Raw genomic sequence first — 144179 nt, forward strand, 5'->3', positions numbered from 1 at the left:
GCCTGTGGGAGGAGGGTGTTCAAAGGAGTAAAGGGGGCTCAAAGAGAGAAATAGATTCTTGTTTCCCTTTTCATGTCAAAAGTTTTATTTCATGTCAAAAGTTTTATTTCAAAGGAAGACTAAATATTACTCTTATTCTGCCTGAATGGCCAAGTTTCCAAGTTTTTCCCAATCAACATGCAATCTTGTTAATCTAAAATGCTTGAATTTCTTGCTATTCTGTGCTTTACAGGGTTCCGTAACTTTTTTTTTTAATCTGAAAGGTGGAAGAAAAGTCTAACACTTTCACTTTAGAGTTACGATACCGACCAAAAAGGCGCTGAGAGCCCAGGTGTGCTGGCTTCCAGCTGAGCGCTGTCCCCGCGCCGCCTCCAGGGGTCGGCAGAATGCTGAACAATAAGCATGGCGCATCCTCAATCTTGGCCCCACAATGAATCACCCGAGAAAATTTAAAAACCACCAGGGCCCGAGCCGCAGCCCAGGCTGAAAAGTGGGGTGTTCAGGGAGACCCCAGTACTTTTTAAAGCTGCCCGGGAGAGACCCACGTGCAGCCAAGGGTGGGGAATTACCCACTTAATAAAAACTTCCCCTGTAAATGCGGTGTTTCATTTTTAATGTATAACAGTTTTCTGAAATATTACCGTTGTTTTCATCTTATAGGTACATGTACATGTGCACACACAGACACATGCATGTGTGTAAATACTAATTTTAAAAATAATGGCTACGAGGACATTTACATCGCTCCAGTTGGAGTCCTGTCCAATCCTGAGGGCGGGTCTAATGAGGGGCCGTACCTTCCAAGACTTTACTCCGCCCCTCGACGCCGCGCGGCGCTGCGCGTGCGCAAACGCCTTTCTCTGGCGAGCCGGAGCTCGGAGCCTCCCCGCGCCCTCCGCGGCCGCCCGGGGAGGGGAGGGCCCTCCCCGCCCCCTCCGCCGAAGCTCCGTCCTGCCCGCGGGCCGGCTCCGCCCTCACCTCCCGGCCGCGGCTGCCTTCTGCCCGGGTTGTCCAAGATGGAGGGCGCTCCACCGGGGCCGCTAGCCCTCCGGCTCCTGCTGTTCGTGGCGCTACCCGCCTCCGGCTTGCTGACGACGGGCGCCCCCGAGCCGCCGCCGCTGTCCGGAGCCCCACAGGTAGGGCAGGGCGGGCCCGGCTGGCCGCTTTACGACTCCGACCCTCCGGGAGGCCCGGACCGTCCACAACGACGCTTCCCACATCCCACCGGCGGGCAGGGGCGGGGGTCCGGGCCCCCGAAGGAGGTGTGGGGAGAAGCACCCCAGGAAATGGGGGCGGCGTGGGAGGCCGAGGTAAGAGGAAAGGGACCCACTGGGGCTGCGTGGCTGTGAGTGGGCTTCGAGCCACCCCACACCGACTCTCCGGCGGCCCAAGCCGGCGCGCGACCTGACGGGGCTTTGCCGTCGAAGCGCGCGGTTGCCGGAGATCACAGGCCTTTGTAATGGCGCCTTCCCGGGGTAGAGCCGGCGCTTGGGCAGGGAATGCTTGTGTGCTTGGGAAGTGTGGAAGTTGCCCACTTCGCGCATTTCCAGGCCACCTGTGCCTGCTCGGCCTGCGATCGCGAGGGTCCGCCGTTCCGAGGCTGCGGGGCTCCGCCGGGCTGAGGTGGGCAGAGGCAGAGATCCGGCCCTCGCGCGACGTAGTGTTTTTGTCGGATGTTGGAGGAGAAGTTCTGACGGCGGGGCGCGATCTGCGGCGTCCGCATCCCCTGGGAACTCGGCCCGGCCTCTGGGGGCGGGGCCCAGCAGTCCGGGTTGGCGAGTCCTGCAGGTGCTTCTGATGCCGGCTGAGGTGGGAGAATCGAGGCATCCTAACATTAAAACGTGGCTGATGCTCACCATTTCTGCCGTAGAGTCGTGCCTACCTAGGCAAGTATCAGCCTTTTTTCAGTAGAATGGTAGGGAAAAGTTTGAATATTTTAAAGTGCAAGTTTTCTGAGAATGACAAGAAACTATGTCGGTACACCTCTTCCTAGTCAAGACTTGAATACGAACACTCTAAATACAAAGGTGAAGGGCACGGTAAATGTCACTTTGACCAACAAGGTGAAACCCCGTCTCTACTAAAAATAGAAAAATTAGCCGGGCGTGGTGGCAGGTGCCTGCAGTCCCAGCTACTCGGGAGGCTAAGGCAGGAGAATTGCTTGAACCCGGGAGGCAGAGGTTGCAGTGAGCCGAGATCGTGCCACTGCACTCCAGCCTGGGTGACGGAGCTCAAAAACAAAACAAAACAAGACAAACAAAAACAAGTGTTAACGTTTTAGGATAATGACATTACCCCAAGTGGGTACAAAAATGACAAGCATGTCTCAGTTCTGCAGGACATTCCAAGAAGCCACGACATTGCCTGCCATAAGAACCACCTATATCTGAAATTATACGTGGACCACAGTTGCATCTGGTTAAACAATAGGAATGTGATGGACAGGCACCAAGGGACCAAATAAAAGTGAAATAGTTCTAAAAAGTTCTGGAAATACGGACATTATTTTCCTATTTTTCAAGTTTTAAAGATTCATAATTGACACCTATGTGTCAAAGAGATGTTTAGGTCTGTATAATCTGCGAAAAATACATTTTGACTGCAGGCTTAAAATACACTGCATTGTCGGCTGGCTCTTAGTGATTTTGTTATTTCAGTTCTCCCTTCTTGGGCCTTCATTTCACTTTCAGAAAGTCCAGATCTAAACTCGGAAATTCACATATTAAGCTGGGTGCAGTGGCTCACGCCTGTAATCCCAGCTACTGGGGAAGCCAAAGCCAGAGGATTGCTTGAGACCAAGAGTTGGGTGTTGGCTGATAAGCCTGGTTAACATAGCAAGAGCCTGTCTCAGCAACAAAAAGTTTCACAGATTAAATGAATGCTGAACAACCAGAAAGAGAATCCCATTACCTGGACTGTGTCTGTGGGAAACTGAAGTCCCTTGATCTAAGTCTTCTCAACGTCTTATTGTGAAATATTTCCAATAGGAAAGAATTTCACAGTGGTCCCACATATTGTGTAAGTGCTGTTGAGTAGAACTTTCTGCCTTGATGGTTATGTCTTTTCTCACCTTGTGGGTAGCCACTAGACTGCTGTGGCCACTGAGCACTTGAAATGTGGCCAGTGCCAGTGAGGAACTGTTTTTAAATTTTTATTTAATTTTAATCAATTTAAATGTAAATAGTCACAAGTGATTAGTGTGTACCATATTGAACAGTGCAGAACCAGACTACCCTTAACATTACTAGCTTTATCACATCTGTCCATCCTCGTATCCAGCCTGATATAAATTAAACTGGTTGAAGTCAGGAAAATTCTGCCCTCTTCCAATGACTCAGATTTATTGGATTATAAGCATTTTTCTGTTTTTATGAATGCAGTTGTCAGAAGTTGAGGTAATACAGGATTGCACATAAGATTGAAAAATAAAAGTCTTTTTTTTTTTTTGAGATGGAATATCTCGCTCTGTCTCACCCAGGCTGGAGTGCAGTGGCGTGATCTTGGCTCACTGCAGCCTCCGCCTTCCAGGCTCAAGTGATTCTCCTATCTTAGCCTCCTGAGTAGCTGGTACTACTGGCGCATGCCACCACACCGGCTAGTTTTTGTATTTTTATTTTTATTTTTTATTTTTTATTTTTGAGAGAGAGTCTCACTCTGTCTCCCATGCTGGAGTGCAATGGCGTGATCTCGGCTCATTGCAACCTCTGCCTCCTTGGTTCAGGTTCAAGTGATTCTCCTGCCTCAGCTTCCCAAGTAGCTGGGATTACAGGCTCCCGCCACTGCGCCCAGCTAATTTTTTTATATTTTTAGTAGAGATGAGGTTTCACCATGTTGGCTAGGTTGGTCTCGGACTCCTGACCTCAAGTGATGACCCGCCTCAGCCTTCCAAAGTGCTGGGATTATAGGTGTGAGCCACTGCGCCCGGTCCCTTTTTTTTTTTTTTTTTTTTTTTTTTGAGATGAAGTCTCGCTCTGTCCCCCAGGCCACACAGTGCAGTGGTGCAGTCTCGGCTCACTGCAGCCTCTGCCTCCCAGGTTCCAGTGATTCTCCTGCCTCAGGCTCCCAGATAGCTGGGATTACAGGCACGTGCCACCATGCCCGGCTAATTTTTGTATTTTTAGTAGAGACGGGGTTTCACCATGTTAGCTAGCTGACCTCAGGTGATCCGCCTGCCTCAGCCTCCCAAAGTGCTAGGATTACAGGCATCAGCCACCATGCCTGACCGAAAAATAAAAGTCTTTATAGTAAATCTTCTAATATGAAAATAACTTGGTCACTAAAGAGAAGCATTCGATGAACACTTACTTTCTTGTATGCATAACTGTATATTTCTCTCAGACGTATTTTAAACCGGCTATTACCTTTATTCTTAGGAAGACACTTGTGTCCCCGATGGGCATCCTATGAATAAAGGAGTTAGAAGAATTGAAGATGGTTAGGGAGAAACTTTTCAGTGTCCCCAAGCACTTTCTAAGTATATGCAACCCTGGCTTATGAGCCTGAACTTCCAGTTCAATCAGAAGTTCTCAAGAACAATAAATATGACCTGGCCCTGAACTCCTGGCCAGGGGGCAGTAAGGAGTGTGATTCCCTTTTGCAGTGAAATCATTCAGAAAGACTGGAAAATAATTTCATTGAACTTGGTTCTGTGGAAAATATAGTATGCTTGTGTCTGTTAATTGTCTTTTTCAAACTCTGTAATTTTACTAGGTAGGTGAGATATATACATATAAAGTTCAGTAAGTTGCTAACAATATAGTGTATGTTCACTGCTAAAAGGCAGAAGCTATAAAATGGTTTCCTAGAACAACATTGGAGGCTTACTTCTGGGCTGTCAGAAGAATAGTAGTTTATAACTAATACATTCTCTAGTTTGCAAAGGAGATCCATATGACTTGAATTTGGACACAAAACAATGTAGCTGTCAATCTGATGGCTCATTGAATGTTGATTTGTTTTAGATGCACTATTGGTTCTAACCCTCTAGATCAAGGTGGGCCAGGAGAAAGCTGGCTAGTTCTGAGGAATTGCTAGTTGGAAAGCTTCCTAGGCTCCTAGTTGGGAAGTGAACCAAAGTCACCCTAAATGTATGATGTGAGTCTTGTGTGGTATGAATCCTGTTCCACAAGTTATTCCTGGAATCAGCTCAACCTCATGAAATTTCGTCAGTCTTATTCTCTCATTTATTGGAAATTATATATAAAGTAGGATACTCAGGGCCAGCAGATATACTTGTATATTTTTTTGATGTTTATGAACAGTTTTCCTATTTTCTAAGTTAATACAACCTCAAAGAAAAAGTATTTGAGAGGAGTATTGTTTTTATTCTGGAATAACAATGTCTATTTGTGAATAAACTTAGGAAAGAATTTGATTTAGAAATGACAGATTGTAGTTCCTGTGGTCAGTGGTAAATACTTCTTAAAATAGTGCTTGCTTCTCTATGTAAAGCATGTCATCTTCAGTATTTGGGTATACTGCTTTTGATCATACCTTGAGAGGCAATAAAATGGGAGCACTACAGATGCTTGTATAAGAAACACACTCAAGAAAGGGTCAGTGCAACTTTGGTCAGGTGTGGTGGCTCACGCCTGTAATCCCAGCACTTTGGGAGGCCGAGGCGGGTGGATCACGAGGTCGGGAGTTCGCCACCAGCCTGACCAATATGGTGAAACCCCCGTCTCTACTAAAAATACAAAAATTAGCCAGGTGTGGTGATGTGTGCCTGTAATTGCAGCTACTCAGAAGTCTGAGGCAGGAGAATCGCTTGAACCCGGGAGGCGGAGATTGCAGTGAGCCAAGATCGCCACTGCACTCTAGCCTGGGCAACAGAGCGAGACTCCCTCTCAAAAAAAAAAAAAAAAAGTCATTGCAACTTTATTTATAAAAGCAAAAAAGTTGGAAACAAGGCCGGGCGTGGTGGTTCACGCTTGTAATCCCAACACTTTGGGAGGCCGAGGCGGGCGGATCACAAGGTCAGGAGATCGAGACCACGGTGAAACCCCGTCTCTACTAAAAATACAAAAAATTAGCCGGGTGTGGTGGTGGGCGCCTGTAGTCCCAGCTACTTGGAGAGGCTGAGGCAGGAGAATGGCGTGAACCCGGGAGGCGGAGCTTGCAGTGAGCCAAGATGGCGCCACTGCACTCCAGCCTGGGCGACAGAGTGAGACTCCGTCTCAAAAAAAAAAAAAAAAAAGTTGGAAACAACTCAGATGTCCATGGGTAGTAGAATAAGTAAGTAAATTGGTAGTCAGAGATGGACTACTGTGATTACAGCTATAGGCATCAACAGTATCAACTAAAGTTACAGAAGAATACATATACTGTTATCCCACTTACATAAAGCTCAGAAACAGATACAACTAAGTAACATTGTTTAGAGAGAGAGACACAGGTAGTAAAACTATAAAGAAAAGCAAGAAATGATTCAAATGGAATTGGATATAGGATTCCTTCTTGGGGGATAGAGGGCAATCATGCAGAGCATGCCAAGGCAGGGGTAATATTTTATATTTTATCCTCTGTGGTACTTACAGGAGTGCTCATCTTTTAAACTCTACATTTGCATATTATATGCTCATGTGATACTTTTCACAAGTAAATAGAAAAAATATATATTATAAAAAATTAGACCAGGTGCAGTGACTCACACTTGTAATCCCAGCACTTTGGGAGGCTGAGGCGGGCAGATCACGAGATCAGGAGTTCAAGACCATCCTGGCCAACATGGTGAAACCCCGTCTCTACTAAAAATACAAAAATTAGCTGGGTGTGGTGGTGCACGCCTGTAATCCCAGCTACTCGGGAGGCTGAGGCAGGAGAATTGCTTGAACCCAGGAGGCGGAGATTGCAGTGAGCCCAAATTGTGGTACTGCACTCCAGCCTGGCAACAAAGTGAGACTCTCTCAAAATAAATAAATAAATAAATAAAAAATAAAAATAAAAAATTGGAATTGTAAATAAGGGTGGAAAAATGGCTATAAAATGGAAAAGATGGTCTTTTAAACTCTCAATGCTGTTATAAATGATTGTACAATAGATATAATCGGAGGGAAAAGAGAAAGCCACATTGTTCTCAATCTGTGAGATGCAGACCTTACAATTTACACAATACTTGTTTTACAGGATGGCATCAGAATTAATGTAACTACACTGAAAGATGATGGGGACATATCTAAACAGCAGGTTTGTCTCCTTTTCTGGTTTTAATATATAATTTAGCTAAGTGCTGTGCAGCTTACTTGATTTTTTAACCTGCACATCTAATTTAATCTTTTTTGACTTGAAGAGTTTGCTATTGTTTATAAATATTGGAATTAATGTATATGCTGCTTTATTTTAAGGTTGTTCTTAACATAACCTATGAGAGTGGACAGGTGTATGTAAATGACTTACCTGTAAATAGTGGTGTAACCCGAATAAGCTGTCAGACTTTGATAGGTGAGTACTACTAAATTATTTCCATAATTGCTCTGTTTTTTTGTTTGTTGTTGTTGTTGTTATTGTTATTGTTTGTTTTTTGAGACAGTCTTGCGCTGTCACCCAGGCTGGAGTGCAGTGGTGCAATCTCAGCTCACTGCAACCTCCACCTTCTAGGTTCAAATGATTCTCATTCCTCAGCCTCCAAAGTAGCTGGGACTGCAGGCATGTGCCACCATACCCGGCTAATTTTTGTAATTTTAGTAGAGACAGGGTTTCGCCATGTTGGCCAGGGTGGTCTTGAACTCCTAGCCTCAAACCATCTACCCTCCTCTGCCTCTCAAAGTGCTGGGATTACAGATGTGAGCCACTGTGCCTGGCCTGTTCTGTTTTTAATAATACTAAATTAGCAAAACAATTTTTGGATGTTATATATTTCCATTTTAAAGTAAAAATAGGCTGGGCATGGTGGCTCACACCTGTAATCCCAACACTTTGGGAGGCTGAGGTGGGCAAATCACGAGCGGTCAGGAGTTTGAGACCAAACTGGCCAACATGGTGAAACCCCGTCTCTACTGAAGATGTGGTGCGTGCGTCTGTAATCCCAGCTACTCGGGAGGCTGAGGCAGGAGAATCGTTTGAACCCAGGAGGCGGGGGCTGCAGTGAGCTGAGATCACACCACTGCCCTCCAGCCTGAGTGACAGAGCGAGGCTCCCTCACAAAAAAATAAAATAAAAATAAAGTAAAAATATACATCATTGAAGCAAGAGGATCACTTGATCCCAGGAGTTTGAGGCTGCAGTGAGCTGTAATCATGCCACTGCACTCCAGCATGAGTGACAGAGCAAGACCCCATCTCTAAAACACACACACAGATCATTATCAGAATGTACAATAACACTAATATGTTTAAAACTCTATTCTTATTTTATATTGGCTGCTTCTCGCATATTCACTATTTTCCATAAGATCAGCATTGATGGAACTGCATTTCTGGTAAATTGATATCGATGTAATAGTGTGCATAGAGGCGGGGCATGGTGGCTCTAGCACTTTGGGAGGCTGAGGCGGGTGAACTGCCTGAGCCCTGAGTTCGAGACCAGCCCGGGCAACATGGTAAAACCTCGTCTCTGCAAAAAATACAAAAATAAATTAGCTGGGTGTGGTGGTGTGTACCTGTAGTCCCAGCTACTCCTGAGAGGTGGGAGGATCGCCACTGTACTCCAGCCTGGGCAACAGAGTGAGACCCTGGCTCAAAAAAAAAAATGTGCATAAAGGTAGTAAATGGGATAGCAAGAGCCAAGAAAATGAATTGTCTGATTATCTAGTTTTCAGTTTCTTCTACCCTTATGTCAGTAGAACATTTTCTTTTTAACCTTTAAAAATTTTGAGTTGTTAAAAGGTAAGCAGGTGTGTTGCATTGGAATATGCCATATTATTTGGATGAAATAGCAAATACAAAGAATATACAGAGGATTTTTTTTTTTTTTTTGAGATGGAGTTTTTGCTCTTGTTGCCCAGGCTGGAGTGCAGTGGTGTAATCTTGGCTCCCTGCAACCTCCTCCTCCCGGGTTCAAGTGATTCTCCTGCCTCAGCCTCCCGAGTAGCTGGGATTACAGGCGCCTGCCACCATGCCTGGCTAATTTTTGTATTTTTAGTAGATGTGGGGTTTCACCATATTGGTCAAGGCCGATCTCGAACTCCTGACCTCAGGTGATCTGCCCGCCTCGGCCTCCCAAAGTGCTGGGATTACAGGCATGAGCCACCGTGCCCGGCCCACTTGTTGTTTCTGTCAGTCTGTCTTTTAGTTGGGATTTTAACTTATTTACATTAATAAAATTACTGATACATTTGGATTTAAATCCTCCTTCTTGTTTCGTCTTTGTCCCAACTGTTCTGCGTTTCTTTTTCTTCCCCCTTTGCCTTCTTCTAGGTTAATTATTTTTGGTATCATACTTCCCTTCTGTCTTGGTTTTACGTAATTTTACTATTCTTTTAGTGGTTTCCCTTGCTATCAGTAGATTAGTACTTTTGGCTGGGCATGGTTGCTCATGCCTGTATTCCCAGCCCTTTGGGAGGCCAAAGCTGGAGGATCACTTCAGCCTGGGAGTTTGAGACCAGCCTGGGCAACATAGGGAAACCTATGAGCCCAGTGTGGTGGTGCAGGCTTGTTTTCCCAACTACTTAGGAGGCTGAGACGAAAGGATCCCTTGAGCTCAGGAGATAGAGGCTGCAGTGAGCTGTGATTGTACCACTGTAGTCCATCCTGGGTGACAGAGTGAGACCCTGTCTCAAAAAATGAATTTAAAAAATAAAAATAAATAAATTTGTACTTTTATCACTTCCCAAACAATGCAAGAACCTTAGAACACTTAAATTCCATTTATTCCCTTTTTGCCTTTGGGTTATTATATATTTTAACTCTTTGTGTTCTTAAACCCCATGTGACATAATTATTATTGTTTTGTGTAGTCCACTATTCATGTATGTACCATCATAGTTACCTTTTTCATTGCTCTTTATTCCTTCATATCTGTGCTCCACTCTATATCATTTGGTTGGAATTTCAAGTTCCAAAATTCTTTCTTCTATCCCTATTTCTCTGTACATTCTGCAGCTCCTGCCTTGCCCTCACACACATGCATTGTGCCCTCGTTGTCATTTTCCTTCAGCCTAAAGAATTCCCTTTAGTATTTCTTTCAGTACAGATTTGTTAGCAGTGAATGATCTGAGGTTTTATCTGTCTGAAAACATCTCTTTGCCTTCATTTTAGAAGGCTATTTTTGCTGGCTGTGGAAGCATAGCTTAGCATTTCTGTTTTAACATTTAAACACTTCATTTTCTCCCCTGCTGGGTGAGACTGCCAGACACTTTGTCAAGCTTTTTTACCTCCTAGTCATTGCTTTCTACTCAGCTTTTCAACCTCTCCACCTGTTCTGCTTGGGAGTTGGCAAATGCCTTCGGGAGAAGAAGTCACATAGGATATTGTACTCACCTCAGGGAGCTCTTTTCTTGGCCCTTCAAGTGCTGGCCGTCTTTAGCTTCTGATGCCTCTAGACAGATGTAGGTTTTGTGTGTATATGTGGGTGTGTATTTTTTACATCTTTTCTAGCAGTTCTTTGCAAATGGTTCATTGCAAGAGGGTTGGTGTACTACAAGCTGATCCATGGTAGCTAAGAAAGGAAATGCTAGTACTATTGAAATAATTTTTTTGTTGTTGTATTCACTGGGAATTGGACGTGGAATACAGCCTCTCTCCTCTCTTATGGCCATCTTTTAGTCATCCGAGTCATTGCACTGAGTTTGTTTCTATGATAACTGAAATAAATGCTCATCTTACCCAGTTACAACAAGAATCTTCAAAACATTAAATGCAGCAACAACAACAAATCTTCTTTAATTCTTTAAAGAAACTTTTTCTTTTGTATTTGTTTATTGCTGCTTAACAGTTTAACCCAGAAATCAGTGGCCTAAGACAATATTTATTATTTCATAGTTTCTGTAGGTTGAGAATCTGAGCTTGGCTTAGCGGGGTCCTGTGGTTCTCAAAAGGCTGCCATCACATCAGGGCTCAGCTGGGAAAAATCTGCTTCCCAGCTCATTCATGTGGTTGCTGGCAGGAGTCAGTTCCTTCTGAACTCTTGAACAGAGGCCTCAGTTCCTCACCAGATGTTGGTTGAAGGCCTTCCTCAGTTCCTTGTCACACAAAGCTTCCCATAGAGCATCTCACAACGTGGCAACTAGCTTCATCATTGAGAGGACAAGAGAGACTGCCAGTAAGAAAGAGTACTAGCAAGACAGAAGTCATAGGCATTAATAATCTAATTGTGGCAGTAACATTCTATCACTTGTGCTATGCTCTGTTTGTTAGAAACAAGTCACTAGGCTGTGTGCATTGGCTCATGCCTGTAATCCCAGCTATTCAGGAGGCTAAGGCTGGAGGATCACTCGAGGCCAGGAGTTCAAGACCAGCCTAGGCAAGATAGCAAGGCTGTCTCTTTCAAAAGAACAAAAAAAGAAAAAAAAAAGACTGTCTCATTCATAGATAGATAGGTAACTAACTGACTAGTCACTAGGTCCAGCCCACTTGAGGAAGGAATTGCAGAAATGTCTGACTCCATAGAGGCGAGGGTCATTGAGAGGCATTTTTGAAAGCTGCCTACCACAGTAAGGAAGTCAGAATATGAAGGGCTTTGTTGTTTCTTATTTAATTTTACCCTGTATTAGAGGTACTGTATGAGGCTCTTCTCACATTGCTATAAAATACCTGAGACTGGGTAATTTATAAAGAAAAGAGGTTTAACTGGCTCATGGTTCTGCAGGCTGTACAAGAAGCATGGCACCAGCATCTGCTCAGCTTCTAAGGAGGCCTCAGGAAGCTTTTACTCATGATGGAAGGCAAATGGGGAGCCAGTGTCTCACATGGCAGAGCAGGAGCAAGAGAGAGCGAGAGTGGCAGCGGGGTGCCGTAATACCAAGCCATGAGGGATCTGCCCCCATGGCCCAAACATCTCCCACCAGGCCCCGCCTCCAACATTGGGAATTACATCTCAACATGAGATTTGCGGGGAACATCCAAACTCTATCAGGCACCAAATTTGCAGGCTGAAGAATTGCCACTTGGGTGTATTTTTATGACTGCATTTTCTCACCCATTGAGTCTTCTGTACATAGTCTTTGGACTTACGGACATGCTGACACAGCGCCTGTTGTTCCATGAAGGAGACCCACGGGTGGTAATGGTCAGCTGAAACACGGGGATAGACCGTGAGAGAGGGGGTACCTTTGACAGTGGTGCTTTTCAGAGGTCATGAAGGATTAAGCACACTAGAGAGAGGAACAGCGAGGGGCCAGATGAGGAGCCTGAGGAGGACCAGTAGGTGGACTGGGAACCTCACAGAAGTGCCACTAAAGGTGTGTGAGCAGGAGGCTGTGGACTGAAAACCACATCACAGTGAGACAAGCCTGGCATGTTATCTGAATGGTTTGGAGGCGGGGACTAAAGCAGGGGAGAATAGGTAGGTATATCTTGTAACAGTAAGTAGTTAATGAACTAGATATTGAGATATTCCAGACAAAGGAAGTAGCCCTAGAGACGCACAGAATCAGATTAAACAGCTGGGTGTGCATTCAGATTGTATATCTGGGTTCCTGTTTGGCAAAAATCTTCGCATTACTTGAGGGATAGAAATAAAATGCTCCATCTGTGGCAGGTGCATTGGTGTATGTTGTTTTATCTTTTTCGATAGCGCTTCTACCTTAATAGAGTAGCTGTTGGCTCTGTAAACCAGCTGCAGCTACTACACCCCATTTCTACTGGAGCAGGAGTAGAGTTTTCCTAGCTAGAGAAGAACGTGGACAATAGCTAGTCCTACCCCATTATCGATTACCAGAGAGAAATGACAGGCCTCCCCTACCCTCTTTCCCCATTCCTGCTCTCTCTAATAATAATGAGTCACTTATCGGGGAAAGGATTGAGAAAAAAACTCAATTTTCTTACTGCTTGGGCATCTTCTCTCACAGGATTTTGTGGATGGATGAATGTATGTGCTTATTATGTTAAAACATGGGATTGGCTGTGTCTTCCGGCTGGCTTTATAGTTGTACCATGTTGGTTCCTCATTGCCAACCAGTGTAAAAGAATAGGAAAGATGGGCCAGGCGTGGTGGTTCACACCTGTAATCCCAGCACTTTGGGCGGCCGAGGTGGGTGAATCACTTGAGGTCAGGAGTTAGCAAGACCAGCCTGGCCAATATGGTGAAACCCTGTCTCTGCTAAAAATACAAAAAATCAGCCGAGCATGGTGGTGCAAGCCTGTAATCCCAGCTACTCAGGAGGCTGAGGCAGGAGAATCTCTTGAACCCAGGAGGCAAAGGTTGCAGTGAGCCAAGATGGCGCCACTGCACTCCAGCCTGAGCGACAGAGCAAGACTCCCATCTCAAAAAAAAAAAAAAAAAGAATAGGAAAGATGTTGCTAGTGTGGTATTTCATACAAAGTCTAAAGATCAACACATTTTACCCTTTCAAATGAGTGTAAGCAGTCATAAAGATTTGTCAGATTGTCTTTGTTTTTAATAAATCTGAAACAGCATTGAGGTCAGGGATGAAGAAAGCCAGAGAAATTGGTTTACAACTGTCTTGTTCCATGTAAATATCATCAAAATAATCAAACTCAGTAACAGATTTGGTGGTAATTTTTGTTCAAAGGTGTCACTACTTTTTTTTTTTATAGTGAAGAATGAAAATCTTGAAAATTTGGAGGAAAAAGAATATTTTGGAATTGTCAGTGTAAGGATTTTAGTTCATGAGTGGCCTATGACATCTGGTTCCAGTTTGCAACTAATTGTCATTCAAGAAGAGGTAGTAGAGATTGATGGAAAACAAGTAAGATAGTATGTTTATTAATTGGGAATTAAATGATAAAGATTTAGATTTGTGCTAGATATTATGCATGTGTTCAGTTATTTTGTTTCTGACTTGATAAGGAAGGTGCCTAATGTTGCCTATATCCAATTATTTATAATTTTTGTATATTTATTTTAGCATTTGAAATATATTTTAAAAGTTTCCCATATTCATACATGTTTGTATCACTTTAAAATGTACAGACATTATTAAATAGAAAGTAAGCAAAGAGATTCAATTTGGCTCATAGTTCTGCTACCATTTCCTCTATGGTAAATGAAGTCTGTGTGTAAATGAAGTAGAATCGAGATTAAGCTTATAATAGTAAGTGTTAAAGCAGACAGGAATATTATTAAAGTTGCAAGTTAAGAGCCCCAAAGTGGGAGTATGGGGAGATAAAGAGTAATGGTTAGCTGGGCATAGTGGCTTACGCCTGTAATCCCAGCACTTTGGGAGGCCAAGGCAGACCAATCACCTGAGGTCAGGAGTTCTAGACCAGCCTGACCAACATGGAGAAACCCTGTCTCTACTAAAAATACAAAGTTAGCTGGGCATGGTGGCACATGCCTGTAATCCTAGCTACTCGAGAGGCTGAGGCAGGAGAATCGCTTGAACCCGGAAGGCAGAGGTTGCAGCGAGCTGAGATCGCATCATTGCACTCCAGCCTGGGCAACAAGAGCGAAACTCCATCTCAAAAAAAAAAAAAAAAAAAAAGAGTAATTGTCTGAATAGGACGCGTGTTTTAGTTATATAAATCTGGGAGGAAAATTTGCTTTTAAATTTTTGTGGGGCTGTGCTACTATTTAAAATAAAGAATAATTACATTTTCTTTCACAGGTTCAACAAAAGGATGTCACCGAAATTGATATTTTAGTTAAGAACCGGGGAGTACTCAGACATTCAAACTATACCCTCCCTTTGGAAGAAAGCATGCTCTACTCTATTTCTCGAGATAGTGACATTTTATTTACCCTTCCTAACCTCTCCAAAAAAGGTAACTTAAAAGACCATTATTTAAAGTATTAAGAAGATTATTTAGTTGGTAGCTTTATATACTCTTGAACTTTGTTATTTTTTACACTATTAGCAAAAGTTGCTATTTATCTTTAATTAATAGTTAATATGTTTGGAAATGAGCTTCTTTAAAAAAATGCTTCATAACATGTATTGCTTCATATGTCCATTAAAGGACTTTAGGACTCTATTTTGAGCCTTAGTAGAATGTGATCAGTGCTGGTTGCACAGTGACATTTTTCAGTAATTATTCACTCTTACTCTGGGTACTGATCACAAAATATGTAATAAGACTATTGTAAAGGTTCATTCAGAGGAAGAACTATTCATTTTTTCACAGAAACATAGAACTTCTAAAATTTTGGCTTTCTGTGTGACAGAATCATAACTGCTTTAGCTCCTTATACGTGTCTTAGTTTATAGTTCTCTTCTGACATTTCAATCAGTGAACATTCAGATGTGTTAATTTTTTCTTCCATGGTAAAATATGTGTTCTTACTATCCTAAATGCTATTGGTATCGTAATCTTAGGACTAGTAGGATAAGACACCAGCATTTTGGTAACGTTGCTCTTTCTCCTGGGTAGAAAGTGTTAGTTCACTGCAAACTACTAGCCAGTATCTTATCAGGAATGTGGAAACCACTGTAGATGAAGATGTTTTACCTGGCAAGTTACCTGAAACTCCTCTCAGAGCAGAGCCTCCATCTTCATATAAGGTAAATCAAGTATTTGGTGTTATATTTATTTGGTGTTATATTTATTTGGTGTTATCATAATCATTCATGGTTATGATGAAGAAAATCGATCCTAGCATTTAAAATGGAGTGGAAATCCTGAAGAATGGAACTGTAGAGCATTGGTGATAATGGACTCATCTTGGTCTTAATGTGATATTTTTAGTATGCCTATTTTCCTCTTCGAGCTTTGTTTAGTAATATTGTAGTCAGATCATGATTATCAAGGTGCTGGATTTCATTTGGTTGGAATTATAAATTCTACAGTTCTTTCTCATATCCAGATTTCTGTGTTTGGTCTGTACCCGCTACCTTGCATACACACATGTGCATTGTGCCCCCAGGATCTTGCCCAGTGATTCAGCTCAGGTGGTTGAGAATATACTTCCTAGAGTCAGCCTGCCCAGGCTTGAAACCTGGTTCTGCCGCTGACTAATTGTGTGATCTTGAACAAATTTTTTTTTTTCTCTGAGATGGAGTCTCGCTCTGTCACTTAGGCTGGAGTGCAGTGGTGTGATCTCAGCTTACTCCTCCACCTCCTGGGTTCAAGTGATTCTCCCACCTCAGCCTCCTGAGTAGCTGGGATTACAGGCACACGCTACCACGCCCAGCTAACTTTTGTATTTTTAGTAGAGACGGAGTTTCACCATGTTGGCGAGGCTGGTCTCAAACTCCTGACCTCAAGTGATCTACCCACCTTGGCCTCCCAAAGTGTTGGGATTATAGGCGTGAGCCACCATCCCCGGCCGACAATTACTCTTTATTTCCCCGTACTGCCACTTTGGGGCACTTAATCTCTCTAACCTCAGTTTCTTTATCTGTACAGTGGGGCACCCACTTAATCTGAATAGTAGTGTAAAGTAGTATCTCATGAAGTTGTTATAAGGATTAAATAAGTTGGGTACTACATATAAATATGCATGGGCACCTACTAATTTCTCGAATGTTACCTGTGACATTTATACTGCTTACCAGGAATATATTCATGGGTTCAGAGAGTATCCCGATATCTCTCTGTATATTAAGTAGACCCCTACCCAAAATTCATTTTAAATGAGCAGAGTCTATGTTTGGTCTTAAAGGAGTAGTAGCTCTCACTGAAGGTCAGGATTGCGTATTTGAGGTCACTTTAGCAGTCTGGACTGTAGCACCTTTACCCTGTCTACCTCACCTCCCTTAGCAGGTCAGCCCCAGAGCAGACTGTCTTCATAGTGCATGCCATCAGTGCCCACCTTAGGTTCTTCTCTCGCTCTTAAAGTATAGAAACATGTTTTGTACACAGTGAACTTCCCATCTATTCTAAAATTTACTAATATGTTTGTCTTTCTCTTCCTTCTCTTGGGCTGTAGCTACTAGAAACAGTTGACTGTGCTCCATTTTGTTTATAATGGACTAGCCTAACGAATCTCTTGTCAATTAGCAATTATTTTCACTTGATATGTAGTTAGAAAACAATATAAATAATTTTACAGGCTATTAACATTTTTGTGCTTGTATTGTTAGAACATAATTTTTAAAATTGTAAGTAACTTTATTGAGGTACATTCTAAAATAAAATCACCGTTTAAAATATACAATTAGTTTTGACAAATGTAGTCACCCATGTAACTACCAGCACAATCAAAATATAGAATATTTTTATCATCCCAAAGCTAAAACATTAAAAAATTTAAAGTTTATTCTTAGAGATTGATGCAACTTGCATATCTAATCGAAATTCCTTTTTCAGGTAATGTGTCAGTGGATGGAAAAGTTTAGAAAAGATCTGTGTAGGTTCTGGAGCAGTGTTTTCCCAGTATTCTTCCAGTTTTTGAACATCATGGTGGTTGGAATTACAGGAGCAGCTGTGGTAATAACCATCTTAAAGGTGCTTTTCCCAGTTTCTGAATACAAGTAAGTATTTCTTATTTTTGAAATGTTAGTATTTTTAATGATTAAAAAGTGAGACATATTTGCTATGTTTTAGAGTAGAAAATATAAAAATTAGAAAGGGTAAGACAAATGGGAGGGAAAATAACACCTACTGTTTTTCTAGCCCATCTTCCAACGTTAGCAAAATTGAAACACATTTATTGAATAGCTATTGTGATCAAGACATTCTTAGAGATTCAGATGTAAGTAAGACAAACTCTGCTAAGAACTTAAAATCTAGTAGCGGAGGAAGGGAACAAATATGTCTAATGGAAAATGCAAGTGTATGATCAGAGGTGAACAAAACCAGAGGACTTCATGATGTATTTTCAACCCCAGAGTATCAGTTCAAAATGTAGTTAATTTCAGTAGACAAGCAGGATATTCATTGCAGCATTGTTTGTAATAGAAAATAAAAGCAAAATAGGCTGGGCACAGTGGCTCATGCCTGTAATCCCAGCAGTTTGGGAGTCCAAGGCAGGTGGATCATGAGGTCAAGAGATTGAGACCATCGTGGCCAACATGGTGAAACCCCATCTCTACTAAAAATAAAAAAAAATTAGCCCGGACCTGGTGGCTCATGCCTGTAATCCTGGCACTTTGGGAGGCCTAGGCGGGCGGATCACAAGGTCAGGAATTTGAGACCAGCTTGGCCAATATGATGAAACCCTGTCTCTACTAAAAATACAAAAATTAGCCAGCCGTGGTGGCGGGCGCCTGTAGTCCCAGTTACTCAGGAGGCTGAGGCAGGAGAATCACTTGAACCCGGGAGGCAGAGGTTGCAGTGAGCCGAGATTGCACCACTGCACTCCAGTCTGGGCGACAGAGTGAGACTTCATCTCAAAAAATAAAAATAAAAACTAGCTGGGCGTGTGGCACCCAACTGTAGTTTCAGCTTCTCAGGAGGCTGAGGCAGGAGAATCGCTTGAACCTGGAAGGTGGAGGTTGTGGTGAGCCAAGATCGTGCCGTTGCACTCCAGCCTGGGAAACGAGCAAAACTCCCTCTCAAAAAAAAAAAAAAGTAAAAGCAAAATAAAAACCCTCTTAACTGTATATCAGTTAGGGCTAATGAGATTTTCTCTGGCTGAGTAACTCCAAAATCTATTATGTGGGGGGAAATATGGCAAAGCAGTATGATCACATTTAGGTAAAACAAAATATTACGTGTATATAAATGCATAGAAAATTTCCGGAATGAGAAAACAAGTTATCTCTAATGAGTGGGAATGAGAACAGAGGTGGAGAGACTAACTTTGACTTCCTTTTGTATATTTTTTAGTCAAAAATTATAATATTTAAAATGAATTATTGTTAGTATTTTTTTCAAGTTAAATCAGTCATTTTATTTTATTTTATTTATTTATTTATTGAGATGGAATGTCACTCCATCACCCAGGCTGGAGTGCAGTGGCATGATCTCGGCTCACTGCAACCTCCGCCTCCTGGGTTCAAGCGATTCTCCTGCCTCGGCCTCTCGAGTAACTGGGATTACAGGCATGCGCCACCTTGCTTGGTTAATTTTTGTATTTTTAGTAGATTCGGGGTTTTGCCACGTTGGCCCAGCTGGTCTCAAACTCCTGACCTCAGGTGGATCAGGTGGATCACGCCTTGGCCTCCCAAAATGCTGGGATTACAGGCGTGAACCACTGCACCTGGCCCATTAGTCATTTTAATTATCTTAACAGAAACAAATCTCAATGCAGATGACCACAGTTCTTGGCTTAGCTACATTGCATTATACTGTTATGTAACAGGATTTTTGGAAAAGAAGACCTAATTTGAACATTTAATTTTCCACCTGCTTGCTGTGAGGTCTTTGAACCTCCGACTTCTTCAGGTGTAATGATGAACTAATGCCTCCCTTGAAGGATTGTTGAAAGTCAAAGTCATGAAGCAAGCAAAGCACCTGCAGAGTAAAGAAATATTAGTTGCCCCTCCCACCTCTTAGTTTACATTTCCACTGAATTGGCATTCCCATTCCTTTCTGATACAGAAATATCCTTATTGAAAATGCTTAGAACCAGAAGTGTTTCAGATTTCAGATTTTTTTGGAATTTTGAATATTTGCATTATACTTACTGGTTGAGCATCCTCAATCCAAAATCCAAAATGCTCTTGGGAGCATTTCCTTTGCATATATGGAAATATATATATAATACTTGTATATATTTTATATAAATATTTATAAATGTATATATATATAGAGAGAGAGAGAGAGAGAGACACGGGGGTCTTGCTATGTTGGCTAGGTTGGTCTTGAATTCTTGGCCTCAAGTTGTCCTCCTGCCTTGGCCTCCCAAAGTGCCAGGATTACAGGTGTGAACCACTGTGCCTGGCCAAGCATTTTCTTTAAGTATCATGTTGGCACTCAGAAAGTTTTGGATTTTGGAGCATTTTGGATTTTGGATTAGGGATACTTGACCTGTAATAAAAATTCTGTAATTTAACAGATTTCTTTCCCCTTTGGCTGCCAGGAAGTTCCAAACTTTTTTTGAACTTTATTATGTGTACCTGCATAGAAAACGGTGTTGTAATGTTTTTCTTTTTCTTTTGCCATTGTTTTGTTATGGGTTTCTCTGCAGGAACAGATGCAATATAAAATTAAAAACCAAATTTGCAGTTGTACTGTGGATACTTCCTGGTAGAAAAAGATTTAATACAGAACTATAGAGAGCGATGAACTGAAAGTATCCTTTTCTCTGTTCTTCAATTCTTATTCTACCTAGAGGTAGTCATTGTCAACTGAGTTGACATTTTTAATCCAAATTGTATGTATTAATGTAAATGTACACTAGATAATCATAATTGTTTATCAACTCAGATTGTTAATTGTTCTGCATTGCATTTTTCACTTAAGACAGAGGTTTCCCAAACTTTCTTGGTTTACAGTATCTTTAGTGTGCCAGTAATTTTTTTTAATGCCCCTATACTTAGGCCAAAAGACAAATTTGAAGATTTTTATTTTTATTTTTTATTGTATGTATGTATGCATTTATTTATTTATTTATTTATTTATTTTGAGACAGAGTCTCACTCTGTCGCCCAGGCTGAAGTGCAGTGGCACAATCTCGGCTCACTGCAAGCTCCGCCTCCCGGGTTCATGCCATTCTCCTGCCTCAGCCTCCTGAGTAGCTGGGACTACAGGCACCCGCCACCACGCCCAGCTAATTTTTTGTATGTTTAGTAGAGACGAGGTTTCACCGTGTTAGCCAGGATGGTCTCGATCTCCTGACCTCGTGATCTCCCTGCCTTGGCCTCCCAAAGTGCTGGGATTACAGGTGTGAGCCACCACGCCCAGCAGTTTTGTTCTTAAATTACTAATTTAAGAAATACTAATGGGATGTGAGTGCCTATAGAGCACTACACAATACCTCATATCTTGGCATCAGACTGGAAATTGGCATCCTCATTTCTTGTTCAGTGTTAGTTTTGTACAGTATTTGCTTTTTATGATAGTAACCACCTGTGTTAATCCATTTTGTGTTGCTTATAAAGTAATACCTGGGCTGGTTACTTTATAAAGAACAGAGATTATTTATTTAGCTCATGGTTCTACAAGAACCATGTAGGCTGTACAAGAAGTATGGTGCTGCCATCAGCTGGGCTTCTGGTGAGGTCCTCAGGCTGCTTCCACTCAGCAGCATCACAAGGCAAAGCATGTGCAGATATCACATATCAAGAAAGGCAGCAAGAGGAACAGCAGGGGGGTGTCAGGCTCTTTTTAACAACCAGCTCTCCAGGGAATGAATAATGAGAACTCATTCCCTTCCCCTCCAGAGAGGGCATTAATCTGTTCATGAAGGATCTGTCCTCATGGCCCGAACACTTCCTATTAGGCCACACCTCCAACATAGGGGAGTAAATTTTAACATGAGGTTTGGAGGGGAAAAACTTTCCAAATCTAACACCACCAAAACCCAGCTTTGGAAAGATGGACTTCATTGACTGTTTTGCAATCTAATGTTAAAAGCATGAAGTAACCTCAAGGTAATATTACACATGAAGTCTCTTGAAAATTTATAATATTCTGTGGTGCCACTGTGAGTTTGCTTACCAACCCAGGGACCTCAGTGCAGTTTGGGAACCATAGACCTAAGATCTTTTCTTATCACTACATATATTCTTTTTTGTCCCCTTAGTTATTTTAATTCCATTTTATTTTTTATTACTTATTTTTGAGACAAGGTCTCACCTTGACACCCAGGCTGGAGTGCAGTGGCTCAGTCATGGCTCACTGCAGCCTCAATCTCCCAAGACTTAAGTGATCCTCTCACCTCAGCCTCCTGAGTAGCTAGGACTAAGGTGTGTGTCACCATGCCCAGCTAATTTTTTAAATTTATTTTTTGTAGAGGCCAGGTTGGCCCAGGCTGGTCTCAAACTCCTGGGGTCAAGCAGTCCTTCCACCTTGGCTTCCCAAAGTTCTGGGATTATAGGCATCAGCCACTGTGCCCAGCCCTTAATATTATTTTTAACTGACATGTCATAATTATGTATAGCTTACCTATTCTTTTTATGGCTGCATAGTTCTAAAGGAGATAGGAAAAACCGAAGCATAGGAAAAATACTTTGGTTTTTCCTACTCTGACACTCTGGAGTACTTTACGTTTGGGCACCAATATGTGTGTGGGCATTTTTCCCCACCAGTAACCAGTTCTCCAGTGGACACCAGCTGGGTGTCCTCTAATTCAGTTCAGTTCTGACACTTTCTACCTGGACACAGCATCAGATCCCACAGGCTAAGGGCTTAGTTCCACAAGACTGCCCCCCTTCTGTAAGCCCCAGGTTGTGACATGTGATTCTGACCAGCTGGGTATAAAGAGGTTCCCATGACCTCCTCTTTGGGTTTGATTAATTTGCTTGGGACGTCTTTGGGGCGGCTCACAGATCTCAGGGAAACACCTCCACTTACTGGTTCATTACAAAGGAAACAACAAGCAGATGGAAGAAGTGCATAGGGTAAGACATGGGGAGGGGGAGAGGGGTTCAGAGCTTCCCTGCCCTCCCTAGGTGCACCTCTATCCAGGTCCCATACCTCTGTGTGTTGAGCTATCCAGAAGCTCTCCAAACCTAGTCCTTTTGGGTTTTTTTGCAGGTTTCATCACATAGGCATGATTGATTACATCACTGGTCACGGTGATCAACTCAACCTTTAGTACCCCATTTCCTTCCCCAAGGTTAGGGGATGGGACTGATCTCATGGTTGATACCCCTGGCAACCAGCTCCCCTGTTGAGGCTATCCAGGATCCCCCAGCCATCAGTCATCATTAGCATCCAAAAGATACTTACCACTTTGGAGATTTAAGGATTTTAGGAGCTGTTCCAGGAAGTCAGAGGAACTTAGAAGTCACAATATCACAGGTGTTCCACAGTATAGATATACCTTAATATAACCATTCTTCTAACATTTAGGTAATTTCCAATTTCATGTTAATCCCAATAATGTTCTAATATACATTCTTGCACATGTATTTCTTTTCACATGTGTATTTATGTAGAATAGATTCCTAAAAGTAAAATTATTGTGTCACAAGTAATTGTATTAACTCCTTACAACCTGATGATAATCTTTTTTGGTTTTGCTACTAAAAATATAATTCATCTTAATTTGCATTTTCATCTTACTAGCATCTTTGCTAGTTTAGGTCTGGGTGGGTTCAACATCTTTGTGATAATTGGCTATATATGATTCTCTCATGACTTGCTTACGTAGAGCCTTTGGCCATTCTTCAATTGTGTTGCATTTTGTAACTATTAGTATATAAGAGCTCTTTTGTCTGTTATACATATGTAATGCACATTGCAGATTTTTTTACTAATCCCAGCCTATCATTTGTCTTTTGCTCGTTTATGGTATCTCATCATACAAAAGCTTTAAATTCGAGGCCTAAGTAATTCATGTTATTCCTTTACAGCATCTAGGGTTTTTATTTTGCCTACTAAGTAGGCCAGACTTTCCTATCTTAAAATTATGGGGCTTTTTTTGTTTGATTTTTTTTTTTTTTTTTTTTTTGAGACGGAGTCTCGCTCTGTCGCCCAGGCTGGAGTGCAGTGGCGCAATCTCGGCTCACTGCAAGCTCCGCCTCCCGGGTTCACGCCATTCTCCTGCCTCAGCCTCTCCGAGTAGCTGGGACTACAGGTGCCTGCCACCATGCCCGGCTAATTTTTTTTTTTTTTTATTTTCAGTAGAGACGGGGTTTCACCATGGTCTCGATCTCCTGACCTCGTGATCCACCCACCTCGGCCTCCGAAAGTGCTGGGATTACAAGCGTGAGCCACCGCGCCTGGCCAGATTTTTGTTTTTTAAAGACAGGGTTTTGTTCTGTTGCCCAGGCTAGAGTACAGTGGCAGTGCTATCAAGGCTCACTGCAGTCTTGACCTCCTGGGTTCAAGCGATCCTCCTGCCTCAGCCTCCCAAATAGCTGGGACTACAGGCACTTGCCACCATGCCTGGCTAATTAGTTGTTGTTGTTGTTGTTGAGACACAGGCTTGCTCTGTTGCCCAGGCTGGAGTGCAGTGGTGTGATCTTGGCTTGCTGCAACCTCCACCTCCTGGTTTCAAGCAATTCTCATGCCTCAGCCTCCTGAATAGCTTGAGATTACAGGCGCCCGCCACCATGCCTGGCCAATTTTTGTATTTTTAGTAGAGATGGATTTCACCATGTTGGCCAGGATGGTCTCGAACTCCTGAGCTCAAGTGACCCACCCATCTCGGCCTCCCGAAGTGCTGGGATTGCAGGCGTGAGCCACCGTGCCCAGCCTAAGCCTCCGTGCCCAGCCATTTTTTAAAAAAACATTTTATTTTGTGTAGAGACAGGGTCTCACTGTGTTGCCCAGGCTGGACTCCTTGGGCCCAAGCAGTCCTCCTGCTTTGGCCTCCGAAGGTGCTGGCATTACTAAGGGCATGAGCCACTGTGCCCAGCCATTATATTTACTTAAAATTTATTTATTTATTTATTTATTTTTTATATATTTTTTTGAGACAGAGTCTCGCTGTGTTGCCCAGGCTAGAGTGCAGTGGCACAATCTCTGCTCACTGCAACCTCCACTTCCCGGGGTCGAGAGATTCTCCTGCCTCAGCCTCCCGAGTAGCTGGGATTACAGGCGTGCACCACCACGGCCGGCTAATTTATGTATTTTTAGTAGAGACAGGGTTTCACCATGTTAGCCAGGCTGTCCTCGAACTCCTGACCTCAGGTGATCCGCCCACCTCAGCCTCCCAAAGTGCTGGGATTACAGGCATGAGGCACTGTGCCCGGCCAAAATTTATTTTTTAGCATTACTTTTCTGTATACTTTTAAAGCTAGAGTTCTCATTTTGTTTCCCAAACAGCGGCCATTTTTCCATTAGTAATTTCTCATTGACTTAGAATGTTACCTTATTATAAACTAAATTTCCATATACGTTAGTCTTTTTCTGGACTCTTTTCTGTCCCAGTGATCTGTTTATCTATTCCTGTGCCAGTAGCACAGTTTTAATTACTCTCATGTTTTGTTTTTGTTTTTGAGACAGGGCTAACTTTGTCATCCAGGCTGCAGTGCAGTGGCACGATCTTGGCTCACTGCAACCTCCACCTCCCGGGTTCAAGCGATCCTCCCACCTCAGCCTCCTGAATAGCTAGCTGGGACTGCAGGTGTGCACCACCATGCCCAGCTACTTTTTTCTATTTTTAGTAGAGATGGGGTATCGCCATGTTTCCCAGGCTGATCTCGAACTCCTGGGCTCAAGTGATCTGCCTGCCTTGGCCTCCCAAAGTGCTGGGATTATAGGTGTGAGCCCCAACACCTGGCCTACTATCATGTTTTAATAAAACCTTTGAGAGCTAGTTAAGGCAACTTTGTCTTCTCCCCATTGTTCTTTTAAAAAAATCTTATGACTATTCTTGCAGTTACTCCCCTGTGAACTTTAGAATCTGTTTGGTTCTATAAACAACTAACCTCCGTTGATGTTCTTATTAGAATAACACTGAATTTACAATACAGGGTCCTAGATTCAATCCAAAGACATACTCTCTGGTCAGGGATTTTAAGTAACAAAAAGAGCAACACTATCTAAAGACCTAAGGTTGTGTTGTGCCGGTGAGTATTGTTTAGAGAGGGGCTTAGGCTTAGGCTTTTTGCTCAGCCTGGGTGTATCTAGGAACCTAACTCTGCCTTGGAGATCTATACTTACCCTATTCTTCTCTAAAATAGGAAATAATGAACTTCCTCGATGCCTTTCTATTCTCTCAGCCAGTTTGGTTAAAGTGACTTTGGGCTCAGTTTGTACAACCACTATGAATTTTTAAATAGAATGTAGCAAAAGCACCTAACCTTAGGTGTATATTATAACCTTGAAGTAGCCTTTTCTCACTATTAAACTACAGGCAGAGGAAACATTTAATTTTGATAGTAATTAATCACTTTCTATTTCAGAGGAATTCTTCAGTTGGATAAAGTGGATGTCATACCCGTGACAGCTATCAACTTATATCCAGATGGTCCTGAGAAAACAGCTGAAAACCTTGAAGATAAAACATGTATTTAAAACGCCATCTCATATCATGGACTCCGAAGTAGCCTGTTGCCTCCAAATTTGCCACTTGAATATAATTTTCTTTAAATTGTTAAGAATCAGTTTATACGCTAGAGAAATTGCTAAACTCTAAGACTACCTGAAAATTGACCTTTACAGTGCCAAGTTAAAGTTTACCTTATTCTCGGCCGGGTGCAGTGGCTCACGCCTATAATCCCAGGACTTTGGGAGGCCGAGGCGGGCGGATCACGAGGTCAGATCAAGACCATCCTGCCAACATGGTGAAACCCTGTCTCTACTAAAAAAAATACAAAAATTAGCCGGGCGTGGCAGCGCACGCCTGTAGTCCCAGCTACCTGGGAGGCTGAGGCAGGAGAATTGCTTGAACCCGGGAGGCGGAGGCTGCAGTGAGCCAAGATCATGCCACTGCACTCCAGCCTGGGTGACAGAGCGAGACTCCGTCTCAAAAAAAAAGTTGACCTTATTCTCTAAAAGGGCTGGCTATTCATATGATGAATTGTTAAGGAAAACTTAAAGTGGAAGAGAAGACATGTGAAGAGACTTTGAAATTATCAAAAGAAAAAAAAAAGACCTGACAAAATCTCATGTGCCAATAACTTTTCAAGGTGCCTTTGTTAAGGAAATTATATCCACTTAATTACTATAATATATAAGACTTTATGAAAAGCACTTTATAAAATTCTAATTTAAAAGCTAAAGAACTTAACACTTATTTTTTTATTCAGTACAGTGTGCCTTTATATTATGTGACTCAGTATAAAATCACTGAAGTGTATCATGATTTGATTGTATCCTGTACCAAGACTACTTACCTTGAATGCTCCAAGATTTAAAAGTAGTATGACATGTTCTCACTCTAAAATAAACACTTTTTTTTTTTTTTTTTTTTTGAGGAAAAAAGTATAGCCATTTTGGTTACACTGATATAAAACCTTTGCCCAGGTAAGAATGGCTGAGATGCAGGAGTAGGTATACTTTCATTTACACTGGCTGAAACCATGGCTCAAATTGAATGAGTCCATTGATATCATGAGTTAGACTGTGCCCTTGGTCTTGTGGTTCTAGATATAGTGCTGTTTACCCTAAAAGTGTTTTGTTACCTTTTTTAGTCATCACTCATATTGACATATTAATATTTTACAATGTGAACGAGTACATATAACTCATCTCTATGTGATACTTTTATTTTTGAGACGGAGTCTGGCTCTGTCGCCCAGGCTGGACTGCAGTGGCACAATCTCGGCTCACTACAAGCTCCGCCTCCCGGGTTCACGCCATTCTCCTACCTCAGCCTCCCGAGTAGCTGAGACTACAGGCGCCCGCCACCACGCCCGGCTAATTTTTTGTATTTTTAGTAGAGATGGGGTTTCACCATGTTAGCCAGGATGGTCTCGATCTCCTAACCTCATGATCCGCCCACCTTGGCCTCCCAAAATGCTGGGATTACAGGCGCGAGCCGCCACGCCCGGCCCTCTATATGATACTTTCTATTGTTTCATTAAAAAATATTTTTACTGGCCGGGCACGGTGGCTCACGCCTGTAATCCCAGCACTTTGGGAGGCCAAGGCGGGTGGATCACAAGGTCAGGAGATCGAGACCATCCTGGCCAACATGGTGAAACCTCGTCTCTACTAAAAAAAAAAAAAAAAATACAAAAAATTAGCCAGGCGTGGTGGCAGGTGCCTGTAGTCCCAGCTACTCCGGAGGCTGAGGCAGGAGAATGGTGTGAACCTGGGAGGCAGAGCTTGCAGTGAGCTGAGATCGCACCACTGCACTCCAGCCTGGGCGACAGAGCAAGGCTCTGTCTCAAAAAAAAAAAATATATATATATATATATTTTTTTTTTTTTTACTGCAACCCATCATTTTGAAAACATTTTCCAAGAAAGTAATGGTTGTTTTTTGTTTGTTTTTTTGAGACGGAGTTTCACTCTTGTTGCCTAGGCTGGAGTGCAATGGTGTGATCTTAGCTCACTGCAACCTCCGCCTCCCAAGTTTAAGCCATTCTGCCTCAGCCTCCTGAGTAGCTGGGATTACAGACTCCCACCACCATGCCCGGCTAATTTTTGTATTTTTAGTAGAGATGGGGTTTCACTGTGTTGGTCAGGCTGATCTCAAACTCCTGACCTCAGGTAATCCACCCACCCAGGCCTCCCAAAGTGCTAGAATTACAGGCGTGAGCCACCATGCCCGGCCATGGTTGGTTTTTTTGAGACCACTTTATATTTGGGCCAAATAGGTATGTGTGTGGTGGGGGTGGAAAGGATGACAAGTTGAATGGAGTGATGTTTCACTTTGCCAGACTTTAAATTAATTACATTGCATGGAGCTCTATTATGCAATACCATCTCCATACTGCTGAAAAAAATAATCTGCAACTTATAATTTGATCCTTGAGTTACCAACTAGTAACACTTGTTCTTTACACCCTTTCTCATTCCCTAAGTCATTAGAAAGCACCAGTTCTAACTCCAAATGATGACATGGTCTTATTTTATCTATTAACCATAAGCTTACAGATTCTAGTGAAGAAAATCTTTAGGAGGCTAAATGGTCTATTGGAGAGTGTAGGTTCTGCAGTCAGAAGATCCCTATCCGGGCTTCTGTCTTTCTCAATAAGACTTGGGACCACAGCAAGGTCCGCAATCTCCTGAGGCTCTGTTTTCTGTGGTTGGGATAACATGGTTAAGTTATTTTCTTCTAAGTAGTCACACATGGAAATCTTATCTGAAATTTTATACCATTAACTAACTTTTATTTCACTTATTAACTCATACCATTAATACTTTAGCTATGTTTAGTATGCATGAGTTAATGAGTGATTAGAGTACTATGAGCAGCACAGATTTAGAAATGTCTATTTGCCTGTAGTGCAGCCTCTTATATAGGCAAAATAAAGTCAAGTAAGAATTTTTTCTTTTTAAAATGCAAAGTAAAATGTGTCTTTAAAACTCTCCCAGGAAGTGAAGGGAAGCTACCATAACACCAGGTGGGAAGGAAGACATACTGGGCTTGGCTCATGCCTTAATTAGCTACTGTGTAAAAATGTTCAGGGATTTTCAGTTGTCCACTGGCACCCAGAGGCAATGGGTAAAGTTAACTGGAGCTAGAGCCAATTTTTTTCTCCGTAGAAGGAGTAACAGCAGCAAACAGTAGAAGATGCCAAGTTAGAAGTGCATATAGCTGTCTTCCACAGGAGGCCTACACGCCGCAGCTTGTGCTGCCGCCATGTCTCTAGTGATCCCTGAAAAGTTCCAGCATATTTTGTGAGTACTCAATACCAACATTGATGGGCGGCGGAAAATAGCCTTTGCCATCACTGCCATTAAGGGTGTGGGCCGAAGATATGCTCATGTGGTGTTGAGGAAAGCAGACATTGACCTCACCAAGAGGGCGGGAGAACTCACTGAGGATGAGGTGGAACATGTGATCACCATTATGCAGAATCCACACCAGTACAAGATGCCAGACTGGTTCTTGAACAGACAGAAGGATGTAAAGGATGGAAAATATAGCCAGGTCCTAGCCAATGGTCTGGACAACAAGCTCTGTGAAGACGTGGAGCAACTGAAGAAGATTCGGGCCCATAGAGGGCTGCATCACTTCTGGGGCCTTCGTGTCCGAGGTCAGCACACCAAGACCACTGGCTGCCATGGCCGCACTGTGGGTGTGTCCAAGAAGAAATAAGTCTGTAGGCCTTGTCTGTTAATAAATAGTTTATATACCAAAAAAAAAAAAAAAGTGCATATAAAGTCAGCTTTCCTAGGCCCTGAATCAAGAAAGGTGATGGTTTGCCATTGTAGCTGTTGGTTTCAAACAAGAGCCAAGATTGATGTCTGTCTTATGGTCTGTTGGCTAATCCCAGTATGAATGGCCAGTTCAGTTGGAAGAAACACAGTCTTGAAAAAAAATAGAAAAAGCAAAGAAAAAAAAGAAAAGCTTTCCAAGCTAAGTAACATTTGTGGTCAGTGAAATAGGAATCTAGTAATGCTAAAGTAAAACAAATTTTCAGCTTAAAAATATTGCCTTTATTCAGAATCATAAGGGTTTAAAAAAAAATCTTACCATTATGAAAGTTAAAAAAATATATAGCACTCAGTACAATGAATTACTACATTTAATATTCAAACACTTAAGGCACATTTCTCACAGTTTACATGTGAGAATTTAGCATGATCCAAACTCAAATATCCATTTCTCATATCTTTCAATGTCTGCAGCAGACACTGACTTAGAAACCTTTTTTAAAGCCATCTCGAAATCCTCCATAGTTGTAGGCATGTGCATTTCTTCTTTGGAAAGATTTCGGATTTCCTCTGGAGTCAAACCTTCAATGCGCCTTCTCATTGCCATCAAGGACGCATCCCTAGGTTTTATGTTGAAAAACAACACACACAGTGTTACTTTGGTTAAATGAAAACCTGTTAATAGAAAAATTTCCAATTGATCTGTTGTAGCATTCTCTAATTATATTACATATATATGTAGTATTGTATAGAAACTTACTGGAATACAAAGCCTGTTGTGTTTTTTAAGCAGTTAAATCTTCTGTAATGAAAAAGGATGCTAATTTAAATAATACTGAATATAAAACCCCAGAAAAAGTAAAAGTGGTGTTAAAGCTAGCAATTTGAATTGCATTATAACTATTCAATAAAATGAAGAATAAGCATCACAGAGTCAGAAGAGAACCTGTTAACAAGAAAATTAAATATTTTCTCCATGTAGAGGAAAAGCTAGTAAGTAAGTTCAGTGGTTTCTCCTTTTCTCATTTGTGTTTAAAAAAAAAACTTCAGATTCAAACAGCTCTTTCCTTTTACCAAGTTTTATCCTTAATAGCAGCCACCATTTATGCAAAGGGATAGCAATATAGCTGCTTGATGTATACACATTAGCTTTAATCCTCAGAACCCTGTGTGGTATGCTCACTTTAGAGAGGAGGAAATGAGTACAGTCAAGCCCCTGGTTAATTGTCTCTATTAATACTTAGATTATGACAAAACCTACTTGAACCAGCTGGATTAAAGACATTCTTTTTTTCTTTTTACTGCTATTCTATCACATTTAGGATAAGTTCACTGAGAATGAGACTGTATTCTGTGCCTATGCCAAGTCAATATATTTCACAATCATTTCGTATTTTATAATATAGTGAACAAAGGCACCAACAATTTATTTAATCCAAGACAATTACTGATTTTCTATTTACACAATTTATCCTAACATTAGCTTCTTGAACTTGTAGCTTTCAAATGAACTGTAGACTCTTCACTGACATGAAAGATACCCACATATCTTACCAGCACCTGCTAACACCAACAAAACCAGAATTTGTGACCCTGACTACAAAATGTATGTGGGGCCAGGCACGGTGGCACATGCCTGTAATCTCAGCACTTTGGGAGGCTGAGGCAGGCGGATCACTTGAGGTCAGGAGTTTGAGACCAGCCTGGCCAACATGGTGAAACCCCGTCTCTACCAAAAATACAAAAATTAGCTGGGTGTGGTGGCACGCTCCTGTAATCCCATCTACTCGGGAGGCTGAGGCACAAGAATCACTTGAACCCAGGAGGCAAAGGTTGCAGTGAGCTGAGATCGGACCACTGCACTCCAGCCTGGGTGACAGAGCGAGAGTCCGTCTCAAAAAACAAAACTGGAATGTGAGTCTTTATTCATCTTTTTTTTTTTGGACACAGGGTCTTGCTTTGTCACCTAGGCTGGGGTGCAGTGGCACAATCTTGGCTCACTGCAGCCTCAAACTCCTGGGCTCAAGCGATCCTCCTGCCTCAGCTTCCTGAGCAGGTGGGAACCACCATGCCCGGCTAATTTTTAAAATTTTTTTCATGGAGCTGAGGTCTTGCTATGTTACCCAGGCCAGTCAAATTCTTGGGCTCAAGTGATCTCCCACTTGGCCTCCCAAAGGGCTGAGATTACAGGCGTGAGCCACCACCAAGATATTGATCTATCTTAATTCAGCATAAAAACTTCATGTCAGAGGATCACTTGAGCCCAAGAGTTTCAGGCTTGCAGTAAGGTGTGACTGCGCCTCTACTTTCCAGTCTAGGTGACAGAGCGAGACTGTCTCAAAAAACAAAACCAAAAAAACTTCGTATTAGAAGTTTATGCCTACAAAAACCTATGCTTCCGTGATAATTCATACCTGCACACGTTGGTAATGTCCGCACCTGAATAACCTTCCATGTTTTCTGCTATACTTGCAAGGTCAACATCATCAGCCAATTCCAGCTCACGTAGACTTATTCGTAATAGCTCCTCCCTGCCTTTTGCTAATGGTAGAAACAAATTTTAAAATGTAAGCCTGCAGCATAAACATAGTATACTATTGTCTCAAATCTTCTTTGTGTGAGATGTTGTTTTCCAGTAAGAATTGGATCTCTAAGAAGAGATCATTAAGAGCCATTCTTTACTTTTTAATTCCTTACTATTTAATATTAAGGCATATAGCCAAAATAGTACTGTAAAGAAGGATACTCCTCATGAATCTCTTGCAGAAAGTTAGTTAATAACAAATTTTAAATTCTCTAAACAAAACCACATGAAAGTTAACAGGCTTTCTGACAAGACTGAAAGGAAGATACCTGATGGCAAAGGAATATAGATTCGTTTCTCAAGGCGTCGTCTTAAAGCCTCATCTATATCCCAGGGAAAATTAGTAGCTGCCAGAACCATAACCATTTTGGAAGGGTCATCATTTTCAGAAGCACCTCCAACACCTAAAATAAGGGTAAGGAGAGAGTGAAAAAGATATTAAGTTGGATTATACCAAATAAAGCTCAGCTATTTAAAGATCAAATATTTAGTACAACAATACAAGGAAGCACAGTCTTTAAGCCTCCTTAAGACTTAGGTTAACTGGTACATATGTGAATTTGTAATCCAAAGAAAATGAGTTCTGTAGTATGCAAATATATGACTCAAAATAGATTTAATTGAAAAGCCAGATCTCAACTACATAACAATTTTTAAATCTTTTTCAAAGCATACATAAACTCTAAGGCCAATTTATCTGCATTTATTTTATTTCCATTTCATAGCTAAAGTAAGATAGTTGTATATACCAAAAGGGTGCCCTGTGGGTGGCCATTAATTCTGACTTGTCACCACTGTCAGTGTACCAAATCTATTACTATCACTATCAGGAACTACTTGCCACCCCCTCTAGTCCGTCTGAAGTTATGAATACCTATTAAAAGCCTTGGGTTAGCACTATGAGTAAAGTTTGACCCACTGGAACTGGAGATGCCACACCTAACAACCTCCCGTCCCTGGTCAACTCATGCTAAACACAGATACCATCCATTTGAACCAGTAGCTCTGCTTTCACCCTTCTGCTTGCTTCATGTTCTTCAGAAGTCCCTCGGCGACTACAGATAGAGTCTATCTCATCAATAAATATGGTGGCTGGAGAATAAAATCGAGCCTAAAGGAAGAAACCATGCAATACCAAGCTATTATTTCATTTAAAAATAATCTACAGATTAGCAATCAGAAAATGGCTGAGGGGGGCTGGGCGCAGTGGCTCACACCTGTAATCCCAACACTGGGAGGGTGAGGCAGGAGGATGGATTGAGCCCAAGAGTTCGGGACCAGCCTGGGCAATATAGCAAGACTCCATCTCTACAGAAAATTAAAATATTAGTTGAGTGTGGTTACACATGCCTGAGTCCCAGCTACTCAGGAGGCTAGGTGAGAGGATCCCTTGAGCCCAGGAGTTCAAGGCTGCAGTGAGCTATGATCATACCACATCACTGTATTCCAGACTGGGTGACAGAGTGAGAACCTGTCTCTAAAACAAGAGGAAAGAAAGAAAACAACAAAACAGCTAAGGAGCCTGCCACACTGCATCTTTCTCTCACGCTAATATTGGGAAGATGGGATAGAATTAGAACAGCTAAAATATGGCTTCTAATGAACCGTTTTTTATTTTTATTTTTAAGAGGCAAGGTCTTGCTCTGTCATCCAGGCTGGAGTGCAGTGATATGATTTTAGGTCACTTCAACCTTGAGCTCCTGGGCTCAAGCAATCCTCTCACCTCAACCTCCCGAGTAGCTAGGACTACAGGTGTGTGCCACCACACCAGGCTTATTTTTATATTTTTGGCAGAGATGGTGTCTTATTATGTTGCCCAGGCTGGTCTCAAACTCCTAGACTCAAGCAATCTTCCTGCCTTGGCCTCCCAAAATGCTAGGATTACAATGAGCCACATTACCTAGTAGGATAATTTCATTTTTAAAGAGGGTCAATACTTGGGTTTTTATGTATAAATATTTTTGTACTTTTTCAACAAATGGAGAGAGGGAAAGAGTGAACTTAATCATCATTAAAACATCCAAGAAAAGGCCGGGCGCGGTGGCTCACGCCTGTAATCCCAGCACTTTGGGAGGCCGAGGCGGGCGGATCACGAGGTCAGGAGATCGACACCATCCTGGCTAACACAGTGAAACCCCGTCTCTACTAAAAAATACAAAAAATTAGCCGGGCGAGGTGGCGGGCGCCTGTAGTCCCAGCTACTCGGGAGGCTGAGGCAGGAGAATGGCGTGAACCCCGGGGGGCGGAGCCTGCAGTGAGCCGAGATCGCGCCACTGCACTCCAGCCTGGGCGACAGCGAGACTCTGTCTCAAAAAAAAAATAAAAAAATTTAAAAAAAAATAAAAAAAACATCCAAGAAAATTCTCAACTAAAATTTTAGGAACCATCTATCAAAAGAACCTACATCAACAAAAATTAAATTTCGGTCTGTTGCCACACCAAGCAAAAGTGACTAGACTGATTCTTCCCACATACTGAGGGTATGCAGAATGATCTGACTTCACGTAAAGGCTATGTGTCCTGGGTTTAGCTGGCCCAGGAAGGTACTGTAGAGGACACCAATTGGTTCTTCCTGCACAGCACACTTCTGGTAAGAGAAGCCTCTTTTTCATTTGCAAATCATCCCTCATTCATTCATTCATTCATTCTTTCTGTTTTTTTGAGACAGGAGTCTCACTGTGTCTCCTAGGCTGGAGTGTAACACCATGATCTCGGCTCACTGCAACCTCTGCCACCCCGGTTCAAGCGATTCTCCTGCCTCAGCCTCCCAAGTAGCTGGGATTACAGGTGCATGCCACCACACCTGGCTAATTTTTGTATTTTTAGTAGAGATGGGGTTTCCTCATGTTGGCCAGGCTGGTCTTGAACTCCTGACCTCAAGTGATCTGCCCGCCTCGACCTCCCAAAGTGTGGGGATTACAGGCGTGAGCCACCATGCCGGGCCCCTCTTTCATTCCTATTCCACTACTTCAAAAGAGGCTAACTTTACTTGGAACTCCAGGGGTTTTATTCAGGCCTGGCCAATCAGAGCACTCCAATTCTCTGACCAAAAACAAGGAGTTTAGGCATAGGTATAAAACTCAAAACAGGCCAAATATTAATCTTTGGACTTTTGCTGGAACTACGACAAAATAAGGGCTAACTTCGCTGACAGTTCATTACCCTAAGGACAATAAAAATAAGGCTTGAAAGCTGAGTGCAGTGGTACACGCCTGAAGTCCCAGCTACTTGGGAGGCTGAGAGAGGAGGATGCAGTATGCTATGATTGTGCCTGTGAATAACCACTGCACTACAACCTGTACAATATAGTGAGAGCTTATCTTAAAAAAAAAAACAAAAAGGCTGAACACAATGGTTCTTGCCTGTAATCCCAGCACTTCATGGGGTCTAGGCAAGAGGAGTATTTGAGGCCAGGAGTTCTAGACTAGCCTGGGCAATGTAGTGGGACTTCATTTCTACAAAAAAAATCAAAAAAGGCCAGTGGCTCATACCTGTAATCCTAACACTTTGGGAGGCCAAGGTGGGCAGATCACCTGAGGTCAGGAGTTCAAGACCAGCCTGGTCAACATGGCAAAACCTCATCTCTACTAAAAATACAAAAATTAGCCAGCAATGGTAGTGCACATGTGTAATCCCAGCTACTCAGGAGGCTAAAGTGGGAGGATCGCTTGAGGCTAGGAGGTGAAGGCTGCTGTGAGCCGAGATTGCAACACTGCACTCCAGCCTAGGTGACAGAATGAGACCCTGTCTAAAAAAAATAGAATTCATGTCTTGACCAGGATTGGTGACCCATGCCTGTAAATCCAGCACTTTGGGAGTCTGAAGCAAGAGGATCACTTGAACCCAGGAGTTCAAGATCTGCCTGGGCAACACAGCAAGACCCCATCTGTAAAAAAAAAAAAAAAAAAAATTAGCTGAGTGTGGTGGCTCATGTCCATCGTCCCAGCTACTTGGGAGGCTTAGACGGGAGGATCACTTGAGCCTGGAAGGTCACGGATGCAGCAAGTTGTGATCATGCTCCTGCATACCAGCCTAGACAAGACTGAGAACCCATTTCAAAAAAAAAAGAAGATTCACGTCTTTGTCACTAATAGCATAACTCTATCCTAATTACATAAAACTACTCTGTTTCTTAGAGGCAAGAGTGAAGTAATCAGTGAAGCTTAATAAAGTCTTAAGTTTAAAAGGCTGTAGAATTCAATCTAAACACTCTACCAGAACTTGTTGAATTACATTTCTTCTATTGGTACTCTGATTTGTATTGATAGAAGAAAGAACCTAATCCAAAGATTAGGTCATTAAAATGAAGGCATTTGGTACAGTTAATAGATCGGCGGTGACCTAAGTTCCACAATAACTTATGATTCTCACCTTTTGGCATCATTGTTACAATACTGTGGTTATCATCATAACTAAACCTATTGATTTAAAAAACAATAATTTCAGATTCCTACAGAAGATTAGTAATGCAGATCCCATAATGTGAGCATGCCCCAAAACTGGTAGATTTGGATCTACATCTGGAGAAAAAGAGACAAAGAGAAACTCTAATTATTCATGTTTGTAAAGAAAGCTAGCTTTAAGGACACAGGAATCACACTCTGGGCAAAATGGCATCGTGCCTAACTATTCCATATACTGGAGATAGTTACAGCTCACTTTCTCCCCTTTTAGAGAGGTAAAGAATCATTAGAGCTGTCTCAAACATTCACCATTTCAAACAGAAGACGAACAAGCTTCTCAGATTCTCCTCTGTATTTGGAAGTCAGAGTTGATGACGAGACATTGAAGAATGTTGTCTTGCATTCTGTAGCTACTGCTTTAGCAAGGAGCGTCTTCCCCGTGCCAGGTGGGCCGACCATCAGTACTCCCTGTTGCGAATATAATAGCCTCAGCAGAGGATTTATCTGCCATTGTTCTAGTTCATAAAAATGTCATTACTAAGTAGCAAATTTCGATCAACTTATATATAATATCAAGACAAACAGATAAACAGGAGGATACTTTGTCACAAATTTACTCTTCCCATTAAAAAAGAAGATAACCACATTATGAAAAATTTGGAACTCAAAGATGAGAAAAAGTAGTTTATAATGTCAACACCCTAACAGAGGTACCATTAGCATCTGGATTTATATCCTGATTGTCCTTTTGCTCAGACAAATTAGGTTTTTTAAAAATATAACTTATTCGGCCAGGCATGGTGGCTCACGCCTGTAGTCCCAGCACTTTGAGAGGCCGAGGCAGGCAGATCACGAGGTCAGGAGATTGGGACCATCCTGGCCAACATGGTGAAACCCCGTCTCTACTAAAATACAAAAAAAGTTAGCTGGGCGTGGTGGTACACGCCTGTAATCCCAGCTACTCGGGAGGCTGAGGAAGGGGAACTGCTTCAACCCGTGAGGCGGAGATTGCAGTGAGCCAAGATCGCACTGCACTCCAGCCTGGCAATGGAGCGAGACTCCGTATCAAAACAAAACAAAAAAATACATATATATATAATTTATTCAAAGTATGTCTATCATTTTGTACCCTGCTTATCACCTAATGTATAAAGGATTTTTACAACTATTTATACATGCAGAGTTACCTATCAGTGTGTTTTCCAAATCCAAGAAAGGCTTTTTTGATGGTCTTTTTTTAGATCAGCCCATGACTTTAAAAAGTATTTATCACATGGAGATATTTCCCATTAATTTATTGAGAACAATCCCCACAATACAGGTTACAGTCATGCAACATGACATATAAAATGGAGTGTTTTTGCATTAGCTGACTAGGTCATATTTGCAAATACAAGCTCATTCTAAATGGGGTGAATTCTAATTTTTTTTTGAGACATTTCGCTCTTGTCGCCCAGGCTGGAGTGCAATGGCGTGATCTCAACTCACCACAACCTCTGCCTCCCAGGTTCAGGCAATTCTCCTGCCTCAGCCTCCCGGGTAGCTGGGATTACAGGCACGCACCACCACGCCCGGCTAGTTTTGTATTTTTGGTAGAGACAGGGTTTCTCCATGTTGGTCAGGCTGGTCTCGAACTCCTGACCTCAGGTGATCTGCCCGCCTCGGCCTCCTAAAGTGCTGGGATTACAGGCATGAGCCACCACGCCCGGCCAAATTCTAAATTTTAATGCTGTGTATTCAACTTTCCAAAGATCACATTGTATGTATTTCTTATTCTAGGAATCTTGCAATAGGTTCTGGTCTAACAAAATTCTCAGTAGCACAACACATACCTTTTAATTTAAAAATTTCCTTACTCCACTTTCTCCCTCCACTTTTCCCAACATAGATAAATATTGGCTCTCTGTGTCAACATGCTGCCATTTACTTTGACAATGCCATCACAGTAATAAACTTACTTTCCATGGTCTCCTAATGCCCTTAAAGAATTCAGGCATCCACATTGGTAACACTACGGCTTCCTTAAGCAACTTTTTAGCTTCTACTAAATCTGCGATATCATCCCTGAAAGAGAAGACATTTTATTAACAACCCTTTAGATGATACATGTCTATGCAGTCACTCTTGAGAACCACTGGAAGCACCTGATGTGGCGCTACTGACAGAATGGTGAGCCTCTCTCTGAGCCCGGGTGAACTAACGCACTGTGAGGAGGCCCACCATGTCAACCAGCAGATATATAAAGAGCACAACCTTTTCTTCAGTTATTGGCAGTTGACAGTTTTTAGCCTGGACCATGAGAACACAGTCTGCAGGCACACTCTTCAGGGTTATGTGTCATCTCATTTTAAACTCCTGCTCTTATGGTCCTCATTCCATAACCTCCATGATTTAGAAACAATGATCCCATTTTTTTTAAAAACTAAAAAAAAGCATACAGAATAAAAATGGCATAAAGCAGAGACAGGCTACAACATAGCTGCTTTGCCTCCAGCTCTATTAAGAGGTAGACGCCAAGGTTAAAGAGTATCATAGAGAGTATCAAAGTCGTCTCCAACCACCAGAATACCTACTACTACTGCTACATGTGGCAATTTCTGTTAAAAAAAGTATTTTCATTGTATAAAATATTAATATCCCCAATATTTTTTAGTATCGTTCAAACCCATACCTAATAATCATTAAGGTTTTAACAGAAATATAAACAAAATATACCTAACTTTGTGGAAAAGTTAACTTTTATAACTCATTGTAATACATTACAGATCTTTGATTACATGTAATATTAATAAAGTTGAGAACCACTGCTGTAAAAGAAAATAAAAGCAACATTTCTAGGATGCTATAGATAATAAGCAACACATGTACATACAAATCATTGCCTTGGCCAGGTGCAAAGGCTCATGACTGTAATCCTAGCACTTTGGGAGGCTGAGGCAGGAGGATCACTTGAACCCAGGAGTTCAAGACCAGCCTGATCAAGACTCCATCTCTACAAAACATTTTTTTAAATTATGCTAGATGTGGTGGTGTGCACCTGTGGTCCCAGCTACTTGGAAGGCTGTAGCAGGAGGATCACTTGAGCCTAGGAGTTTGAGCCTGCAGTGGGCTATGATCGAGCCACTGTCCTCCAGCCTGGGCAATAAAGTAAGACTCTGTCTCTAAAAAACAAAAACAAAAACCTCAGACTCTCAGACAAAAATTGGAACAGGCTGAATGCAGGGAAGTCATGCTCACACTGCACATACTCCGGTTCTGTCCTCAAGCTCTGCTCTTCAGTACATGCTCACATTTGCTCCATTTTCCATTCTGAATAGCATAATCAGCGCCCAATTATTTGGTTGTGATATAACTTACCATCGAACATTGGGATTCTGGGAAATTATATCTCTTTCCAAAGCTTCTACTAAGTCTTTATCATATCCGGTACTATCAAATTTATTTGTCTCTGGTTCTGTTACTGCAGCAGGTGATTTGTTCTACATCAAGAGAAAAAAACAAGCACTTTTGATTCATTTATTTTGTTTCTGTGAGTAGGAAACACACATTGGACTCAAGTGACATCCTTTAAAAAGCTAATACATCATTTGGCCGGGCGCAGTGGCTCACACCTGTAATCCCAGCACTTTGGGAGGCCAAGGTGGGTGGATCACGAGGTCAGGAAATCCAGACCATCCTGGCTAACAGGGTGAAATCCCATCTCTACTAAAAATACAAAAAAATCAGCCGGGCATGGTGGCGGGCACCCATAGTCCCAGCTACTCGGGAGGCTGAGGCAGGAGAATGGTGTGAACCACCCAGGAGGCGGAGCTTGCAGTGAGCCAAGATCATGTCACTGCACTCCAGCCCGGGTGACAGAGCAAGACTCCATCTCAAAAAAAAAAAAAAAAAAAAAAAAGCTAATAATACAATAACAAGGATAGGACCAAAGACTCTAAGTCATCCTTCTACATCAACATCGGTTTGATATATCAAAAGTATCAAAGAAAAATAAAAATGACCATGCATATGAACTGGCTAGCATAAAAAAATTAATACTGAGATAAATGTGGTCACAAGTGAATATCAGATATACACAAAATGTATTTCAATCCTTTAGAGGAGATAAGATTAAAGACAGATGGCTTATTTAGCCAAGACTATGGCTCAATCTTTAAACACTTGTCCCTCATCAATGCTCCTAAAAATATCCCTTTTCATTATTCCCACTACCCTCCAAAAGGCACATCTCAGTCCTTACATGGGATTCTTCTCATCCTCTGTGATGACAGTCTTTAGGGCCACGGTTCCCAAACTATGTACTCAATACCCAGGACACAATGGCAAACTCACAAGGTATTGTGGGATAGTTTAAATTTTTGAAAGAAACACAGCAACATCTGTTGAACATTGTGTGAACTACTAGCTAGAGGTAGTTCACAATTCCTACATAAGACTGCTATACTCCTCTTCAATAATGCCTTGTTTATTTATTTATTTATTTTTGAGCTAGAGTCTCACTCTGTCGCCCAGGCTAGAGTGTAGTAGTGTGATCTTGGCTCACTGCAACCTCCACCTCCCGGGTTCAAGCAATTCTCCTGTCTCAGCCTTCTGAGTAGGATGACAGGTGTGCACCACCACGCCCGGCTAATTATTTTTAGTAGAGATGGGGTTTCAGCATGTTGGCCATGCTAGTCTCGAACTGCTGACCTCAAGTGATCCATCCACCTCGGCCTCCCAAAGTGCTGGGATTACAGGCGTGAGCCATCGTGTCCGGCCTCAATAATGCCCTATTTTTGTGAAGCTGGGTTTTGGGCAGTTGCTGTGATAAAATGTACAGAGAGAAAATCAATGTGGAAGAGGAATGAGGGTAGAATGTCCGTTCTGACTGCAGCGTTTGGGAAACTGTGTAACAGGGCCCAATAGGTGTAAAACTGCTAGGACACAAACTGTTTGAACCTAACTTCTTCATAAATGGATAGGTATTTTTCATAAGTGGATAGGTATCTTGGCCTAGAGATGCTATATAAAAATTACTAAGATACTTATGAATGTTATAGGCCAAGAAAATTTATGAAGCCCTGCATTAGGGTAAATAAACATTTTTTCTGCCGTACTAAGATTGTTACCCAATTCCCATAAATTTTTTTTGCACATCACATGATGTTTCCTTTGCAAACTGGTGCTGTCTAATGCCATTATTAATGTCCAGACTTAACCAATGTTTATGATATTCAAAATGTTAACCTAGATGGCCAAATAAGCATCAGTTCCACAATGTGTGTATTGAGCCTCCAATATTAACATAAAAGATTCAAGGAAGGAACGGTGTAACTTTTTTTTTTTTTTTTTTTTTGAGACAGAGTTTCACTCTTGTTGCCCAGGCTGGAGTGCAGTGGCAGGATCTTGGCTCACTGCAACCTCTGCTTCCCAGGTTCAAGCAATTCTCCTGCCTCAGCCTTCCGAGTAGCTGGGATTACAGGCATGCACCACCACGCCTGGCTAACTTTTTATATTTTTAATAGAGATGGGGTTTCACCATGTTGGCCAGGCTGGTCTTGAACTCCTGATCTCTGGTGATTCGCCCACCTCAGCCTCCCAAAGTGCTGCGATTACAGGTATGAGCCACCACACCCGGCCAGAACTGTGTAACATTTAAAAGAGAAGAAGTTAATCTTTTCTTCAAAGTATTTATAAAGTTGTTATTCATTTACAGATATCTAACAAGTATCTGTTCTGTGTTAGCAGCTATGGAGAACAGAAAGAAGACACTGTCCCTGACTATCAGGAACATATACTGTAAGCCAGGGAAGATACAAATATAAGGCATTTTCTCTTTCTCTTTCTTTTCTCCCATAGAACACAGTACTAAGGGAATGTTCGCCGACAAAGCAAAACAAATTTAAGTAGGCAGAAAAAAGAAACAGTGTTGTAATAGGCCAGCCAAAGGAAGCTGTGGAATTTCAAATGTTCACATATTTAATAGGATTTTATTTAATTAGTTGAAGTAGTACAATTTCTTTTAGATATACATCTATCTAATAATTTGCTCCTGGCCAGGTGCAGTGGCTCATGCCTATAATTCTAGCACTTAGAGAGGCTGAGGCGGGTGGATCAGTTGAGGCCAGGAGTTCGAGATCAGGCTGGCCAACATGGTGAAACCCCCTCTCTACTAAAAATACAAAAATATTAGCTGGGCATAGTGGTACATGCCTGTAGTCCCAGCTACTCAAGAGGCTGAGGCAGGAGAATCGCTTGAACCCAGGAGGCAGAAGTTACACTGAGCTGAGATTGCACTACTGCACTCCAGCCTGGGCAACAGAACAAGACTCCATCTCAAATAAAAACAAACAATAACTTGTTCTAAGTGAAAACAGTAACTAGTAGGAAGTGGAAAAAAACAGGTGAAGGATTCAAAGGGACCTAGACTCCTTTTTTCATGCTCAAAATAAAGTTTCAGATAGACGGATTAATCAGGACATAAGTCCTTGGGTTTAAAACTAGTTCTTTTGCTGGGCTCAGTGGCTCACGCCTGTAATCCCAGCACTTTGGGAGGCTGAGGCAGGCAGATCACCTTAGGTCAGTAGTTCGAGACCAGCCTGGCCAACATGATGAAACCCTGTTTCTACTAACAATACAAAAATTAGCCAGATGTGATGGTGCACACCTGTAATCCCAGCTGCTCGGGAGGCTGAGGCAGGAGAATTGCTTGAACCCGGGAGGCAGAAGTTGCAGTAAGCCGAGATCAGGCCACTGCACTCCAGCCTGGGCGACAGAGTGAGACTCTGTCTCACCAAAAAAAAAAAAAAAAAAAAAAAAAAAAACTAGTTCTTTTAAAGCTGGCAAAATTATAAATACAAAACCCATTACCTCAATTAAAAGAGTTAATTAAAAATGACAGCTGGATTCTCATTTCCAGGAAGATGGAGCATACTTTTCAGCATTTCTTCTGCTAAGTAGGGCTAAAACCCTTGGGTATTATACATACCACAAACACAGGAGGACTCTGAAAGGTGCAAAGAAGCCAGCAGAGCCACTAACCCTCAAACATGGTGTGAGTTCCCTGGGTTTTCTTTCTTTCAAATATCCAGACTTGGAGCTGAAGAGCTGGCAACCTGGATATGCCAATTTGAACAAACAAAAACACCCCAACAGAAGCTTGCTCTTTCTAGGCAAAGGACCAAGGAAGGGGCAGTCTAGCAAGACAGAGCTTTTAGACAGTAACACTACTCCAGTCAAGCACCACCAAAGACTTGTGGCCCCAGCCCCACCCAGGGCAGCAAAGGCAGGGTGGAAGGCCCAGGACTTTCTACCTCTGGAAGCCTACAGTGAGTTACCTCAAACCCCCACCAGGGTAGAATCAGAGGCTAAATAATAAGCTGAAACTTTCATTCCCAAAAATGAAATGAACAAGAGCCCCTGCATGTTCTCTCCCCCACCCCTCCCCGCCACAGTCACTGGACATCATAGAGGGAACCTGGACTTCCACTCCCCAACCACAGTGTCCCTGGAGAGAGTGTGGAGAACTTCCACCGCAGCTCAGCAGTAATGAGAAGGCCTCTGCCCCTAGGCAGGTGCCGACAGAGGCTGGCTGGGGAACCTGAACTTCCATCCCCACCTGGCAGCGGTGGCACCCCTATTCTCCCTGCCAGAGCAATGTTAGGAAAAGTCAGCTAAACAGAAGGTTTAAATAAGATCTAGAGTGTCATGATATAATATGAAAATGTCCAGGTTTCAACAGAAAATTCCTCATACCAAGAGCCATGAAGATCTCAAATTAAATGTAAAGAGACAATTAACAGATGCCAAGACCAAGATGACAGTGATGTTAGAGTTTCCTGACAGATTTTAAAGCCTTTTACATGCTTCAATAATTATGAATGTACTTGAAACATTATGAAGAAAAATAGCCTCAGAAACAAACAGAACACCCCAAAGACTCCATGCCAACACACATTATACTTTAATTTCTGAAAACCAAAGACAAAGAAAAAATTGAAAGCAATGAAAGAATATCAACACCTTGCTTATAGGGAAAAACAATTCAGATGAAAGCAGATTTCTTCTCAGAAAAGCAAGCCAGAGGAAGTAGCATAGTATTTTTTAAGGAAAAAAAAAAAAAAGTTTTTTTTGAAGAAAAAAACTCAGGCTAGGTGCGGTGGCCCACGCCTATAATCTTAGCACTTTGGGAGGCCAAGGTGGCAAGACTGCTTGAGCCCAAGACTTCAAGACCAGCTTGGGCAATAAAATAAGATCCTGTCTCAGCCAGGCATGGTGGCTCAGGTCTGTAATCCCAGCATTTTGGGAGGCCGAGGCGGGCAGGTCACGAGGTCAGGAGTTTGAGACCAGCCTGGCCAACACAGTGAAACCCCATCTGTATTAAAAATACAAAAATTAGCTGGGAATGGTGGCGGACACCTGTAATCCTAGCTACTCGGGAGGCTGAGGCAAGAGAATCACTTGAACTCAGGAGGCACAAGTTGCAGTGAGCTGAGATCACGCCACTGCACTTCAGCCTGGGCAACAGAGCTAGACTCCGTCTCAAAAAAAAAAAAAATAGGCCAGGTGCGGTGGCTCATGTCTGTAATCCCAGCACTTTGGGAGGCCGAGGCAGGTGAATCACCTGAGGTCGGAGTTCGAGACCAGCCTGAACAACATGGAGAAACCCTGTCTCTACTAAAAATACAAAATTAGCTGGGTGTGGTGGCACATGCCTGTAATCCCAGCTACTTGGGAGGCTGAGGCAAGAGAATCACTTGAACCCGGGAGGTGGAGGTTGTGGTGAGCCGAGATCACGCCATTGCCCTCCAGCCTGGGCAACAAGAGTGAAACTCCGTCTCAAAAAAAAAAAAGATCCTGTCTCTACAAAATAAAAATTAAAAAATTAGCCAGGCGTGGTAGCACACATCTGTAGTCCCAGCTACTTGGGAGACTGAGTCAGGAAGATCCCTTGAGCCTAAGAAGTTCAAGGTTGCATTGAGCTATGATCGGTGCCACTGCACTCCAGCCTGGGCAACACAGTGAGATGCTATCTCAAAAAAAAAAAAAAAAAATCAGCAAGGATATAGAGCTCAGTAACACCACCATCCAAAGGATCCAACAGACATTTATAGAAAATTCCACCTAACAACAGCAAAATACATACTCTTTTCAAGTGTTCACAGAACATATACCAAAACAGACCATATCTTAAGCCAAAAACAAACTTAGACAAGTTTAAAAAAATTGAAATTATATGAAGTATATTCTCAAAGCACAAAAGATTCAAACTAGAAATCAGTAACAGGAAGAAAACAAGAAAATCTCCACACAATTGGAAACTAAACAACATGCTACTAAATAATCCAGGTCAAAGAGGAAGTCTCAATGGCTATCAAAGAACACACTGACCTGAAGAAAAATAAAGATACAACTTATCAAAATTTCTGGGACACAGTTAAAGCAGTGCTGAGAGGGCAATTTAGAGCACTAAATGCATATGTTAGGCAAGAAAAAAAGTCAGGCCGGGCATGGTGGCTCACACCTGTAATCCCAGCACTTTGGGATCACGCCACTGCACTCCAGCCTGGGTGATAGAGTGAGACTCCGTGGCAGGTGGATCACCTGAGGTCAGGAATTCGAGACCAGCTTGGCCAATGTGGCAAAACTCCGTCTCTTCTAAAAATACAAAACCTAGTCGGGCGTGGTGTTTCATGCCTATAGTCCCAGCTACCTGGGAGACTGAGGCAGGAGAATTGCTTGAACCTGGGAGGTGGTGGTTGCAGTGAGCCAAGACTGCACCATTGCACTCCAGCCCAGGCAACAGGGCAAGATTCCGTCTCAGAAACAAACAAACAAAAAAGTCTCAAATAATCATTTAAGCTTTTACCTCATGAATGTAGAAAAGAACAAAATAAACTCAAAGCTAAAAAGGAAAATAACAGGCCAGGTGCAGTGGCTCACGCCTATAATCTCAGCACTTTGGGAGGCTAAGGCAGGAGGGATTGCCTGAGGTCAGGAGTTCGAGACCAGCCTACTCAACATGGCGAAACCCTGTCTCTACTAAAAAATACAAAAATTAGCTAAGTGTTGTGGCGGGGGCCTGTAATCTCAGCTACTCAGGAGGCTGAGGCAGGAGAATCACTTGAACCTGGGAGGCGGAGGTTGCAGTGAGCTGAGATAGTGCCATCACACTCCAGCCTGGGCAATAAGAGCGAAACTCTGTCTCAAAAAAAAAAAAAAGAAAGAAAAAAAAAAAGATATTGGTAAGAGCAAAAAGCAATAAAGTTAAAAACAGAATAACTATAGAGAAAAATCAATGAAACAAAGGAGTCTTTAAAAAAGATTAAAAATTGACAAACCTCTAGCAATACTGACAATACAAAAAGGACAGAGAACACGTATTACTGATATAAGGAATGAAAAAGGAGCTATCATTATAGACCTGCAAGCATTTAAATAAGGAATATGGCCAGGCATGGTGGCTCACGCCTGTAATCCCAGCACTTTGGGAGGTCAAGGTGGGTGGATCACAAGGTCAGGAGATCGAGACCATCCTGGCTAACATGGTGAAACCCCAATCTCTACTAAAAATGCAAAAAATTAGCCGGGCGTGGTGGCGGGTGCCTGTAGTCCCAGCTACTCGGGGAGGATGAGGCAGGAGAATGGCGTGAACCCGGGAGGTGGAGCTTGGAGTGAGCTGAGATTGCGCCACTGCACTCCAGCCTGGGCAACAAAGCGAGACTCCATCTTAAAAAAAAAAGAATAAGGAATCCTACAAAAATGCTACATACATAAATTTGACAACTTGGACTAAATGGACTAATTCTTTGAAAACCACAAACTACCACAACTCACCTAATAAAAGAAGATAATCTGAACAGTACCATAACTATTAATGAAGGTGATTCATAGTTTTAAAGAAATATTCAAGCCCAGGTAGTTAGTTTCATTGTAGAAACATTTAAAAAAGAATTAAGGCCGGGCGCGATGACTCACACCTATAATCCCAGCACTTTGGGAGGTCGAGGCGGGTGGATCACCTGAGGTCAGGAGTTCGAGATCAGCCTGGCCAACATGGTGAGACCCTGTCTCTACTAAAAATACAAAAAAACTAGCCAGGCATGGTGGCACACATCTGTAACCCCAGCTACTCATGAGGCTGAAGCACGAGAATCTATTGAACCCAGGAGGCGAAGGCTGCAGTGAGCCAAGATCACGCCACTGCACTCCAGCCTGGGTAACAGAGTGAGACCCTGTCTCAAAAAAAAAATTTAAAAAAAAGAATTAAATCAATTCTATACAACAAACTCTTCCAGAGCACAGAAGGAAAATTTCTCAATTCATTTTATAAAAGGCTATATTACCCTGATACTGAAATCAGATGAAGACAGTTCCAAAAAAAAAAAAAAAAAGGAAAAACTATAGACCGGTATTATTCATGAATATACCTATGCAAAAATTGTTAACAAAATATTACCAAATAGAATTCAGCAAGATATAAAAAGAATTACATACCATGACCAAGTGAGAATTATTCCAGGGACATAAGACTAGTTCAATGTTCAAAAATTAATCAATATAATCCACTATATTAACAGACTAAAGAAAAAGACCTGTGTGATCATGCAACAAATGCAGAAAAGCATGTGCTAAAACTGAGTACCCATTCAGGACATAAGTTCTCAGAAAAATAGAATTTAAAGGGAATATCCTCAACCTGATAAAGAGTATCTACAAAACCATCCTGGCTAACACGGTGAAACCTCGTCTCTACTAAAAATACAAAAAATTAGCCAGGCATGGTGGCGGGTACCTGCAGTCCCAGCTACTCAGGAGGCTGAGGCAGGAGAATGGCGTGAACCTGGGAGGTGGAGCTTGCAGTGAGTGGAGATCACACCACTGCACTCTAGCCTGGGTAACAGAGCGAGACTCCGTCTCAAAAAAAAAAAAGAACATCTACAAAAACACCTATAGCTAACATTATACTCTCTGTGATGAAACACGGAATTCTTTCCTCCTAAAATCAGGAACACAGCAAGGACATCTACTTTGTCACTCTTATTTGACATAGTACTGGAAGTTCTAGCCAATGCAATAAGGTAAGAAGAGGAAATAAAAGGCATAGAAATCCAAAAATACAGAAATATTTGCAGATAACATAATTGTCCACACAGAAAATACTAAGGAATCTACAAAAATTCTCCTAGAATGAACAATTCTAGCATAGTATTAAGGTGACAAGACAGAAGATAAACATATAAAAATCAATTATTGGGACAGGACAGTGGAAGACTGGCAAAGTAGGAAGCATCAAGAATCTGTATCTCCACCTAAACAAAAACTGCACCTGCAGCATCTGTCTGATGCAACTATTTAGGAACTCTGGAGTCTACCGGGAGGGCTGCAACTTCCAGGGGGAAACCTGGATGGTAAATGACAAATTATGGTTAATTTTGATTAATTTCAGCCCAGCTACTGCTATGGTTTTAATGTGTCCCTCCAAAAGCAAGGTGATGAAACTTAGTAGCTAATGTGCTTGTATTAAAAGTTGGGCCTTTGAGAGGGGATTATGCCACAAGGGCTCCTTCCTCATGAATGGGATTAAGGCCCTTACAAAGAGGTATCACACAGCATTTGGATTTCCTGCTCTTATTCCTTCAGCCATGTGAGAACAAAGTGTTCCTCTACTCCAGAGGATGCAGCCCTCACCAAACAACTGAACATGCCAGCCCCCTGATCTTGGACTTCCTAGCCTCCAGAACTGTGAGGGAAAAAAAATCCTGTTCTTTATAAATTACCCAGTCTGTGGTATTCTGTGATAGCAGCACAAAATGGAATAAACAACTCAGCCCGTAGGCCCTTAGTAAGCAACTGTACACGTGCTCCTGGAGTAGTCTGCAGGCAGTTCATAGGAGCCAGGATGGTCAAAAAGGACCCTGTCCTCCAAAAACTAGGTATTTGTGTTTTGATTGCTGAATGCAGCTTCTGACCTTGCAGTCACAGGGGGCAGCTATGGTTGCACCCCTCCTCCCATTGTTGCAAGCCCTTCCCCTTCAGGCTGAAGCAACTTCAGGAGAGTTAAAGGGCCACGGACATTTTATTTCCCCCATCCCCTTCATTTTCCTTTTTTCCCTTTTGGGGAAATAGACAGTTAAAGTCTAGGAAATTCAAAAGTAACCACACACGGGAATTTTTAAAGTCTCTGCGAGTCACACATGGTTGGCTCATGCTTGTAATCCCACTATTTTGAGAGGCTGAAATGCAAGGATTGCTTAAGGCCAGGATTTGAGACAAGCCTGGGCAACACAGTGAGACCCTGTCTCTACAAAAAAGATGAAAACATCAGCCAGGCTTGGAGGTGTACACCTGTAGTCCCAGCTACTCAGGAAGCTATGGTGGGAGGATTGCTTGAGCCCAGAAACTTGAGTCTACAAGTAGCTATGATCCTGCCACCATATTCCAGCCTGAGAAACATGGAGACCACAAAGAAAACAGCTGTAAAATATACAAATATACACAAAAGAAAATGAGAAGGGAATTTAAAAATTTCACTGCAAAAAATCAACTAAATGGCCTGGCGCAGTGGCTCACGCCTGTAATCCCAATACTTTGGGAGGCCGAGGTGGGTGGATCACTTGAGGTCAAGAATTCGAGACCAGCCTGACCAACATGGTGAAACTGTCTCTACTAAAAATACAAAAATTAGCCAGGTGTGGTGACACATGTCTGTAATCCCAGCTATGCAGGAGGCTGATGCAAGAGAATCGCTTGAACCTGGGAGGCTGAGGTTGTGCCACTGAGGAGCTGAGATTAGCTGAGATTGGGCCACTGCACTCTAGGCTGGGTGATAGAGCAAGACTCTGTCCCCCCCTCAAAAAAAAAAAAAAAAAAACAACAAAAAAGAAGACAGTAATGTAGAAAATTATTTTTTTGTTTTGTTTTGTTTTTTTTTTGAGATGGAGTTTTGCTCTGTTGTCCAGGCTGGGGTGCAATGGCGCAATCTTGGCTCACTGCAACCTCTGCCTCCCGGGTTCAAGCGATTCTCATGCCTTGGCCTCCTGAGTAGCTGGGATTACAGGTGCCCGCCACCACACCTGGCTGATTTTTTGTATTTTAGTAGAAACGGACTTTCACCATCTTGTCCATGCTGGTCTCGAACTCCTGAGCTCAGGCAATCTGCCTGTCTCGGCCTCCCAAAGTGCTAGGATTATAGGCGTGAGCACCATCCCTGGCCAGTAATGTAGAAAATTAAGGGAAAAGACAGATAGGCATATAAAAACTGAAATAACAGAAGTCCCTCCTTATCAGTAATTGGCTTAAATGGATTAAACTCTCCCATCAAAAGACAAACTGGCAGAATGGACAAAAAACTGACATGACAGGGTGTGCACCTATAGTCTCAACTACTTGGCAGGCTGGATCGGGGGGCGGATCACTGGAACTCAGGAGTTTGAGGCTTTAGTGCATTATGATATAGTACACTGTGAATATTTACTGTACTCCAGCCTGGGCAACACAGTCAGACCCTGTCTCTAAAATTAATTAATAAAATAAATTTTAAAATAAAAAAACATGAACGAACTATATGTTGCCTACAAGAGACACTTTAGATCTAGACACACGAATAGGTTAAAAGTGCAAGAATGAAAAAAGATACTCCACACAAACAGTAACCTAAAGATAGCAGGGACGGCTATAAATAAGCCTGTCACGAAAAGATAAATGCTCTATGATCCACTTATATAAGTAGCCGAATTCACAGAGGCAGGAAGTAGAATGGTGGTTGCCAGGGGCTGGGAGGGAGGGTGAATGGTGAGTTATTGTTTAATGGGTACAGAGTTTCAGTTTTGCAAGATGAAGAGATCTGAAAACGAATGGTTATGATGGCTGCATAGCAATGTTGATGCGCTTAGTACAACTGCACTGTACACTTAAAAACTTAAAATGGTAAATTTTATGTTATGTGCATTTTACTACATACAAAAAAGTCAACTATATTATTGGGAAAAATGTCAACTATATGATCGGGAAAATGCAAATCAATACCACAATGAGATACTACTTCACACTCAATTACATGGTTATTATCAAAGAAACCCAAAAATAACAAGCACTGATGAGGATGTAGAGAAACTGTAATCCTGGTAGGAATGTAAAATGGTGCAGCTGCTGTGGAAAACAGTTTTGTCATTCCTCAAAAAATGAAAAATGAGGCCAGATGGAATCCCAGCACTTTTGGAGGCCAAGGTGGGCAGATCATCTGAGGTCAAGAGTTCAAGACCAGCCTGACCAACATGGTGAAACCCCGTCTCTACTAAAAAAATTAGCCAGGCATGGTGGCGGGTGCCTGTAATCCCAGACACTTGGGAGGCCGAGGCAGGAGAATCATTTGAACCTGGTAAGCGGAGGGTGCGGTGAGCCAAGATCGCACCATTGCACTCCAGCCTGGGAAACAGAGCAAGACTGTCTTGAAAAAAAATTAAAAATGGAATTACCATATGACCCAGCAAATCCACTTCTTGTATATATCCAAAAATCTTTTTTTTTTTTTTTGACACGGAGTCTTGCTCTGTCGCCCAGGCTGGAGTGCAGTGGCGCAATCTTGGCTCACTGCAAGCTCCGCCTCCCAGGTTCACGCCATTCTCCTGCCTCAGCCTCTCTGAGTAGCTGGGACTACAGGCGCCCGCCACTACCCAGCTAATTTTTTTTTTTTTGTATTTTTAGTAGAGACGGGGTTTCACCGTGGTCACGATCTCCTGACCTCGTGATCCGCCCACCTTGGCCTCCCAAAGTGCTGGGATTACAAGCGTGAGCCACCGCGCCCGGCATGTATATATCCAAAAATCTTAAAAGTAGGGTCTTGAAGAAATATCTATGCGCCCATATTCAAAGCAACATTATTCACAAAAGCCAAAGAGTGAGAGCAACCCAAGTGTACATCAACAAATGAACGATAAACAAAGCATGAAATATACATGCAATGGAATAGCACTCAGCCTTAAAGAGAAAGGAAATTTTGACATACTACAACATGGCAAAGTCCCTAAAACACTATGCTAAGTAAAACAACTAAGTCACAAAAGGGAAAACACTGTATGATTCCACTCAGACGAGGTACCTAGAGGAGTCAAATTCATAGAGAAACAGAATGGTGGTTACCAAGGGCTGGGATGAGGGGAGAGAAGGATAAGAATGATGACTTTAATGGGTGTAGTGTTTCGGTTTTGAAAAATTAAAAATGTTCTGTGGATAGACAGTAGTGATGATTCCACAACTAGTGGAACATGTGAATGTATTACTTAACACCACTTAACTGCACACTTGAAATATTTTAAGTGGTAAATTTTATGTTACGTATATATGTTTACCACAACTTTTAAAAAATAAATAATTTTTAAAACTCAGTTGAATTTCTATAGCTTAACAATTAACATACAGACTGAAATTAAAAATACAACACTGTTTACAATCACTACAAAAATGAAATACTTAGGTATAAAATCTAACAAGACATATATATGACATGTGCTAAAAACTATAAAACACTGGCCAGGTGCAGTGGCTCAAGCCTGTAATCCCAACACTTTGGGAGGCCGAGGCGGGCGGACCACGAGCTCAAGAGATCAAGACTATCCTGGCCAACATGGTGAAACCCTGTCTCTACTACAAATAACAAAAAATTGCCAGGTGAGGTGGCTCACGCCTGTAATCCCAGCACTTTGGGAGGCCGAGGCAAGTGAATCACCTAAGGTCAGGAGTTCGAAACCAGCCTGACCAATATGGTGAAACCCCGTCTCTACTAAAAAACACAAAAATTAGCTGGGCCTGGGGGTCTGCGCCTGTAGTCTCAGCTACTTGGGTGTCTGAGGCAGGAGAATCACTTGAACCCGAGAGGTGGAGGTTGCAGTGAGCCGAGATCGTGCCACTGCACTCCAGCCTGGGCGGCAGACTGAAACTGGTCTCCAAAATAAATAAATAAATAAATATATATATGTGTATATATACATGTATGTCTCCAAAACAAATAAATAAATATATGTAATATACATATATATGTATATATGTATATAATACACATATATATACGTATATATGTATATAATACACATATATATACGTATATATGTATATAATACACATATATATACGTATATATGTATATAATACACATATATATACGTATATATGTATATAATACACATATATATACGTATATATGTATATAATACACATATATACGTATATATGTATATAATACACATATATATGCGTATATATATACATATATATGTGTATATATATACATATATATGTGTGTATATATATACACATATAATTAGCTGGGCATGGTGGCACGTGCCTATAGTCCCAGCTACTCGGGAGGCTGAGGCAGGAGGATCGCTTGAACCCGGGAGGTGGAGGTTGCAGTGAGCTGAGATCGCACCACTGCACTCCAGCCTGGTGACATAGCAAGACTCTGTCTCAAAAAAAAAAAACTATGAAACACTGATGAAAGAAATCAATGATCTGAATAAATGAAGATACATACCATGTTTATGAATTAGAAGACTCATAATAAAAAAATACCAATTTTCCCCAAATTGATATACAGGTTTAACATAATTATTCTATAATTGTTGAAAATATATTAGTGTGGTATTCTGAAATGTAATTTTCTCAACAGTAGTCTGGGCACTTATTTTCAACAAACACACACTAACTTGGGAAGAATACCTATTCCATACACTTTTGCTTTAATTTCTGAGGACTTTAGCTACTAACAAAGCAATGCTGGAGTGATGTCAGCAAGATGGTTAACTAGAAGTCCTTCATGCTTATCCCTACATCCCAGCAAGGACAGCCAAAACAATAAATAAACAGCTACATTTCAATGAAAATAACTACAGGAGAGCACAGGAGTACATCAAAGGAGTAACAGAAACCCAAGTGAGCATAGAAACTCAGGATAGCTATATAGAAAACAAGGGAACACCAGGCCTCCACCCCTCATTCCCCAGCTGGGATCAGCTGGGAACCAGGAGGAACTTCCTGTGCTGAAAAGGTAGCAAGCGGATCCCAGCAGCCCCCTCAGGGACTAAGCCCAGCTGAGGGAGTTACCTGGAGTCCACAAAGCTGTGCCCTTCCCAGGGGAGCAGGCACCGTCTCACCCACTGTGGCCCATGCAGCTACTGTGCTACACTACTGTGAACTAGAACTACTGCTGGAGTGTGTCTTGCAATGGGGCAGGTAGCCAGGGCACTCCCTCCTCCTTGAGGCTAAGCTGCCCCTGAACCACCCCTGCCTGGTGGCCTGACATCCCCAAGCTGAGCTGTGAGTAGCTGCTATGCCCATCCCCATGGGCCAATCTACCTAGCCCTGTCCCTGCCCCTTGCAGATCTAAAGTAATGTACTCCCTCCTGAGGACATGTGTGCTGGCCAAGCTCCTCCATCTACCACTCCCAGTTACTGCTGCACCCTGTCTCTAGGGGCTGAGGGAACAGTGCCTTGGTGCAGGGGCCGCATATACCTCTCCCCAGTTGCTGCCGCATCCCGTACCCAGACTCTGTGAGGCCAAGTATGGGGGTAGTAAATACCTCAGAATGGCAGAACACAGCTGTTACCTGGGCCCTAGGGAGCAGCACAGCAATGGCTCCACCTGGCCTCAGAGTCTGGAAGACTGCCAAGTGCCACCATCCCAGGGTCTAGACTCACCAGTATATAATGCCTCATCCCCTATTGTGACTGTGCTCTATTAGCTCAGGTTCCTGAATTGCAGTGGCCATACCCTGCTCTCTGGGCCCAAACTTGCAGCACCCCTTCTTCCTGGAGTCAGGCCAGAGCTGTACCCTGCCCTCCAGGGACAGAATTACAGCTGCATCCCAGCCCCCTGGACCCAGGCTGCTAGAGAATGGTTCATAGTCACAGATACTGGCTCTGTGGTCAACCTACATCCAATTTTGCCACAGACAGCATACCAGCATATCAAGACCCAGGTACCACAATGGGTTCACAAGACCCTGAGCCTAAGACCCCAGTCCCACAGCCAATCCAAATATTTGCACCTGGAACCCAGCTCCTCTGCAGCTGCTTGGAGACCATGTCAGTTCTGAGACCATTAGAAGGATCCCCTTGATTAAGTCTCCCCACTGAGGGGAAAACAGGAAGACTCCAAAAGCCCTTGCCACCAAAGACATCAACAACCTATGTAGCTACTGCTACAAACTTCTACAGCCTGGAACACTAAGGTGTCTGCCATTCTTGCTGATTTTGAAAGCAGCGGAAGAAGTTGCACAGAGACCATACCACAGCAGCACCTACAAGGAAACAGAGTAACCACACTCTTCCCAACTGGCACACTAAGATCCAACTACAGATGAAAGTCTTTCACTAGAAGAGTGGCTCTAGAGGCAATTACTCCACCAGATGTACACACATCAGTGCAGGGAGACAAGAAACATAAAAAAACAAGAAAACATGATAATACCTGAAGAATATAACTCTCTAGTAATAGACCCCAATAAAAAGGAAATCGACAAATGCCAGGAAAGAAAAATATTTTAAGGACACTCAATAAGATGCTAGAAAATACAGATAGACAATTCAACAAAATAAGAAAAAAATTCACGATATGAATGAGAAATTCAATAAAGTGACAGATACCATAATTAAAAAAAAAACAGCCAGGTGCGGTGGCTCACGCCTGTAAACCCAGCACTTTGGGAGGCTGAGACGCGCAGATCACAAGGACAGGAGATCGAGACCATCCTGTCTAACACGGTGAAACCCCGTCTCTACTAAAAATACAAAAAATTAGCTGGGCGTGGTGGCGGGCACCTGCAGTCCCAGCTACTCAGGAGGCTGAGGCAGGAGAATGGCGTGAACCCGGGAGGTGGAGCTTGCAGTGAGCCGAGACTGCTCCACTGCACTACAGCCTGGGCAACAGAGCGAGATTCTGTCTCAAAACAAAACAAAACAAAACAAAAAACAAAACAAAACGTATCTTGCAGCTGAAGGATTAAATTAATGAAATTAAAAAACAGAATAGAGAGCTTCAACCACAGAACTAATCAAGCAGAAAAAAAATCTTTGAACTTCAAAGATGCGGTGGGTCACGCCTGTAATCCCAGCACTTTGGGAGGCCGAGGCAGGCAGATCACTTGAGGTCAGGAGTTCAAGACCAGCTTGGCCAACACGGAGAAACCCTATCTCTACTAAAAATACAAAATTAGCCAGGCATGGTGGTGCATGCCTGTAATCCCAACTACTTGGGAGGCTGAGGCAAGAGAATCGCTTGAACCCAGGAGGCGGAGGTTACGGTGAGCTGAGATCGTGCCATTGCACTCCAGCCTGTGCAACAAGAGTGAAACTCCATCTCAAAAAAAAAAAAAAAAAAAAAAAAAAAAATTCAGCTGGGTGTGGTGGCATGTGCCTGTAATCCCAGCTACTTGGGAGGCTGAGGCAGGAGAGAATTGCTTGAACCTGGGAGGTGCAGGTTGCAGTGAGCTGAGATCACGCCACTGCACTCCAGCTGGGCAACAGAGCGAGACTCTGTCTCAGAAAAAAAAAAAAAAGAAAAGAAAAAATATATTTAATAAAACAATAGCTGAAAATTTCCCAAGTCTGGGGGAAGATATGGATATCTAGATCCTGGAAGCTCAAAAGCCCCAAATAGATTCAACCCAAAAAGGTCCTCCCCAAGGTATATTATAGTCAAATTGTCAAAAGTCAAAGGCAAAGTGAGAATTCTAAAAACAGCACGAGAAAAGCGTCAAGTCACATATAAAGGAATCCCCTTTAGACTAACAGGAGAAACCCTACAGGTCAGGAGAGAAGCAGATGACCATTCAACATGCTGGAAGAAAAAAAAAATTATCATCCAAGAATACTATATCCAGCAAATCTATCCTTCAGAAATGAGGGAGAAATAGTCTTTTCCAAGCAAAAACAACACAACAAAACAAACACCCAAGGGAACTCATCACTACTAGACCAGCCTTACAAGCAATGCTCAAGAGTACTGTATGTACATCTGGAAGGGAAAAGATGATAATCACCATCACGAAAACATGCAAAACTATAAAATACATTGCAACAACAGATATACAAAGGAGAAAGATACAACAATCAAACTTTATCACTACAAACCAAACTGCACTGATAATAAGAGAGAAGAAAGGAACAAAAGATATACAAAACAACCAGAAAAAGTTAGCAAAATGACAGGACTAAGTCCTCACCTATTAATAACCTTGAATGTAAGCAGATTGAATTCCCCAATTAAAAAATGGCTGAACAGACTTTTAAAAACTTTATTCAAAAATATGCTGCCTCCAAGAAACTCACTTCACCTGTAAAGACACATGTTGAAAGAAAGTGAAGGATTGGAAAAAGATACTCCACGCAGACAGAAACCAAAAACAAGCAGGAACTGCTATACTTATATGAAATAAACTTTAAGTCAAAAACTGTAAGAAGAGACAAAGAAGGTCATAATACAATGATAAATGGATCAATTCGGCAAGAAGATATAACAATTGTAAGTATCTATGCACCCAACATTGAAGCACCCACAAATATAAAGCAAATATTTAGATCTAAAGGGAGGGATAGACTCCAATACAATAATAGGGACTCTAACACCCCACTCTCAGCATTTAGACAAAAAATCATCAAATAAACACTCCATTTAAACCGCATTTTAGACCAAATGGACCTAACAGGTATTTATACAGAACATTTCATCCAACAGGTACAGAACACAAATTCTTTTCACTGGCACACAGAACATTCTCCAGGAGGGCCTATGGCCATAACACCCTGAACACCCCCAATCTCGTCTGATCTGGGAAGCTAAGCAGGGTCAGGCCTGGTTAGTACTTGGATGGGAGAACATTCTCCAGGATAGACCACATGCAAGGCCACAAAACAAGTCTCAACTAATTGAAAAGAACTGAAATCACATCAAGTATCTTTTCTGACATAACATGAGCAACTTTTGAAACTATTCAAATACAGAAAAACTAAACAACATGCTCCTTAAGAAACTATGAGGCAATTAAGAAATTAAGAAGGAAAATAAAACATTTCTTGAAACAAATGAAAATCGGAACACAATATACTGAAACCTATGGGATCCAACAATAGCAGTATTAGTAAGTTTATAGCAATAATTGCCTATACCAGAAAGCACAAAGGTTGCAAATAAACAACACAGAAATGCAGCTCAAGGAACTAGAAGAGCAAGAACAAACCAAACTCAAAATTAGTAGAGGGAAATAAATAATAAAGATCAGAGCAAGGACAGGTGCAGTGGCTCATGCCTGTAATCCCAACACTCTGGGAGGCCAAACTGGGAGGATCACTTGAGCCCCGGGGTACAAGACCAGCCTGGGCAATGTAGTGAGATTCTGTCTCTTACAAAAAACTTAAAAATTATCTGGGCATGGTGGTACATGTTTGTACTCTCAGCTACTCATGAGGGTGAGGAAGGAGGGCTGCTTGAGCCCAGGAGGTTGAAGCTGCAATGAGCAGTGACTGTGCCACTGCACTCCAGCCTGGTGACAGACTGAGACCCTGTCTCCCCACCCCATGAAAAAAAAAATCATAGTGGAAAAAAGTAAATTGTGACTAACACAAAAGATAAACAAGGCTGGGTGCAGTGGCTCACACCCAGCACCCTGGGAGGCTGAGGCTAGAGGATTGCTTGAGCCCAGGAGTTTGAGAACAGCCTGGGCAACATGGCAAAACCCTGTCTCTATAAAAAATACAAAAATTAGCCAGGCATGGTGGTACATGCTTGTAGTCCCAGCTACTTGGGAGGCTGAGGTGGGAGGATCGCTTGAGCATGGGTAGTGAAGGTTGCAGTGAGCTGAGATAGTACCACTGCACTCCAGCCTGGGCAACAAGGCAAGAGACTGTCATAAAAAAAAAAAAAAAAAAAAAAAAGTCCGGGCGCAGTAGCTCATGCCTGTAATCCCAGTACTTTAGGAAGCCAAGGTGGGTGGATCACCCGAGGTCAGGAGTTCGAGAGCAGCCTGGCCAACATGGCAAAACCCGTCTCTACTAAAAATACAAAACTTAGCCAGGCGTGGTGGCGTGCGCCTGTAGTCCCAGATACTTGGAAGGCTGAGGCAGAAGAACTGCTTGAATCCAGGAGGCAAAGGTTGCAATGACCCAAGGTCACGCCACTGCACTATAGCCTGGGTGACAGAGCGAGACTCCATCTCAAAAAAAAAAAAAAAAGATCAACAAAACAAAAAGTTGTTTTGAAAAGATAAACAAGGCCGGTGCGGTGGCTGATGCCTGTAATCTCAGCACTTTGGGGGGCCAGGGTGGGCAGATCACCTGAGGTCAGGAGTTCGAGATCAGCCTGGCCAACGTGGCAAAACCTGTCTCTACTAAAAATACAAAAATTTGCCAGGTGTAGTGGGGTGCATCTGTAATCCCAGCTCCTGGGGAGGCTGAAGCAGGAGAATCACTTGAACCCAGGAGGCAGAGGCTGCAGTGAGCTGAGATCGTGCCATTGCACTCCAGCCCGGGCTACAAGAGCAAAACTCTGTCTCAAAAATAAAAAAAAAAAAAAGATAAACAAAATAACCATTAGATAGACTAATCAAGAAAAAAGACTCAAAAAATAAAATCAGAAACAGAAAAGAAGACATACAGATGATACCACAAAAATGTAAAGGACCATTAGAGACTATTAAGAACAACTATTCCTCAACAAATTGGAAAAGCTAATGGAAATGGATACATTCCTGGAAACAACCAATCTACCAAGAGTGAACCAAGAAGAAATAGAAAACCTGAACCAACCAGTTATGAATAATGAGATTAAATCAGTAATAATAGTCTTCCATCAAAGAAAAGCCCAGGACCTGATGGCTTCAATGCTGAGTTCTATCAAATATTTGAAGAACTAATACCAATTCTCAAACTATTCCAGAAAATTGAAGAGAGGAGTAGATTTCTCCCAAACTCATTCTGTGAGGCTACCATTACTCTGATAGCAAAACCAGATAAAGACACAACAAAAAAAGAAAACTACAGGCTAATATCCCTGATGAACAAAGATGCAAAATCTTCAACAAAATACTAGCAAGCCAAATACAGCAGCACATCAAAAAGATCATTCACTATGATAAAGTGGGATTTATTCCAGGGATACAAGGATGGTTTAGCATATGCAAATCAATAAACCTGATACATCACATCAACAGAAGAAAGGACAAAAACCATACATAATCATCTCAACAGATGCAGAAAAAGTATTTGATAAAATTCAACATCCTTTCATGATAAAAACTCTCAACAAACCGGATACAGAAGGACCATACCGCAAAACAATAAAGACCATTTATGACAAACCCACAACTGACATCATACTGAATGGGACAAAGCTAAAAGCTTTTCCTCTAAGAACTAGAACAAGACAATGCTGTCCATTCTCCCCACTTTTATTCGGACTGAAAGTCCCAGCCAGAGCAATCAGGCAAGGGAAAGAAATACAGAAACAAGGAAGTCAAACTGTCCCTGTTTGGAGACAACATGATCTTACATCTAGAAAACTAAAAGATCCACCAAAAAACTCTTTGAACTGATAAATTCAGTAAAGCTGCAGGACACAAAATCAACATACAAAAATTAGTAGTGTCTCTATATAACAATAATGAACTAATAGAAAAAGAAATCAAGAAAGCAATCCCATCTATAGTAGCTAAAAAACAAAAAAAACCCAAAAACCCAAGAATAAATTTAACCCTAAGAATAAATTTTTAAATTTTAAAATAAATTTAAATAGAGGTGAAAGAACTCCGCAAGAAAAACTATAGAACACTGTTGAAAGAAATTGATGATAACACAAAAAATTGAAAGATATCTTCTGTTCATTGCTTAAAAGAACTAATATTGTGAAAATGACCATACTATTAAAAGCAATCTACACATCCAATGCAATCCTATCAAAATACCAATGACATTCTTCATAGAAATAAAAAAGTCTCGGCTGGGTGCAGTGGCTCACGCCTGTAATCCCAACACTTTGGGAGGTTGAGATGGGCGGATCACCTGAGGTCAGGAGTTCAAGACCAGTCTGGCCAACATGGTGAAACCCCGTCTCTACTAAAAATACAAAAATCAGCCGGGCGTGGTAGTGGGCGCCTATAACCCCAGCTACTCAGGAGGCTGAGGCAGAGAGAATTGCTTGAATCCGGGAGGCGGAGGTTGCAGTGAGCCAAGATCGTGCCACTGCGCTCCAGACTGGGTGATAGAGCGAGACTTCGTCTCAAAAAAAAAAAAAAAAAAAAGAAAAAAAGAAAGAAATAGAAAAGGAGAACCACAAAAGTCTCCAAAGAGATCCTGAGCAAAAGGAACAAAGTTGGAGACATCACACTACTTGACCCTAAACTGCAATGCTCTAGTAACCAAAACAGCATGGTACTGGCATAAAAACAGACATAATAGACCAATGGAACAGAATAGAGAATCCAGAAATCCATGTATTTACAGCCAACTGATTTTCAACAAAAGCACCAAGAACATACACTGGAGCAAGTGCAGTGTCTTTAATAAATGGTGCTGAGAAAACTAGATATCCATTTGCAGAAATAATGAGCTAGACCCCCTAACTCTCACCATATATAAAACCAACTCAAAATAAATTAAAGATATAAACGTTTACACCTGAAACTATGAAATGATTAGAAAATGATGTAGGAGACATGTTTCAGGACATTGGTCTGGGCCAAGATTTTAGGAAGACCTCAAAAGCACAGGCAACAAAAGCAAAACTAAACAAATGTGATTACATAAAACTAACATGCTGCTTCTGCACAGTAAAGGCAACAATTAAAAGAATAAAGAGGCAACCTGTAGAATGGGAGAAAATATTTGCAAACTATTCATCTGACAAGGGATTAATATCCAGAATATACAAGGAACTCAAACCAGAGCAAAAAAACCCCCACAAATAATCCAATTAAAAAATGGGTAAATGAATTGGAATAGACATCTCTCAAAAGAAGACATATAAATGGCCAAGAGGCATATGAAAAAAAATCCTCAATGTCACTAATCATCAGGGAATTGCAAATCAAAACCACCAGATATACCATCTTGCCCTAATTAGGATGGGTGTTAGCAAAATGACAAAAACTGCCGGGCGTGGTGGCTCACACCTGTAATCACAGCACTCTGGGAGGCTGAGGCAGGTGGACTGCCTGAGCTCAGGGGTTCGAGACCAGACTGGGCAACATGGTGAAACCCCGTCTCTACTAAAATACAAAAAATTAGCTAGGCGTGGTAGTGTGTGCCTGTAGTCGCAGCTACTCAGGAGGTTGAGGCATGAGAACTGCTTGAACCTGAGAGGCGGAGGTTGTAGTGAGCCAAGACGATGCCACTGCACTCCAGCCTGGGCAGCAGAGTGAGATTGTCTCCAAAAAAAAAAAAAAAAAAAAAAGACAAAAACTAACAAATGCTGGTGAGGATTTACAGAAAGAATTCATATACAAAGTTCTTGGAAATGTAATATAGCCACTATGAACAGTATGGAGGTTCCTCCTGGGAGGAATAGGATTAATGAACATAGGAGTGCAGATATCTCTGACATATTCATTTCCTTTCCTTTGGATGTACCCAGCATCAGGATTGCTAGATTATATGGTAGTTCTAGTTTTTGTTTTTTAAGGAACCGCCACACTATTATAAACACTATTCACAATAGCCACGACATGGAATCAACCTAAGTTCCCATCAACAGACGAATGAATAAAGAAACTGTGGCATGCATATATATATATATATATATATATATATATATATGTGATGAAATACTACGTAACCATAAAAAAGAATGAAATTCTGTCATTCATGGCAACATGGATGAGTTTGGAGGGTATCATGTTAAGAGAAATAAGACAGGCACAGAAAGATAAATAACACATGTTCTCACTCATGATGAAGCTAAAAAAGTTGATCTCAGAGTAGAATAATGGTTACTAGAGGCTGGGATGGGTAGGGGAAGGTGGGTATATCAGACATTGGCTAACAAATACAAAAGTACAGCCAGATAGGTGGAATGAATTCTAGTGTTCTATAGTGCTATAGGGTGACTGCAATTACCATTATTTTTTAATTTTTTTGAGACAGAGTCTCACTTTGTCTCCCAGGCTGGAGTGCAGTGGTGCGATCTTGGCTCACTCCGCCTCCCAGGCTCAAGCAATCCTCCTGCATCATCCTCCCAAGTAGCTGGGATCACAGGTGTGTGCCACCACCCCTGGCTAATATTTTTTTGTATTTTTAGTAGAGACAGGGTTTCACCATGCTGGCCAGGCTGGTCTCGAACTCCTGACCTCAAGTGATCTGCCTGCCTCGGCCTCCCAAAGTGATGGGATTACAGGAGTGAGCCACCACGCCCAGCCAGGTGACTTTAATTAAAAAAAACGTATGGTACATTTTCAAATAACCAGAAGAACAGATTTTGAATATTCCCAACACAGAGAAATGATAAATGTTTGAGGTGATGGATATGTTAATTACTCTGATTTGATCATTACCCATTGTATATGTGTATTGAATTATCACACTGTACCCCATAAATATGTATGATTATTATGTGTCAAATTAAAAATAACAAACGATGTGGCCGGGCGCGGTGGCTCACGACTGTAATCCCAGCATTTTGGGAGGCCGAGGCGGGCGGATCACGAGGTCAGGAGATCAAGACCATCCTGGCTAACATGGTGAAACCCCGTCTCCACTAAAAATACAAAAAATTAGCTGGGCGAGGTGGCGGGGGTCTGTAGTCCCAGCTACACAGGAGGCTGAGGCAGGAGAATGGCGTGAACTCCGGGGGGCGGAGCCTGCAGTGAGCCAAGATCGCGCCACTGCACTCCAGCCTGGGTGAAAGACCGAGACTCCGTCTCAAAAAAAAAAAAAAAAAAAACAAACGAAAATTTTAAAAAACCAAAGCAACATCTACATTCAGCTTTTATTATTAATATAGAAGCAATACTGGCATTAGAAAATTATGATTTTGCAGTCAGTGCAGAAATAGCTGATTCAGACAAGAATCACTGGGTGCTAAAACTAGATGAGATATTGATGAGAAACAGAGTATTTACATAGTCTCAAAATACCTTCCACAAATTATTACAAGGGTCAAATGGTAAGTTTATTGTGGAGAGACCAAGCAGACACCACCTAACCAAGCGATCCAACTTATCACCAGTAATAGGACAAACAGAAACCCTATGCCTTCTTTTTTTTTTTTTGACACGGAGTCTCACTCAGTCTCCCCGGCCGGAGTGCAGTAGCACGATCTTGGCTCACTGCAAGCTCCGCTTCCCGGGTTCAAGCCATTGTCCTGCCTCAGCCTCCCGAGTAGCTGGGACTACAGGCCCCCACCACTATGCCCGGCTAATTTTTTTGTATTTTTAGTAGAGACGGGGTTTCACCGTGTTAGCCAGGATAGTGTCGATCTCCTGACCTTGTGATCCGCCCATCTTGGCCTCCCAAAGTGCTGGGATTACAGGCGTGAGCCACCGCGCCCGGCCCTGTGCCTTCTTATATGATACACTAAGAGAAAAAAACCACCACACCAATGGTATGCCTGCCAAAAATGAATAATCTTTTTTTTTTTTTTTTTTTTGAGACTGAGTCTCCCTCTGTTGGTCAGGCTAGACTGCAGTGATGTGATCCCAGCTCATTGCAACCTCCGCCTCCCAGGTTCAAGCGATTCTCCAGCCTCAGCCTCCCCAGTAGCTGGGATTATAGGTACCTGCCAACATACCCGGCTAATTTTTGTATTTTTAGTAGAGACGGGGTTTCACCATGTTGGCCAGGCTAGTCTAGAGCTCCTGGCCTCAAGTGATTCACCCGCCTCGGCCTCCCAAAGTGCTGGGATTACAGGCATGAGCCACCATGCCTGGCCAAAAAAAAAAAAAGAATAATCTTAATCTAATCCTGAGGAAGTATCAGGCAAGCCCAAACTGAGAGATATTCCACAAAATAACTGGCCTGAATTCTTCAAAAATTCCAGTCCAAGAAAGGCAAAAGCTGAGATGTTTGTATTAAAAGGGACTAAAGAAACATGATAACTAAATTTGATGTGTGCTTCTTCATTGTAATCTGACCTAGCGGGGACAGAAGGGGGAAAATCTCTATATGACATTACTGGGATAATTGGCAAAATTTTACAAAGGTCTGTAGATTAGATGAACAGTACTATAACAATGTAAAATTTACAGCTTTTGATAACTGTGTTGGTTTTTTTTGTTTTTTTTTTTTTCTCGAGACAGAGTCTCGCTCTATCGCCCAGGCTGGAGTGCAATGGCGCAGTCTCGGCTCACTGCAAGCTCCACCTCCCGGGTTCACGCCATTCTCCTGCCTCAGCCTCCCGAGTAGCTGGGACTACAGGAGCCCGCCACCACGCCCAGCTAATTTTTAGTAGAGATGGGGTTTCACGGTGTTAGCCGATAATTGTGTTGTTTTTACATAAAAGAATGTCTTAGTACTCAGGATATACATTCTGAAATAGTGAAGGTTAAACGAGCATTATATATACAACTTAGTCTCAAATGGTTCAGGAAAAGGGTATACAGAGAAAGAAAATGATAAGTCAAAAGAGGCATAATATTAATAATTGGTAAAACTAGGTAAAGTATAAATGGAAGTTCCTTATACCATTCCTGCAAATTGTCTGCTAGTTTGAAATTATATCAAAATACAAAGTTACCAAAAAGAGCCAAAATATTTGTTGAATTGCAAGTGGGGAAAATCCCAGCCTAGATGTAGTAATAACTAAGGTTTTATTATAGCGCTGGCAAACTGATGACTATAACTTACTGAAATTTGGGCCGGGCACAATGGCTCACACCTGTAATCCCAGCACCTTGGGAGGCCGGTGGGGGGGGGGGGTGGGGGGGGGGGGCGGCGGATAACCTGAGGTAAAGAGTTCGAGACTAGCCTGGCCAACTTGCTGAAGCCCCATCTTTACTAATAATACAAAAATTAGCTCGATGTGGTGGCGCCCACTTGTAATCCCTGCTACTCGGAAGGCTGAGGCATGAGAATTGCTTGAACCCAGGAGGTGGAGGTTGCAGTGAGCCAAGATCATGCCACTGCACCCCAGCCTGGGCGACAGAGACTCTGTCTCAAAAAAGGAAAAAAAGAAAAAATAAACAAATTTGTACAGTCTTCATTTTTACGGTTCAGAAATAACTTTTTCATTTATAAAAATCAATTAACATTTACCTTTTCCTCTCTTCCTTTATTCTGTTCTTTCTTTTCACGACAACGAACGGCTTTCCCTCTGTCATTGTGAAGATTCTGTGCAGATGAACGGTGAACTCTGACAGTTGTACTTGGACGATTACCATGTGATTTAGGGTCACTGTACTGAGAAGATTGGCGTTTTCTAAGTCCTGGTGAGGGTCTAATCAAACAAAAACTCATTAATATCATAATCAACTCCACATATGGATGAACACACATACTGTATAAGTTTGCGTCTATGAACTAAAGAAGTCAATGCAACAACTGAACACAAGACACGACTGAATAAACTCCAGGATGTTGAAACCTAAGATCTAAAATTTAAATCTGGGCCAGGTGCGGTGGCTCACACCTGCAACCCTAGCATTTTGGGAGGCCAAGGTGGGTGGATCACTTGAAGTCAGGAGTTCAAGACCAGCCTGGCCAACATGGTGAAACTCCGTCTCTACTAAAAATACAAAATATTAGCCAGGCGTGGTGGTGCGCACCTGTAATCCCAGCCACTCGGGAGGCTGAGGCAGGACAATCGTTTGAACCTGGGAGGTGGAGACTGGAGTGAGCCAAGATCACGCCACTGTACTCTATCCTGGGCAACAGAACGAGACTCCGTCTCAAAAAAATAAAAATAAAATAAAATTTAAATCTGACATATATGTTGGTGATTTAATTAAAGGAATGCAGTATAGTTATATTACAGAAATAATGGAGGGGAAGTAATGGTCACCTCTACTTAGAAAGGAAATTGTTGTATATCAAAGATGAATGCATCTGATTGTTGGAAGCTGAAAAAAAATTATCAGAGAAGAGAGTTTTATCGAGACAACCAGAATACAGTACAAGTATTCAATTCACATTTATCCAATGGTATATATGCAATTTGGTACCATTTATTTAGAATATACAGACCCCTTCGAAGTATTTCAAATTTGGGTTTTTTCAGATTTTGGAATATTTGTATATACATACCAGCTGAGCATCTCTAATCTGAAAATCCACAATCTAAAATGTCCCAATGAGCACTTCCTTTGAGCATGACCTTTGAGTGTCATGTTGGTGCTCAAAAAGTTTCAGTTTTTGAAACATTTTGAATTTTCGGATCAGGGAAGCTCAATCTATACCATAATTTTTGTGTTTTAATTAATAAAATTTAATCATTTTCCCATTTAAAAAACTGATATAGCACTAGCTATGAACAGTTACTAGAACTCAAGTTCAGTGCTTTACATTTACATACATTACCTCATTTCATCTTTATGTATTTATTATTATTATTATTTTTTGAGACAAGGTCTTGCTCTGTCACTGCAGCCTTGACCTCCCAAGCTCAAGCAACCCTCCCACCTCAGCCTCCCAAGTAGCAAGGACTATAGCCACATGGCACCACACAAGGCTAATTTTTGTATTTTGTAGAGACAAGGTATCACTATGTTGCCTAGGCTAGTATCAATCCCCTGGGTTCAATCGATCCTCCCACTTTGGCCTCCCAAAGAGCTGGGACTACAGGCGTGAGCCCCTGTGTCGGTCCTCATTTCATCCTTATTTCTATAGCAGGATTCAGACTTCTCAAATATCCGTTAGGCTCCTACTCTGCTCCCAGATTTGGTTGCAGCCATTTACAAGGGGGAAAACAAACAAACAAAAAAGGAGTCCTATTCCCAAATAAACCACAGTATAGTTAAACAGACAGAAGCTATGTAAAGCTAGGCACGTATACCAGATGGTGTGAAACAGACCTAGCGCCACGGCAATGGGAATGGCCTCATGAAGACAGAAAAGAAACTGGGACTGGAAATGCAGGAGTTGAACTAAACAAGAGGGTACAATTATAGACAGAACATGAATAAAGAAAAGCAAAGAAACAAAAATGAGCTTAATCTATGTAAAGGATAATAAAGACACCAGTCTAACACATAATGCTGAACATTAAGTGATAATACTGAGCAGAAATTGTTCGGTACATAGAAGACATGAATACCAGTTCAAGAGGCTTAGCTTTTAGCTAACTGCCAACAAGGATCCACTGAAAATATTTTAGAAAGATTGTCTAATACTGAACATACATGATATACTGATAAAGAAAACACAGAAAGCAGTGAGATGTTTGTGATTACAAATGTTACTGAGACATGAGATGAGGGCCTAGTTTAAGGCAGTAACAATGAGAAGAGTCTCAGAGACACGCTATTAGTAAAGACACTCCAAGCCGGGCACGGTGGCTCATAATCCCAGCACTTTGGGAGGCTGAAGTGGGTAGATCACGTGAGGCCAGGAGTTCGAGACCAGCCTGGCCAACATGGCAAAACTCCATCTCTACTAAAAATACAAAAAATTAGCTGGGTGTGGTGGCATGCACCGGTAATCCCAGCTCCTCAGGAGGCTGAGGCAGAAGAACCACTTGAACCCAGGAGGCAGAGGTTGCAGTCAGTCGGGATTGCGCCACTGCACTCCAGCCTGGGAAACAGACCACAACTGTCTCAAAAAAAAAAAAAAAGAAAGAAAGAAAAGACACTCCTAGGCTGGGTGCGGTGGCTCATGCCTGTAATCCCAGCACTGTGGGAGGTGGAGGCAGGTGGATCACCTGAGGTCAGGAGTTCAAAACCAGCCTGGCCAACATGGCGAAACCGTGTCTCTACTAAAAATACAAAAATTGGATGTGCATGGTGCTGTGGACCTGTAATCTCAGCTACTTGGGTGGCAGAGACAGGAGAATTGCTTGAACCGGGAGGCGGAGGTTGCAGTGAGCCGAGAACGCGCCACTGCACTCCAGCCTGGGCGACAGAGCAAGACTCTGTCTCAAAAAAAATAAAAATAAAAATAAAAGTGGCTAAGAAATAATCAATACTCATTGATTTTAAATGTCAAGAACATGATGGTATGGGTCTTCTCAAAATGTGACCTATGGACCACCGACATCAGAATCACCTGTAGATTCGTGAGTTCTACCTGCTATCTACTATATCAGACTCTCTGGGAATGATGCCCCTAAATCCACATTTTTAATTAGAGATTGTTAGGAGTGCTACAGCAGAGAGTGCCAGCTTTGTAATCATTATTATAAAACACAATATATCTAGGTTCAAATCCTAGCTCCACCAGTTATCAGTTTTGTGATAGTGGGAAAAAGTTACCCAACCTTATTGTATCTCAGCTGTCTTATCGGAAATACAGGGAAAATATGACTTATTTGGAAGGCTTATTGTAACAAATAAAATAACACCTATAGCCAAAAATAGTTCAGGACACTGTGGGTGTATAATCCAGCACTTGTATTATAAAATACAACCAGGCCGGGTGTGGTGGCTCACGCCTGTAATTCCAGCACTTTAGGAGGCCAAGGTGGGCGAATCACGAGGCCAGGAGTTTGAGACCAGTCTGGCCGACATGGTGAAACCCTGTCTCTACTAAAAATACAAAAAATTAGCTGGGCATGATGGCAGGTGCCTGTAATTTCAGCTACCTGGGGGGTTGAGGCAGGAGAATTGCTTGAACTCAGGAGGCAGAGGTTGCAGTGAGCCGAGATCATGCCACTGCACTCCAGCCCAGGCGACAGAGTGAGACTCCATCTCAAAAAACAAATAAATAAAATACAATAAAATAATATACAACCAAGACTGGTCCGAAGGTAGTGAATTATCTCAATTGATTGTTCACAGTCACAGATCAAACTCTTTGTTCTATTCTTCCCCTCCTTCTCACTACTGCACTTAACTAGTCTTAAAAAAAAAAAACAAAAAAAACAAAAAACAAGAAATCAGACTTGCAATGACAAAATGTTAAAACTCAAAACCATCTGAGCAACATCTTAATGCAAGGTTAACGGGCAATGAACCTGGGAAGTCATAAGTGTTCTTTCTAGAAAGGCATGACACAGTCAATATTTAAATCTACAATACAAACTAGGAAATCTATTATGTAAGTGAAATAGATAACGTCCACCTGCACACTTGTCAGTTTAAAAATGTGCAGTAAAACTATGCATGATTGGCTAGTTACAGTATTTCAGTATTTCAGTAACTAGTTGTTCATTTGCTCGCACTTGGTAGTCGGAAGTTGGGGAAAAAAAGCCAGAGAAAGCCCTAAAATTCATAACATTTTATATTTACTGTTCTCTATGAATTAAAAAGCCCATTTTTTTTTCTATTTTAGCAAATTTAGAAAAATTTTCCATTTTTCGTTATACCTTGATGAAAAGAAATATTCTGTGATCCCTGTTTGAGAACCACTGTTTGTTAGTCTAACTTAATCTCTTTGCATAAGAAAAATCTGAGGCCTGGCTGGGCGCGGTGGCTCAGGCCTGTAATCCCAGCACTTTGGGAGGATAAGGCAGGTGGATCACGAGGTGAGGATATCGAGACCAGCCTGGCCAACATGGTGAAACCCTGTCTCTACTAAAATACAAAAAATTAGCCGGGCATGTTGGTGTGCACCTGCAGTCCCAGCTGCTCAGGAGGCTGAGGCAGGGAAATTGCTTGAACCCGGGAGATGGAGGTTGCAGTGAGCCAAGATCACGCCACTGCACTCCAGCCTCGTGACAGAGCGAGACTCCGTCTAAAAAAAAAAAAAAAAGAAAAAAAGAAAAATCTGAGGCCTAAAAAGGTTCTATTATTTTCCCAAAGCTACAGAGAGTGGCAAAGACAGACACAGAGCTTGGATATTTCAATTCCTAACCCCATTCTCCTTCCGCAAGATAACACTGTCTCTACCGCTTTAAGGTCATTCACAAAAGCATATTTTTAAATTATTCCTACCTAAATCTTATTTTTTGAAATAGGTCAAAAAGGCACAAGGTTCAAGACCAGTGAGTTAGAAAAGAGACAACGTTCAGTAAAGAAAACTCCCTCCCATTCCTGTCTCTCAGCCACCCCATCCTCCTCCTAGATATAATCAATGCTATAAGCTTCTTGGGCTAACTGGTTTCTTAAAAGGTCTCCGCTTACCTTCGTTCAACAGGTACAGGCATGGACCAGACTTCTCCCTCAGAAGCTGGAAGGTCATGCTGTGCTGCTTTCAAGGGAGTGCTGTCCAGTTTAAAGCTCTCTAGTGTTTTCATGATATCTTTAACATGTTTAGCTTCCACATTTATTTCCTGCCAAACCTGATTTCAAAGAAGAAGATGGATCTTTAAATTTCTATATCACTGTCAAAATTAAATGAGGGCCATTTATTAGAGATGTTAGAAAACTCCATTTTGATATCAGATATCCAGTAATCCACATCAAGATATTCTATCAAAATGTTAATAACAGTTCATTAAATTTAGGTTTTCAATTGCAATTTTTTTTTTTTTTTGAGATGGAGGGTCGCTGTGTCGCCCAGGCTGGAATGCAGTGGCGTGATCACTCTCGGCTCACTGCAAGCTCCGCCTCTCGGGTTCAGGTCATTCTCCTGCCTCAGCCTCCCGAGTAGCTGGGACTACAGGCGCCCACCACCATGCTTGGCTAGTTTTGTGTATTTTTAGTAGAGACAGGGTTTCGTCGTGTTAGCCAGGATGGTCTTGATCTCCTGACCTCATGATCCAACCGCCTAGGCCTCCCAAAGTGCTGGGATTACAGGCGTGATCCACCACGCCCAGCCCTCAATTGCAAAATTAATTCTGATAAAATGAATTAAACATCCAGGATAGGCTAGGCATAGTGGCTCACGCCTGTAATCCCAGCACTTTAGGAGGCTGAGGCAGACGGATCACTTGAGCTCAGGAGTTTGAGACAAGCCTGGCCAACATGGTAAAACCCCATCTCTACTAAAAATACAAAAAATTTGCCGGGCATGGGGGCTGGCGCCTATAGTCCCAGTTACTTGGGAGGCTGAGGCAGGGGAATCTCTTGAGCCCAGGAGGTGGAGGTTGCAGAGAGTCAAGATCGTGCCACTGCACTCCAGCCTGGGCAACACAGCAAGACTCTGTCTCAAAAAAAAAAAAAAACCCAGGCTAACTAAATCACACTACTAATTTATATTCTTATTTAAATTGCATAGCTGGGTGTGCTGGCACGTGCATGTAATCCCAGCTACTCGGGGAGGCTGAGGCAGGAGAATTGCTTGAACCTGGGAGGCGGAGGCAGTGGCGAGCCGGAGATCGTGCCACTGCACTCCAGCCTGGGCAACAAGAGCGAAACTCTGGCTCAAATAAATAAATAAATAAATAAATAAATTGCATAACAGGCCAGGTGCGGTGGCTCACACCTGTAATCTCAATACTTTGGGAGGCCAAGGAGGACAGATCACCTGAGGTCAGGAGTTCAAGACCAGCCTGGCCAACATGTTGAAACCCCACCTCTATTAAAAATACAAAAATTAGCTGGGTGTGGTGGCGGGCACCTGGAATCCCAGCTACTCGGGAGGCTGAGGCATGACAATCGCTTGAACCCAGGAGGTAGAGGCTGCAGTGAGCGGAAATCGCGCCATTGCACTCCAGCCTGGGCAACAGAGTGAGACTCCATCTCAAAAAAATAAAATAAAATAAAATAAATTGCGTAACAAATTGAAAAGTTAGGCATAACTTTAAAGTTCTACAAGAATAATTAGCTGGGCATGGTGGCCCATGCCTGTAGTCCTGCCTACTTGAGAGGCTGAGATGAGAGAATTGATTGAGCCCAAGGGGAAAAAAAAAACCCATCAAAGCACAACTTGTGAAAGTTTCATTTTTGTCAAACTTTTATTTTTATTTTTTAGAGACAAGGTTTCATTCTGTTGCCCAGGCTGTACTGCAGTGGCATGATCATAGCTCACCATAACCTCAAACTCCTGGGTTCAAGGAATCCTCCCACCTCAGCTTCTCAAAGTGCTGGGATTACAGGTATGAGCCACCATGCCCAACCCTACTTTGATAATTTTTATGCTGTTTAATTAACTTTTTAAATGCTGATTAACCCCAATTACCCTGATTTGATCATTAGATATTGTATACAGGAATCAAAATATAATGTGTATGCCCAAGATATGTACAACTATTATACATCAGTAAATAATTTCTAAAAAATCAATACAACACTGATCAGAATATACTAATTTTATGGCTAATGGGTCACAACCTACAGACTAAAAAAGGTCTCAATTCATATGCGACCAAGGTATTTTTTTAAAAGCAGTCTTTTTTTTTTTTCAAATATTTTTTAGAGACAGGGTCTCATTCTGTCATCCAGTCTGGAATGCAATAAAATGGCCCTAGTTTTGAGAGTAAGGCTCCACCTCAAAAATAAAAGAGAAAAGGAATCTTGACGCAATTTAAAAACTAATCTTGGGCAACATAACAATACCCCATCTCTAAAAAAAAAAATAAGCCAGGCATGTTGGTTTGTGCCTGTGGTCCCAGCTACTCTGGAGGCTGGGTGGGAGGATTGCTTGAGCCTGGGAAGTTAAGGTTGCAGTGAGCCATGATTGCACCACCGTACTCCAGCCTGGGGAACAGACCGAGACCCTGCCTCAAAAAAACCCTCAAAAACCTATATATAGTTTTGATTCAACTGTATTATAGTAATGGGTCTTAACTCAGCCTAAAAACTAGATATGGTGACGGCTGTACATTATATATGTATTTAATGCCACTGAACTGTATACTTAAAAATGGCCAAGTCTGGGTGCAGTGGCTCACATCTGTAATCTCAGTACGTTGGGAGGCTGAGGCGGGCAGATCACCTGAGGTCAGGAGTTCTAGACCAGCCTGGCCAACATGGTGAAAACCCCTTCTCTACTAAAAGTACAAACAAATTAGCTAGATGTGGTGGTGCACACTTGTAATTTCAGCTACTCGGGAGGCTGAGGCAGGAGAATCACTTGACCCTAGGAGGCAGAGGTTGCAATGAGCCGAGATTGCGCCACCGCACTCCAGCCTGGGCAACAGAGTGAGACTCCATCTCAAAACAAACAAACAAAAAAAAACCCCAGTAAAGTGTTATGTATATTTTACAATAAGAAAATGGTAGGTCGGGCATGGTGGCTCATGCCGGTAATCCCAGCACTTTGGGAGGCCAAGGCAAGCGGATCACCTGAGGTCAGGAGTTCGAGACCAGCCTGGCTACATGGTGAAACCCCATCTCTACTAAAAATACAAAAATTAGCTGGGTGTGGTGGTGGGTTCTTGTAATCCCAGCTACTCGGGAGTCTGAGGCGGGAGAATCGCTTGAACCCAGGAGGTGGAGGGTGCAGTGAGCTGAGACTGCGCCATTGCACTCCAGCCTGGGCAACAAGTGAGAAACTCCATCTCAAAAAAAAAAAAAAAAAAAAAAAACCAGAAAATGGTAAAAAAAACTATATATATAATATTGAAATGAAATTTAAGATAATGTTTTGCTTTATAACTTACATGATTTAATCTTAAGTACCTTTAAACAAAAGCTTAGACTTAAGTAAAAGTCTTTGGCCTAACAACAAAAGGTCTAAAAAGTCCTTCACTGACAAACTTAAGACTCCTTATGAAATAAAATATTTTCTAGGCCGAGCATGGTGACTCACACCTATAATCCTAGCACTTTGGGAGGCCGAGGCAAGAGGATCATTTGAGCCCAGGAGTTCAAGACCAGCCTGAACAACATAGTGAGATGCCATGTCTATAAAAAATAAATAAATAAAAGATAAATAAAATAAAATAAAATATTTGCCCCTTCTGGTAATTATATGGATATGGTAAAGGATATGGAGGGACAGATATAGGGAAATAGATTAAGTTCAAAGAGATAGGCTGTTTCTCTCAAAAAAATTAAGGACAAATATTGAACAATATTTAAAAAGCAGCTCAGTAGAATCTGAGGTATAATATTCTATCTAGAAGACCAGCTCAAATAGACTATTACTTTCATTTTTCTTTTTTTTTTTTTTTTTTGAGACAGAGTCTCACTCTGTTGCCAGGCTGGAGTGCAATGGTGCAATCTCGGCTCACGGCAACCTCCGCCTTCTGGTATCAAGCGATTCTCCCACCTCAGCCTCCAAAGTAGCTGAGATTACAGGTGCCTGCCACTACACCCAGCTAATTTTTTTGTATTTTAGTAGAGATGGGGTTTCACCATGTTGGTCAGGCTGGTCTCGAACTCCTGACCTCAGGTGATCTGCCCACCTCAGCCTCCCAAAGTGCTGGGATTACAGGCGTGAGCCACCACGCCTGGCAAGACTTATTTTCTTAACGTTTTTTTCCTCTTGTGACATAGTTGAGCCTTGTTATAAATGCCACCCTCCACTGGACCTGTAAGTTCTACAATTTCCAATTTTAAATTTCTGTTGGTCCTCAGTGATTTAAGTTTCTCAATGGGATTCAACCATAATCTGCTTTATAAAGTTCTATTATACAAGGAATATGAGGCCAGGCGTGGTGGCTCACACCTGTAATCCCAGCACTTAGGGAGGCTGAGGTGGGGGGATCACTTTAGCCTAAGAGTTTGAGACCAGCCTGGGAAACATAGGGAGATCCCATCTCTACCAAAAAATTTAAAAATGAGCAGGTCACAGTGGGGCACACCTCTGGTTCCACCCACTCAGGAGGCTGAGGTGGGAGGATTGTTTGAGCCTGGGAGATCAAGGCTGTAGAGACTGCACTCCCTCCTGGGCAAGACAGCAAGACCCTCTCTCAAAAAGTTTTTTAAAAAAATATGGTACCTGTGAGATTCACAAGCCATTTACAGTTTCGACAGTGGCTTAATAAAGTCTATTCTATTTTTACCAAGTAAAAATCTGATAAAAAAAAATGTCAAAACTATTATTTTAAAAAACTATTGGCTGGGCTTGGTGGCTCATGCCTGTAATCCCAGCACTTTGGGAGGCCAAGGTGGGCAGATCACCTGAGGTCAGGAGTTCGACACCAGCCTGGCCAACATGGTGAAACCCCATCTCTACCAAAAATACAAAAATTAGCTGGGTGTGGAGGCAGGCGCCTGTAATCCCAGCTACTAGGGAGGCTTGAACCTGGGAGGCGAAGGTTGCAGTGAGCCGAGATCGTGCCACTGCACTCCACCCTGGATGACAAGAGCAAAACTCCGTCTCAAGGAAAAAAACAAACAAACAAACAAAAAACCCTCTTATTAGATTCCAGCAATTAGAATTAAGTAGAACTCATAATACTGCTGATGGTTAAAGTGGATTATTATTAATATAAGTTTCAAGTAATACTATATAGAAATCTGTGTAATAACTCACATACTCATGTTTTGTTTTGATTTTTATTTTTGAGACAAGGTCTAGCTCTGTTGCCCAGGCTGGAGTGTAGTGGTACAAGCATAGCTCACTGCAGCCTCAACCTCCCAGGCTCAAGTGATCCTCCCACCTCAACCTTCCTAGTAGCTAGGACTACAGGCACACACCACCACATCTGGCTAATTTTTTTATTTTTGTAGAGATGAAGTCTTGCTATGTTGTCTAGACTGGACTTGAACTCCTGGCCTCAAGTGATCCTTCTACTTTGGCTTCCCAAAGTGCTAGGATTACAGGAGTGAGCCACTGTGTACTGTGCTCGGCAGTCATACCGTCTTAACATGTAACTACATATAGCATTGACATCTGATCTAAATTTTCTCTTCCGAATACTTAAGCCATTAAAACATACAGCAGACATTATTCTCACCTGTTGCCATTTCTGCTGGAGGTATGTATCTTTGACTGAGTACAGATACTTGTTCATTTGGTCAAGAACTCCCTGATAATAGACCATCGCAGAGTCATAGTTTCCCAGCAATGCATATTCACGAGCCAATTTTACATTCTCACTAATCATAAGAAGACTCATGTTCAACTGTAAGCTAAAAAGAAGAAGAAGAAAAAAAGAAACACTTTAGGTTTACATGTCTCTTGAAAATAAGTATAGTTATTAAAAAATACTTTCCAGGGCTCCCTCAAGAAACTCACAGTCACACATACCACACTTCCCATCTCTGTATGTGTGCTCATGCTATTTCCATTCCTTCAAAGAAATTTTTTTTTTTTTTTTTTGAGACAGAGTGCTGCTTTGTGGCCCAGGCTGGAGCGCAATGACATGATCTCGGCTCACTGCAACCTCTGCCTCCCGGGTTCAAGCGATTCTCCCACCTCAGCCTCCCAAGTAGTTGGGATTACAGACACCCACCATCATGCCCGGCTAATTTTTGTTGTATTTTTGTAGAGACGGGGTTTCACCATGTTGGCCCAGCTGGTTTCGAACTCTTGACCTCAGGTGATCTGCCCGCCTTGGCCTCCCAAAGTGCTGGGATTACAGGCATGAGCTACTGCGCCCGGCCTCAAAGAAATCTTTTATTTAGGAGGCTAAGGCAGGCAGCTCACTTCAGACCAGGAGTTCAAGACCAGCCTGGCCAATAGGACGAAACCCTGTCTCTACTAAAATGTAAAAATTAGCTGGGCGTGGTGGCACATGCCTATAGTCCCAGCTACTTGGGAGGCTGAGACACAAGAATTGCTTGAACCAGGGTAGCAGAGGTTGCAGTAGGCCAAGATCACGCCACTGTACTCCAGCCTGGGAGATGGAGCAAGATTCTGTTTAAAAACAACAACAACAAAAAAAAAAAAAACAGGCTGGGCGCGGTGGCTCATGCCTGTAATCCTAGCACTTTAGGAGGCTGAGGTGGGTGGATCACGAGGTCAGGAGATCAAGACCATCCTGGCCAACATGGTGAACTCGGTCTCTACTAAAAATACAAAAATTAGCTGGGCATGGTGGCACGTGCCTGTAATCCCAGCTACTCAGGAGGCTGAGGCAGGAGAATCACTTGAACCAGGGAGTCGGAGGTTGCGGTGAGCCGAGATCGCGCCACAGCACTCCAGCCTGGCAACAGCGTGAGACTGTCTCAAAAAATAAAAAAAAAATTTAAAACATTGTTTTAAAAAAGTTCCCACATTCAAACCCTCCCTATTGTCAAAGCCCAGCTCAAATGGCAGTTTTCCTAACATGTCTACCCCTGAACTCCTCAGTTCAAAATAAACTCTCCCTCCTCTAAAGTCCCCTTGCACTTTACTGTGACTTTCACCCCAAGACACTTGTCTACTTCAAATTATAGTTTCTATATACGTCTTATCTCTAGTAGACTGTTATCTGACAGTAGGATTTGCATCTGAAAGGTGTGAGACTATAGGATCCTTGCATGACACACATCTTATTAAACATCTGCAGAATGAATAGTGAGTATTAGATACATTTTTTGAAGCAGTATGGATTAGCAGAAGGCGTTATGTATTTTGAAGTTGGAAAAATCTTGGCTAGAATTGTCATTGTGCCACCTTAGTCAAGTCCCTTAACTTTTTTCTAAGCCTATTTTCATATCTGTAGAACTGTCATAGCAACTACTTTCAGGAGCTATGCTATAAACAATAAATGGCTATTTAAAGTACTAAGCATACTACTTGACAAATAGTAGGTCTTCAATAAATGTTAAATGTATCTGCCATGAAACTTTCTATATATGAGAACCTAATCCAACCTTTGAACCTAGAAGTTCAAGACCAGCCTGGGCAATATGGCAAAACCCCATCTCTACAAAAAATACAAAAATTAGCAGAGCATGGTGGCATGCGCCTGTAATCCCAGCTACTCAAGAGGCTGAGGTGGGAGGATTAGCTGAGCCTGGGGAGGTCAAAGCTACAGTAAGCCGAGATAGTGCCACTGTACTCCAGCCTGGGCAACACAGACAGAGTGAGACTGTATCTCAAGAAAACATTTTAAAAAAAATGCACTTAGTAGGATATGGATATATGGATGTGGATATAAAGCATTAGAAGCAGATGCCTGATAAATGTCAGCTTTGTTAATGTTCACAATGACTATTATTATTTTCTAACTGTAAATCACACGGTGAAGTTCAAGGCTGGAAAGATTTACGTGCTTTTAGGGGGCAATAATTTGGATTAGGGATGTGGCTATGGGAATAAAAAGAAACAAATCAGAAACACTGCGGTGAAAGAACTGCTGAGATTACTTAGGAACTCACTGTGTGGAGAAGAAGTTGAAAATGAATGAAGTTTCAAGCCTAGAGGACTAAAAAGGTGAAGAAATCATGAAAGATTACAGTAAAGCTGTGAAGACATATAAGTATAAAGAAAAGATTTTTTTTACTTCTTTTGTGTGTCAGTGGGGTATCTAGATAAGTGTATTTCATAGCTAGTTTTCTAGCTGCATCCTTTCTGATTGGCACTGGCCAATCTTTGCTCACTCTAGCCCTATCCCACCATCAGGCAGAAAAACAGCAGTGCCAGCCCAATACCAGACAGAGATAGCAGAGTATTTCAGGGCCAACCTAGAACCTGGATAGAGTGAGGAGCTGATGAAAAAAGAGATGTCAACACAGCAGCTCTTCAGAGTGGTCTCAGCCAGGCGCGGTGGCTCACACCTGTAATCCCAGCACTTTGGGAAGCTGAGGCAGGAGGACTGCTTGAGCTTAGGAGTTCAAGACCAGCCTGGGCAACACGGAAAAACCCCATCTCTACAAAAAATACAAAAATTAGCAGAGCATGGTGGTGTGCGCCTGTTGTCCCAGCTACTCGGGAGGCTGAGGTGGGAGGATTACCTGAGCCTGGGAAGGTCAAAGCTGCAGTAAAGCCGAGATAGTGCCACTGTACTCCAGCCTGGGCAACAGAGACAGAGTGAGACTGTATCTCAAGAAAACATTAAAAAAAAAAAAGCTCTTCATGTGTTTTCTGGCTGCATAAATGTCTTCTTTTGAGAAGTGTCTGTTCATGTCCTCTGCCCACTTTTTGATGGGGTTGTTTGTTTTTTTCTTGTAAATTTGTTTGAGTTCGTTATAGATTCTGGATATTAGCCCTTTGTCAGATGAGTAGGTTGCAAAAATTTTCTCCCATTCTGTAGGTTGCCTGTTCATTCTGATGATAGTTTCTTTTGCTGTGCAGAAGCTCTTTAGTTTAATGAGATCCCATTTGTCGATTTTGGCTTTTGTTGCCATTGCTTTTGGTGTTTTAGACATGAAGTCCTTGCCCATGCCTATGTCCTGAATGGTATTGCCTAGGTTTTCTTGTAGGATTTTAATGGTTTTAGGTCTAACATATAAGTCTTTAATCCAATGCTCATCATCACTGGCCATCAGAGAAATGCAAATCAAAACCACAGTGAGATACCATCTCACACCAGTTAGAATGGCCATCATTAAAAAATCAGGAAACAACAGGTGCTGGAGAGGATGTGGAGAAATAGGAACACTTTTACACTGTTGGTGGGACTGTAAACTAGTTCAACCATTGTGGAAGTCAGTGTGGCGATTCCTCAGGGATCTCGAACTAGAAATACCATTTGACCCAGCCATCCCATTACTGGGTATATACCCAAAGGACTATAAATCATGCTGCTATAAAGACACATGCACACGTATGTTTATTGTGGCACTATTCACAATAGCAAAGAGTTGGAACCAACCCAAATGTCCAACAACGATAGACTGGATTAAGAAAATGTGGCACATATACACCATGGAATACTATGCAGCCATAAAAAATGATGAGTTCGTGTCCTTTGTAGGGACATGGATGAAACTGGAAAACATCATTCTCAGTAAACTATCGCAAGGACAAAAAACCAAACACCGCATGTTCTCACTCATAGGTGGGAACTGAACAATGAGAACTCATGGACACAGGAAGGGGAACATCACACTCTGGGGACTGTTGTGGGGTGGGGGCAGGGGGGAGGGACAGCATTAGGAGATACACCTAATGCTAAATGACGAGTTAATGGGTGCAGGAAATCAACATGGCACATGGATACATATGTAACAAACCTGCACATTGTGCACATGTACCCTAAAACCCTAAAGTATAATAATAAAAAAAAAAAAAAAAAAAAAAGCTCAATCGAGACCATCCTGGCTAACATGGTGAAACCCCATCTCCACTAAAAATACAAAAAAATTAGCCGGGCGAGGTGGCGGGCGCCTGTAGTCCCACCTACGCGGGAGGCTGAGGCAGGAGAATGGCGTGAACCCAGGAGGAGGAGCCTGCAGTGAGCCGAGATCGCGCCACTGCACTCCAGCCTGGGTGAAAGAGCAAGACTCCGTCTCAGAAAAATAAAAAATAAAAAAAAAAAAGCTCCAGGCCCAGATGATTTCTCTAAGTATGGTGGTTTTTTTGGTTTTTCGGTTTTGTTTTTTTTTTTTTTTTTTTTTTTTTGAGACGGAGTCTCACTGTGTTGCCAGCCTGGAGTGCAGTGGCGCAATCTCGGCTCACCGCAACCTCTGCCTCTCAGGTTCAAGCAATTCTCCTGACTCAGGCTCCCGAGTAGCTGGGATTACAGGCATGTGCCACCACACCTGGCTAATTTTGTATTTTCAGTAGAGACAGGGTTTCTCCATGTTGGTCACGCTGGTCTCGAACTCCCGACCTCAGGTGATCTGCCCACCTGGGCCTCACAAAGTGCTGGGATTACAGGTGTGAGCCACCGCACTCGGTCTGGACTCGTGGGTTTTTTTTGTTTTTTTTTGAGACAGAGTCTCGCTCTGTCACTCAAGCTAGAGTGCAGTGGGGAGATCTCGGCTCACTGCAAGCTCCGCCTCTTGGGTTGATGCCATTCTCCTGCCTCAGCCTCCCAAGTAGCTGGGACTACAGGCGCCCGCCACTACGCCCAGCTAATTTTTTGTATTTTTTAGTAGAGACGGGGTTTCACCATGTTAGCCAGGATGGTCTCGATCTCCTGACCTCGTGATCCACCTGCCTTGGCCTCCCAAAGTGCTGGGATTACAGGCGGGAGCCACTGCGCCCGGCCTGCCGTGGGGTTTTTTTTAACCAAACTTCTAAACAGAAATAATTCCAGCCACATAAAAGTTGATCCAGAAAACAAGAGAAAAGCTGAGCAATTCTTTTTTATGAGGCTGAAATCATCTCAATTAACTGAATAAGAACACAAGACCCATTTCACTTATGAACATGGAAATCCTAATATTAGTTTACCTACAATGCATCAACACACACACTGCATGATCAAGAAGGGTTTATCCCAGAAATGCATGGATGACTTAAGATCAGAAAATCTCTCATTGTAATTCCTCACATTAATGGACAAAAGTACCTCACAAGAAAATGAGGAAAGAGCATAAAGGACAATTCACAGAAAAGAAACCCAAACGGCTAACAAGCACAGACAGGAGTGACCAATAAATAAAAACTGAAGCCATGAGAAATCTCTTTTTATTTTTTTAATTGTTTTGGAGACAGAGTCTCACTCTGTTGCCCAGGCTGGAGTGCAGTGGTGTGATCTCGGCTCACTGCAACCTCTGCCACCCAGGTTTGAGCAATTCTCCTGCCTCAGCCTCCCGAGTAGCTAGGACTACAGGTGCTCGCCACCACACCCAGCTAATTTTTGTATTTTTAGTAGAGATGGGGTTTCACCATGTTGGCCAGGATGGTCTCAATCTCTTGACCTTGTGATCCGCCCACCTGGGCCTCCCAAAGTGCTGGGATTACAGGCGTGAGCCTATGTGCCCAGCCAAGAGACCTCTTTTATTTACCAGACTCAAAAGTGCAATGATACTAAGCATTGGCAAGGATTTGGGAAAAAGGAAACCTTTACATCAATTTGCAGGCATAAACTAGCATAGTCATTTTGGAGTGCAATCTGCCAGTACTTGGGGAAATTATGTATGCATGTATATGTATATGTATATACACACACACATACACACACATATATATGTATATATACACCCCGTGACCCAGCAATCCCACTCTTGTGTAAATCTTCCAGAGAAAGTCTCACACAGATCCATAGAGGAACTTGGTTTTGGACATTAATGACAGAAATCTTTGAGAAATCAAGTAGAGTCAATCTATTTATTCCCTGCTAGGAAATACGGTGGATACAGACCACAGGGTACCATGTAGCAGATAGAAGCAATGAATAAAATTTACATATAGCAACATGGATGGATCATCAAAATACAGGGTTGGCTGAAAAAAAGGTCTCAGACACAGAACAAGATCTAAATCCCAATGTCATTTTATAAATTAAAAATACATATGCTACATAAAATGCTCATTTTTAAAGGATGCATACACATCCAAGAAAGTACCTTAAACATATCAGAGAGTCTATGGAAGGTGAGGAGGAAAATATGTGAGTGGAGAAATTGCTTACGACAAGTAGGAGAGAAACAAAAAATAAATATAACAAAAGAAGGGCCTTATATCCATGGATAATCATAGGGAGCCTTTAAGATGGCACTCAATGACCTTTGCCTCTTGGTACCCGTACCCTTATATAATTACTACCCCTTGAATGTGTGCTTGTAACAAATAACATAATACCATTTCTGAGATTAGACTATGACTTGCATCTTGCTTGCTGTCTCTTGCTGGCCCCACTCAAATGGAATACCAGCTCCACGCAGTGAGCTGCCTGGGCAGAGGCTCACATGGCAAAGAGCTGAGGCAGGATCCAGGCCAACAACCAGTGAGGAACTGAGGCCCTCAGTCCACCAGCCCCTGAGGAACTGAATCCTGCCAACAACCATGTGAGTGAGATCAGAAGTGAATCTTTCCTCACTAGAGCCTTGAGATGACTACAGGCCTGGCCAATACCTGATCACAGCTCTGAGAAACACCCTGAATCTAAGGCATCCAGCTAAGTCATGCCCAAATTCCTGACCCAGTGAAACAGTGAGAGAGATAATAAATGTCTGTTGTTTTAAGTCACCAAGTTTTGGGATAATCTGTTATGAAGCAATATAGCTATGAACTAAGGTCTATGAGTAACTCAAGACTGGGCATCTGAGCTCCAAAAGAAAAGGAATAAAATCCTATGACCTAAATCTTGCCTCCCTGGATTCATGACCGCTGATCATATTCTATCTTAACAAAAGCCTAAAGGCCAAGGACCATATCTCTCTGTTATTTACTGATATATCTCTAGCACCTAGAGCCATGTCCTCAAATGTAGATCTCAATCAATCTTCGAATGACTGAATACTGTCTAGTTGTTGTCCTTTTTTTTTTGAGACAGGGTCTCACTCTGTAGCCCAGGCTGGAGTGCAGTGGTGCCATCACGGCTCACTGCAGCCTTGATCTTCTGGGCTCAACTGATCCTGAGTAGCTGGGACCACAGATGTGTACCACCACACCCAGCTAATTTTTTTTTTTTTTTTGGTATGTTTTGTAGAGACGGGGATTTCACCATGTTGCCCAGGCTGGTCTTGAACTCCTGGGCTCAAGTAATCAGCCCACCTTAGCTTCCCAAAGTGCTAGGATTACAGGCATGAGCTCCATGCCTGGCCAGGTTTTTGCTGTAACTACCAAGAGTTCGTAACCTTGTCCAGTTCCTGACCCTCAGCATGGTCACATTCCTTGATCCTCAGCTCATCCCTTCCAAGCTGGGATTACAGCTTGATTCTTGTGTGATTACTTCTGCCCTGAAGCCATCCGTGCCCTACAGAGACACCTAGTCTGGACAAGGGTGTTAGAAAAGTAGAATTGGGGCCCGCTGCTAAAAGTATACAGTTGTTCTAGATGAGCTTGGATGCCAAGCCTTTCATGTCTTTTCCCTCTCTCCCTCTTTTCCTTAATAGTCACCCTGGAGATCTTTCTTCCCATTTTCTCACTAAAAAAATCTAAAATAATCAGGCATGGTGGTTCATGCCTGCAATCCTAGTACTTTGGGGTGCCAAGACAAGAGGATCGCTTGAGCCCAGGAGTTCAAGACCAGCCTGGCCAACATAGTGAAGCCCTATCTCTACAAAAATTACAAAAAATTAGCTGGGCATGATGGGGCACACCTGTAGTCCCAGCTACCAGGAGGCTGAGGTGGGAGGATCACCTGAGCCCAGGAGGTCAAAGCTGCAATGAGCTGTGATCACGTCACTGCACTCAAGCCTGGGTAAGAGAGTAAGGCTCTGTCTCAAAAAAAAAAAAAAAAAAAAATTAAATTAAATAAAAATAAATTTAAATTAAGTTGTTACTTATATATAGGTGGTCCTCGTTTTTTTCTTGAGGGCCATGATTCAATGGCCCAAAGCTCATACAAGTCCCTCCAAGCCTTCTTTAAAGGTTCCATGTCTTGAACTCTTTCTAGTCAGATAAAATTCTTTAGAAGCCAATGAATTGATATTTTCTAACAAATATGAATGTAAAGTCTAATCCAAGGCCACATTAACAAATGACTTGAAAAATCCCTGATTATCAAAGAAACAATGTGTTTGCAGAAAATAGTATTAAAGCACTCTTAGTTCACTAAATGTTAGCTGAAAATAATTTTCCCCATTCCCTTATTACTCTCTAAGCCCAAAACATCCTTCTCAAATGAATGTCACAACTGTAAATTTATGAAATTCTCCCAATTTTCAACAATATATCTTTATCATTGCTAAAATTCCACTGCAAGAAGACTAGAAACTGGCTCTATTTATCACAATATCTGGCAATATTTGAAGAAATGAATATATTTGAAATAAAAACTGGCCAGGTGCGGTGGCTCACCCTTGTAATCCCAGCACTTTGGGAGGCCGAGGCGGGCAGATCATGAGGTCAGGAGATCGAGACCATCCTGGCTAACACGGTGAAACCCCGTCTCTACTAAAAATACAAAAAATTAGCTGGGTGTGGTGGTGGGAGGCTGTAGTCCCAGCTACTCGGGAGGCTGAGGCAGGAGAATGGCATGAACCCGGGAGGTGGAGCTTGCAGTGAGCCCAGATCGCACCACTGCACTCCAGCCTGGGCGACAGAGCAAGACTCCATCTCAAAAAACAAAAAAAACAAAAAAAAAAGCTGACTGACACAGTTTAAGCACTATGAACTATAAACACATCTATTGGTTCAACATTAATAGAACACTTATAAAGATGAGATTGCCCCAAAATTCAGGCTCTTGGTTACACGGATTATTAGAGAGAAGGATAACTGTACGCTATGCCTGCTTTATCTCACAGCAAGCTTTTCCTTTGCATTATTCTAACAGAACCACCCTTTTGCTTACATGCCTTGAGTATTTATGAGTTAGCTAATGACTAAATTAACTTATTTAAAGTGAGCAAGATGCAATGTGAAATTTTAACTCAAGTGACAGAATGAAATTTTTTAAAATACTGAAATCCCAATTTTACAGCAAATATAGTATGTGATACAGTGTTGTGTCTCCACAGAGAAATTTTTTTTTTCTCCTCTAGGATTAGGAAAAAGAAGTGATCACAGAGACTGAAAAAGAACAGGCAAAATTTCCAAATATCTGAGTTCTAAGATTCTTATTCTCTCTCTAAACAACAAATACAGGGCCCTGCCTATTTCACACCTAAAGAGGATACCTTACCCATTTAATTTTTAAAGGACTCAGGCTGGGCTCCACTTATTTGCAGTTTTTTAACATAACGTGCATGGGTCATTCATTCAAGAAATATTAAAGGAACATCAACTAAGTTGCAAGGAATTGCACTGAAGACAAAAATAAGACAGAATTAGACCTTGAAATCCTTGAAGTTTAATAGAAGGGATATCACCTTATTTATTCTAGGTGGGTTTTGTTTTCTTTGCTTAGTAAGAGGAGACAAACATAGAATATTATTAAACACAGACTAAAAAATCGGCAGCAATGTTGGAAGCCTGAAAATGTTTTAAAAATACCTATCTGTAAAATTTATTTCCTAAAACAAAAAGATCACGAAACCCAATCATGCATCTTCCTGAAGGCATTTCAGTAAAGCAAGTGTATATGACTTCAAAAGCGGCCATAAATTGGTAAGCAATTTTCAGAATGTTCATCTCTGGGATATGGAAGAAACCACACGCTAATTTACAGTCAGCCACTGATGATTACGAATAAGCACAATAAATGAATGACCCATGACCAATTACAGCATGGCATACATTTTTCTTACCTTTATAACCATCATATGATAAATACTTAAGCACAAGAAAGTTACCACTATTTTTTAAAAACACCAAAAAGCAACCTGTTCAGAAAAAAAGTACATATAAAGTCCATCTATTTGTACAGTAAACTTTCAGTTCACCCTAAACAAACAAATCAATGAGTATAATTATTAAAATGTAATTTAAAAGTCATATTCAAGCCCTATCGATAAACGCCACAAGCAAAAGCTATTTAGCATGTTATCAACACTGACCATATTTATGTGATAATACTATCTTTTTTAAACAGTCAAGTGGCTAAAAAAACCCAAACTATTGTTAACAGAAATTCAACAATGTTAATAGAGTGAATTCAACAAGATTCTCTAATCCTCAATATTTGTCAGCATCTTGATACCAGTTTCAAAATGAGGTGGAGAATCCCTTGCGGACTACATAGCATGTCTATTACCTATAAAAATGTAAACGCTTCTTGAATAACCAACGCTATAAAGAAGCTTTATATAGCTTTTCATAGTCTAGGAATGTTGAAAAGTTGATCAGTACTGCGTGTTTTTTTTTTTTTTAAAGGTATTTACAGGCCACAAGTTGTTAATGTTAATACGAAACAAACTTTTGCTCCTATTTCTTGGTATAAGAACAAACACCGGCCGGGCGCAGTGGCTCACGCCTGTAATCCCAACACTTTGGGAGGCCTAGGCGGGCGGATCACAATGTCAGGAAATCGAGACCAGCCTGGCCAACACGGTGAAACCCCATCAATACTAAAATACAAAAAATTTGCCGGGCGTGGTGGAGCCCGGCTGTAGTCCCAGCTACTCGGGAGGCTGAGGCAGGGGAATCGCTTGAACCCAGGAGGCGGAGGTTGCAGTGAGCCGAGATTGCGCCACTGCACTCCAGCCTGGCGACAGAGCAAGACTCCGTCTAAAAAAAAAAAAAAAAAAAAAGAACAAAACCCAGCTCTTTTGGAAAAGAAAATAGGACTTTATACTGAGACATTTAAGTCTGTAAAAACATTTCAAGAATCTGTCTTAACAACATCTACTAAGGTGACTATCATTGTGACTACGTGACAAAGATCTACTGCACCCATTCTAAAACATCGGGAATGTTTTCAGCAATAACTAAAGGTCTAATTTCAAAGAGGAAGACGTAAATTAGCGCTTTAAGAGAAAAGAGCATCACTGCGCTGTTGGAAGTTAGTAACTAATATAAAAGCGGCCCTTCGCGGTTATAACAGGAAACTATTTTTGATTAAATAAGAGCTTGAGATTATCCACTGTAAGGCACTTCAGGATCTACGTTTATCTGTAACTTTGTCATCACATTTGTATGAAACAACTGTTTCGAGGGAAAACTTTTCTAAAAGGTACCAACTCTAAACCAAAAGGCCCACAGGCCTTCCAGAGGACGCCGGGCTCTAGAATAAATAAGAAATAACATCCCCAACAATATCACTCGAACCTAATAAATTTTAAGAAAAGAAGTTGCCTCCCAATGTCAAGGCCATCGGGGTTTTTACCTGTGAGGGTTTCGGGGTGGGGGGCGTGAGCGGGTTCGGGAGAAAACCAGTCGAAAAAGCGAAGGACTAAAAACTCTCGGCTGGTGACTTCGCTAACGACACAGATCAAAAGATGGGATCGACAGGAGCCCCCGAAAAGTCCCCTGCCGGACAGGATTCCTCAGGTAGGGGGACTGTCACCTAAGCCAAGTTATCGGGGACAACAGCAAGGACCTAAGACCTCAGCTCAGGCACAGGCAGGCTCACGGAGGGTTGCGCGGCGGGTTCTCGCTGCGGGCCCCCCGAGTCCCTCACCAGCCCGGCCCTGGAAAATCGGGGGTCCCCAGAGCGCCGCCTGAGTGAAAACTCACCTGCGGCGGCCCAAGCTCCTCGGGAAACCGCCCAACGCCAGGCACAGGGGATTGGCCGAGTGGAGGTCCCGGCAGCGAGGAAGGAGGGCCTGACCCAGTACAGCCCACCTTGCTCTCCGCTCACGGCTCTAGTACTGCCCAGTTCAATCGTCAACACCACCTGCTGGCGCGGCTCCTGCTCGCGGAGAATTTGAAGACAAACCCGCCAGGGTCACTTCCGGTGCCGGGGACGACCTGGCCGACTCCGGCGCACGCGGGGCGACGCCCCGGGAGCGAGGTCGCTGGGCGGGAGCGGCGGAAGAGGGTGTGGCCGGGCCCGGGGACGCGCGTGCGCAGTCTGGCGCCACCGCCTCCTAGCGGACGAGGCGGAGACCAGGGAGAGTATAGACCTTGGTATAGATGATATTGTGGTACTACCTCGCCTCTGTACCTTGTTCAGGTGCTTGCTCACTTTCCCTCCCATTTGATTTTCACCACACTCACACACACACCGAGGTCAGGTGAATGTCCAGGATCAAGCAATTCGTTTATGACGAATCCTGTTTTAGAACCTAGTATTCAGAATTCCCCACCTGGGCTCCGTGTCATGACATAACAATAGGGAGGGGGTAAACAAAGATTCTCGGACACATTGCTAGTGGGATTTTATTTTCTTGATTTTTTTTATCACCGTTTTAATACGACCAGATAAGGGAAATTATGCTATTTCATGACTTACAGATATGTACTGCACAGGGCTTCTTCCAGTCTCAATCTCCACCCTCTGCCATCACTTGGGGCAGAATAGGGCACTTATCACACATTCCTTTAAAAACCCAAGGTAATTAAGTTTCTAACATTAAAGCATCCCGACTGGGCACAGTGGCTCATCCCTGTAATCCCAGCACTTTGGGAGGCTGAGGCGGGAGAATAGCTTGAGCCGGGAGTTCAAGACCAGCCTGGGCAACATATGAGACCCCCGTCTCTACAAAAAGCACAAAAATTGGCTGGACATGGTGGCGCGCGCCTGTAGTCCCACCTACTCAGGAGGCGGACACAAGAGGATCACTTGAGCCCAGGAGTTTGAGGCTGCGGTGGGCCATGATGGCGCCATTGCACTTCAGTCTGGGAGACAGAGTGAGGCCCTATCTCTAAAAAAATAAAAGCACTGCAGTCATCTAACATAGACATGTAAAAGCAATTCAGGGGAAATACATCCATTCAGTCAACAAATGTTTACTCAGCAACTACTGTGTGTGAGACAGTGTTGGCACTGGGTATACAGTGGTCACAAAATAGAACGTTTCATGGGGCTTAAGTCTTGTAACATTCTCAGCTGAGTGGAAAATAATAGTTTCACTGTAGTAAATATGAACTCTATTGTAATAGGGAACAGGAAACTATATTTAGTACATATTTTCGGAATCAAAACCAATTCAGGGAGGTACAGATTAATTACCCTAATTCAACCTTCATCCTTTATGTGAGTTCAAAGGTATGCTAATTTATAAAGCCAATTTACAGCTTAAAAAATTCTCAAAGGCCACAAAATGAATACACATTGTATGATTCCATTTATAAGAAATTCTAGGCCAGGCACAGTGGCTCACACCTGTAATCCCAGCACTTTGGGAGGCTGAGACGGGTGGGTCACTTGAGTTCAGGCATTTGAGACCAGCCTGGCCAACATGGTGAAACCCCGTCTCTACTAAAAATACAAATATTAGCTGGGCCTGGTGGTGCATACCTGTAATCTCGGCTACTTGGGTGGCTGAGGCACGACAATCGCTTGAATCCAGGAGGCAGAGGCTGCAGTGAGCCAAGATCGTGCCATTGCACTCCAGCTTGGGTGACAGAGCAAGACTCTGTCTCAAAAAAAAGAAAAAAAATAAAAAAAGGAAATTCTAGAACAGGCAAAACTAATCTATAGTAATAGCTGATCAGTGGTTGGCTGCCTGAGGCTGTATTCAGGAGGAGGGGGAGAAGAAATAGATTGCTGAAAGTCCCCAGGAAACGTTTAAGGTGATGGAAAGGAAATGTTCTGTTAGGGTAGTGCTTACACAGGTGTATACATTTATTAAAATTCATCAACAGTACACAAACTGGGCACATTTTATTACGTGTACGTACGCGTATTACATATGAAGATTTTTTGGGTTTTTGTTGTTGTTTTGAGACAGAGTGTAGCTCTGTCGCCCAAGCTGGAGTGTAGTGGCGCGATCTTGGCTCACTGCAACCTCCACTTTCCAGGTTGAAGCCTCACCCTCCCGAGTAGCTGGGATTACAGGTGCCCGCCACCACGCCCAGCTAATTTTTGTATTTTTAGTGGAGACAGGGTTTCACTGTGTTGGCCAGTCTGGTCTCGAACTCCTGACCTCATGATCTGCCCACCTCAGCCTCCCAAAGTGCTGGGATTACAAGTGTGAGCCATTGCTCCTGGCTGAAGATTTTTTTTAGGTGGAAAGACAAACCTCCAGAGAGTGGCTTACATTCACCACTTCCATTTCTTTACTAGCTGTACTAGTCAAGCAGGAGTGGGTTATGCTGTAGCAACCTCTAAGTCAAAGAGGCTTCAACAACAGCATTTTTTTCTTATCTACTCTTTATGTTCATAGCTTGAGTGGATGCAGGCAGTGGGACCCTTGGCAGTGAAAAAAAGAAAGGGAGATAAATTGCACAGCCTCTGCCTGGATGTGAAACTTGCCGCTCTGCCTACATTTTTTTGGCCAGAGCAAGTCACTGGTCAAGCCTGACTTCAAAGAAATGCGGGTGTTCATCTCTGCATTGTGCCTTGAAGAAGCAGAATATTTGTGTACCACTCTCATGACTAGGAGTCATTTCTTCTTTTACAGTGTGGCTTCTACAACCACCACCCTTCTAAAATGATTGTATCCAAACTGTGACTCAGAAAATCTGAGATTAGGCCGGGTGTGGTGGCTCATGCTTGTAATCCCAGCACTTTGGGAGGCCAAGGGGGGCGGATCATGAGGTCAGATCGAGACCACGGTGAAACCCCGTCTCTACTAAAAATACAAAAAATTAGCCGGGCGTGGTGGCGGGCGCCTGTAGTCCCAGCTACTCAGAGAGGCTGAGGCAGGAGAATGGTGTGAACCCGGGAGGCGGAGCTTGCAGTGAGCTGAGATTGCGCCACTGCACTCCAGCCTGGGCGACAGAGCGAGACTCCGTCTCAAAAAAAAAAAAAAGAAAAAGAAAATCTGAGATTATATTTTCCTGGTGAATGGTCAGATTAATTTGGCAGACTCACAGAACACACGAAAAGAAGTTAGGGGAAAAGAGGTAGAAAGATAGGTGCCAGCTAAAGAGTTTAAACTTTATTCAGTAGACAAAAGGGGACCCATTGAAAGGTTTCAAATGAAGACATAAGTTATGTAGCAAATAGGAGGGTTAATTTGACAGCTAAACGTAGGAAGTTTTGGAGGGGAGAGAGAATAGATTGGGGGACTGTTGCAAGACGTACTGTAACCCCTGGAATTACACAGAAGGGGAATGGTGATGAAGACCTTCTTCACATTATATATTTGTTTCTCTTGCCCTAGTGAGTAAACTTAATGAAGTCAGATACTTTGTCCATTTGAGTACAGCAATGTCTGGCATATTGTAGGTGTTAATTAGATATTTGTAGAATAAATAAAATAAAATAATTTCAAAGAATTTGAGGGCCAAGTGTGGTGGCTCACACCTGTAATCCCAGCACTTTGGGAAGCCAAGGCAGGCGGATCACCTGAGGTCAGGAGTTTGAGACCAGCCTGGCCAAAATGTCAAAACCCCATCTCTACTAAAAACACAAAAATTAATGGGTATGGTGGTGGGCGCCTGTAGTCCCAGCTACTCGGGAGGCTGAGGCAGGAGAATCACTTGAACCCAGAAGTGGAGGTTGCCGTGAGCAGAGATTGCACCACTGCACTCCAGCTTGGGCAATAGAGTGAGACTCTGTCTCAAAAACTAAATACATAAAAGAATTTGAGACACTTTTTACATTTCATGAGAGAAATTGGAAAGGACTTTTAGGACCAGTTTATTAACTTCACTCACATGGTTGATGCATCTGGCATTCCTCTTCTATGCTTCAAACATTTGAGCCATCTCCTGGGATACAGTATGTATAAAGCTAGAAAAATCTAACCATAAATAAGATTTACTGAATTTTTAGATTATGTCACACCATAGCTGCAGTTAACAGACTGGGACAGATTCACCAGTGTTCTTCACTAACCTTATACACATTCTTCCTAAACAATAGTTTCCATCACTGATCTGCTAATACCAGGCTGTTGAATGCTACCAAGAAAATCACATCTCTGTGAAGATTGATGTGTCATAATTTCATGTCTTTCTAACCCAGCCGAAACATTTTTCTGCCTGTCTCACTTCAGTTATGTCTCACTCTTCCCATTAGTTCAGACTTTTATTTTTTGAAACAGGGTCTTGCTCTGTCCCCCAGGCTGGAGTGCAGTGGCAGGATCTCAGCTCACCACAGCCTTGACCCACTGGGCTCAAGCCATCCTGTCTCAGCCTCCTGAGTAGCCAGAACTACGGGCACATGCCACCAAGCCCAGATAATTTTTAAATTTTTTGTAGAGACAAGGTCTCACCATGTTGCCCAGACTGGTCTCGAACTCCTGGGTTCAGATGATCTTCCCGCTGCAGCCTCCCAAAGTGCTGGGATTACAGATGTGAGCCAGTGCACCCAACCTATTTCAGACTTTTACCCCAGAAAGGCAGCTACCCAGCCCTTTCTGCCCTTTCAGTGAATTACTATGCCTCCAACCTCAAAGAAATAGAAGCTATCAGAAATTCTCTCAACTTGGGCCAGGCACGGTGGTTCGGGCCTGTAATCTCAGCACTTTGGGAGGCCGAGGTGGGTGGATCACCTGAGGTCAGGAGTTCCAGACCAGGCTGTCTAACATGGTGAAACCCCATCTCTACTAAAAATACAAAAATTAGCTGGGCATGGTGGCACGTGCCTATAATCCCAGCTACTTGGGAGGCTGAGGCAGGAGAATTGCTTGAATCCAGGAGGCAGAGCTTTCAGTGAACCGAGATCACACCACTGCACTCCAGCCTGGGCAACATAGCAAGACCCTGTCTCAAAAAAAAAAAAAATTCTCTCAGCTTGCTCACTGTGGCAGAGACTGGATGCCAAATACCCATTCTCATAACAGAACCTGGTTTGATAAAATCAGACCACCTGGAATAAGGACTGTTTCCCAGACACTCTTGCTGCTAGATGTGACCATGGATCTAACTTCTGGCAGTGAAAGTGTTGTGTAGAACTTTTAGGAAGGCATCTTTAAAAGGAGAGGCCATAGAAATCTCCCTCCACCCCTCCCCCTCTCTTTTCACCAGGTGAGAACAAGGAAAAGAAGGCTGGGCACAGTGGCTCACGTCTGTAATCCCAACACTTTGGAAGGCTGAGGTGGGTGGATTGCTTGAGCCCAGGAGTTTGAGATCAGCCTGGGCAATATGGTAAAACCTCATTTCTACTAAAAACACAAAAATTAGCTGAACGTGGTGGCGGGCACCTGTAATCCCAGCTACTCTGGAGGCTGAGGCACAAGAATTGCTTGAATCTGGGAGGCAGAGGCTGCAGTGAGCCATCGTGCCGCTGCACTCCAGCCTGGGAGACAGAGCAAGACTCAATATTAAAAAAAACCCAAAAAACAAAGAAACAAAAAAAACCCACAAACACCCAAGGTGTAGAGAACATAAGCAGCCAACTACTAACCAGAGCAAATTTTAGGTTGACAAGGACAGCAGAATTGAACAGATGAAGTGTGGGATGACTTTGTGGAGCTGCCATACCAGAAGTGGACTACCAACTTCAGACATTATATGTCTAAGGGATGGCTGTTTTGGGTTTTATGTGCAGCTGAGCTTAACCTAAATTAATACACTTACACTCCAACTTACAAACTTCTTTGCCTCACATCTGCCTTTTGGTTTTTGCCTCACGTCCCAATGAATGTGTATCTTCCTTTGTCTAAATCCAGTTCTTCCACTTGGACTTAAGGTTTTGAGTTGTTCCTTTTTTAATTCCATTTTATGTTATATATTTGGATAGGCAATGCATTCACACGATGCAAAATCAAATGATATAAAGGGTTATATAGTGAGAAGTATTTCTACGATTCTTGTCACTCTACAAATCCAGTTTACCATTCCCAGAGGCAATCGAAGATACCAAATTCAGGGCTGGGCGTGGTGGCTCACGCCTGTAATCCCAGCACTTTGGGAGGCCCAGGCAGGTGGATCATCTAAGGTCAGGAGTTTGAGACCAGCCTGGCCAACATGGTGAAACCCCATCTCTACTAAAAAATATAAAAATTAGCCAGGGGTGGTGGTGGAAACCTGTAATCCCAGATACTTGGGAGGCGGAGGCAGGAGAATCACTTGAACCCAGGAGGTGGAGGTTGCAGTGATCATGCCATTGCACTCCAGCCTGGGCAACAAAGTGAGACTCTGTCTCAAAAAAAAAAAAAAAAAAAAAGGATACCAAATTCATTCATTACCTTTCAGAGATATTATTTTAGTATACACTCGATTGGAAGAAATGGTGGCTGAACATAAAAAAGAATGAATTAATGTCCTTTGCAGGGACATAGATGAAGCTGGAAGCCATCATTCTTAGCAAACTAACACAGGAACAGAAAACCAAACACCGCATGTTCTCACTCACAAGTAGGAATTGAATAATGAGAACACAGGGGCACAGGGAGGAGAACATCACACACCAGGGCCTATCAGGGGGTGGAGGGCTAGGGGAGGGATAGCATTAGGAGAAATACCTAATGTAGATGACGAGTTGATGGGTGCAGCAAACTACCATGGTACATGTATACCTATGTAACAAACCTGCACGTTCTGCACATGTATCCCAGAACTTAAGTATAATAAAAAAAAGGATGGAAAAAAAAAAAAGAAAGAAATCGTAGCTAAAAAAAATCTTGCATTAATGAAAACCATTGCTCCACAGATTTAAGAAGCTCAACGAACCCCAAGCACAAGAAAAATAAACAAAATGACACCAGGCACATCATAATTAAATTGCTTAACATGGGCGATAGAAAACCCTTAAAAGTGAATATTGGTTCAAATATCACAGACTCTCAAAACTCACACCAAATTTTAGTAGATTCTCTTGACTAATCTTCCCTCCCCTCCCTTCTCCTCTCTCCTCACTTCTCCTCTCCTTTTGGAGTCTCTCTCTGTCTCCCAGGCTGGAGTGCAGTAGTGATCTCGGCTCACTGCAACCTCTGCTCCCGGATTCAAGCGATTCTACCTCAGTCTCCTGAGTAGCTAGGACTACAGGCATGCACCACCACACCTGCTAATTTTTTTATTTTTAGTAGAGACAGGGTTTCACCATGTTGGCCAGCCTGATCTCAAACTCCTGACCTCAAGTGATCTGCCTACCTCAGCCTCCCAAAGTGTTGGGATTACAGGCGTGAGCCACCGCACTCAGCCTTCCCTACATATTTGATTCATGATTCAGCCAAAGATTTGGGCCTTTCTCAGGCAAGATGTCATAAAAACAGAATACTCATCTAGTGCCATTCCTCTCTTCCAAGGATCAGCTCCCTTCCAGAATTTGCCTGGTTTTGTTCCATTCCAGTATCTTTAGGTAGTTGGGTATTTTCCCCCAGACTTTATAGTTGTTAGCCGTCATACAGTAAATCCATTAGGATCTGATTGGTTGTATTAGAAGCAGAATCTGGAATTATCTTTTAAGGTCATTTTGGTGACAAGTTGGATAATAAACTTGAGGTACCAGAATAAAGTAAGACTCATGTTAGAAAATTATTACATTAATTCAGGCTGATGAGGACCTTAACCAAATTAGTTAACAATAAGAATAAAGATGATGAATTAGAGAAAAACCCGAGAGGCAAAATAACTGAGTTTTATGGCTGAGTCCATAGGAGATGGCCAAAGTACAAAATGACTTTGTTAAATTGTTCTGCAAATCAGATTATACACTAATACAAATTATATGCTGTATTACTTAAGGTATAGGCTCAGCAGCAGTAACGAATATAGATATAATTTGATTTTTCTCCCCTCTCTCTTTCTGCAGTCAGTCCAGACTAGAAAGATGACCCTGCTTCACACAATCTCTCAGGTAACCAGATTGTATTCATTTGGTTGATTCACCATCACTAGAGTGTTTTTCTTTTTTTTTTTTTTGAGATGGAGTCTCGCTCTGTTGCCCAGGCTGGAGTGCAGTGGCATGATCTAGGCTCATTGCAACCTCCGCCTCCTGGGTTCAAGCAATTCTCCTGCCTCAGCCTCCAGAGTAGCTGGGACTACAGGCGTGCGCCACTACGCCCAGCTTATTTTTGTATTTTTAGTAGAGACGGGTTTCACCATGTTGGTTGGCCAGCATGGTCTCGATCTCTTGACCTCGTGATCCGCCCGCCTCGGCCTCCCAAAGTGCTGGGATTACAGGCGTGAGCCACTGCACCCAGTCACTAGAGTGTTTTTCTAATTTTCTTGGTCAATATAAAGTCACCACTATGTACGTGTTCCATCCTGTGGGAACAGGTAAAGACCAAGTGGTGGGCAAGCAATGTCAACTTTAATTATATGTATAATTTGCACATACCACATCTGCTCATGTCCCAATGGCCAAAACCTAGTCATGTGCCCAAAACTAATTACAAGGGAACAGGAAAACATGGACTCTACTGGGGTAGTCAAAACTTAGAAAGGGATATTGGCTCTATTAGTAAAAGGAAAAATGGGAGAGTGGATACTGGGGAGCAAGAGTGGCCTGTCATTTGTCAACCCCTCTGTGAACTAGGTATTCATGAGAATACTTTTTTTCTCCTGCAGAACAAATTTAACCCTTCCTCAAGGGAAACAACCCAAAGTTCCATTCATAGCCTAAATCCAGCAAAATGTTTGGAATCTCCGGGTAGCTCTGTTACTGAAAGAAAGGAGGAAAAACTGGACAATAACTGTTTGGCGACCTCCCTCTACTCTTCACATACACAAGCAGATGTGCATGCATGTGTGTGTGTGTGTGTGTGTCTGTGTGTGTGCAGCAAAGTATAGTCACAATTTTAAGTACACCAAATGTGGGCCCACAATGTAGTACAATAAATCATAGCAATAATGCAATTTGTGTCAGCTATACAAAAGCCTTATGTAGAAAAAATACAAACTTACAAGGGAGTGCAAACAAGAGGATAAAAGATGCTTGAAAAGAATGCTTGAAAAGAGGATGAAAAACAGTACTTGTTTATCCATATAAAGTTGATATAATATCAACATATATATTTTGACACTGTGGTTCAGGTCTGTAATCCCAATACTTTGAGAGGCAGAGGCAGGAGGATCGCTTGCGTCCAGGAGTTTGAGATCAGACTGGGCAACTTAGCAAGACCCCATCTCTACAAATATAAAAATAAAAAATTAGCTGCATGTGGTGGCACACTCCTGTAGTCCTAGCTACTTGGGAGACAAAGGTCGGAGGACAGCTTGAGCCCAGAGTAGTTCGAGGTTAAAGTGAGCTTTGATCGTGCCACTACACTCCAGCCTGGGTGACAGAGCAAGACCATCTCTAAGAAATAAAACAAACAAAAAGGATTATAAAGGAAAACAGATTAACCAACAATTTTACATTTAAAAAATTATATACCATAATCAAATGGTACTAAATGTAGAATTTAATCATTAAATTCTAAACCTGTAATCTAATGGAAGCCTTTAACAGGAAATATTGTACTTATATTGGACAAAGTGAAAACATTTAAATGAAAACATTTGACATTTACATGATACTCAGTTTGCCTTAACCTAAGTACTATCATTGGTTATTTTAATTCCAAAGCATCAAAATTTTAATCATAACTTTCTCAGAGAATAAAAAGATTTACATAAATTTTTGAATTAGAAAACAACATAGTTAAGCAGTGTAAAAATTAGCTTTCCACACATAATTGAAACATTTGAATTTTTTTTTATTATCCCAGCAAACATTACACTAGAGAAAATGATTGGGAAAATACAAATAAGTTCATTAAAAACACAGGCTGATTATTCGTATCTATTACATTCAGAATTATGTGAAACAATTAGTTATATCGCAAAGCTGTAATTCCTTTTCTAACAAAGCATGATTTTATAAAACTTTAATGTTGCCACTGATTCAATACAAAATACTTATATACACAATACAATATAAAAGTAAACTGTGTAGTGCCTTCCACAAAGGGATATATTAAGGCGCTTTACAAATAACCAATATTTTGACCCAAATTACTTTTTGCTTTAGATTAAAATGAACAGGCTAAATGTTCCACTTTAAATACCAAAGGGATGTTTATTAAAATTTTTTTATCTAAAATACCTTGGGTAACAGCAGCAGCAATGTCTAAAAATCCTCCCACTGTATTCTCTAATTTCTAACACATTAAGTCAGAATAAAACAATTCCACTCACAGTTTTGCACTTTGCAACAGCAGAAGGTAATAACTTTTTTAAAAAGTCAATCTCAAAGTGACTTTTTAGTCATACATTCTATAGTTTCTATTACAAATAAGAAGGTAGAAAAGATACAGCAGTAGGGCCTGCCTTATGATATCACTGGACAATACATAACAGTATCTACAATTACATAATTATAGAACACATCTTATAAATACTATTGATATGCATAAAAAGGGTAAGTATAATAAAGACACCAAGTTTTTAATAAGAATTATTTTAAAAGAAAACATATAGAACCAATGTTTTCACTCCATTTCAATGGAAAGCATCTATATTTTTAACATTGTTTTTCTCATCTTTTTGGTCAGGAAGCACCAGATTCTATACTGGAAGAAGCAGATGTAGTTTTGGAATAAGATAGCCGATAAGTATATCCAAACTGTTAAAATTGCTGATACCAAAGGCATGTATACTGCTTCAGATAAATGCAAAAGGCTTATAGTATCAGAGGAAATTTTAAAAGAATACATATTTGCGCCAGGCATGGTGGCTCACGTCTGTAATCCCAGCACTTTGGGAGGCTAAGGTGGGCATATAACTGGAGCCCAGGAATTTCACACCAACCTGGGCAACATGGTGAAACCCTATCTCTACTAAAGATACAAAAATTAGCTGGGCTTGGTGGCGCATGCCCAGCTACTTGGGAGGCTGAGGTGGGAGGACTGCGGAGCCCCCAAGGTTGAGGATGCAGTGAGCTGTGAAGCGCCGCTCCCCTCCAGTCTGGGTGATAGAGTGAGACCCTGTCTCAAAACAAAAAGCAAAAAAAGAATACAAAATTTGTAGTGTCTGTTACATTTCAGCAATAGGGGGAATACAGATTTTGTGGGAAGGGAAGGGGGAGGAGACAGCACCTTAGTTTTCCTACACATAAATGTAACAAAGTTATTTTCTACTGTATTGCACCTTAGTCCAAAAGTAAAACAACTAATTGAAAATTTAAATAATCAGACTGAAAAAGCCCAAAGAGTAAGAGGAACACCTTATAAATGTCAGTACCCACCTAAAAATTCTTGAACTACTTTGTTTTGCATAGGATTTTATGGGACTAACCAAATGTTCCATGAACCATGAGGTGAAGACTGCCATTTCATGGTAGTACATTGTCTTACAATTCTGATTACAAATCCTTCAGAAATATTTCTGTATCAAGCTTGTAATGAGCCCAACATTTCAGTCCACTCCAAATGATATATTTAAAACAACTTAATGTTAGCAAGAAAGGCATTGATAGGGTCACCTTATATCACATGCTACAGACCTTTTCCATCACAAATTATCAGCTTATATAAGATGTGCTGAGTAGTGACTGGTAAGTTAAAAACAAAGTTCTTAGGCTTAATGTATCAATTTTCTCATGGGACAGAGGTCCATAACCTAGAGCCTGTGATAGGTTTCAATATGTCCAAAATCCCTTGAAACTGCATGCAACATTGTATGTGTATGTGTTGATGTTTTTTTTTTTTTTTCTGGGAAGAGTCCACAGCTTCCTTCAGATTCTCAAAAGAACCACTAACCCCGAAAGACCCACGATAACACAGTAGTAGGTTTTCAGGCTGAGCTCTGAAAGGACCACCTCTAGAAAGGTGGGAAGTGTGGGCTAATAAGTGTTCTTTGCCCTGACTCTCCAATTCAACTGCAACATCTCTGCCTTTAATGTTACTACACATACAGTTTCAATTAGCTTTTATGCGAAGAAAGCTAAAAGTATGAAAATCATTAAAATTATGCCTCCAATCCACAAATAGTAACTTTTGATAAAAACAATCCCTTATCAGTGGAGCTTAATAAGAAAAGGAAATAAAATACAATACAAATTTTACTACGGTCAACATAGAGCCTTTTTCCCCTTCCTAAAAGATAAGCTACATGTATTTTGGTATGAAACCTTAATCTTCCTTAGAACCTAAGCATTATACATAATAGGCATGTTGAACACATTATTTAACCTTAAATAAATTAGGAGGACTTGAATTTTCTACTAAGACCACTCTGTAAACTTTCCTAATTATTAATGGCCATCTTAAGAGTTAATTTTTTCACCAATTAATCTGCCCTTAGGTAAAATATTGCCAGATAGCCAGATTTTCCTTTGCCAATAACAATCTGTATATGCAGCACTGTTCTGAAAGAGGAAACAGGTAACATTGATGATATAATCAAAATAGTTACTACACAGGAAAAGTATATGAAAATGAAAATAATTCTCTGCTTAGGATGGTGAAAAATATTTTAGCTTTTAGTATTGAAAATTTTGATTTATGGAAGCTTTGTTCCCTTTTAAAATTGGAAGCAGCATCAAAAATACCAATATGGAAAAAAAGCTAGTAGTGCTTTGGCTTCTTTTAAAGCCAGTAATTCTTGAGAAATAAATGCAAGAAGATTAAATAGATTAAATATTCCACGGGGTGGTGCGGGGGGGGGAAGATAAATGCATTATTTTTCCTTCTGACAAACATATTAATATTTTTTCAACCCTGTATTCCTTAGTTTCAGGATGTGACTTATACAGATTATCATTAGCCTAGGAACACTCACCAACACGATGGCTTAATTTCTCTAGCTTATTTTGTACCAAAAAGAAGGTTATGAGGGGAAAAAAGAGCTCTGTAAATACGGGGTATGTTTCATATTTGGTTAAAGCAAGATAAAACTAAAACTGTCTTTCAAAAAAATTTCAAAAACTCTTGTCTTTTAAAATTATTTAGCATATATACAAATAGATACCAGGTTTCTCCTTTTAAACAAAGCACTACTTATTTTAAGTACTTTAAGTACCAAGAACTGACTATAATATTCAGTTCATAATTTACTTTCCTTATAACAATTTTTTCCTAAATACTGATTTAAACGGCTGGAATAAATTAACATTTTAAAAGGATTTCCCATAATTTAGGAAAATAAAATATTGTACACAGAGCACACATATATAGCTCTGTCATATTTGCATAATTTTACTCTCAGAACCTCAAAACACCTCGCATTTCAGGCCCTTTTGCAAATCCTCATTACATTTATTTACTAGTGTGTTAAACATATACTAGATCGCGATTTTTAATCTCTGAGCCTGTGTTTTGTTCATCTTCATCCGACTGCTGCTCTGAGCCTTGTGAATTAATGTATTCATATTCAATAGGCTTCGGATAATTATATGGGTAGCCATTGTCATCAAAAAACCTTCGGAAGGTAAATTCATAGAATGCATGTTCAGGATGCTTTCCATTTTTATACCATCCATTGAGAGTGTCATTTACATTTTCTTCCTCGTTATCATCACTCCATAATTTATCAGGATCAACAGGATCAAAATTTGATGTATCTGTTGGGTGTGTGATTTTAGGAATGTATGAAGCAGATTGCTGTCTCAGGTCACTGGAGAAATCAATTGTTTTAAAAAATGGATGAGCTTTTATTTCATCAGCACCATTCTTGCCTAAGCGATCTTCGGGTCCTCGGCAAAGTTTAATAATAAGATCAGAAGCTTCAGGACTGAGTTTAGCTTGTGGTGGAATGTGAAGAGATGTTTGCCAGTTGATAACCTTTAAAGATTTTTTAAAATTAGGGGGAAGAGATAAATTAGAAAAATAAAAATTTCCTTCAAGTTTTATACCAAAAGTCTCACTGGGCTATTTTTGTATTTTAAATAAATTACACGATATTTTGCTGGAAAATAATTTTTTCTCCTATCCCATCCTCTCCAGGCAACTTCTACTCACATTATAAGACTCACTGTCAGTTTTAATCTCCCCTAGTAAACTTTTTTGCCTATGGTAGAAATGACTAGTTCTACTCTGCCTCCCCTGCACCACATATTTATTTCTATCATATTTCTAATACCTTGTGGTACCTATTTATGTTTATGTCCTACTGAAATGTAAAATTCCATTAAGGCTAGGGATTATGTTTTAGTGGTCTTTGTATCTCCTAGTGCTCAGTAAATTGCCTGGCACAGACTTAATACATGTTTGATAAAACTTTTTCTGCTGCCAAGCGTGGTGGCTTTTGCCTGTAATCCCAGCACATTGGGAGGCGGAGGTGGGAGGACTGCTTGAAGCTGGGAAGGTTCAAGACAAACCTGGGCAACAAAGCGAGACCCCTCTCTACAAAAAAACTTTAAAAATTAGCCAGGTATGGTGGCATGCACCTGTAGTCCTAGCTACTCAGGAGGTTGAAGCAGAAGGATTCCTGGAGCCCAGGAGTTTGAGGCTGCAGTGAGCCATGACTGTACCACTGCACTCCAGCCTGTGTGACAGAGCGAGACACTGTCTCCAAAAAAAAAAAAGAAAAGAAAAAACTCTGGTTAGGAATAAAATGAAATGAGGAAGAAAGGAATGCCAAGTGAAGCCAGACTACCTAAGACTACCTAGTCTCTCCCGCTGAATTCTTGGAGGCAGGGGAATTGGTATACAACTCAAAGTATGATATTAAATGGATTTGGGGCAAACTCTGTTAAGTGGTAGAATGCATTGTCATTTAACCAAGTTTAGATACCTTCAACTTGGGCAGGCACTGTGGCTCACACCTGTAATCCTAGCACTTTGAGGGGCCGAGGTAGGTGAACTGCTTGAGCCCAGAAGTTCAAGACCAGCCTGGGCAACATGGTGAAACCCCATATCTACAAAAAATACAAAAGTTAGCCAGGTTGGTGGTGTACACCTGTGGTCCCAGATACTTGAGACGCTGAGGTGGGAGGATGACCTGAGCCCAGGGAGATCGAGGCTGCAGTGAGCCATGATTGTGCCACTGCACTCCAGCCTGGGCGACACAGCAAGACCCTGTCTCAAAAGAGGAAAAAAAAAATCTTCAACTTGTCGCATGGTAGGCAGTCAAATATTTGCTAAAAAGCTGAATAAATGAACAGTATAATCTTCCTTATTCGTAGAGGAGCTAGTCAGCTATTATAGAGGGAAGAAAAATATACTCCCTCTTCTATTATTTGTTCCTTTTTAAAGTCTTATTCCAGATTAGAAAATGGAGAGGCTTCAACTAATAATAGAATATTTTAAAAACTCCTTTTGGAAAAAAAAATGATACAGTTAATAATAGTTATTTATGCTTCCAGTTCCATCACTTATTTCAAACAAGAGAAATAAAAAAAATATACAATGAGATGAACAATTTTTTTTTTTTTTGAAACAGAGTCTTGCTCTGTCGCCCAGGATGGAGTGCAGTGGCGTGATCTCGGCTCACTGCAACCTCTGCCTCCTGGGTTCAAGCGATTCTCCTGCCTTAGCTTCCTGAGTAGCTGAGATCACAGGTGCCCACCACCTCGCACAGCTAATTTTTTTGTATTTTTAGTAGAGACGGGGTTTCACCATGTTGGCACGGCTGGTTTCGAACTCCTGACCTCAAGTGATCTGTCCACCTTGGCCTCCCAAAGTGCTAGAATTACAGGTGCGAGTCACTGTGCCTGGCCAAGTTTAATATTTTTTATTTTAAGGTATATTTAGGATTTTTTCGTTTAAGGCAAGAAAAAAAAAACACAAAAGACTAAGCACAGCAAAAGACTCAGATAATTCAAAGATGGATGGATAAAATTATATAAACTGAAGCACAGAGAGAAAACATGTAGAATAAAAGAAAGAATAAAGCATAAGAGAAATGGAGGACAGTATCAAAGGAATAGCACATGTATAATCATTAGAGTCTCAAAAGGTGAGAAGGAAGCAAAATAAATCTGTGAAGGGATAATGACAGAAAATTTTCCGAAATCGATGAAAGTCATTAATGTACATTTCAAGAAACTGAGTGAATCTCAACCAAGAAAAATACAAAGGAAACTACACATAGGCACACCATGGTCAAACTGAAGAAAACCAAAGTTAAAGAGAAAAAAACCCTAAAAGCAACCAGAGAGGTCCCAGTTTTGAGGAAGATGTACTACATATACTCTCCTGTCTCCCTCCCACAGAAGGCAGCTATAAAACCTGGTCAGGATGCATGAAGCAGCTACTTCAAGATCCTGAAAAGTAAATAATAACAGGTAGATTAGGGGAGAAGATGTAAATTTGAAGTACCATTAAACCTGGTGACCATTTAAAAAAAATTATTTTGTAAGAGACAGGATTCTCACTATGTTGTCCACGCTGGTCTTGAACTCCTAGCCTCAAGCAATCCTCCCACCTCAGCCTCCCGAGTAACTGGGACTACAGGCCTCTGCTAGCACACCTAGCTCCATTTTTTTGTCTCTAGTGGTCTGCAGGCTGGACTCAAGGTAGCCCAAAACTTGGAAGGAGCTGAGCACAGACAGAGAGCTCTAGGAGAAGTCCCTCTAGTTCAGGCTCAGGGAGTAGAAAAGGAGCTTCCTGGTAGCAACGGAGGTGGCAATAAGAGCCAGTATGCACCTAAAACTGACAGGCAAACCTTCCTCTCCAATTGGAAATAAAATAACAAAGCATGGGGCTGGGCGCGGTGGCTCATGCCTGTAATCCCAGCACTTTGGGAGGCTGAGGCGGGGCGATCACTTGAGGTCAGGAGTTCGAGACCAGCTTGGCCGAAATGGTGAAGCCCTGTCTCCATTAAAATACAAAAATTAGTGGGGTGTGGTGGTGCATACCTGTAATCCCAGCTACTCGGGAGGCTGAGACAGGAGAATCACTTGAACCCAGGTGGCAGAGTTGCAGTGAGCCAAGATTGTGCCACTGCACTCCAGCCTGGGTGACAGAGTGAGACTCCATCTCATAAATATATAAATTAATAAAGCATGGGGCCCCAAGAAGATGGGTTGAATCTCTTTTGCTCGTTTTCTCTCTGTGTCCTTTTGCCACCTTGTCCTGGATTCAGATGCAGTTATGACACTGGCAGAGTTGGACAAGTAAAGCCTCACTTTCTGGTCAGAGAACTAAACAGGGAGCCCCAGGGAACAGGAAAGTACTGGGGACATCACAGAGAGGGAAGAGATTGGGCAAGTGACCCCATTAAGTTGCTTATGAACTGCTGGGCTCCCCCTCCAAACTATACTTATGTGGATCTAATCCTAAGGAGCATACCAAAGATTTTGAGAACTGAACTAAGGAAAAGACCACTGCCTACAAAGAGATCTGCCTAGAAAGGAAAAGGCTTTGAAACTGACATTCAGATCAAAAAAGCCTGGTTGGAACTTGTGGCCTGAACCCAACCAGGTTTAATACTTGTCAAAACAAGGTCAAAATTCTCCATAAGATCCAGAATCTTGGCTGGACGCGGTGGCTCACACCTGTAATCCCAGCACTTTGGGAGGCCAAGGTAGGCAGATCACCTGAGGTCAGGAGTTCGAGACCAGCCTGGCCAACATAGTGAAACCCTGTCTCTACTAAAAATACAAAAATTAGCCGGGTGTGGTAGCACACGCCTGCAGTCCTAGCTAACTGGGAGGCTGAGGCAGGACAGTCACTTGAACCTGGGTGGTGTAGTGAGCCGAGATCACACCACTGCACTCACTCCAGCCTGGGTGACCGAGAGAGACTCCATCTCCAAAAAAAAAAAAACCAGAGTCTCATAACGTATTATTCAAAATGTCCAGGATACAATCCAAAATAACTTAGTATACAAAAAACAAAAACAAAAACGGAAAATTTCAACATAGAAAAAGTCAGTATTGATATACCGTAGATGCTAGAATTTTCTGACAAAAACTTGAAAGTAGCCATTATAGGCCGGGCGCGGTGGCTCACGCCTGTAATCCCAGCACTTTGGGAGGCTGAGGCGGGCAGATCACAAGGTCAGGAGTTCAAGATCAGCCTGGCCAATGTGGTGAAACCCCGTCTCTACTAAAAACACAAAAAAATTACCCGGGCGTGGTGGCGGGCACCTGTAGTCCCAGCTACTCGGGAGGCTGAGGAAGGACAATCGCTTAAACCCGGGAGGCGGTGGCGGAGGCTGCAGTGAGCTGAGATCGTGCCACTGCACCCCAGCCTGCACAACAGGGCGAGACCCCATCTGAAAAAAAAAAAAAAGTAGCCATTATAAAAATGCTCCAGGCTGGGCATGGTGGCTCATGCCTGTAATCCCAGCACTTTGGGAGGCCGAGGTGGGCAGATCACGAGGTCAGGAGATCAAGACCATCCTGGCTAACACGGTGAAACCCCACCTCTACTAAAAATACAAAAAATTAGCCGGGCGTGGTGGTGGGTGCCTGTAGTCCCAGCTACTTGGGAGGCTGAGGCAGGAGAATGGTGTAAACCTGGGAGGCGGAGCTTGCAGTGAGCAGAGATCACGCCACTGCACTCCAGCCTGGGCAACAGAGTGAGACTCCGTCCCCCAAAAAAATGTTCCAAATGAGGATGAACACTCATGAAATGAAAGATAGGTCTCAGCAAAGAAATCAAAGATATAAAGTATCAAAAAGAAATTTTATAACGGAAAAATAACCAAAATAAAAAACTCAATGGATAGTCTCAATAGCAGAGTGAAGATGTCAGAGGAAAAAAAATAAGTGAACTTGAAGATAGGTTGATACTGGCCGTGCACAGTGGTGTCACTCCTGTAATCCCAGCACTTTGGGAGGCCAAGGCGCATGGATCACTTGAGGCCAGAAGCCGGAGACCAGCCTGGCCAACATGGTAAGAACCCTGTCTTACTAAAAATACAGAAAATTAGCTGGGTGTGATGGTGTGCCTATAGTCCCAGCGACTCAGGAGGCCGAGGTGGAAGGATTGCTTGAACCAGGAGCTTGAGCTGGAGGTTGCAGTGAGCTGAAATCACGCCACTGCACTCCAGCCTGGGCAACAAAACAAGACTGTCTCTCAAAAAAAAAAAAAAAAAAAGGGAGGAAAAGGAGGTGGATACTAATTATGTAATTACATCAACTACTCATTCTGAACAGCAGAAAAAACAAAAACTTAAAATATAAGTAGAACTTCAGGAATCTGTGGGACCACACCAAAAGGCCTAACATTCCTGTGATTAACATCACAAAAGAAAATGTGTGATACAGATAAATATTTGAAGACATGATGGCTGCACACACCCTAAATTTGATCAAAGACATAAACCTACAGATTTAAGATGCCTGGTGAATACCAAAAAGAATAAAGCCTAAGAAATCCATGCCCAGACATATCATAATTACAATACAAAAAAAAAAATTATTGAAAGCAGCTAAACATAATGCATTATTTGAGAGATCTGAATAATTGCAGATGTCTCATGAAATTATGAACGACAGAAGGAAGTAGACATTTTAAAGTGCTGTAAGAACTAAAACCCAGAATTTTGTATCAAGTGATAATACATATATTTTTTGAGATGGAGTCTCCGTCTGTCGCCCCGGCTGGAGTGCAGTGGTGTCATCTTGTCTCCCTGCAATCGTCTCCTGGGTTCAAGCAATTCTCCTGCCTCTGCTTCCCAAGTAGCTGGGATTACAGGTGCACGCCACCAGCCCAGCTAATTTTTGTTGGAGATGGAGTTTCAACATGTTGGCCAGGCTGGTCTCAAACTCCTGACCTCAGGTGATCCACCTGCCTCGGCCTCCCAAAGTGCTGGGATTACAGGCATGAGCCACTGTGCCCAGCCTCAAATGATAATATTCTAAGGAAGGCAAAATAAAGACATTCTCATATGAAGAGAAATTAAGAGACTCTCTTGTCAACACACTTGCTCTGAAGTATCTGCTTTAGGAAGTTGTTCAGATGGAAGAGACATGATATAGAAGGAATCTTGAAACACCAGGAAAGCATGAAGAGCAAGGAAAATGCTAAATATCCAGGTAAACATAAATGACTATTCTTCTCATCTTGATTTTTTTTTTTTTTTTGTTATTGACAGGGTCTCATTCTGTTGCTCAGGCTACAGCATAGTGGTATGATTATAGCTCACTGCAGCCTCAAACTTCTGGGCTCAAGTGATCCTCCTGTGTCTGGAGCAGCTGGGACCACAGGCATGTGCCACCATCCACCATGCCCAGCATTTTTTTTTTTTTTTGGTAGAGACACTGTCTATGATTTGTTACTCACGCTGGTCTTGAACTCCTGACTTCAAACAATCCTCTTGCGTCAGCCTCCCAAAGTGCTGGGATTGCAGGCATGCGCCACTGCATTCAGCCTCTCACCTTGAGTTCTTTAAAAGAACTTGATGGTTGAAAGCAAAATTGTTACATTGTTGGATGAGGCAGGTTTTGAGACAGGGTCACATTTTGTTGCCCAGGCTGGTGTGCAGTGGTATACTCTTAGCTCTTACTGCAGCCTTGACCTCCTGGACTTAAGGGATCCTCCCACTTACTAGTGCCCTGCCCCAAGTACCTGGGACTGTAGGCATGTACTACCACACACCAGCATGCTAGGCTAATTAAAAAAATTTTTTTGTAGAGACAGGGTCTTACTATGTTGCCCAGGCTGATCTCAAACTCCTGGGTTCCAGTGTTCTTCCTGCTGTGGCCTTCCAACGCACTGGGATTACAGGTGTGAGCCACCACACCTGGCTGGATGAGGATTTATTGATTGATGGATTGATTGATTGATTGAGACGGAGTCTATCTGCTGCCCAGGCTGGAGTGCAGTGGCACCATCTCGGCTCACTTCAAGCTCCGCCTCCCGGGTTCACGCCATTCTCCTGCCTCAGCCTCCTGAGTAGCTGGGACTACAGGCACCCGCCAACATGCCCGGCTAATTTTTTGTACTTTTAGTAGAGACGGGGTTTCACCGTGTTAGCCAGGATGGTCTCGATCTCCTGACATCATGATCGACCTGCCTCGGCCTCCCAAAGTGCTGGGATTACAGGCGTGAGCCACTGTGCTTGGCCGGATGAGGTTTTAAGCGTATGTAGATGTAATGTATAAAATAACTACAAGCCAGGTGCAGGCTCATGCTTGTAATCCCAACATTTTGGGAGGCCAACGTGGGAGGATTGCTTCAGCCCAGAAGTTCAAGAGCTGCCTGGGCAACATAGTGACTAGTCTTGATTACAAAATAATAAAATTAGCCAAGCACAGTGGCATGTGCCTGTAATCCAGGAGGATGACATGGGAGAATCTTGAACCCGGGAGGCAGAAGTTGCAGTGAGCTGAGATCACGACCCTGCACTCCAGCGTGGGCGGCAGAGCAAGACCTTGTCAAAAAAAAAAAAAAGAAGAAAAATCAAGTAACTACAACATAAATAGTAGAGAATAAAGGGACCTATATGGCAGTATGGTTCTACGTTGAACTTGAAGTGGTAAAGTATAAATTCTAGGTAGATAGTGAAAACTTAGGCTGGGCGTGGTGGCTCATGTCTGTAATCCCAATACTTTGGGAGGCTGAGGCGGGTGGATCACTTGAGGTCAGGAGTTCGAGACCAGCCTGGCCAACATAGTGAAACTCTGTCTCTACTAAAAATACAAAAATTAGCTGGGTGTGGTGGCATTTTGGCCAGGCTGGTCTCAAACTCCTGACCTCAGGTGATCTGCCTGCCCTGGCCTCCCAAAGTGCTGGGATTACAGGTGTGAGTCACCGTGCCCAGCCTATGATTTCTTTCAGTAGCAATCGGCATACAAATCTTGCTCATGTTGTAGATTTATACCAAAGTATTTTATTTCAGAGGAGCTATTGTGAATGGTATCGTTTTTAAATTTTAGTTTCCAGTTTTCATTGCTTAAATATAGAAATAGATGGATTTTGGCCGGGCACAGTGGCTCACGCCTGTAATCCCAGCACTTTGGGAGGCCAAGGCGGGTGGACCACCTGAGGTCAGGAGTTCAAGACCAGACTGACCAACATGGTAAAACCCGGTCTTTACTAAAAATAAAAAATTAACTGGGATGGTGGCGCATGTCTGTAGTCCCAGCTACTCAGGAGGCTGAGGCAGGAGGCTCACTTGAACCCAGGAGACAGAGGTTGCAGTGAGCCCAGACAGCACCATTGCACTCCAGTCTGGGCAACAAGAGTGAAACTCTGTTTCAAAAAAAAAAAAAACAAAGAAATGGATGGATTTTATGTGTTATTCTTGTACTCTACACCTATAGATTCCCTGGGATTTTCGATATAGAAAATTATATCATTTTTGAATAGGGGAAGTTTTTATTTTTTACTTCTTCCTTTTCTTTTTTTTTTTTTTTTTTTGAGATAGGATCTTACTCTATTACCCAGGCTGCAGTGCAGTGGTATAATCACGGCTCACTGCAGCCTTGACCTCCCCAGGCTCAGGTGATCCTCCCACCTCAGCCACCTGAGTAGCTGGGACTACAGGTGCACACTGCCATGCTCAGCTAATTTTTCTATTTTTTTGTAGAGACACAGTTGCGCCATGTTGCCCAGGCTGGTCTCCAATTCTTGGCTCAAGCAATCCACTCGCCTTGGCTTACCAAAGTGCTAGGATTACAGGCATGAGCTACCGCGCCCAGCCCTTTTATTTCTTTTCATTGCTGTATTATGCTGGCTAAGATTCCAGAACATAGAATTGATGAGAATGGACATTCCTGCCTTGTTCTCAATCTTAGGGAGAAAGCATACAATTTTTTTTTCTCTCTCTCATACACCTACACACAAATATACTTATATTCAAATGAAGGCAAAATGAAGATAATTTCAGACATTCCCGAGACAAACCTGAGAGAATGCATTATCAGCAGACCTATACTATAACAAATCCTAAAAGAAGTTTTAAAATGTAAAACCATTTCCTTTTTTTCTTTTTTTTTTTTTTTTGAGATGGAGTCTCGTTCTGTCGCCCGGGCTGGAGTGCAATGGCGCAATCTCGGCTCACTGCAACCTCTGCCTCCCAGGTTCAAACAGTTCTCCTGCCTCAGGGCCTCCCGTATAGCTGGGACTACAAGTGCCAGCCACCATGCACGGCTAATTTTTGTATTTTTAGTAGAGACAGGGTTTCACCATGTTGGTCAGGCTGGTCTCAAACTCCCGACTTCAGGTGATCCACCTGCCTCAGCCTCCCAAAGTGCTGGGATTACAGGCATGAGTCACCATGCCCGGCTAATGTAAAACCATTTCTCTATTAAATGCAATGACTGAAGAAGTTATAGCTTAAGAAAGGTGGAAATCAAAGAAACAATGGAATCTCAGGAAACTCTCAAAGAAGAATTTTTTTTTTTTAGACAGAGTTTTGCTCTTATTGCCCAGGCTGGAGTGCAATGGTGCAATCTCAGCTCACTGCAACCTCTGCCTCCTGGGTTCAAGCAATCCCCGTGCCTCAGCCTCCCAAGTAGCTGGGATTACAGGGGCGCACCACCACACCCAGCTAATATTTGTATTTTTAGTAGAGACGGGGTTTCACCACGTTGGCCAGGCTGGTCTCAAACTCCTGACCTCAGGTGATCCACCTGCCTTGGCCTCCCAAAGTGCTGGGATTATAGGTGTGAGCCACCACGCCGAGCCAAATTTTTTATTTTTTGAGACGGGATCTCACTCTGTCATCTAGGCTGGAGTGCAGTGGCACGAATATGGCTCACTGCAATGTCTCCTAGGCTCTAGTGACCCTCCAACCTTAGCCTCCCAGGTAGATAGGATCACAAATATGCATTACCATGGCTGGCTAAGTTTTTTGTATTTTTTGTACAGATGGGGTTTCACCATGTTGCCCAGGCTGGTCTCAAACTCCTGGGCTCAAGTGATCTGTCTGCCACGACCTTGCAAAATGTTGGGATTACAGGTGTGAACCACTGCACCCATCCCAGCACTTTTGGGAGGCTGAGGTGGATGGATCACTTGAGCCCAGGAGTTTGAGACCAGCCTGGGCAACATGGCGAAACCCTATAACTACAAAAAATACAAAAAAAATGCACCTACGGTCCCATCTACCCAGGAGGCTGAGAGAAGTCGCTTGAGCCAGGAGACAGAGGTTGCATGAGAGGAGATCATGCCACTGCATTCCACCTTAGGTGAAATGTTTTTACCTTATCTCAAAATAAATAAAGTGCTGGGATTACAGACATGAGCCATCATGTCTGGCCCTCAAAGAATAATTAAGAATGATTGGCCAGGCGCGGTGGCTCACGCTTGTAATCCCAGCACTTTGGGAGGCCGAGGCACGTGGATCACGAAGTCAGGAGATCGAGACCATGGTGAAACCCCGTCTCTACTAAAAATACAAAAAAATTAGACAGGCGTGGTGGCGGGCGCCTGTAGTCCCAGCTACTTGGACAGGCTGAGGCAGGAGAATGGCATCAACCCGGGAGGCGGAGCTTGCAGTGAGCCAAGATCATGCCACTGCACTCCAGCCTGGGTGACAGAGCGAGACTCCGTCTCAAAAAAAAAAAAAAAAAAAAAAAAAAGCATGATCAGGAGGCCGGGCACGGTGGCTCACTGGGAGGACGAGGCGAGCAGATCATGAGTTCAGGAGTTCGAGACCATCCTGGCCAACATGGTGAAACCCCGTCTCTACTAAAAATACAAAAACTAGTTGGGTGTGATGGCGCATGCCTGTAATCCCAGCTACTCGGGAGGCTGAGGCACGAGAATCGCTTGAACCCAGGAGGCAGAAGTTGTAGTGAACTGAGATCACACCACTGCACTCTAGCCTGATGACAGAGCAAGACTCTGTATCAAAAATAAAAAGAGAACGACCAGGAGTTAAGTAGACTTCAGAAAGGAGGAAGGGTTATAGAAGAGAGAGATGGAAGTAGGACATTCCAGACAGAGGGAATGGTATGAACAGAGGGCAAATTTCAACTTTAACCCACGGACAATCACTAAAGGGTATTAAATCAGACAGTGTATGGTCAAAATTGTGGGTAGCTTCTCATTTAAGTGCCAGAGGTATTTTCAAGTGGGGATATAAACATTTGTTTGTAGTTTGCATAGAAGGAGACAAAGCCAGGAGGCAGTAGGTGACAAAGAGTAAACTGGAATAAATCTTCAAAACGGACTAAAGACCTTTTTGTTTTGTTTTGTCTGAGAAGGAGTTTCGCTCTTTCACCCAGGGTAGAGTGCAATGGCAAGATCTTGGCTCACTGCAACCTCTGCCTTCTGAGTTCAAGGGATTTTCCTGCCTCAGCCTCCCAAGTAGCTGGGATTACAGGCGCCTGCCACCACACCCCGCTAATTTTTGTATTTTTAGTAGAGACGGGGTTTCGCCATGTTGGCCAGGCTGATCTCAAACTCCTGACCTCAGGTGATCCACCCGCCTACATCTCCCAAAGTGGTAGGATTACAGGCATGAGCCACCGTGCCTGGCCTAAAGACCTTTTTGAGAATGATATATGATATATGAGTATGGTGTATGAGTGAGGGGGGATACAAGATTATGGGGATATGGCATCATGGAGACTGGAGAATTCACATATGCAATTCTGGTGAGTTCATATACCCTTACAAGTTCATTCTTTTCCTTTTTTAAATTAAAAAATATTTGTTTGTAGAGATGTGGTCTCACATTGTTGCCAGGCTGATCTTGAACTCCTAGGCTCAAGCAGTCCTCCTGCCTCAGCCTCCCAAAGAACTGGCATTATGGGTGTGAGCCACTGCACCCGGCCCAAGTTCATTCTTTAACTCCAGACTAAAATGCTCTAAGTAGTAATAAATAAAAGTCAATGATGTAGCAACTTTGTGAGAATTCTTTTGATATAGATGCCATACCTTACCTTCATTTGTGTTTCTAATGGTGTTTGTGCCAAGAAAGGAGGTTGTCCCACCAACATTTCAAAAAGAATAACACCAACACTCCACCAATCACATAACTGTGTGTATCCTAAAATAAGATATCAAAGTTAGTTATTTATAAGCACGTTAAAAATGCTCAGAATAAAAATTAACATTAAATCACCAATTTATACCATAAAATTAATACTTTTATTATAAGCCTGAAAAATAAGGCATATTCTAGTGTCGTTTTGGCTGGTCTAAAGGCCTACTGAGAATATATATGAAAGAAGTGCTTTACCTGTTCGTAGCAACACTTCAGGTGCAATATAATTGGGAGTCCCAACCAAAGAATGTGCTAGACATCGCTGGTGCTGGCGTGCAGCTCTCCGCTCTAATGGCTTCAGTCTGTCTCCACATCGACAGCTTGAGGGATCCCCCCATTCATTACTGAAATCCATGCTATCTTGCCGTGGATGGTCACCTGCACAACAAAAGAATAAATAAATAAAGTCAACAAGGACAACAGTAAACCTGAAGTCTAATCTTCTGACATCATGGTTTAGGGTTAACAACATTCTCCCTTGTGACAAACTAAGACACAATGTATGCCAAATCACTGACGGTGTTTATTACCAATTAGAGCCTGCTTTCTGAGATGTCAATAGGAAGGATTTTACACTTAAAAAAAATTAGCCTAAGATTTAGTAATTTATGCAATGTTAAATAACAACAATATGAGTCATGGGGAGATTAAGAGTTTGTTATTTAGCCCACTCCCTGTTACTACTCTGGACAAACTTTCAAACAAATTAGATCCGTCTTTCATTCAATAAATGACAGTGATAAGACAAAGCTCTGGTTACACTCTAGTAGGAAAAGAAACAAAATAAAAAATTACACATATAAGGAACAGTGACATACCCTACACAGAGAATCAACACAGGGTGATGTAACAAACGTGACTGGATAGCTACATAAGACTGAAAGGCCAGGGAAGACCAATTGAGAAGGTGACTTCAGCTAAACCGTAAAAAAACAAGAAGGACTCAACCATTTAAAAATCAGGATTAGGTATTCCACACAGAAATAACAGCAACGGAGAGAAGACCAGTGCAGCTGATAAAGGGGAGAACTGTAGGAAATGGGGCAAGAACCGTAAGAAATGCGGCAGGAATACACGTGGGTTTTGCAAGCAATGGTCTGCCTTTTACCTCAAGTAAAGTGAAAAGATATTGCAGAGTTCGAAGCAAGAAGATAACAGTATCCGATTTATGCTTTAAAAAAAAAAAAGAGTTCTTTATGGGTCATGTGAAGTTTGAAAGGCCTATTTGAAATCCATGTGAAGATAGCCGGGAAGCAGTTGGATAGAGAAATTACGAATTTCAGAGAAAGGCCATTTCTGGAGAGAGAGATTTGGAAGTCACTGACATATAGATGGCATGAAGTCACCTAGAATATAAGAAATTAACCTAACTGTAATATTTATCTGGGATGTTTGATTAAAATATGATTTCCCTTTGGGAGGCTGGGGTGGGTGGATCACGAGGCCAAGAGATTAAGACCATCCTGGCCAACATGGTGAAATCCCATCTCTACTAAAAATACAAAAATTAGCTGGGTGTGGTGGAGCACACCTGTAATTCCAGCTACTCGGGAGGCTGAGGCAGGAGAATCACTTGAACCCAGGAGATGGAGGTTGCAGTGAGCTGAGATCGCGCCACTCCACTCCAGCCTGGCAACAGACCAAGACTCCATCTCAAAAAAAAAAAAACCGAACAGGCCGGGCGCGGTCGCTCACGCCTGTAATCCCAGCCACTTTGGGAGGCCAAGGCAGGTGGATCATGAGGTCAGGAGATTGAGACCATCCTGGCTAACATGGTGAAACCCAGTCTCTACTAAAAATACAAAATAAAATAAAATAAAATAAAAAATTAGCCAGGCGTGGTTGCAGGCGGCTGTAGTCCCAGCTACTTGGGAAGCTGAGGCAAGAGAATGGCGTGAACCCGGGAGGTGGAGCTAGCAGTGAGCCGAGATTGCGCCACTGCACTCCAGCCTGGGCAACAGAGCGAGACTCCGTCTCAAAAACAAACAAACCAACAAAAAACAACAACAAAAAGATTTCTATGCCCCAGTGAAGATTTTTGATCAAAAGACGGGAATAGAGCCTAGGAATCATGTTTTTAAGAAGCTTTCCAGGTAATAATTCAGTCAAATCTGGGAAGACACTAAATTCCACTATGTCAAACATTAAAGTAGGTTCAATTGTCTCAGTTCTACCCATTTTAATGTCAATCTACTTGTGTTCACAGAAGCACAGGAGGCTAATAATACTTACCTCAGAATTGTTGTGAGCATATTAGAATATATTGTTAAGCACCTAGTACATTGTATTTAACAAATGTTAGATTGACTTACACTTCCATTAGCGCTTGGAGGGATCTTGGTGAGGCAGTGTGGTGTAGTAGAAATAACATGGGCCCTGAAATCAGACAAACCTGGGTTCAAAGCCTAGCCCTTACACTTGATTTCTGTCTGACCTTGGGCAGGTTACTTCATCTAACTAGGTGTCAGTTTCTTCATCCTGCCTCACAGTGACATTGTGAGGATAAAATAGGATCAAGGATCATAAAGTGTTTAGGGTTATATAAGTTGTGTAACAGTCATGTAATGAAATCCTAAATAGTAGTGAAAATAAACGTAACATGCAATAACATGGAGGAACCTCAAACAAGTCAACATAAAGAATATATATAGATTATATTTAAATAAAGGTTAAAGAGTAGGCAAAATGAAATATTATTTAGAGATACATACATTTGTGATAAAAGTATCGATAAAAATAACCGATTATAAAGTTCTGAAATAATAATTATCTTTGTGGAGGAGAAAAGGGGAAGTGATTGTTTAGGGGCTTCTAAAGTACTGATAATCTAGTTCTTTAACTGAATGGTGGATATGAGGATTCATTAAAAAATTATTTTTAAAATGTTATTTGGCCAGGCGCAGGGGCTCACACCTATAATCTCAGCACTTTGGGAGGCTGTGACAGGTGGATCACCTGAGGTCAGGAGTTCGAGATCAGCCTGGCCAACATGGCGAAACCCCATCTCTATTAAAAATACAAAAATTAGCCAGGTGTGGTGGCGGGTGCTTGTAATCCCAGCTACTCGGGAGGCTGAGGCAGGAGAATCGCTTGAACCCAGGATGGGGAGGTTGCAGTGAGCCAAGATCGTGCCACTGCACTCCAGCCTGGGCAACAGAGCGAGACTCCATCAAAAAAAAAAAAAAAGTTATTTGTCTGACATATTTTCAAATAAAATGTACAAGGTGTGACTCAAAAATGTTAATAATATTTAGAAATAATCAAGTCTAGCACATTCTTTCATTTTATAAGGCTAAGTGCCTAAAGGATTCACCCAAGTTTATCCAACAGAATCAAGACCTGACCCACATCTTCTGGCTCTCATCCAGTGATGATACCATCTTATATTTTACTACATCAATAAATTACATTATTATAAACAAACTAAATTTAATGAGTTTACTTACCACTCTGATAGTACTTAGAATCGTGTGTCCATCTGAAGCCAGTGCAGAGGCCAAAGTCAGTCAATTTAATATGACCATCACGATCAATCAAAATATTATCAGGTTTAATATCTCTATGAATAAAACCCATTTTATGAACACTTTCAACTGCACAGGTAAGTTCTGCTATGTAGAATCGTGCCAGATTTTCTGGAAAGATGCCCATTCTAATTAATAGGCTCATCATATCACCCCCAGGAATGTAGTCCATTACAAAGTATAAATTGTCTTTATCTTGGAATGAATAATATAGACGAACTACCCATTCATTGTCAGCTTCAGCCAGGATATCTCTCTCAGCTTTAACATGAGCGACTTGATTTCGAAGAAGAACATCTTTCTTTCGAAGAGTTTTTGTTGCATACAAAGCCTTAGTATCTACTTTTCTTGCTAGACAGACTTCACCAAATGCTCCTATTCCTAGTGTCTTTATCTTCACAAACATAGACTTGTCCATTTTAGCCCTTTTAAGACGGATGTAATTAGATTCTTTTTGGCAAAGCATCTTTCTCATTTGATCCTGGGCATCTTGAGATAATCCAACCTAGGCAAATAAACTAGATGTTAAATAAGAATTATCTTCTTCAATATTGAATATTAAGAAATAGCTTGGGAAAAATTCAGGCATATATTTAAAGGTTAAATGCATAATTTTTAATAAAGCATGTTAGAAATCTAGAAAACATTTCAAAGGAAATTAATGATCAAAAGTGCAGCCTAAGGGGTACTTAAAAGGATATTCAAAGTGAGTACATATGCAAATTCAGCTGTGGAGCACAAGAAGAGGGTACCAGATGAGTAAGCTTTCTACTCTTCTGTAATGCACTCCGAAAAAAAGGAAAAAAAAAAAAAAAAGTTCTCAATGTGCAACAAACATCTGTTAACATGCATCTTCATTTATCTCTCTGTTATATGCTTCTCTTGGTGGAATGCCTAGGCCTCAAATATTCTTCCTATTTTGTCTTTCATGAAAAAAATTCTTTCACTCCAGGCTCATTTATTCTAAAAAATTAATGTACCAAAAAACAACAAAACAATGCCTTTTCTAACCCACCAGTCCTTTCCCTATTCTCAATAAATATACAATAGTCATTAATAATCTTTCCTTTTCTATTCTTCAGGGCATTAGAGTAAAGGTGCGACTCACAGTCCACCACTAACACAAATTGCAAAGGGTTTCTCCTACTTTGAAAAGAACAACCTGGTTGTTTACAAGATATCCTTTGGATATTTAGGAATACTTCAGTGTGACTCATGAAGATATCAAAAAATAGATTAAAAACAAAAACTAACTTCTCAGTATTATAGATATGGAATGCCTGGATTTAGAAGGGAGAAACATTTTGGCTAATTAATAAAGAATTAATTAAAGGGTTTAAATAGAAAAGAAATTCAGTTGGAAAAGTGGGGTCTAATTCTAGAAATACAAGACTAAAATAGAGCAACCACATGCTTCTGTTAGGATTCACATTTGCATGCAAAATCTTTTAAGAAGGATGGCATGCTAGACTCAGTTCAGAACTGTTTCTCTTAAAATCTTACTTGCCTACACAGTAATGGAGACTACAGAAGTCAGCAAAGCTTCCAACACCATAAAAGTTTAAATCAGCTATTAGTGAAAGTGAAGAGGAAAAAGGAAAAAAAAACTAAGAAAATACACATAGACAGAATTTAGTAAGAAATCCTAAGAACTAAAATATGGATAAGTCATAGAAATTATGGTATTTCTCATTTAATAAAATACAAAATAGAAATAACAATACTGTAAAATCAGATTTGTTAAAATCATTTTAAAAGAATGGTTCAAGTATATAAAGGTGTTTAATCACAAGGTTAAGCCTCTTGGATTGTGAGTGACAGATGTAAGATTAGGAGTCAAATCTTTGAACTCTAAGCATATGATAAAAACAATAATGGCTGGGCGCAGTGGCTCACGCCTGTAATCTCAGCGCTTTGGGAGGCAGACGCGGGTGGGTCATGGGGTCAAGAGATCAAAACCAGCCTGGCCAACATGGTGAAACCCCGCCTCTACTAAAAATAAAAAATTAGCTCAGCGTGCTGACGGGCGCCTGTAGTCCCAGCTAGTGGGGAGGCTGAGGCAGGAGAATTGCTTGAACCCGGGAGGCGGAGGTTGCAGTGAGCCGAGATGGCGCCACTGCACTCCAGCCTGGCAATAGAGTGAGATTCCGTCTCAAAAAAAAAAAAAAAAAAAAAAGATGATGATCGTACTACCTTAATATCCAGTGAAGAGATCCATGTGGAATGACAACACAGATTAAAGTGTGTTTACTTACTCTGATCTCCCTTTTAGTATAGTTTGACTAAATAATTTTAGCACATTTTTCTCCAGTATATTATAAAAATGAAATGAGAAGGGAGAAATATAACTGAAGGGAACTTCTTTTACACTTTTTAATAAGATCTATGTGATGAATAAACCTATAAACTCCAAATTTTTTACAAGTAAATGTTTTGTAAGTATATCAAGAGATGAGACCCACATATTTCTTTTTTTTTTTTTTTTTTTTTTTTTGAGATGGAGTCTCGCTCTGTCACCCATGCTGGAGTGCAGTGGTGCGATCTCGGCTCACTGCAACCTCCGCCTCCCAGGTTCATGCCATTCTCCTGCCTCAGCCTTCTGAGTAGCTGGGACTACAGGCACCCGCCACCATGCCCGGCTAATTTTTTTTGGTATTTTTAGTAGAGACGGGGTTTCACTGTGTTAGGCAGGATGGTCTCGATCTCCTGACCTCACGATCTGCCCGCCTCAGCCTTCCAAAATGCTGGGATTACAGGTGTGAGCCACCATGCTCGGCCTGGGACCCACATATTTCTAGTCTATTTTTAAATGTTGTAAGATATTGTATGAAACCTAGAAGACAACCCTTCCTCCAATTTTCATATAAAGGTATTATGTACACCTAAACTGTATACCACAAATTATATTTTTCTTAATTTACACGAGATTTTATCATAGGAAATTCTGAATAAATCTTGAAATACTAAAATAAAATGCTACAATCAAAAGTACTTTAATATTTATTCACTTTTAAATTCTGTAACTGATAATATGTTGTATTTAGCTATAAAAAGAAAGAAAAATACTGGACACAATATTTTAAAATAAACACCAAGCAAACAGATGATTAAGTATAAAAATGCACAGTTTAAAAGGTTTTACCCGCATCATTTCATTCTCTAATTGTTTTTTACGATGTAGACGCTGCTGATGAGATTTGAGTACATTTTCTACATGTTGCTCCATAAAGAATTTAAATGCTTGAGGAGAATAACTTTGAATACGAGATTCCCTTCGCTCTTCATCTTTCTTGTTTTTCCTAACAGTAATGGGTGAAGTTGTAATCTGTTTCTTTTCTTTATCCCCACTATCAACATTTTCATAACTCTTTTCACTCTCATCTTCCTTGGGCAAGCTTGGCTGATCCTCTTTGCTAGGCTTACTGATTGATTCGTATGGAGGAACAGATGGGTTTTGGTGCAGCAGATGTTTTGGGTAGGGTGGTGGTGGTCCTTGATAGTTTGGAGCTTCAGCAACAGGTGGCATCACAGTCACATTTGAAGCGGTTCCCTCAGGAAAAGGACTGGGTTGAACAGTTTGAATTGGCTGTGGTATCCAAGAAGGGTGTGTAGGTGCTAAAGCAGTCTGTAGCTCTGGTTTTAATACACGCATACTTTTCACAGGCTGTTGAATAGGAGCTGGTGTAATTGCAGTGACTGTTGTAGCGGAAGCCTGAGAATTAGCAGAGTGACTTGCTCTATTTCCTAATGGGTTATTAAAAGAATTTGACCTCACTGGTATGTTAGGTTGCCATGTAGGGATTTCATGCCCACTGCTCGGGGATGACTGGGCTGGAGCAGAAGATGACTGAGGCCAATTTGTTTGCAGTCCAGGTACATTAATGTTATATAGTTCCATGTTATGACTATTTCTGTTTGGCACCATCATAGACTGAGGAATATTTCCATTTGTATATGACGAAGGAGCAGCCGATCCCCCTGTTTGTAAAGCAGAAGGGCTTTGTCCATTAGCTGCGGTCAGAGGATATGGAGGTGGTGGCTGCCGATTCACAGTGCCAGCAGGGACAACATTTTGGTGTATCATGAACTCAGTTTGTCCAGTACCATTCTGCATTCCAGGTCTCCCTGATGGAAAGTTAAATTTGCTAGAACTCTGCATGATGATTGGTTGTCTGCCAACAGGAACAGAACTAATGCCTCTCTGTCCCTGATTAGGAGGATTCATGGGGGAAGTGTTGAGAGGTGGTGGAGGATAGCCCTCTTGCCATGCCCCAGGTGGGACAGGAGAGATTCGGGAGATTACGTATTCCATGTTTCCAGAATAGCGCTTTGTTTGAGAGTTTGGTTCCCATGAAGGGGGAGGTGGAGTTGTACCTCTTGGAGGGGGAGTCTGGCCTCTTGGAGGTGGTGGAGGAGTAACACTCCTTACTTGAGGTGGTGGTGGGGGGTTCACTCTCTGTCCGTTGCTAGGGTGAGCTTGAACAAAGGCTGATATACCAGACCCAGACAAAGGTCTTCCTACATCTGTCTGTGAGTTGGGACTCTCAGAATGATAGGCCACACTTTCTCCTAGTGGTGGGCCATGCCTCTGAGGAACTAAGGATTCTTTAGAACCTTTCCAGCTCTGTTTGCGGTTAACTGATTGTTGCACATTCCCTGTGGTTATAAGAGAGATAAAGAGAAAAAAGAATCATGTTTTTAACCTCTCATTTTTGAAAACCTTAGCTTGCAATTCTGATATTACAAATGATACTCAATTCTCTTTCAAGAATTATAAAAATATAAAAAGTTCAAGTGATCTCTTGTACAAAATGGTGACTGTAGTTAATAACAACATATTGTACTCCTGAAAATTGCTAAGAGAGTAAATTTTAAGTGTTCTCACTATAAAAAAATGACATGTGAGGTAATAATACATATTATTTAGCTCAATTTAGCAAAAAAAAGAAGAGTTATAAAAATAAAATTTCACTAAGTAGTTTCCTTTTACCTTTTAGAATTTTATTTATTTTTGACCAGGCGTGGTGGCTCACGCCTGTAATCCCAGCACTTTGGGAGGCTGAGGTAGGCGGATCACTTGAGGCCAGGTGTTCGAGACCAGCCTGGCCAACATGGTAAAACTCCGTTTCTACTAAAAATACAAAAATTTAGCCAGGCGTGGTGGTGTGCCCCTGTAGTCCCAGCCACTCGGGAGGCTGAGGCAAGAGAATTACGTGAACCAAGAAGGCCAATGCTGCAGTGAACTGAGATTGTGCCACTGCACTCCAGCCTGGGTGACAGTACAAGACTCCATCTCAAAAAAATATATATATATTTTTGAAGAGATATAATTTCATATATATGCATGTATATTTGTAAATTATTAGAGGTAGCATTATTAGGCCAAAGGGCGTATCTATTTGTAATTTTCATAGCTACTACAGATTTTAAATATATTTTAATATATATATATTTTTAAATTGAGACAAAGTCTCACTCTGTCACCCAGGCTGGAGTGCAGTGGCACAGACTCACTGCAACCTCCGTCTCCCGGGTTCAATTAATTCTCCTTCCTCGGCCTCCTGAGTAGCTGGGACTACAGGCGTGCGCCACCACGCCCGGCTAACTTTTGTATTTTTAGTAGAGACAGGGTTTCGCCATGTTGGCCAGGCTGGTCTTCAACTCCCGACCTCAAGTGATCCGCCCGCCTAAGCCTTCCAAAGTGCTGGGATTACAGGTGTGAGCCACTGCACCTGGCCTTTTAATATGGTTTTTAAAACAGAAAAAGATAGTAGGCTATAATTAGCTGAACATTAAATAAGGTATAGATTTTACAGAAACTGTCTTTAATGGAATTTCCAAATCAATGAAACAAGCAAAAAAATACAATACCAAAAAAAGAGAAGTATTTAAAATAGAATAGTCCAGCCACTTAGGAAAAATATACAAGATACATTGGTATAAAGATAATACATATATACATTCCAGAAGGACTAAAGGTTTAAATATTAAAGATGAAATCATGTAAGTACTAGAAAAAAACAAGACCATTCAATAATATTGGGGTACCTCTTGCGAATGTCTTCCTAGGCATGACAAAAGTAGAGATCTAAATACAAACACTCATTACCATTAAAAACAAAACAAAAAAGAATACTAATAAATTTGAAAGGTCAACATCATCCTGGGCAAAAATATATCTGACGACACATCTGAGAAAAAAAGTGGTAAAATGTGGTAAATGTTCATAATGTTCAGTTCAACACTCCCTTTCATCTAGGCTGGAGAGCATTTTGGGTCTACAATCTCGAAAGAGGAGCCAGACGAAAAGCAAGTGAGTAAATAATGTTTGGGGAACATTATCATTCTGGATAAACCGGACAAGTCCTCTGGCCATCAGGCTCTTTCTCACTTTCCTCAGAGGCCAGCTGAGGCCAAATACACCATGTCACTCATTCAGCTTTTAGAGTAAACAGTCACCCCTGTTGTTCTGCGCCTCCCACAGAGCTCTCCATGTTCTTCCACTTCCCGAACCTTTCCACTATGCCCTCTGGATCCACTCGGCTCCACAGCCAGCAAATGTGCCTTATCAGTAACCTCTCCTCCAAGCTTTCCTGCCACCTCCTTGAAGCTGGTTTTTTTCTGCTGATATTACTTTCCTTTCAGCCCTTTGAAATTAAGGTTTTCTTTAAAAATAACCTGGCCAAAAGATGGGGTTCTAACATTTGTTCTTACAGGTTGATATTATTCCTTTTAAAAAGCCAGCTCTTTTGAAGTTCATGCTATGTAGGAGGCCACACTAATTCCTCTCACCTAATGAGCTCCTACCTATTTGCTCTATTTCATTCAGCCACAGCTTCAGCATTCAGTCTACCCTAAGCCCTGCCTTCATCCTGTAACCTCAATATCCACAACGATAAACCATCTATTGCCCTCATATCTCAGCTTCTTGATGTCCCCTCTTCCACTCCACATCAAGTATCATTCTCATGATTGTATTTCAAATTTTGGTATCATCGTTATCTGCTCTTGTTTCAGAATCACTACTTTAAGGTTTATACGCTTATACTCTCAGACCACAGCTCCTTCTTCTGTTTACTCCTACTGCAAAAGTTTTTAAACTTTATTGAGTAGCAACCTCACCAAGATCTCCAAGATTTTTTTTTTTTTGAGACAGTCTTGCTCTGTTGCCCAGGCTGGAGTGTGGTGGCATGATCTCGGCTCAGTGAAACCTCTGCCTCCGTTTAAGCAATTCTCCCGCCTCAGCCCCCTGTGTAGCTGGGATTATAGGCAGGTGCCACCACACCCAGCTAATTTTTGTATTTTCAGTAGAAATGGGGTTTCACCATGTTGGTCAGGCTGGTCTTGAACTCCTGACCTCAGCTGATCCGCCCACCTCAGTATCCCAAAGTGTCGGGATTACAGGCATGAGCTACCGCATCCAGCCAACATCTCCAAGGTTAATCCCCTACTTTATCAGTCCTCCTTTTTCTTATTTTTATTCTTTTGAGACAGTCTTGATGTCACCCAGGCTGGAGGGCAGTGGCATGATCATGAATCACTGCAGCCTTGAACCCCTGGGCTCAGGCAATCCTCTCACCTCAGCCTTCCAAGTAGTTGGGACTACAGGCATGCATCACCATGCCCAGCTAATTATTTTATTTATTTTTGTAGAGATGGTGTCTAAGTTGCCCAGGCTGGTCTCAAACTCCTGGGCTCAAGTGATCCTCCTTCCTCAGCCTCCCAAAATGCTAGGATTATAGGCAGGAGACACTAAGCCTGGCCTATTTTTAAAACTTTTTGTAGAGACGGGGTCTCCTTAATATACCCAGGCTGGTCTTGGACTCCTGGCTTCAAGCAATCCTCCCACCTTGGCCTCCAAAGTGCTGGGATTACAGGCGTGAGCCACCGTACTTGGCCCTCCTTTTTTTTTTTTTTTTGAGGCTGAGTCTCGCTCTGTCGCCCAGGCTGGAGTGCTGTGGCGCCATCTCGGCTCACTGTAAGCTCCGCCTCCCGGGTTCACGCCATTCTCCTGCCTCAGCCTCCTGAGTAGCTAGGACTACAGGCGCCCACCACCACGCCCGTATTTTTAGTAAATATTTCTGTATTTTTAGTAGAGACAGGGTTTCACCGTGTTAGCCAGGATGGTCTCGATCTCCTGACCTCACGATCCGCCCGTCTTGGCCTCCCAAGGTGCTGGAATTCCAGGCATGAGCCACCGTGCCTAGCCTGGCCCTCCTCTTTCTTTATGACACATTTTATCCAACTTAAATCCATGGTCTATCACTTTGTTCTTCTCTCTCTATTCTTTTTCTCCAAGATCACCTCCTTTTTATTCATTCATTAAATATTTGTGTTTTTTTTTTTTTTTTTTTTTTTTTTTTTTTGAGACGGAGTCTCGCTCTGTTGCCCAGGCTGAAGTGCAGTGGCGCAATCTCGGCTCACTGCAAGCTCTGCCTCCCGGGTTCACGCCATTCTCCTGCCTCAGCTTCTCCAAGTAGCTGGGACTACAGGCGCCCGCCACTACGCCCGGCCAATTTTTTTGTATTTTTAGTAGAGACGGGGTTTCACCGTGGTCTCGATCTCTTTACCTCGTGATCCGCCCGCCTCAGCCTCCCAAAGTGCTGGGATTATAAGCATGAGCCACCGCGCCTGGACTATTTGGGTTTGTTTGTTTTTTGACATGGAGTCTTCGCTTTGTCACCTAGGCTGGAGTGCAATGGCGCAATCTTGGCTCACCGCAACCTCCGCCTCCTGGGTTTAAACGATTCTCCTGCCTCAGCCTCTGAAGTAGCTGGGATTACAGGCGCCCACCACCACGCCTGGCTAATTTTTTGTATTTTTAGTAGAGATGGGGTTTCACTATGCTGGCCAGGCTGGTCTTGAACTCCTGACCTCGTGACCTGCCCACCTCGGCCTCCCAAAGTGTTGGGATTACAGGCGTGAGCCACCGCACCCAGACCGTTCATTAAATATTTACTGCGCATCAACTATATGCCAGGAACTGCTCTAAGCAATCCAATGACATTGGTAAACAACAGAACATCCCTGGCCCATGGAACCTACATTCTTGAAGGAGAAGCCAGACACAAAGCAGGTGAATAAATAAACGAGGTAACTTCAGGGTATGATAAATGCTCTGTGAATGAAACATAAATGGCATCAAATGATAGAGACTAACAGGAGGCTAGAAAGGGATAAGGGCTCCTCTGAGGGATAATATATGAGTTCAGACTGCACAGGCCAGGCGCGGTGGCTCAAGCCTGTAATCCTAGCACTTTAGGAGGCCAAGGCGGGCAGATCACCTGAGGTCAGGAGTTCAAGACCAGCCTGGCCAACATGGTGAAACCCTGTCTCTACTAAAAATACAAAAATTAGCTGGGTGTGGTGGCACATGCCTGTAATCCCAGCTACCTGGGAGGCTGAGGCAGGAGAATCACTGGAACTCAGGGGGCAGAGGTTGCAGTGAGCTGAGATAGCGCCACTGCACTCCAGTCTGGGTGACAGAGTAAAACTTTGTCTCAAAAAAAAAAAAGGCCTGCATAAAGGTCCTGAGGTGGGAGCTTGGTATTTTCCAAGAACAAAATAAACCCAGTATGGCTGTAGAACAGTAAATGAGGGGGGAAAGTGGTATTGGATGGGATCTAAGAAGTAGCCAGGCCATAGACAAGGAATTTGGACGAATAAGAAGCCGATAAAAGTAGAGGAGGAGTATGCTCTGATTAAGGATTTAAATTATCCTTTCGGGCTGGGCACGGTGGCTCACGCCTATCTCAAAAATAAAAATAAAAAGAATTACCCTTTTAGCAATATTATCGATCTTATTTTGTACTTGTTTAGTGAAACTCCAGTCAGGGATAATTCCAGCTATCTTTTTTTGTTGTTGTTTTTAACTTACAAGAAAAAGTGATGCAGTGGGCAGACTGATTTTACTATAATTCAGGATCAGCATCCTTCAATGGCCTCAGCACCACCCGGAAACTCTTTCTATAGTCTCCACTATCACCAGTCCTCAGTCTCCTCAAACTGCCTGCTCTATTCCTTACTCATCACTCTTAGAAAATGACTTGGTTTTCTATTTCAGAGAAAACAGCAGGCATCAGAAAGTACTCCCTTAGCTTCCTTACATAACCTAGGCCCGTCTGCTGCTGTTAGAGAAAAATGGCTGTTCCTCTATCTAAGGCTAAATAGTCCCTCATGCTATGCTCTGGATCCTATTCCTCCCGGTTTCTCAGGAAGCTTACTTGATCCTCAAGTATCTCTTGAATATTTAATTTCATCCTCTTAACTGGAGTCTTTTAAACATGTTTAAGTCTTTACTTAAAAAAAATAATAATAATTAAGACTCTCCTTCCACTCCCATATATAGAGCTCTACTTCAAAGTGTTATCTGGTGCTGGTCCACAAACTGACATAAGATATATCACAAACTGACATGAGATTAAGTATGGAAATGGAGAGTGAGGATTGAGAAACATTTATAGAAATTTGACAGAATAAACTTATGTCTGTTAAATACAATGATAAACTATTTAAACATATATATATGTATTTCTTTCTTTTCTTTTCTTTTTTTGAGACGGAGTATTGCTCTTGTTGCCCAGGCTGGAGTGCAATGGCGCGATCTCGGCTCACTGCAATCTCTGCCTCCCAGGTTCAAGTGATTCTCCTGCCTCAGCCTCCCCAGTAGCTGGGATTACAGGCATGCACCACCATGGCCAGCTAATTTTGTATTTTTAGTAGAGACGGGGGTTTCTCCATGTTGGTCAGGCTGGTCTTGAACTCTCAACCTCAGGTGATCCACCCGCCCCAGCCTCCCAAAGTGCTGGATTACAGGTGTGAGCCACTGTGCCCAGCCTAAACTTATATTTTTATGTCATTTAAAATTTTAACTTTCTTTTTTTTTTTTTTTTTTTTTGAGAAAGGGACTCACTCTATTGCCCAGGCTGGAGTGCAGTGGTGCAATCACAGCTCACTGCAGCCTCAACTTTCTGGGTACAGGCAATCCCCACAACTCAGCCTCCTGAGTAGGTGGGACTACAGGCACATGCCACCAAACCTGGATAATTTTTTGTAGAGCCAGGGTTTCACCATGATGCCCAGGCTGGTCTAAAACTCCTGAGCTCAAGCGATCTTCCCGCCTCAGCCTCCCAAAGTGCTGTGATCACAAGCGTGAGCTACCATGCCTGGCACTTAAATTTTCATTTTCTAATAATTTATTGTATTTTATAAAATTATGAATTGAAGTCATGATGAATTGGAAATTTGAAAAATCACCATAGATGGTTTGAGAGCACTACTCTTGCTAATGTCCTCACTCTCTCCTCCAGAAACACTTCTTGAAGGTATACCTTGTTTTTTTTACTACTACATATCCTATTTAGTCCTCAACCCACTCCCATCTGAATTATGCTCCCATGACATGACAAGTTACCTCATTTGCTGAACCCCCAATCCATATGCTGAAGTACTAACCACCAGTACCACAAGATGTGACTGTATTTGGTAATTAAGATTAAATTAGGTCATTAGGGTGGGTCCTAATGCAGTATGACCTGTATCCCTGTAAGAGAAAGTTTGGATATGGAGACGGAGACCCCAGACACATGCACATGCAGAGGGACAAACATATCAGGACACAGCTGCAAGCCAAGGAGAATGGCCTCAGAAGAAACTAGACCTGCCAGTAACTAATCTTGGACTTCCAGTCTCCAGCACTCAAATAAATCTTAATTGTTTAAGCCACCCAGTCTGTGTTATTTTGTTATGGCAGCCCTAGCAAACTAATACACCACGTCACTAAAGTCAACAACATTATTTTTTAGCTCTCACCTTGGTCAATATCTCTTTCTTAGCAGTATTTGGCATTTTGACCATTCCCTCCCCTTCTTGAAACATTCTCTTACTGTGGCTTCCAAAACACTGAAAACCTTATTGGTTTTCTTCCTTTTCACCTATTTCTTCTCTGTCCCCTTTGCAGGTTTACCCCTTCCTACTAGCTATTAAATAATAAGCTTGGTTGCAGGCCATCTTATTATTTTGTCTATGTAACATCCCTTAGGTGACCTATTTCATATGCATGGCTCATACAAACATACCCAGCTCCCTACTTGACATCTCCACTTAGAAAACTATAGCCAGATTTATGATCTTTCCCACCCAATTCTATTCTCTCTTAACATTCCCTTTCTTAATGTAGGGTATTATCATCCATCTATTTTTCTAAGCCAAAAACCTAAGTTATCCCCTTCTGTCATCACACACCATATGTAATCTATTACCAAGTCCTTGTCAATTTTACCACTCCCATCCCTCTTAATTCATTCATTTTCTTCACTGCTATTGCCCAAGCCCACATTACCCTCACAAACTACTGTGTTTCCTATCACATCTGTCCTCATATCTATCCTCACTCCTCTCTAACCCATTCTCATCCATTGCAGCCATCATTCTGAAATACAAATCTAATAATGTTATTACCCTGCTTGAAACACTTCTACACCTTTCTGCTGCTCTTAGGATAAAATTAATAAACAGTTCTGCAGAGTCAGGCCCCTATGGACTTTTCCAGTCACATTTCACAATCCTGTGTTCAGCACTCCAAGCATTTTCATTTTTTTGTGGCATCAGAATCTGCCAAAGCAGCCATGCAAAGGGACACACTCACTAAACCCATTCCCATTAACTCTGTACTTCTTCAGATATCAGCTTTATTACCAGTTTGTTAGGAAGGGTTTTTCTGGACCAGGCGCAGTGGCTCACGCTTGTAATCCCAGCACCTTGGGAGGCCGAGGCGGGTGGATCACGAGGTCAGGAGATCGAGACCACGGTGAAACCCCGTCTCTACTAAAAATACAAAAAATTAGCCAGGCGTGGTGGCGGGCACCTGTAGTCCCAGCTACTCGGAGAGGCTGAGGCAGGAATGGCGTGAACCCGGGAGGCGGAGCTTGCAGTGAGCCAAGATTGCGCCACTGCACTCCAGCCTGGGCGACAGAGCAAGATTCCATCTCAAAAAAAAAAAAAAAAAAAAAAAAAAAAAAAAAAAAAAAAAAGGAAGGGTTTTTCTGAACTTCTTGATGCGGTTAAAAAAAAAAATCCCACTATTATATGAGTCCACAATACCATGTAACTCTCCTCTCTTCATTCACACCATATATAGCTGTAATTCTACATGTATCTGGGTGATTATTTAATCTCCCTTACTAGGTAAGCTCCACAAAAGGGCAAGAACTTACCCAATGCAGAACAAAGAGCCTGAAACAGTGGTTGACCAACAAAAATTTGTTGAATAGGAAGAATGACTATAGCCCTCTTATAAATCAATTCTTTTTCTTTTCTTTTTTTTTTTTTTTTTTTTTGAGACGGAGTTTCGATCTTGTTGCCCAGGCTGGAGTGCAATGGTGCGATCTCAGCTCACCGCAACCCCCGCCTCCTGGGTTCAAATAATTCTCCTGCCTCAGCCTCTCGAGTAGCTGAGATTAGAGACATGCGCCACCACACCCAGCTAATTTTGTATTTTTAGTAGAGACGGGGTTTCTCCATGTTGGTCTGGCTGGTCTCTAACTCCCGACCTCAGGTGATCTGCCTGCCTTGGCCTCCCAAAGTGCTGGGATTACAGGCATAAGCCACTGCACTGGGACACAAAGACAGGCCAGGCGCGGTGGCTCACGCCTATAATCCCAGCACTTCGGGAGGCTGCGGCGGGCAGATAATGAGGTCAGGAGTTCAAGACCAGCCTGACCAACATGGTGAAACCCTATCTCTACTAAAAATACAAAAATTAGCCAGGCATGGTGCTGCGCACCTGTAACCCCAGCTACTCTGGAGGCTGACGCTGGAGAATTGCTTGAACTCGGGAGGTGGAGGTTGGGAGGTGGAGGTTGCAGTGAGCCAAGATTGTGCCACTGCACTCCAGCCTTGGTGACAAGGCTCTGTCTCAAAGAAAAAAAAAAAAAATTAAAAGACGTAAAGTGGCAATGAAAAATAACCAATAGGCCGGGCGTGGTGGCTCACACCTGTAATCCCAGCACTTTGGGAGGCCGAGGCGGGCAGATCATGAGGTCACGAGTTCAAGACCAGCATGGCCAAGATGGTGAAACCCCATCTCTACTAAAAATACAAAAATTAGCTGGGCACGGTGGCAGGCGCCCATAATCCCAGCTACTCAGGCTGCGGCAGGAGAATCGCTTGAACCCGGGGGATGGAGGTTGCAGTGAGCCAAGATTGCGGCACTGCACTCCAAACTGGGTGACAGAGTGAGACTCTGTCTCAAAAACAAACAAACACCAAAAGAAACCAATAAACAAATGCAGTGATCAAAGAAATGCAAATGTAAAATAAGATAGTGTTTCCATAACCATTAAACAGACAAAAATAATAATACCAAGGCTTTACAAACATAGGCATTCTCATAGTAAACTGATAGGGAGAATACAAATTGGTACTACTGGCTGGGCGCGGTGGCTCATGCCTGTAATCCCAGCACTTTGGGAGGCTGAGACAGGCAGATCACTTGAGGTCAGGAGTTCAAGACCAGCCTGGCCAACATGGTGAAACCCCGTCTCTACTAAAAATACAAAAAATTAGCCGGGCATGGTGGCAGGCACCTGTAATCCCAGGTGCCTGTGGGCTGGGGCAGGAGAACTGCTTGAATTTGGGATGCAGAGGTTGCAGTGAGCTGAGAACATGCCACTGTACTCCAGCCTGGGCAACAGAGTGAAACTCCATCTCAAAAAAATAAAAAAATAAAATAATAAATTGGTACTATCTTTCTAGACAGCAATATCTATGAAAAGCCTTAACGTTTTTTAAGTTTTCTAAAACTTACTTTTAGGAAATCATTAGGTATGCACAAAGATTTAGCTATAAGGGTAATTACTGCAGTGCTGTCTATAATGACAAATAATAAAGGAAACAAAGCCGATGCCCAAAAATGGGAGATTAGTTAAATAAAGTATATGATACATCTTTTTTGTTTGTTTGTTTGTTTGTTTTGAGACAGGGTGTGGCTCTGTTGCCCAGGCTGGAGTGCAGTGGCAGGATCACCCAGGCTTAGGCAATCTTCCCGCATCAGTCTCCCATAGTATTGAGCTTATAGGTGTGAGCCACTGCAGTCAGCAAATAAGTCTATTTTAATGTGGCTAGTAAAATTATTCTGTAGAAAATTTAATAACAAGTAAAATTGTACGTGGTATATTACGTGAAAAAAGTAGGTTTTAGTATGTTCCCATTTTTTGCTTAAACAACAAGAATCAAAATACGCATAGATAAACCTATTCTGGTTTCCCACAGGAAAAAAGACTGGGAAACAAAATACACCAAAATATTGTTATTAACAGCGACGTTTGTATTTGCTTTCTAAATATTCTATGTTGATCATATTTTACTCCCATAACATGAAAAAAATGTATAAAAAGAAAAAATAGTAGTCTGAATGATGGCATTTCGAGGGAAAATAGACGTATTTCAGCTGCAGTATTACCAATCAAATAGATCTCAATCTAGACTGCTGCTTACCAGAATTATCTATTAACTTTTAAATGTGAGGACCCCATCCTTAAATTCATTTTGGTATAACATTATAACGTTATCTTAATTTGAGACTTTCATTTACTGGGATGTTTTTACAATTTCTAAGAAGGAAGATTTGATAGACTTCAGTATTTTTAAACTACACAGTAAAAGAAGAGATAAGAAAATATATTTGATTAATCACCTGGTTTCATGCTGGCATTAATAGGTCTGGCAGCTGCTGCGGACATCTGCTCTCGTCGAGGATCTTGGTAACTCATTTTACTAATGAATTCAATTGCTGCTTCTATACTTCTGTTGTTAGTTTTCTGAAGAGCTTGTATAACCATATCCTGATATGAAGTTTAAAAAAAAAAGAAACAAAATTTAAATCTTATAATAATACAAGGGAAAGAACACTATGAGTTCCACTAGAGAAATCCATAATTATGAAGAACAGGGCCCCAAACCATGACATTAATGTTCTGTTTGTAGCTACTAAAAACCCCGCACAAAACCTCAACTTAAACAGGCAGGGCGCAGTGGCTCAAGCCACTTTGGGGGGCTGAGGTGGGCAGATCACTTAAGACCAGGAGTTCAAGACCAGCCTGACCAACATGGTGAAACCCAGTCTCTGCAAAGAAAACCACAAAAATTAGCTGGGTGTGCTGGCGCACGCTTGTAATTCCAGCTACTCAGGAGGCTGAGACATGAGAATTGTTTGAACCCAGGAGGTGGATGTTGCAGCGAGCTGAGATGACCACTGTATTCCAGCCTGGGAAACAGAGTAAGATGCTGTCTTGGAAAAAAAAAAAGAAAGAAAATAAATCCCTCAAATCTTCCAAATGTTTCTTTAGCATTTTCATCTTTATGTAACATATTTCTATTTCCTCCTAGGATTAACGTCTTTTTTAAAGTATTTTTAAATTTTTACTTTTTTCAACACACTATTGTTGGGTTGAATTAGGATTAACAACTTTTTGGGTACAATCATAGCAACATGATTCTGATTACTTCTAATTCTTTTTACTTTTTTTTTTTGCTGAGATGGAGTTTCGCTCTTGTTGCCCAAGTTGGAGTGCAATGGTGCGATCGTGGCTCACTGCAACCTCCGCCTCCTGGGCTCAAGCAATTCTCCTGCCTCAGTCTCCCAAGTAGCTGGGATTACAGGTGCGCTCCACCATGCCCGGCTTATTTTTTGTACTTTTAGTAGAGACAGCATTTTACCAGCCAGGCTGGTCTCAAACTCCTGACCTCAGGTGATCCACCCACCTCAGCCTCCCAAAGTGCTGGGATTACAGGCGTGAGCCACCGCTCCCAGCTTTCTAATTCTTATATAAACAATCAGAGACTATCAGATTGTTAAAAAGGTAGCAATCAAAATATAACAAACAACTCTTTTAGGCTGAGTGTGGTGGCTCACACCTGTTATCCCAGCACTTTGGGAGGCTGAGGCGGACAGATCACCTGAGGTCAGAGCTCCAGACCAGCCTGACCAACATGGTAAAACCCCATCTCTACTAAAAATATAAAATTGTCTGGGTGTGGTGGTGCGTGTCTATAATCCCAGCTGTTTGGGAGGCTGAGGCAGGAGAACCCGGGAGGTGGAGGTTGCAGTGAGTACAGATCATGCCACTGCACTCCAGCCTGGGCAACAAGAGTAAAACTCCGTCTTAAAAAAAAAAAAAAAAAAAAAAAAAAAAAAGAACTACTTTTTTATATGAGTATTTTAGTATTTTATTAAGCACATTGCCATTGTGTATAGTAGTTCTGGCTCTTATCCTCTTAGAGATTACGTTTTCAGAGAACTATATTACAGGAATACAAATATAAGACAAAAGAAGATACTTAGACTATATATGATTATGTGATAAAGACTTTAGGAGACTATATAGAACGATGAAAAAAACGGAGGATTTGGAATCAGACAGATGTGAGTTTGAGTTCCAGCAGCTCTGCAGAGTGACACCTGGCAAGTTATTTCACATTTCAGAGGCTCAGTGTCTTTGCCTGTAATAGGTTCATAGGGTTGATGTGAGGATTAAATAAGAAAACATGTGAAGTACCAAACACAGTGCCTGGAGCTAAAATGTTGGCTGCTCTCTTCCACTCCTTGTACTTTATGTTTTATGTAAACATAAATCACTCACTATCATGCAGAAAGTATGCTGACATGCATTTTTCAAGAGGGAGGCAACTAGTTACTTGTCCTAGAGGATTCAGTATTTCAAATGACATTTTTAAATGAGAAATGGCTTAGTAAGACTAATGGGTGAACAGGCTACTGACAGATGATCCTCCTATATGAAATGATAAGAGAAGAACGTGAGACCAGCCAAAGAAAGGATGTGGTAAGAACTTATTGCCTACCTAAGGTCATTTCTCCCTTTCTTGGAAAAAGTTACTGATTTTGTTGGAAGCAGCAAGGGTTGCCATAAAAATTTTGCTATGCCTGCCTGATCTAGGTACTGGTCCTTCCTCGACCCGGTTTCCTAGGCAACATATGTGACACCTGTGCTAGAGCATGTTGCCACCAAGAAGTAAAATTTAAGATATTCATGAGTCCTAGGCTCTGAAATCTTTAAGACGTTGAGCTAATCGTAATTAACTGAATCACTATCTTGCTAAAAGCATTATTATTTAGATTTTTGTTAAAACCAAATACGTGCAAATGTAAAATAATAGAAATCACCCATTAAAATTCATCAGGGAGTGTTTAATTTTAAAACTGGTTAAGTCAAGTGAACTCTGTATGTATTTATGCTATTATTACACAGCAGTAACACCTCCATTGGTAAGAAAATTAGCACCCACTACCCTTTTCCAATATTGTGGGAATCATTTTTCTTTTCTTTTTTTTTTTTTTTTTTTTGAGACGGAACCTCGCTGTCGCCTGGGGTTGGAGTGCAGTGGCGTGATCTCAGCTCACTGCAATCTCCGCCTTCCGGGTTCAAGCAGTTCTCCTGCCTCAGCCTCCAGAGAAGCTGGCATTTACAGGCGCCCGAAAACACGCCTGGCTAATTTATATTTTTTAGTAAATATATAAAAGGTTTTGCCTTGTTGGTCAGGTTGGTCTCGAACTCCTGACCTCAAGTGATCTACCCACCTTGGCCTCCTGAAGTGCTGGCATTACCGGTGTGAGCCACCGCACCTGGCCCATATTCTTGTTAAATGCACTAGAATTTCAGCCTTGTGATTTTGGTGACTACTATGCTAACCTTTATATTTTAATATTTATTGCTATGTTTTACAATATTTCTTACAGCTGTAAAAACATCAACCAAGCATTCATTAAGTGGAGGTGTTAGTGCCAGTGTGAAAAAGAACATGTTCAAATCAGTAACTTTGGAATGGGAGTCTTTTTTCTTTTTTTTTTTCATTAGAGACAGGGTCTTGCTCTGTTGCCCAGGCTGGAGTGCAGTGGTGCAACCACAACTCATTGCAGTCCCAATCTCCTGGGTTTGAGTGATCCTCCCACCTCAGCCTCCTAAGTGGTTGGGTACTACAAGAACATGCCACCACACCTCGCTGATTTTTAACTTTTTTTTTGTAGAGACAGGGTCTCACTATGTTGCCCAGGCTGGACTTGAACTCCTGGCCTCAAGCAATCCTTCTGCTTTGGCATCCCAGAGCACTGGAATTACAAGTGTGAACCATCACACCCAGCCAGAAGTCTTTTTTTTTTGAGGCAGAGTCTCATTGTCGCCCAGGCTGGAGTGGAATGGTGTGATCTCAGCCCACTGCAACCTCTGCCTCCCAGGTTCAAGTGATGATTCTCCTACCTCAGCCACCCAAGTAGCTGGGATTACAGGCATGCGCCACCAGGCCCAGCTAATGTTTTTTTTTTGTATATTTTGTAGAGTCGGAGTTTCACCATGTTGGCCAGGCTGGTCTTGAAAGCCTGGCCTCAAGTGATCCACCCGCCTTGGCCTCCCAAAATGCTAGGATACAGGCGTGAGCCGCTATGCCTGGCCAGAAGTCTTATGTGATAAGAAAATATGTCCACATAATTATGCTTTTGTTTTTCATGCTTATAAGCAAAAATATACCCCAGTGATTGTATTATGTGCTCCAAGAATGCATCAATCCCATTTAACATTTATTCCTATGAGAAAATTAATCTTGAAATATTTGAGCTTTTAATTTTACAGGGTCACCAGAAACATATTCTCAAAAAAAAAAAAAAAGGCACTATCTTGAACTTGGCGTAGCTAATAAAAAGAGTAGGTTAAGGTTTCTGAAATGATAAAAAAGAATGAAGTGAAAACTAGATAATAATTTTGAAATACCAAGTTAGGATCTTGAACAAGATAAACTCTACAATACAATGGGATGCTACCAGAATGAGTGATTCAAGGAAGTAGAAGTGGACTGCCAGATTCTTTATATCACCATTGGTATAAATAATACCATACTTCTGCACTGTCTGGGAAGTGAGGTGAACCTCTGCCCAGCCACCTCACGGTCTGGGAAGTGAGGAGCGCCTCTGCCTGGCCGCCGCACTGTCTGGGAAATGAGGAGTCCTCTGCCCGGCTGCCCCATTGTCTGGGAAGTGAGGGGTGCCTCTGCCTGGCCGCTGTGCAACGCTCCAAGTGTGAAGTGACAGCCTTGTATGTGATCTTTCTGCCCTCCCCAAGTTTGCATTTTGACATTAAAGTTTACTTTTTAATTAAAAAATAAAATAAAATAAATAACACCATACTTCATTATTTGGACAAATAGGGAATGATAAATGTCTAAATACTTTCAATAAAGCAATCTTGTGACAATTTGAAATGTGTAATTACAATAAAGCTATCATTTGTGTAGTAGCACTTCAATGAAAAAAAGCACAAACATATCTTTGTAATACAAACCAATTATTGTTATTATTATCAATAATGAATAAAGCATTGACCAATGCCTTAGATTTCTTAAAACTGTCTTTATTAGAAAGAACTTTTAATTACCTTAAAGGTATAGGCCATGTCACTATCCTGACTGATGGGTGGGGTGCACACATAGTAAGAGCTCCATAAATACATATTACTGGGTGACTTATCTGACATAACACATTACCACTTGGGGCCTTTATAGCTATGTGATTTCATAACTTCTCTTTGCTTAGCAATATGTAAAAGGAAAGAATAAGATCAATAATTATTCTTTGCCTTTTGGCTAAGGGATTAGGAAGAAAGTGCTTGGGACAATCTCCACTCAAGCCATTTCTTTACTCCTCCAGATACTAACGAGAAAAACATTATCCCAGGTCCTTCCCTCCTCCTCTCTCTATTTCCTGGTCCAAATCCAGTATTTTTAGAACAGTTAAGTATAAAAATGATAGAAAATAATATTAATCAAATAAGTAAATAGAATGTGCCAGAAATAAAATTTCTTTTTTTTTGGCTGGGTGTGGTGGCTCACGCCTGTAATCCCAGCACTCTGGGAGGCCAAGGTGGGCGGATCACGAGGTCAGGAGTTCGAGACCAGCCTGGCCAACATGGTGAAACCCCATCTCTACTAAAAATACAAAAATTAGCCAGGCGTGGTGGTGGGCGCCTATAGTCCCAGCTACTTGGGAGGCTGAGGCAGTAGAACTGCTTGAACCCGAGAGGCAGAGGTTGCGGTGAGCCGAGATCACGCCACTGCACTCCAGTTTGGGTGACTGAGCAAGGCTCTGTCTCAAAAAATATAAAAAATAAAAAATAAAACTTTTTTTTCCTTCTAGTTTAGTTGTAAATCTCCCTTTTCAAATCCTTTACTATAATGCATACTTAGGTTCTCATTTTTAAAATTAAATACAGATATATATGGAAATTCGGTCACCAAAAAAACACACAAAACAACAAAAAACAAACAGTGAAGGAATTTTAGGAGTAGTTATCTTTATACAGTGAAGCTAAGTATAATTTTCAGCTTCTTCTTTACACTTTTAAATTGTTAACAGAAAATAGGCAATATTTTTGCAATCAGAAAAAACATTACTATAATTTTGAAAAATGTAATTAACTGTTTTTTTGAGATGGAGTTTCCCTCTTGTTGACTAGGCTGGAGTGCAATGGTGCGATCTCGGCTCACTGTAACCTCTGCCTCCTGGGTTCAAGCGATTATCCTGCCTCAGTCTCCCAAGTAGCTGGGATTACAGACATGTGCCACCATGCCCAGCTAATTTTGTATTTTTAGTAGAGACAGGGTTTCACCATGTCGGTCAGGCTGGTCTGGAACTCCTGACCTCAGGTGATCCACCCACCTTGGCAAAGGGCTGGGATTACAGGCGTGAGCCACCGCGCCTGGCCTAACTTTTGATTATTCACATTTGGTTAAATTTTACATTGCCCTTCTAAAATGACTCCTGACACCTAAAATATTCATGCTCACAAGGTATGTTATCATAAGAAGCAAATTCTATTAATAATCTAAATGAAATGATTAAATACATGGGTTATGAAAAAATTTCAAAATGAATTCTGAAGAGAAATATTAAAGACCTGGCAGTTAGCCTGAAGTGAAATTTTGTTAGTTTTTGTGAATTTAAGATTTGGGCCTGAGAACACAACTGCTTACACAAACTCGTAACTATAATTCTTTCTCCCTACTATAAAGCTAAATTTCATATCCTGGGAACTATCATTTCCCCAACAGCCACTTAGTTCACCAAGCTTGTATTTCACACAAACAGATGTCCTTCCCCTACCCTCACCTGTGCCTTTCTTCAACTGCACTTCCATTCTGACTTCATGACCTGGCCTTTTAAATTCCAGAAACTCCAGAATTTAGTGATACATATCACAGAAGAAACTAAAGAAATAATATTATTTTGTAACATCAATTAATGGAATTATAAACATAACATTCTTTGCTGATAGAATACATAAATGTGTATACAGGGTTAAATTCTCCCAAAGGAAACATTTTGGCATGTTATCACCCAAAAAGTGTTATGTAGCATAAGGTAAGAAGAATCCTTTCTTTTGTCTTTAAACATTCTTACCTCATCAAACCCAGCAGCTTGCAAGTCTTGAAGCATTTGTGGATTAACTTCTGAAGTACTCCGAGAAGAATTTGTTTCATTTGCAAATGGAAGCAGAGAGTTTCGAATTTCCTGCAAGGCTTTATGATGCGTCCCAAATTTGGGTGGATTTCTGACTTGACGAGGATCTTCGGTTGACATTTTATTCATGTTATGCTCAGCCTTAGCAGCATCAGATGGTTTAGATAAATTCCTAAGGGATTCCCGAATTTCTTGTAACATTTGTCGGCTACTGCCAGTATAGTTACTGGCAGGAAAGGTCTTAGGCCTCATTTGTCTATATCCTTCTGGCTTTTCACTCCTCTTCATGAAAACATCTATATATGTAGCCCACACGAAGGACTTCTTTATTTGATAGATCCAGAGCTTTCTTCTGAGCAAAAGTGAAAATGATCCTTCAAGGAAGTCCCCAGGACTGTTAAAATTCTTTAGGATATAAATAATTAACTATATAAAAGAAAGAAAGAAAGCTATAAATTAGTTAATAAAGCAGTACCATGTATTAGACGAAAAGTCCATTGATACAGGGGTTAAGAGATTCAGGTTATAGTTCTGACTCCATTAAGGATTACTCCGGGTTCAGGACAAGTTACTTAATCTCTCCATGCCTACTTCCTAGCCAATAACCTAGATTTACCTCAAATAGTAGCTATGATGATTTAAAAAAAAAAAAAGTTCTTTAGTAAGCATACAAAGCATTTATACTAATGCCAGGGATTATTAAGTGAACAATAAAACAGGTAACCTCTTATTAACAACTCTACCTAGAGGATCAAATTTTAAATTTTACAAATCAGACTTCAAGATTTCTTTTTTTTTTTTTTTTTTGAGACGGAATCTCGCTCTGTCGCCCAGGCTGGAGTGCAGTGGCGCAATCTCGGCTCACTGCAAGCTCCGCCTCCCGGGTTCACGCCATTCTCCTGCCTCAGCCTCTCTGAGTAGCTGGGACTACAGGTGCCCGCCACCACGCCCAGCTAATTTTTTTTTTTTTGTATTTTTAGTAGAGACGGGGTTTCACCGTGGTCTCGATCTCCTGACCTCGTGATCTGCCCGCCTCGGCCTCCCAAAGTGCTGGGATTACAAGTGTGAGCCACCGTGCCCGGCCTCAAGATTTCTTTAGAAGGGTATTGTCGCTTTAAATTTTTTTTTAATTTTTTAATTTTTATTTTTTGAGATGGAGTCTCACTCTGTCACCCAGACTGAAGTGGAGTGGTGTGATCTTCGCTCACTGCAAACTCTGCTTCCCCGGTTCAAGCAATTCTACTGCCTCAGCCTCCCCAATAGCTGGGATTAGAGGCACCCGCCACCACGCCCAGCTAACTTTTTTTGTATTTTTAGTAGAGATGGGGTTTCGCCATGTTGGCCAGGCTGGTCTTGAACTCCTGACCTCATGATCCGCCCACCTTGGCCTCCCAAAGTGCTGGGATTACAGGTGTGAGCCACTGCACCCAGCCTTTTTTTTTTTTTTTGAGACAGAATCTTGCTCTACCACCCAGGCTAGAGTGCAGGAGTGTAGTGGTGCGACCTTGGCTCACTGCAACCTCTGCCTCTCAGGTTCAAGTGATTCTCATGCCTCAGCATCCCACGTAGCTGTGATTACAGGTGTCTGCCACCACGCCCAGCTGATTTTTGTATTGTTTAGTACAGATGGGGTTTCACTATGTTGGTCAGGCTGGTCTCGAACTCCTGGTCTCAAGTGATTCACCTGCCCTGGCCTCCCAAAGTGCTAGGATTGCAGGCTTGAGCCACTGCACTCTTCCACTTTAAAAAGATTTTTAAACCACTATTCCAGAAAGTCCCTTTATGCTTCAAAAACAGATGCCTGAGTTTATTTTCCAAGCTATGAACTAGGACTCTGATATGGTTTGGATCTGTGTCCCCCTCAAATCTCATGTCAAACTTTAGTCCCCACTGTTGAAGGTGGGGTCTGGTGGGAGGTGGTTGGATCTTATGGATGAATCTCATGAATGGCTTAGCTGGATATACAGTACTCCTGTGAGTACTAGAAAAGCACAGCACTTGTAATGGAAAGCAACAACAAAAAATGACATTCAAGTACTTGTTCAGGGGCCAGGCATGGTGGCTCAGGCCTATAATCACAGCACTTGGGAGGCCAAGAAGGGAGGACTGCTTGAGCTCAGGAATTTGAGACCAGCCTGGGCAACATAGGGAGACCCTGTCTACATTAAAAAAAAAAAATTACTTGTTCTGTTAATTAGTAGCAGTGTGGACTTGGGCATTTAATTCTCTGAAACTGACTCCTGAGACATAAAGTGGTTATCAAAATCTACCTTATAAATTGAACTGGGATTAAAGAGGAACAATGCAACACAAGTAAAGGAATATACACACAAGTATGTGAAGATGTAGGCTGTTCCTTGCAACATCATTTATAACAGCAAAAATTGACACCAGTCTAGATGCTCATCAGTGGAGGATTGTTCAAGTAATTCATAGTACATTTATATAA

At 42.0% G+C, this 144179-nt stretch overlaps 3 protein-coding genes, 1 non-coding gene and 1 pseudogene across 8 annotated transcripts in view; 3 read left to right on the forward strand and 2 right to left on the reverse strand.

The window, feature by feature from the left end:
* Window positions 1-846: 846 nt before the first annotated feature.
* On the forward strand, window positions 847-26711 carry GINM1 (glycoprotein integral membrane 1). The gene is made up of 8 exons (XM_030809823.1): window positions 847-1136; window positions 7126-7185; window positions 7344-7440; window positions 13653-13804; window positions 14663-14819; window positions 15426-15556; window positions 17304-17467; window positions 25898-26711. Exons 1-8 carry the CDS (start codon window positions 1017-1019, stop codon window positions 26007-26009), a joined length of 993 nt encoding a protein of 330 aa, XP_030665683.1. The 5' UTR covers window positions 847-1016; the 3' UTR covers window positions 26010-26711.
* A 2449-nt stretch (window positions 26712-29160) lies between these two features.
* Window positions 29161-29759, forward strand: LOC105739594 (annotated as a pseudogene). Its single transcript, XR_001115540.2, has one exon. The product of XR_001115540.2 is annotated as a 40S ribosomal protein S18 pseudogene (transcript).
* Window positions 29760-29781: 22 nt separating this feature from the next.
* LOC115834562 lies at window positions 29782-29916 on the forward strand. The gene has a single exon (XR_004029502.1). It is a non-coding gene; the product is annotated as a small nucleolar RNA SNORA2/SNORA34 family (small nucleolar RNA).
* A 107-nt stretch (window positions 29917-30023) lies between these two features.
* Window positions 30024-89946, reverse strand: KATNA1 (katanin catalytic subunit A1). Of its 2 annotated transcripts, XM_003255861.1 has the most exons (11): window positions 89612-89946; window positions 77526-77700; window positions 71920-72077; window positions 66962-67142; window positions 40109-40230; window positions 38710-38815; window positions 37061-37219; window positions 33333-33459; window positions 32618-32752; window positions 32179-32305; window positions 30024-30384 (listed from the first exon to the last, which is right to left on the reverse strand). In XM_003255861.1, the coding sequence occupies exons 2-11, from the start codon at window positions 77685-77687 to the stop codon at window positions 30186-30188; spliced, it is 1476 nt and encodes a 491-aa protein (XP_003255909.1). In that variant the 5' UTR covers window positions 77688-77700; window positions 89612-89946; the 3' UTR covers window positions 30024-30185. The 2 variants fall into 2 exon arrangements, with proteins under 2 accessions (XP_003255909.1, XP_030665684.1); XM_030809824.1 differs by lacking the exon at window positions 37061-37219.
* A 9606-nt stretch (window positions 89947-99552) lies between these two features.
* LATS1 (large tumor suppressor kinase 1) overlaps window positions 99553-144179 on the reverse strand; it is a 58465-nt gene continuing 13838 nt past the window's right edge. Inside the window, exons 1-8 of one of the 3 annotated variants that reach the window (XM_030809827.1) lie at window positions 136906-136975; window positions 134906-135053; window positions 122354-123867; window positions 119134-119716; window positions 115883-116065; window positions 115584-115690; window positions 110397-110495; window positions 99553-103638 (exon numbers count right to left, since the gene is read on the reverse strand). In XM_030809827.1, the coding sequence (XP_030665687.1) occupies window positions 103129-103638; window positions 110397-110495; window positions 115584-115690; window positions 115883-116065; window positions 119134-119716; window positions 122354-123867; window positions 134906-135053; window positions 136906-136938 (3177 nt within the window). In that variant the 5' untranslated portion in view covers window positions 136939-136975 and the 3' untranslated portion in view covers window positions 99553-103128. Of the gene's footprint in view, window positions 103639-110396; window positions 110496-115583; window positions 115691-115882; window positions 116066-119133; window positions 119717-122353; window positions 123868-134905; window positions 135054-136905; window positions 136976-141670; window positions 142157-144179 lie in introns of those variants that run through there. The other 2 variants (XM_030809825.1, XM_030809826.1) reach the window with 2 other exon arrangements.

Source organism: Nomascus leucogenys, chromosome 3, assembly GCF_006542625.1.
Source record: "Nomascus leucogenys isolate Asia chromosome 3, Asia_NLE_v1, whole genome shotgun sequence".
Lineage (NCBI taxonomy): Eukaryota > Metazoa > Chordata > Mammalia > Primates > Hylobatidae > Nomascus > Nomascus leucogenys.

What these genes read in the sequence shown, in the direction of transcription:
- GINM1 (XM_030809823.1), top strand. Translation starts at nt 1,017, where the DNA reads ATGGAGGGCGCTCCACCGGGGCCGCTAGCCCTCCGGCTCCTGCTGTTC. An exon ending in CGCTGTCCGGAGCCCCACAG is followed by an intron (nt 1,137 to 7,125) that starts GTAGGGCAGGGC and finishes CTTGTTTTACAG; the next exon opens with GATGGCATCAGAATTAATGT. An exon ending in AAGCTGTCAGACTTTGATAG is followed by an intron (nt 7,441 to 13,652) that starts GTGAGTACTACT and finishes TTTTTTTTATAG; the next exon opens with TGAAGAATGAAAATCTTGAA.
- KATNA1 (XM_003255861.1), bottom strand. Translation starts at nt 77,687, where the DNA reads ATGAGTCTTCTTATGATTAGTGAGAATGTAAAATTGGCTCGTGAATAT. An exon ending in GCATTAGGAGACCATGGAAA is followed by an intron (nt 37,220 to 38,709) that starts GTAAGTTTATTA and finishes TATTCGCAACAG; the next exon opens with GGAGTACTGATGGTCGGCCC. An exon ending in GACATTACCAACGTGTGCAG is followed by an intron (nt 30,385 to 32,178) that starts GTATGAATTATC and finishes CATAAAACCTAG; the next exon opens with GGATGCGTCCTTGATGGCAA.